This window comes from Dysidea avara, chromosome 1, assembly GCF_963678975.1.
Source record: "Dysidea avara chromosome 1, odDysAvar1.4, whole genome shotgun sequence".
Classification (NCBI taxonomy): Eukaryota; Metazoa; Porifera; class Demospongiae; order Dictyoceratida; family Dysideidae; genus Dysidea; species Dysidea avara.
Window position 1 is genome coordinate 52678720 of NC_089272.1, and position 130890 is coordinate 52809609.

The 130890-nt window shown below is 37.1% G+C and overlaps 5 protein-coding genes across 5 annotated transcripts; all 5 read left to right on the forward strand.

Annotated features, from left to right (window-relative positions):
- Positions 1-11271: 11271 nt before the first annotated feature.
- On the forward strand, positions 11272-12532 carry LOC136268622 (uncharacterized). Its single transcript, XM_066064014.1, has one exon. The coding sequence runs from the start codon at positions 11346-11348 to the stop codon at positions 12363-12365; it is 1020 nt and encodes a 339-aa protein (XP_065920086.1). The 5' UTR covers positions 11272-11345; the 3' UTR covers positions 12366-12532.
- Positions 12533-26222: 13690 nt separating this feature from the next.
- Positions 26223-55013, forward strand: LOC136268589 (transient receptor potential cation channel subfamily A member 1 homolog). Its single transcript, XM_066063969.1, has 14 exons — positions 26223-26390; positions 27880-28195; positions 30645-30843; positions 38944-39745; positions 40703-40886; positions 41418-41515; positions 44193-44336; positions 45223-45379; positions 48495-48655; positions 49339-49457; positions 52157-52367; positions 53159-53234; positions 54515-54689; positions 54749-55013. Exons 2-14 carry the CDS (start codon positions 27902-27904, stop codon positions 54847-54849), a joined length of 2721 nt encoding a protein of 906 aa, XP_065920041.1. The 5' UTR covers positions 26223-26390; positions 27880-27901; the 3' UTR covers positions 54850-55013.
- A 10-nt stretch (positions 55014-55023) lies between these two features.
- LOC136268608 (transient receptor potential cation channel subfamily A member 1 homolog) lies at positions 55024-61431 on the forward strand. Its single transcript, XM_066063992.1, has 7 exons — positions 55024-55100; positions 55798-55821; positions 56505-56902; positions 57802-58005; positions 58615-58683; positions 59806-60018; positions 60901-61431. Exons 1-7 carry the CDS (start codon positions 55049-55051, stop codon positions 61237-61239), a joined length of 1299 nt encoding a protein of 432 aa, XP_065920064.1. The 5' UTR covers positions 55024-55048; the 3' UTR covers positions 61240-61431.
- Positions 61432-65395: 3964 nt separating this feature from the next.
- On the forward strand, positions 65396-119443 carry LOC136247428 (transient receptor potential cation channel subfamily A member 1-like). The gene is made up of 21 exons (XM_066039133.1): positions 65396-65594; positions 69397-69599; positions 75498-75663; positions 76267-77062; positions 79562-79745; positions 86995-87098; positions 89345-89488; positions 91796-91970; positions 93482-93642; positions 95846-95964; positions 96349-96475; positions 97491-97569; positions 99177-99351; positions 99406-99417; positions 100668-100688; positions 103714-103737; positions 108007-108404; positions 109075-109278; positions 114721-114789; positions 115706-115909; positions 118989-119443. Exons 2-21 carry the CDS (start codon positions 69417-69419, stop codon positions 119292-119294), a joined length of 3651 nt encoding a protein of 1216 aa, XP_065895205.1. The 5' UTR covers positions 65396-65594; positions 69397-69416; the 3' UTR covers positions 119295-119443.
- A 5359-nt stretch (positions 119444-124802) lies between these two features.
- LOC136268673 (ras-related C3 botulinum toxin substrate 1-like) lies at positions 124803-127861 on the forward strand. Its single transcript, XM_066064076.1, has 7 exons — positions 124803-124951; positions 126772-126843; positions 126897-126967; positions 127027-127073; positions 127126-127188; positions 127248-127448; positions 127678-127861. Exons 1-7 carry the CDS (start codon positions 124884-124886, stop codon positions 127756-127758), a joined length of 603 nt encoding a protein of 200 aa, XP_065920148.1. The 5' UTR covers positions 124803-124883; the 3' UTR covers positions 127759-127861.
- The last annotated feature ends 3029 nt before the right edge of the window (positions 127862-130890 follow it).

Genomic DNA, 130890 nt, shown 5'->3' on the forward strand with positions numbered 1-130890 from the left:
GACTTTGGAAGCTTTCTAAAATTTAAAATGGACATTCTTATAGATTTTCACACTACAGGGCATACCAAATTCAATAATTTTATGAACCAACTCATGGAAATTTTTAGTGTTTCATAGAAATGATATGTATGCCATGACAGCAAAAACTGAAAATAATATCATGCATTTGTGAATATTGATTGCTCCGCCAATAAATAACCAATTAGTATGAGTTTACAGATTTTTTTGCACAATGTGCATTTTGGCCTAGTTGTACTATGAGTAAACAGCTTGCTGTATTGCACAGTAATTGTGACCAGATTTGCGCAAAGGGGTTTACCACACACACATCCAATTCCATAAACTTTGGAGACCATAACTTAGTGTTCAAGTAACATATTAACCTGACAATTTCACCACGTATTCAGCTATGTTAGTGCTCACATCTGACCACATTTCAAGGCAATAGCTATTTCCAATCTGAAGTTATCAATTGTCAAAGTTAGCAAATTGGATGTGTGTGGAAGACCCTTTTTTGTAAATCCGGTCACGATTTAAGGTTGACTTACTGATGTCTCCCCTGACAACGTATTGTAGTTCATTATTTTATAAATTAGGCGTAATATATTTTACTAAGTTAGTAAAAGTACTGTATAACAGCTGTACCATTCAAATATATACGTACTGTATATACAGCGTGGTACTCAAAGTAAAGTGCATCAGTATTCAGTTTTAGTAAGGTGCTGTGTAAAACTATGGCAAATGCAAGTGTGATGGTATGTAACTTCAATTAGGAAAGCAAACTATCAATGAAATTTGTGAATGTAAATAATTATTAATTATTGCTTTCTGTTGCCTGTAGCTATAATATACAATGCCTAAATAGAGTCACCTGGGTCCGGGGAACATGCAGTTCAGCCTATGTATAACAAGATATACCTACACTGTAGGATGGTACGTTTTCAGGATACACAAAGAAGACCTGTATCAAAATTTTGATTACAGGATATGGTTTAGCTAGATAAGCTGATGATTTTAATAGAGAGAATAAACAAAGAAACGTATAATAGTAACAATGGCGCATGAATGGCTTTTGAAGTGACAAAAATGCAGACATTGAATTGTATGAAACCAAACCTGATTACTATGAGTGAGGTCCAATGGCTTCTATTTTGCATACACCTAGATTTCTTTGAAACTATAAATACAGTGGAGATATTGTGTTGTGAAATATATTCAAGATCGATCAGCATGAAATCAAAGACAGCAAGCTTTGTCATATTGACTGTGTTATTATGAAATTTTGAAGGAAGGACTTGTGGAACACATACTCTTGTTGATGTAGGCAGACAAAATGACCAGAATGAGCTCCCCTGTTGCTTAATGTTACATGCAGCTCACAATCAATCTTTTGATTCTATTGATGATTCACTCATTAATGCCACTAGCAATTCCATAGTCAACATAAGAAGTGATGCCATGCTGTCTTCACATGTACTGCTAGAAGGTCTTGAGAATAATACAATAATTGGATATGGAAATCCCACAGTAAATTGTGACAATGTTGGAGGAATCGCATTTGTCTCATGTAAGAATGTGACTATTGTTGGTGTCAACTTGGAGAGATGTGGTTATGGGAAATCTATTCAGGAATTGAGGTTCACAATTCCTCTAATTTTTTAATTCAAAACTGTTCTTTTCATAATTTAACAGCACAGGCTATTCTAATATTGATAGTGTCAGGAATTGTGTACATTACCAATTGCAACTTCACGCACAATTATAAGTATGAAGGTCATGGTGTTGTAATACATTACTCATTGACAAAAGAAATAAAAGATGACTTTGATTTACCGATTCAAAAATGCAGTTTCTCTAACAATGGACCTGCTCAGAGTGTGGTTTACTTTGGCAGTACAATAAATAAACTGCATAAACATTTAAGAGTAGAACATTCAAGGTTTTATAGCAATGAAGGTGTACCTGTTTACATTTCACAACACAGTCTACATTTTAAAGGTGACATAATATTTGAAAATAATGTGGCAACTAGTGGAGCGGGAATTTTGAGCAGCAAATCGATCATTGTATTTGATGAAAATGCTAATGTCAGTTTTTACAGTAATTCAGCGAATTCTAATGGAGGAGCGATCTATCTTGACAATTCGAAATTACATTTTGGAAAAAACACTTCTGTAAGTTTTCAAGATAACAGTGCAATAGTAGAAGGTGGTGCACTGTTCACCATAAACAAGTCAGATTTATCAACTGCTGGAAACTCTGTGGTAATTTTTCAAGGTAATAAGGCAAGTTTTAGTGGGGGAACATTATGCTGTAAAAGTTGTGGTGCTTTATTTGAGGAAAACTCAACAATGACATTTAGTGACAATAGTGCAACACATGGTGGAGCTGTATTTACTATTAGTTATTCTGTTATGTCATTTGGAGGAACCTCAAATATAACATTCAGTAAAAACAGTGCAACATATGGCGGTGCTGTGTATTCCATAGGTTATTCTAAAATATCATTCATTAACAGTTCAACAGTGTTATATACAGGTAATGATGCCAGTGAGAATGGAGGAGCTGTGAATTCCTTTGAGAACAGTAACGTCATATTTAATGGTAACTCAGAAGTGATCTTTGCTGACAACAGAGCTAAATATGGTGGTGCAATGTACTCTTCAACTTATTCATTGGTATCATTTGATGGAAACACAACAGTGATGTTTGCTGGAAATAGTGCCACATATGAAGGAGCTGTGCATTCTGGTGGTTATTCTAATGTATCATTTGTTGGAAAATCAACAGTAACAGTTAAAAATAATTTTGCCAGTGATCTTGGGGGAGCAATTAGCTTATTTTACAATTCCAATGTATCAGTGGATGGAAATTCAGTCGTGCAATTTATTAACAACAGTGCCAAATTTGGAGGAGCTTTTTACACTAAGACTTATTGTTGTATTTCATTTGATGGAAATTCAAATCTGACATTTGAATACAATTATGCCAAGGAAAATGGAGGGGCATTTAACTTTTATGAAAATTGCAATATTTCATTTGACAAAACTACGAAAGTGACATTCAAAAATAATATGGCTAACAAAGGAGGAGCTGTATACATTCTTACCCAGTCATTCATTTCAGTTGATGGAAACTCAACAGTAAGATTTGCTTACAATAATGCTGTCCTTGGAGGAGCCTTGTTCTCCTTTAATTATTGTCATGTGTCATTCGAGGGAAGATCTATTGGGATATTTAATGATAACAAGGCTGCAGAAGGGGGAGGAGTATATTGTGAGATTTATTCTAATCTACTGAAACACAATTGTGACATTTAAAGGTAACGAAGCCACTGCAAATGGAGGATGCATTTATTGTTATGAGAACTGTAGTGTCACATTCCAAGGAAACTCAATGATAGCATTTATGAGAAAGTTATTTTCTCTTCTACATATTCTGAAGTAGCTTTCAATGGTAATGTAACAGTCATGTTTGAAAGTAATAAAGCCAGTAAAAATGGAGGGAGTATTAATTTAGATGACAATTCTAATGCTATATTTGATGGCAATTCAACTGTGGAATTTGGTCAGAATACAGCAGCAAAGGGTGGTGTCATGTACTGCAACAGACATTCATATGCAGTAGTTGAAGGAAACACAAAAGTGGATTTTATTGCCAATAAAGCTGTTCATGGTGGAGCTCTTAATATCCAACAGTCCACCATTATGTTTACCAGCAATTCATCTACAAGATTCAACTATAATACAGCTAATAAAAGTGGCGGAGCAGTATATTTTAGTACTAACTTCACTGCATTATTTGATAACGAAATTGCTGTTATTTTCCACCAGAACAATGCTGCTCTTCATGGTGGAGCCATTTATGGTGAGCTAATAGAAAACAATCAGAGTAAAATTTCATCAAACTTTGCTGATATAAAATTTGACAATAACACTGCTCTAGTAGGTGATGATGTTTATATGCACATACAACCATCATGTAATGAAGCATGTTTGAATAACAGCATAGTGGGATTAAATGTGACACACAATTATCCTCCTCATCACTTTGCCTTATATAACCCAACCACCTGTGCTGATACCATCAATTCGTCAAGGAAATGTCAGAATTATTTTGTGTCTAACATAATGCTTGGTCAGAACATTAAGATCAATGCCTGTGTGCTAAGCTTTTACGATCAACCTGCTGGAGGAGTAGACTTTGTGATAAGTGGCAGAAGTGAACAATACTTTCTTGAAGCAACACAATTTGTGCCAATTGCCTGTCAACTATTTGAAGGAATCAGCATAATAGGCAAGAAGATTTCTAATAAGAAAAAAATTTCAATGACTATTACATCATACACCAACAGTGAGTCAGAAATTTCTGTAAAACTAGTAGCAGAACTGTTGCCATGTCATCCAGGTTTCCTCTATGATAATGCCACACAGAAGTGTGTGTGCTACAATGATCATGACATTGTGTTTTGTTCTGGTAGTACATCTACTATCAAAAGAGGTTACTGGTTTGGTGTTATTGATAGTAGGCCAACAGTGACAGTTTGTCCTAACAATTATTGTAATTTAACTTGTTGTGAAACCACTAATGGATTACGTACATCAACTTTCACCAGTAAGAACTAACTAGTGTAATTCACACAGATCAGTGATTGCTTGTGGTAGTTGTAATGAGGGCTATACCCTCTCATTTGATTCTCCAGAATGTGTGGATGTTGACAAATGCACACCTGAGCAGACATTTTTGGTACTCATGTTATCTATGACATATTGGATAGCATTAGTGGTAGTTGTATTTATTGTAACATACTATCAGACTGGGATTGGTTATTGGTATGCGGTATCATACTATTATAGTATGCTAGATATTTTGTTGGGTCAACACTTGTATACATCACAAGGGCTGTTTACAACTGTCAGCATTATGTCCAGTACTGCTAAAGTCACTCCACAATTCTTAGGACAGCTTTGCTTGGTGGAGGATATGAGTGGAATTTACCAACAGTTCATTCATTATGTACATCCACTAGCTGTAACAATAATAGTTGTAATAATCTGCTTATTAGCGAGAATGTCTTACAGGTTTTCAGCATTTGTAAGCAAAGGAATTATTCGTGTAATATGTTTTCTTTTACTGCTGTCATTTACCTCTGTGGCAACAACTTCATTACTGCTATTGAGATCGCTAACATTTGTAAATGTGGAAAAGGTTTACACTTACCTGTCACCTGACATGGAGTATTTTCAAGGTCATCATCTAGTATATGTTGCCATAGCAGCATTATGTATTATAGCAATTGTGATTGGTCTGCCACTTTTACTTGTACTTGAACCATTTCTTAATCACAAGATCAACTTCACATGGGTGAAGCCACTACTAGACCAGTTTCAAGGATGCTACAAAGACAAATATCATTGTTTTGCATCCTTTTACATGATATGTCGAGTAGTGTTAATTTTAATAATTCTTGCTAATTCATCTAATGACAACACTAAACAAGTATTATTACTTACTGCTTGTACACTACTAGCCTTGACACAGCTGATAGTGAAACCATACAAAAGTGAAATTCTTAATATCTTTGATGGAATAGTCTTACAAATAATGATCTTTGCTTACTCAGTAATGTCACTTTTTTTGACAGTTTTGGTTCGGATGTGCTTTTAGCAGTCACTATTATTTTAGTGGTACTACCCTTACTATCATTTGTTGTAATGGAACTGGTGGTGTACAAAGGGAAATTGAAGAATATGTTTATGAAACATTGTCACCATCAACCTAATAACACTAACAGTGATATCATCAATGTTCCCACCATTGATGTCATTACCATAGATGATAACATGAGAAGAAATGCTACTATATGTGAAATGTAAGTGTGTACAGTACATACATGTATTATTACATAGCTACCACGGAAGCCTTGAGGGATATGTGGGAGAAGTTCCCAAATTAGAGCACCTTTGAACATTATAGTAGTTTTGTATCAAGTATGTAACATTCACCTGATTAGTGGAAGAATGTAACTATGTAGCTTGGTGTACTGATGCTACCAATGAGGATACCATATATAGCCAGAAAGTTTGGCAAAAAAGTTTGTGAGTGAGCAGTGTTTCGCCAAACCAAATCATTTGTCCAATACAAATCTGTATTAACCCTACCATATGATACGTAGCTACGCCACACTGTTTTCTTGCCAAAATCCAAAAGTGGCTAATTCGCCAAAGTTTCCTCACACCAAGCTTTCCAGCTACAGTGTATATGGTAATTTGCCTGCTAAATCCTTACTATGAATTCTTTTTCATGTTTACCACCCATATACTGTATTTAAATAAGGGATGTGTACATGAAGCATTATTATTCATTAAGTTACAGTGCTTTGTCACTACTATAAAGTTGTGGCTGTTGTAAAGAATGGGTCACATATGCAATTCTTCTCAAACTCCATGCAGACTTCCTGCGTTAACAGGGTTATGTCCTCACAGATTCCTTAGTGGGGTAGCATCAAGTATATATATACATATATACGTATTAACATTTAATGATGTATACTTTTCTGTATATTTCTTACTTCACATTTATATATTCACCTCTAGATACAGTCCTAAATTTGGTGATGATGATGATGTTCGTTATCGTGAGTCATTCATGGAAGTGATGAATGAGATTGAAGACTGATCCAAAGCAGCAAAAAGTTTTTTACACATTAACCTTGTAAAGCTAGACAATATCAACTACAATAAATAACTATTATTATAATATAATGTGATATGCAAATTAATTTTCTGGAATTCATTCTCATGAGCCCCACAAGACTTTAGTCATGGAATTTTAGCATCCGCTTAGTCTGTTGTACTTACTTGATACATGAATGAGTGTATTACATTAGCAAACTATAAGGGAATTTTAAGCTAGTGAAACAAGAGAGGTCATCTATACTGATGATATACTATACTGTGATTTGTAGAGTCATGAATTGTGTGGTTAACATAATTTTGAATGTAAACAACATTAATTTATTTATATCCTAATTTGCACACAAAAACCACCATAATTGGTTGTATATTATTGATGCCTGCTAACTACAAACAGTGTTGGGATTCTATTTACACTCTGATGGACTGCATAGCTGCCTTTTATAGCATTCTTAGCACAGCACTGCTTATTTATGTTCCTTTAGTCTCTACCATATTCACTGAATCTGAATATCTATAGAGTCCTTCCTCTGTGTGAAAATTTCAAGTCTTAGGTCTTTACATGCTCAAGTGTAGGTCTAGAACAATAAGTAACATGTTATAATTTTATATTTCATTTTCAGATGAAATGGTAAATGTAATACATGTAATTTATTCCATTTTTGTTTATACGATAAATGTATTGAAATACAACTATGTTTATGAAATAAAATTTATGTAATTTATTCTGATTAAAAAATGATAAGGTTTCCAAATAAACATGTTAACTTGAATAGATATTGATACATAATTTTGTATGCTTTTCTTGCAATGTAAATGGTTCACTAAATAGGTCCACACCGATTATGCCAGCATAATTTGGGGCATAATAGGTAGCCAAAAGCATTGAGCATAATGTCAGCATAATAGGCACAATTTTTGTGCATTGGTTATCAGAGAAGCTGAAACTCTGCCTATTTTGCATGATGCAGAATGGGATAGTGTGCAAACATGGTAAAAATCAGATTTACAGCTACGTTGTGAAGAAAAAATTAGTTAAAGATTGATGTACTCTAATAGAACACAGTCACCGCATGTTGAAATATCCTAATAGAACGTTCACAGATGCATTAAATACTCTAATAAAGCAGTAAAAACACAATTTTATATGAGCATACTTGGAGTATAATGGGACACAACTGGGCATAATAGGGGAAATTTAGGAGCATTGCTCAAAAGCATAATAGGCAATTTCAAAAGCAGAATAGGCTATCACTATTAGTAAGGTAAATAGATAATTGAACCTACAAGAACAAAACAACTTCAGAATGGATGCTGTCAGTATAATACACACTTATAGGTCATGGTAATGGTAAAAGGCATAGTAAGATGGGCTATACATAGGATGGGCTATACATAGGATGGGCTATACATAGGATGGGCTATACATAGGATGGGCTATACATAGGATGGGCTATACATAGGATGGGCTATACATAGGATGGGCTATACATAGGATGGGCTATACATAGGATGGGCTATACATACAGTTTTTGTCTCCAAAATTGTACAAATTTCCTTGTAGATTAGTGATAATTACTGCAAAAATAATTTTAAAATATTATGGGAAATAGAGACCACTGACAAAAACAAAAGAAACAAGAGTCAAACGATTCAGCATGTTAAAGCATTCTAGAACTACATTGGAGCATGTAAACGCCTACTAATAAAATTTCACACTGCAGATTTCTCTTTGGACTAAGTGGATATGTTACACACATACGATGGTGATGCACATAGTGTAGGATAAGTAGAAAACTTAAATGGTATACAGTGTTACTGTACTAAGATGCTGCTGTTCAACTCCATTATTCCTACAGCAGATACTTGTTAAGAATAGTACACCAGGCCTGTAACAATTTTGAGTGATGCTTCAATAACTTAAACCGGTGTCTCGGGTGCTAGAGTATAATGTGAGCTAAATTAAAGCTATTAAGTGGTTTGTATACAGAACACCCCAAGTTATCTGATGGACTGTTTTATTAGAGTATTTTGAGTACTGGTGTATGTTCTAACAGAGTTCTATATGTTTTGCGAAAAAGGGTCTTCCACGCATATCCAGTTTGTAAGACCATAATTCAAGCTCAAAAAACATATTAATCTGAAATATTTTCTGACCATTAGGCTATATTGGTGCTCACTATTGACCAAATTGCAAGCCAATAGTCTTTGAAGTTATGAGTCATCAAAGTTGTTAAATTGGGATGTGTGTGGAAGATTGCTTTTCGCAAATCAAGTCACATAATGTGACCACATTTTGGCCCAAATGGTCACACATGAAATAAATGTTTAGGGTTTTGCTGTTTAGTGCAGGGGTCCACTTTAAAATATTTCTAAATTTTTCTTTTATTAAGTTAAGCTTTTGGATTCATTAACAAGTAGAGATACGTTGTTATAATTTTAACATTTTTTTAGGTGTCAATTGCATCCATATGATTGATTTTCCAAAACTCAATCAGACAGTCACACATAAATGTTTGGCTTCGATTTACCTTCATCTGAAGTGTGTTTAGGCTTCAGTTTTCCCCCTTGTGTAGGGTTCCCAATGAAAACAATCAACTTTCACCAACTACACTGATGCTTTATAAAACTGGAGGTTAGTTTAGGAAATAACCACCATAAATATTTGCATGTCATACGTGCACAAACAATATTTGTAAGTTTTATGGCCATATTACATTCTATGCGTACTTGTATGCTTGCAAGCTGAGTGATTATTATTTGCAAACATGCCTTCAAGCTGTAAAGTCCATAAATTCCATTCATGTCAAGGTTCATATTACTGTCAACAACTGTTTCCAATTAATTTGGGTGCTGTAAAACTGTAAAGGCTGAGACATTACTTTTTATAGAATACAATTTGATAATAATAACCATGAAAAACAGCTAAGCTGTATAAAAAGGGTGCAGCCTACAAAAATCCTGGGTAAAAGATGTGGTGAAATCAAAGGTGGCGACCATGATATGGCTGCAATGATGTGGATGATAATAAATTTTAGTAATGGTATTAATAAAATTTATCATCGTAACATCATTGCAGCCATTTCATAGCCACCACCTTTGATTTTCACAACTTTTCTCACCCAGGCTTTTTGAAGCCCACACTCTTTCTATACAGCTTGGCTGTTATTATGTGAATTTCACTTCTTTTTGTATTTTAAATATATACCCAAAGCTAACCATTATGATAAACTGGATTTTACACAAATCATTGTTCGTCTTATCTACAGATGCAATATAAGGTAAACTAGTATTTTTCCAATACAGAAAAATACCTACCAATCTGATACCAAAGCCAATTTATACTGATGTAATTTTGTGCTTGCTTGTTAATAGCTATATAGTGGTTATGCAGTGCCTGTAAAGTCAGGAGGTGACCGCTACATTAACAAGTGTTTGTTCCTACATGACAATTCAATTTAAAATTCATAGGATAAGATGGTTAAAAGGAAACTCCCTCAAAAACCATACCGGCAGTTAATAACTGACACACAAAAAAAAAGAATTTCACAAAATTTCTGTGGTCTATAAGCGGGAATTTTGAGCAGCAAATTGATCATTGTATTTGATGACAATTCTAATGTCAGCTTTTACAGTAATTCAGCAAATTCTAATGGAGGAGCAATATATCTTGTCGATTCGAAATTACATTTCGGAAAAAAACACTTCTGTAAGTTTTCAAGATAACAGTGCAAAAGTAGAAGGTGGTGCACTGTTCGCCATAGGCAAGTCAACTGCTGAATTACAAAATTAGAGAAATTGTGAACCTCAATTCATGAATAGGTTTTTTCTCAGTGCTAGAACCACATCTCTCCAAGTTGACACCAACAATAGTCACATTCTTACATGAGACAAACACGATTCCTCCAACATTGTCACAATTTACTGTGGGATTTCCATATCCAATTATTGTATTATTCTCAAGACCTTCTAGCAGTACACGTGAAGACAGCATGGCATCACTTCTTATGTTGACTTTGGAATTGCTAGTGGCATTAACAAGTGAATCATCATAAGAATCAAAAGATTGATCGTGAGCTGCATGTAACATTAAGCAACAGGGGAGCTCATTCTAGTCATTTTGTCTGCCTACGTACATCAACAAGATATATATGTGTTTCACAGCACATGCAGTAACTCCACTGTATTTATAGTTTCTAGTTGTGTGCATATAGAAGCCATTAGACCTCACTCATAGTAATCAGGTTTGGTTCCATACAAAGTCTGCATTTTATCACCTTTAAAAGCCATTCATGTACCACTGTAGCCATTCATGTACCACTGTTGCTATACATTTCTTTGTTTGTTTATTCTCTCTATTAAGCTCATCAACTTATCTAGCTAAACCATATCCTGTAATCCACAATTAAAATTTTGATACAGGTCTTCTTTTGTGTATAATGATACACATACATAGCACACATACATAGCTACATGCACACATACATAGCTACATGTTTGATAAAATCATTATAATCATGTGACAGCTGTCACCTACTTTGCCATTTATAGGCAAGCATTCTTTTAGTGTGGGAGATGTTCTGGCATGAACTATAAAATAGACTTTGGACAGTCAGTACTGTAGTATATTGTGTACTGTTAGTATTTGTGATGATGTTGGTAGTTTATTACATTACTACAATGATCCTCACTAAGGAACTGGTGATAGCTACTGATCAGTGTAGTGTGTATCGGTTTAAATCTCCTTTCTACCCTGGAGAGTCTTGTGAGGATATTTACAACAACAACCCTGAAAGCCATGAAAGGTCAGGATATTACTGGATAACTTATGGTCCCAGCAAGGTGTTTTGTGGGATGACTTATACTGGATCATCTTGTTTGAACATTTACAATGGCAATCCTGAAACTGTTGACAAGTCAGGATACTATCGTATTAATGGCACACAATGGACATATTGTAATATGACAGAAATTGCAATCATTGTTGGTGACTTTATCCCCACATGTGCTGGTGTGGGTGGAGGATGGATAAGAATTGCTCATATCAATATTAGTGCAGGAGATGATTGTCCCAGTGGATGGCGTAAAGACACTAACTCTGGTGTTAGTTTCTGTCGTGTGGTCAGTGACTCAAGTGCTGGTTGCTCTTCTGCCTACTTTTCCACTAATGGAACAAGTTACCAGAGGGTGTGTGGTAGAGCAAGAGGATATCAGAAAGGACAAACACTTGCTTTTCATCCATATTACGTACACGGTCAAACAACAATTGATGGCTTCTATGCTGATGGCTTGTTGATAACTTATGGCAATCCTCGTCATCACATCTGGACTTATGCTGTTGGGTACTATGATGATCTTACATACACATCCAATTGTCCATGTGCTGTTGGTGGAGGACAAGCACCTCCTCCCTTTGTGGGAACTAACTATTACTGTGAATCAGGAACTATCAACACTTCTAGTACTTCAGACTATTACTTTAATGACCCATTGTGGGACGGATTTGATTGTTACAGAAGTACTGACTGTTGTGCTAACCCTACATTACCATGGTTTTACCGAGAGTTGAATGAGAGCACTACTAGTGATATAGAGGCTAGATTATGTTATCGAACAGGTTTTTTTCAAGGATCTCCTTTGATTGATCAACTGGGGCTCTACATTCAGTAAATTACTAGTATAATTCTTATCGGTAACATGTATGTACGTTCTGTTGTTAACATGCACTTGTACAAACTGTAACTTGTAGTTGAAACCTGTAGTAGTCCTATATGTATATATATATCCTGTAAAATTGTATTGATGTACATATGCTCAGAAGCTAATATATACAGAGAACCAGAAACATGTAACTAAAAAATTAATGTGAAGAATACAGAAAATAATTTCAGACCCAGTGGTGTATTGATCCCCAGCAACATGCATTATGACTGAAGTTGGTCTAAGCTTCAACTTGCAAAATTTCAGTGGCAGATCTACTGTAGCTAGCTACAGTATGTAGCTATAGAAGGGTATGTAGCTATATATATAATAAAAAATTATGTAACTTCAGCATGTTAAGGCTTCTGCCTAACTCACTGCATGCATAATAGTTAATTCCATCATGCTGGAGTATGCAGCATTAGTTTGGGATTTACATCAACAAAATGGCATCCAATCCATAGAAAAAAGTCCAACGTAGAGTGGCCAATGCAGAACTAGCTACCTTGCATATCTCATCTAAGGACAATTTTGCCTGAATTATTTATGTCTGACTATGATAGATTCAGTAGTGTAGCCATCAAACATGCTAGAAACTTTATACTTTCCCACCACACTTGAATCAAGGCATAAGATCAGCAGACTGCAAACATAAGGAATCCACAACTTATCTGGCCTATGTCATACTTCTTCAACTGGTCCCCAGCCATTTACTGTGCCATAAATGCCCCCCCTCTACCGTAGGTGATCCTCCACCTGACAACACATTCAATGATTAACTGAATCATGTTAATGATTGTGATTATTAAAGTACCAGTAAAGGCACGGCCTGTATATCAAACGTTTACACATTTATACTGCACCAACCATTCAGGGAGTGCATGAGCTTACTGTATAGCTTATGATACAGTACCTATATAGCTATGTCAACACTGAGTTATAAAAATCTATACAGCTATGTGAAGCGGTTTGTTCTATTCGGTAAAACTCAACCTGTTTTATGCAAATGTAGCAAATTGTATTGGGAAATGTAGCTATTTTAGAGTGGATGGCATCCTTCATTCTACTGCTATTCATCCCTCGTACATTTCTGGTAGATTTCAGTTACTGCTGATAATTTAAATTCAAACACACATGGGCATCAAAATAGTCACTCAGTTTATAATCAGTTGTTCTAAACCACAACAAGGTACCTGTTAAGCAAGCATTTGGAAGTACTTGTGCCATTGTAAGGTTTAACAAGACAACTTGAGGGATATGAACACCATTGCTTTGACTAAAGATAGTGCAGCAGTGAAGTCCCTAATCACTCATAAAACCTTATAAATGATCATACTTGTATGGTAATAATTTATCACACCAGTGCTATTATCAGTACTATACAACAGTCCTTAGTCATAATGCACTAATTATCACCATAGAAATTAAATAATTAATAAGTTAACAGCACTTCAGGAATGAAGAGCAATGACTGGAGAAGAGTGTTGTGGTGTTATGAATGTACTGTATTAGTATTGTGCAATGGACAATTTACTTAAGAATTAATAGTAGCTAAATTTGTATTTCATTTTCACTGAAGAAGTGATTTTGTGTGAGTTTATGTGAGGTAGAGTGTTGATGCCTATTGACGACAAAAAATCTAATTAGCTAAGACAGTTGTATAATTATGTGATAGCCACATAATTATTCTTTTCCACTAATGGACAACTAAACAATTCACTTACTTTGTGGGTTCACCAGTCACTACAATATACCAGTATTGTCTTCTTTGATAGATCAGGGATAACTCACTATAATATATTTAGGATTTCTTTGGTTATTGTACTTAGTAAACTGCCTACTGATATCGGTGCTGATAATTGTTGGATTACGCCCCTTCATGATGGTCCTGTTTCTGCTAATTTCTTGTAACCACTTCCTTATAAAGCTACCAACAAATCGCAAACTTAATGTGTGTAAGCTGTTGGTTAATGTTTATTATGATATGAATTATGTCAATATGCATTATACACTCTATGTAGACTAGTTGTGGTGCTGTGTAATGCAATTCCCCATTAATTGACGTGATAATTATCATAGCTCTTCACAATAACACATAATCGTAATCATTATTAATCATATAGCTGGTTATTCACAATAATTGTAGTATGTATGTACATCAAACTCAATTCAATCATGTAATTTAAGTGATCACATGATCAACACTAGTGACTAGTCCACCTTGATATTCACAGGCTTTAATCCTCCTCACAGGTCCCTAGTGGGATAGCATTCACAGAATTCCAATTGCCCAACTGACTCGCCAACTGAGGCAATTGTGATGCTGTTTTAGGGGTGTGACAATAATAGCTTGAGTGTGTCAATACTGTCACATGCATGCATGTGGTCACTGTGACTGCCTTCTGTTGTTTTCTATATATTTCATGGTAATAGCCAAATGAGTATTATTACTAGTTTCTATAGGCTTCGTTACAATGTGGAAACTGTGCATTGTATTAACTGTTTTAGGCATTGTAGCTGCGAATGCAGAACTGCCTTGCAAATCTCATCTAAGGACAATTTTGCCTGAAATATTTATGTACTGTAACAGTTACAATTACAGCCAGTGGACTCCTTGGAAGATAGTTGGCAAAGCAATATCATCGAACTGTTCCAGCAATAGGGTGTTCAAAAGCACTAGAAGTCGCTATGATTACAACGGAGTGTGTGACAACGAAACAGAAACTACACATACGTGTAAGTGTATCGAGGTAGCTATAGAAATAGCAATTAGTCTAGCTACAGTGTAGCTACATGGACAGTTCATTTTATTGTTTTCACAATTCAGCTTTTAAAAATAGCTAAGAATCACATCAACATGCATCAGACAATTAAGATAGCTATTTAGCTAGACTTTCTATATAAACATATACAATGAAAAAAATTGTCACTACCAGATACAGTGCATGAAATTGCCATGAAAATAACCATGAAATACCCATGAAAATACCTATGGTTTATCCCATGAATTTTAACATTTCATGGGTACTGCACCCATGAAATCTCTGCAATGCCATGAATTTACCATGATAATTGAACAATTCCCTGAGGACAAGGTCCATAAAGGGAGTTGTAATTGTATGAGGAGGTGGAGGATACAAGGTACAGCACTGATTAACATATGGTATTGCCCCTTATAACACTTACACTACAGCACTTAAAAGCGCAAACTCCATAAATAGCATGACATCACTTCTGGTACCAGCCCTTTAGACTTGTGAGCATGCAGGGCAGTACGTGGTGACACTGTCATGTATTATTAACTGCAGGATAGCTATCCTGAATCATATTTGAGACCAGTTACTCATGCAGCACAATTAATTTACGTAGTACATAGAACAGTGATCATCGTGTAATACTACTACACAAATGTACATGACAATATGGATGCCATCAGTAATAACAAATCAATATAAATCACTTATACATCATACGTCACTGGCAATGAAGTCTTGTTAAAAAATTACTGGTCTTCACTGCATAAAGAAAGGAGAAATCATAATAGGGAGGGGAAAGGGAGGGAAAGTGCTGTACCTTGTATCCTCCACCTCCTCATACAATTACAACTACCTTTACGGACCTTGTCCTCAGGGAATTGTTCAATTGTATTTCGGAGGCTCCGGATACAAGGTACAGCACTGATTAACATATGGTACGTTTAAAGCACCTAAATGTATCATTAATACAAGAATGTATAGTACCTTGTCTCTTCAGTTGATTGAAGGATGGCCCTCTGGAATGAATCTGAGCCATTAGGTCGGTAGTAAAACCTCTCAAAGGTTGACTGTGATGACCAATTAGCTGCCTTCAATAAAATTATGTCACAAACAGGGACTCCCCTTGTTGCAGCATGAGAGGTACTGGCACTCCTTGTTGAATGTGCTGAGAAGGTCTCGGTATCAACTCCAGCCCTACCTAGGGTATCTTTGATCCAATGACCAATAGTTCCTGGCTTTGCCCTGTGTATGGGCTTCCTAGAAGTGATGAAAACTGGCCTAGGTGACCTCATTGAAGAAGCTTGCTCTGCTGTTCTATCAAGGTATAATTGCAGAACTGTGAGTCTGTGACCGGGCAGACTTCTGTATTCTCTAAAAAGTAATGGTAGAGCACTTTTCTAGGAGTGCTCGACTTTCTGGATCTGGTTTTGGTTGTATACAATCACTGGACTGGACTAGTGGACTGGACTAGTGGACTTAGGTATTTTTCCTTTTTTACCCAAATATTTGGGCAACTGGTTGCAAGTATGTTAGTCTCATGTAGTTAGACCACTCCCCCACACACAAACAAAAGAAAGGTGTGATCATGCCAGACTTGTCAACATTGCCCAGCTTCAGCTATGTACAGAGGTTCTAATAGTTCTTGTTTGTCAACAAATCTAAAACAGAAGTCACATGCGGTAATTATAGTTTAAAGTTCAAAATGAATCAATTTGATTGGTTGAAATCTTGTGCATGTGATTTCACTTGTTATTGCCGTCATGCAAAAACTATAGAATCTTTTTTATCAGCTATTGAATAGCAAGACAGTTAACTGTCGCCACTTAATCTAGCTGACTCCATGACTATAACTTGCATAGTTACTACAACACTACATACACATGTACTGTATGCATGGTTTGTACTTCATGATAAGACAAATGGTAGTCGTACAATAGAGATTATGCCAAGAGAGAGAGAGAGAGAATTACACACAATTCTAAGATAACAGACAGTGCCAAGTAGACAGATTTACCTGCATATTTTACATTCAATGTAGCAATAGCTACGACCAGTTGCCCAAATATGTGCTAAAATGAAAAACAAACAAAAAAAAATCTGAGTCCAGTAGTCCAGTCCACTAGTCCAGTCCAGTGATTGTATACAACCATCTGGTTTTAGTGAGCTGTACGACTGTGAATTCAACTCCTGTAGGAGTCTGTTTTAAATGATCACGATCAAGTGCAGCAAGGTCAGAACACCTGTCGGCATTAGTTATTGCTAGCAAAGTAGCTGCTTTCTTGGCAAGCTGTAAAACAGTCAATGATGCTGATTTGTAGTGATTAGTAAAGAAGTCAATCACTGTTCCAATGTTCCATGATCTGTCATACCTAGGCATTGGAGGTCTGCAGTTAAACATTTCCCTCATCAACCGTGAAACCAATGGGTGGCTTCCTACTGCTGTCCCTTCAATGCCCGGATGGGTTGTGGAAATTGATGATTGCATAGTGTTAATAGTGCGGTATTGGAGCCCTAAGTCAAACTGATCTGTTAAAAACTCCATGATGCTAGCTACAGTTGCTGAAACGGGATTGATACCCCGTCTACAACACCAGCTATGCCACTTGCGCCAGGCTGAGTTGTAAGCAGCATTGGTGTTTCCTCTCCAGGACTCGATGACCAGCTCAGCAACTCTCTGCGAAAAGCCCTGTGCTTCGTAGATTTGCCTGAGATAGGCCAAGTGGTCAGGTACAACCTCCCTTCCACTTGCAGAGGGTTGGGTTGGTAGTTCGTACTGAGTAATAGGTTGTGGTCCTCCGGAAGCAAAATTGGTAAGTCTGTCAACATTGACAGTACCTGTGGGTACCAATGTTGTGCTGGCCATGCCGGTGCTATCAGGCAAGCAAATTCGACCGAGTCCCGGTGTATCTTCGACAGAGCTCTGCCTACCAGCAGAATGGGGGAGTGTCTATTTTACGGACCGGACCGGACCGTCGGACCGGAAGTTCCTGTTTAGCAAGCCTAGTGTTTAATACGTTCAAGTCTATTTTACGGACCAGATCTAGACTAGAAATAGTCTGTGTGCCAGCCCACGAGCATTTTGCCAGCTCTGTCGTGCCCGGATGATTGTAGCTCAGTAGCTTTGCATTGGTCTGGTCACTCTCGTGCTGGGTGTACGTATCTATAGCTAGCTATAGTCCTGCAAAAGCCATTTTAACTACAGTAACTGTAGCTTACAGTAAATAGCAACCTCGATAGCAACTGTTCACGGGTGAAGCTTGCTCGTTCATATCAGAGACGACGGTTATCTTAGCAATCTTGCTAGCTAATGCCCTTAGCTACCTGGCAGCAGCAAACGTTTTGCTGATTATGATTATGATTATGATTATATACTGGGTCGAGACAGCATAGCTGATAATTGACCCAAGTAATTACAAGCAAAAGAAAACATTTAACACATACATGCATACATAAAATTATTTATTGTGTGATGACAAGGTGGTTGGTAAAAATTTCTGTGGATTGCTCTTCAATTAAGTTGTTAGGTAAAGTGTTCCATTCTCTTAAAGTATTCGGAAAGAAACTTTTCTGATATGATACAGTGGAACTGACTGGGATTATAAATCGATGTTGATGAAGCTGTCTAGTTGGATACTGAGTTGGTTAGAAATAAGATGGTAGCTGTATGGCCGGAAGGAGTAAGCTGATGAACAATTTTGTGAAATTGGCTTAACCTATTGATGTGTCTTCTCTCTTGTAGGGTTGACAGTTCAACATATCTGTCACACTACTGTACCAACTAAAATCACCCATCTTGCAGCACATTGTTGGATTTTTTCTATGTCATATATTAAGTATTCATGATAAGGGTCCCAGACACAAGCTGCATACTCTATAACAATGGTCTTATAACGGTAATGTAGGCATTTTGCTTGACATTACTACTACATTTACTTAAGTTGCGCCGAAGAAAATGTAAGGATCTGTTTGCTTTGATGCACATAGCTTGAATATGATGCGACCATTGCATGCTTTCATGAAAAATAAGTCCCAGGTATCGATGTTGTTCTGTTACTTGAAGAGTTTCGTCATTTAAATTATAGTCATAATTAATGGGAGATGTTGATCTTGTACACCTTAATACTACACATTTGTCAATGTTCAATTGCATCTGCCACTTTTTAGTCCAGTTAAGAATGGTACTGAGGTCTCTTTGAAGGCACAGTGAATCTTCTAAGGAATCAATTATCCTATACATAACGCAATCATCAGCACATAGCCGAACAGTTGAGGAAATATTTTCATCAATGTCATTCATGTACAACAAAACCATGAGAGGTCCCAATACGGTTCCTTGTGGAACTCCAGGCTTTACAGGTAGTTTACTTGACATTTTCTAGAGTTACTTGTTGGTTTCTTTTAGTCAGCCATTGCTCTATCCATTTAACAAGGTTACCAGTAATTCCATAGTGCTTTAGTTTGTTTAATAGCCGCACTTTATCAAAGGCTTTGCAAAAATCTAAAAAGATCAGATATACTTGTTTCTTTTCGTCCATAGCTTTAAGAATGTCATCGGTTAGTAGCAGTAGCTGACTTTGACAGGAATGAGAAGGCCTGAAACCGTGTTGATGCTTATATTAATGATGTTATATGTATGTACACTGTGGTATTGTGCATGAATCAGACTTAGGTAATATTTAACAAGTCAAACATTTAAAAGACTTGCACACATGTCCTTTCCATCTGGTGTTACACGCACATTGTGAACCATCTTGAGCTCTGCCAGAAAATTCTTTTGTTTCATTTTGATATACCAGTATGCAATGCCGCATGGTCAGATTTCCAGTCCTCTGTGTAGAATTATACAAATCAATGTCACATGAAAATGTTACCGGCAGTATAGGTTACTGTGTAATATTACAGCAGTGTTTTATAGGCTAGCATGCTATAGCTACATACGTTAAACACAATTGCAAGTATTATAAAAAAGGCCATAGCTATTATTTTTGACTGACCAATTTTCCTTGATCTGTATCAGAAGAAAAAGTGCTAATCAATGCTGGATCAGTCTGCCATTGGTTACACACTGCAACAATGTTTTGGCTCTGGCATGCAGCAATAACTAACTGTCCTTCTGAAAAATTTCTTCCTCAGACTGCTCAGCAGCTCAGTGACACACAACTAGCAACAAATAACTACAGTGGGAGTTTACTTTCGTGGATTACACTCTTATAGGCTTAAAAAATATGCCTCCCCAGAGAAGTCACACATGGCCTTGCACACTTACTTAATCTTAATTATTAGTTTAATAGAATGTACAGTATGCATGTGATTGTACCTTTTGGGGATTTTCACCCCTGGGAAAACCAGCTGAGCTGACTTTCCAGTAGCTATCTGATCTTAAATCTACATGGCTAATCTGCAATCTCTGTCCCCGAATCACCTACACTCGCCTGCACTAAAGCTTTAAATTAACCAGTCTTACGACTTCGTGTGCGGCCAAATCTTCACTCTTGTCTACTTCGAAACAATGACACACTACATTATGCTGAGATAGCTACCGAACTCCACTAGCTCTGATGAGGCCCGAAAACCCGCGAAAATATCAGCTCTCACAAGCTTTCAGCCTTTAGAGCTTTGCACACGGGATTTAAAAAACACGCACGATCATGGAAATATCGATCCACGTGTACGCAAGCCTTAATTATAACTCTTCAGGTCTGGTCCGTAAAATAGACCTGCTAAACACCTAGCTTGCTAAGCAGAAACTTCCGGTCCGACGGTCCGTAAAATAGACACCCCCGCAGAATGGGGGGAAGAGATATGGAGTCATTTCGTCCCATGATACTGAGAATGCATCTATTGTGCATGCACCTGGGTCGGGCCTCCAACTGCAGTATGAAGGTAACTGGTGGTTCGTTCTGGAGGCAAATAAATCTATCGAAAATGGGCCCAGCATGTGGCTGAGGGTGTCAAAAACTGACGGGCATAACTGCCAGTCGCTGCTGTCCTGGTGGTGTCTCGATTCCCAGTCTGCGGTTGTGTTCTCTACGCCTGGTAGGTATTCTGCTCGTAAAACAATTTGGCGAGCTAGACACCAGTCCCAAACCTGAATAGCAAGACGACAGAGGGGAGTCAGAGAAGAACTGCCTATCCTGTTCAGATACGCAATTGCTGTCCGGCTGTCCAGTCTCACTAAGACATTCACTGCTTCCTGTTCCTTCAAAAAGGACTGAATAGCTAAAAAGGCTGCTTTCAGTTCCAACATATTGATGTGTGATTGGGACTCTTCTGCTGTCCATCGACCTCCAGTTCTCACTCCCTGACAGACTGCTCCCCAACCCTGAATAGATGCATCTGATGTTATCACTGTGGACGCCTCCAATCTCAGCAGTGGTGAAGAGCAGTGTGCCGGGAGTTGTGAAATCCACCATCTCAAGTCCTTGCAAGCCTCCTGTGAAAGGACTGTCTGCTCTTGATGAGCAAGAGTGGCGGCGACCTTCAGACTCTGCAGTGCTCGGTAACGTAGTGGAGCTATATAAACTGCTGGTTTGGTTGCCACAAGTTTCCCTACGAACCGTTCTAAAGACTTGGTTGGAACTGGACTGTGTTTCAACAATCCTGATGCTTCCTTCTGCAAGTCTGAAATCTTGGCCGGCGGTAAAGCTATGGTCATTGTCTGTGTATTGATCAGGAAACCCAGATACTCCAGCTGTGTACTCGGCATGAGCACAGACTTGGGGAGGTTTATTATGAACCCCAGGGCCACGAGGAGCCACATTGCGGTTGCTAGATCCTGGAGCAACTGGTATTCTGACTGGGCTGTTAGTAACATGTCGTCCAAGTATACGACTATGCGTACTCCCACCTGTCTCAAAAATCTGATTGCTGGTTTTGTGAGTTTCATGAAGGTAAAGGGAGCGGTGGAGAGCACGAATGGGAGAGTTTGAAACTGCAGGAGCTTTCCCTGGCCATTTTGAAAGGCCAGCAGAGGGTGGAACTCTTCTGCTACTGGTACTGTTAAGTACGCATCCTTTAGGTCGATCTTGAACATTAAGGAATCCCTCTGTAGGATTGATGGCATCATGTGCAGCCCTTCTATCTTGAAGTGGGGTGGGTTTAAATACTGATTCAGATGCCGCAAATCTATAATTGGACGCCACCTTCCTCCGCTTTTGGGGACGACAAAGAGAGGATTGGCTAGGTGTCCCTGACTCTTGTGAGCAGGAGCAACTGCGCCTTTTGAGACCAAGCCTGAAATTTCGATTGCTAGTGCTTCTGCATGAACAGAGTCCAGAGCAAACTGCACCGGAGCCTGCGTGGGACTTGGCCATTGCTGCAGGGGTAACCTGTAACCCTTCACAGTGGTAAGGATCCATGGATCCCTTGTCAGCATTTCCCAGTTGCGAGAAAATTGGGTCAGTCTGCCACCAACTGGTGTCTGTCTGTGTAACGCTACTAATGACATATCTAAGTCCAAGGAGGAGAGGGTTTCGGCGGGTTTGGGAAGTTGACTCAATTTCTCCTCGATTGGGGAGCAGGTGATTGGTACTGATGTCTTGGTTGCGATGGTCCCCGGCCTCTGAGTTGGCTGCGATACTGTGAGAGTTGGCTGCGATACTTTGAGGGCTGGCTGCGATACTGTGAGGGGTGGGCTCTGCCCCGCCGGGCCCCTCGACTTCCGGCAGGGCTCTCTCGAAAAAACTGCTGTTTAGTGCGACCGATGGTCGACGAAAATCGTGGTTTATGCGTGTAAGGGTGGAATCGTTGAGAAGAAGGTAGTGAAGATATTATTTTTGAAAGGGCGGTATCAGTTTCCACCTGACATTTCAATTTGGTCGTAAACCCTGGGCCAAAGAGGAATTCCCCAGCTTGTGGCTGTGGCCATATTTCGCTAAAGAACTGTTTGCGATCTGTAGTAAGTTTGTTCTCCTCGCCTGGGACAACAACTCGTTCGCGTTGCCTAGCAGAACGAGTGTACGCTGCATTATATCCATCACGTCTAGGACGTTTATTGAAGCATCAGGATCTTCCAACAGGCCATTCTTGATTAGCTCAGACCAGAGGCATGCGATTGGTCCGCACGTCTTAAGTAGCGCGAACTGTACCTTCGCAAACTCGCCGTCTTCCCTCGCAGGGAAACGCGCCCCTAAGTGGTCCTTAATAAACTTATCCACCTGAGGTGGTCTCATCGCTGGCGTCTTAGGGACCGGGTGCTCCTTGCGCATCAGGGTCCGGTTTTCTTTGTTTAGCGTACACCTCGTGTTTCTCCAAGTATTCATTGATACTTGTATGAGCTTCGAACGTGAACTCGTCCTCAGTGGGCATGGACTGAGGGTCAAAGTTCACAACCGATCCCACAATCGAACGTGGAGTGGTCGGTTCATTATTATTAGTCTCACATACATTTAATTGATGCCCACCTTGGTCTACTCTTCCATTTGGATCACAGACACCTACTTGGGTTGTGTCACCAGAGGTGTATGCCTCAACCAAAGACGGCATACTGGCTTCGAATACATTTCCACTTCCTGGCTGGCCCGTAGATGTCGTCCACAGATTTGCACTTCCCATCTGGCACATTTGCGTGAACAGGGGGTTACACTTCTCGACTGGCACGTTTGCGTGACCAGTGAGGTACTGGCACTTCCCGATTGGCACATTTGCGTGACCAATGGGGTTACCCTTCCCGGTTGACACATTTGCGTGACTGCCGGGGAATTCAGTCCTGATTGGCACATTTGCGTACCAAAAGCAGGGAAACAAGTAGTCTGGCGCCGCCCGCCCCATCGCAAAAAGTAAGGGTCTGGTGAAATACAAATACCTAATCATTTCAAAAGGAATTCAATTAGACAGCTTACGTAATGCTTGTTACGTCAGATGATTGCACTTCAATTCGAACAAAAGCATTGTGTTGCCAAGGCGATTTCTGTGTGAACGTCATTGGCATGCACTAATTGGCTAGCGCCGAATCTGGGCGCTAGAAATGATTTAGTATCTGTATTTCATCAGACCCTTACTTTATGCGAAGGGGCGGGCGGCGCCAGACTAGGAAACAAGGTAGTGACTGAGATGTAGTCCTTGGCGGGTGGTCGGCACGGCTCACGTGCTGAGAGGAAAAACTGCCGTTTTCATTCGCTCCAGACATCAGACGACCCAGAAGAGCTTCTCGTAAGGAGTTGTCAGCGGATACCGCCTCAAAGATGTTGTCCAACGTAGATCTACGGGCCATGGCTTTATCACACTTTTAGACCGTACACGTGCTGCTGCGAACAAGTAAAAGGGCTGGTACCGGAAGTGATGTCATGCTGTTTATGGAGTTTGTGCTTTTAAGTGCTGTAGTGCAAGTGTTATAAGGGGCAATGCCATATGTTAATCAGTGCTGTACCTTGTATCCGGAGCCTCCGAAATACAATCTGATCTGGAGACGCATTTCATGGCCCATGAAACAAGCCATGCTATACCATGAATTGAATTTCATGGTACATTTCATAGGGGCGATTTAACATTTCATGGAAAAAACATAGACGTTTCATGGCATACTTCTCTGGTAGTGATATGCATGTGCCACCAGCTATAGCTATATGCATGACTAGCTAGCTTTTTGTGACACTCGACTGATCTCCCGATCGATTTGTAATTCAAAGCAATGAAAACAAATTTAAGGCCTTATTTGAGCTATGTATAGATGTAGTTAGACTATAGTGTAGCTAGCTAAGGCCAGGCAAACTTGATTAATTGTTTCTCATCCCCGCCTGCATCCCTTTTTACCCCACTGCCTCTAATTTCATTATTGCTGTTATCAATCACGTCCACACATATTTTGATGTTAGGAAGGCTGGTTATCATTTTACAGCACAGCAAATGTCACTTGCATCTCAGAAACGGTGGTAGCTAATACGTAAGTATATACAGTAGTTCTTAAAAGGTTTTAGTTAACCTTTATAACAGACAGCTAATTGATTTGGAGTATTTTCTTTACTAATGAAAAATGACCTCCCGCCCGCATAGAAATCTGAATTTTTATGGATGAGAAACTAGTAATCGAGGCCTAATGTATTTTGTAATCCCAGTACAGGCTGATCATGATCATTAACACTAGTGGTTAAAACAAACTGTAATACGCCTGTGACACCTGTGCACATACTGCACATTCCTCTCTGTCATATGTGATATGTAGGAGATGATAGTTTAGGTTTGCTCCATTGAATAACTAAATGTGAACTATCATCTCCCACTAATGACATGCCCCACAGGAATAAACATCACCTTATAAAGGTTATAGCTATTATATTCCCAGTATGTTTTTCACTACTTAGCCAACTTAAAAATTTGAGGCAGTAACATTATTCCACAGCCTTAAGATGACTTGCTGCAGACATAAAAGTAAAATTGACTCAACCCTAAAGCAGACCCCATACTTTCCTCCAAGAAGTCCTCTACCTGGTGATAGTTAATACTGCCCATGATCATAGATAAATTCATGTATACTGCTACCATCTACTGTAAGGTTATAGTCAGCCAGCATTGGAATCTGATGCAATGCAGGGATTTAGTTCATATTGATATAACGAAAGAGTGTTCATGATCAGTAATAATCAGCATTATTAATAATGCATGTCTGGGTGCCGCTACAAGGCCATGCATGGTGGGTGGCTAGCCACCCCATCCACCCTCTCTGGATCAGTCTCTGAATATGTGGATTATGATTATTATAATAATCATAATCCACATATTTATTAAGAGGAGAATTAAGTTTTGGTTCGTCACCAGTGGTGGCAGTGCATTCCACCATGACATTTAAAGTATTTTTATTTACTCACCAATAAATTTCACGATTGCACTCTATTCAAGATTTCAAGCCCTCCTTTAATATCCGACCGGTGTAAATTCTTTAGCAATCAATGCCAATGGGACAATTTACCCCCATCTATGAACAGAATCCGGATATGGACACAATGAAAAGTTAAAAGTCTACTCATCGGCGGACGCCGGCTGCGCCAACAACACGTGACATAATATACCCAACACCCTACCCATAATTTTATGGGTGTGGCGACGTTTTGGGTGAACCACCCCTTTATGTGGTTAGTTACCAGCAAATATAGACGCTCATTGCAGATAGCAATATAGACGCGTCTAAGGTTAATTGTGAGCTTGGACCACTCTGCGTACCCGTCATACGTAGCTACGACTACTCAGCCAGAGAGCAGCTTCGAACTAATCTTGACAATCCATAGTGGAACTACAAAAAATCCAAGTAAGTCACTTGTTTATTTCAATGCTCACGGGGATTTTTCAATGGCCGGCTTTTTGCACTCAGCTGAAGGGCTGCAAGGGGGAGGGAAGGGGTGCAACCCGGGGCACTGGCACTTGCTGAAACTTTGGCAGTCCAAGCTGTGCATGGGGCTACATCTCCTTCCTCATTATAGAACTTTTTTTCCTGTGGAGTACTTGACTGCTCTATTAAAGTATACAGATGCCTCTTACTAAGAGGGCTTATGCTCCCTTTCCTGAAGAATGAGCTTTCTTTATGTTACTACACAGGGTAGTTATTTGGTACTATTGTATGTTGTTACTCACTAATTCTGTGATACCAAAGTAAACGGTGTGTCTGGTTCCTGCTGCAGACTTGGAAATATAAATTTTAAAATAAGGGTTTCCTGAAACCATTGCAAACCTTTATCATAATCCCTGATGTTTGCTGTTATGGTTTGGAAATCAGTAGCCATGCATGTTTTCTAGCCACTCAGTAGTTTTGGTTGTGATATTTCCTTAGTATTAGGACCCTTACAGTAATTTACAAAATCAGTAACTGAGACAATACTAACATCCAGGTAGAGCACACTAAGAGCAACTCAGCTAAGTATTGATAAATGTATATATATATTATATTATATAATATTTATTTATTTAGTGCTGCCACGATATTGAAGAACTTTATATCATAATATCACCAAGGTTTATGTAATAGCTATACCACGGGCACGAGTGCTTTGCCTGATATATACGCATGAGCATGAGGGCATTAGCCAAGTGTGAGTGGGTATATATCAGGCGAAGTGAGGCAGCATAGCCAAGTGTTAGGGCATCTGCCTGGTGATCAAGAGGTCCCAGGTTTGATTCCCGGTTATGCCACTTTGGTCTAGTTGTTTCCTTGAGCAAGAAACTTTACTCACATTGCTCAAGTATACCCAGCTGGCGTCAACTTGGGAAGCAGCCCACCCAGCTGTAACATCAATGGATACTTGGTATTAACTGGGGAAGCAAATACCCAACTGTCCTTGTCTCGCTTAGTGGTGTTGAGGTCGTTGTGGAACTTTGGGTTCCGCGACCTCTCTTCATGAGACCCGGACAGTCCTCCTGCGGGCTACTAGCTCTGCCCCAGGAGGATTTGCCTGCACAAGAATCAAGCGCCTGAGTGGTGCACAGGCATCCCATTGCTGGTTCACTGGGCGGAAATAGCTGTGTTTCGTATGGCTGCCGTAGGCTTTGCTTTGCTTGCTTTTTATCAGGCAAAGCACAAGTTCCCGTGGTATAACTAATATGTGCCACCATAGATATACGACGCCTAATAAGGATTGGAAACGGCATCACGCACCAAAAATAGGCTTGTTTCGAATGTTGCGGGTAGTTTCCGTAATTTGTATCGTATACTAATTCAATTGTCCCTTAATTTGCATTCTCCATTGCTAAAAATAGCTAGAATATGGTATGGTCTCTTTAAAGTGTTCTTTACACTTACGTAGGTATCATCTAAGGAACTTCAAAATGTTTTTTCGTCAAATGGCACATCAACCTTTAATCACTGAGGAGTTACAGCATGAATTTCAGGAGACTCAAGCCATGCATGCTTTCACAGCGGTGGAACCCATAAAAGTGGACTCTGTAATGTTAAAACCTACAAATGCTTTCACTGCAGTGAAACCCAAACCTACAGAAGATCAGATTGTAGTGATGGATAGCAACCCTTCTTATGGACCAGTGATAATGAGTACTCAATTGCAGTACCTACCTCCAAAAGTACATTCAAAGGTTAAGAAACCAAAGAAGGGTTTAGTACAGGTTGGTTTTCATGTACAAGATGCAATATAATTGAGCTGTGACAGTGTATGCAATTCATATAATGTTTATAGTTACACTGTCCAGTTTTTTTTAGCAGTGTGGAATTATTACCGTATCAGGATTACCATACCTGCTGGACTATGGTTATATACATGCCTAACTTTTTGATTTGCAGTGTTTGCCATTTGCAAGTATGCTTTATTATAATATTATGCATCCACATAAACAGAAAATTATTCTCAACGTAGCAAGACACAATATTATGTCATACGTATGGCCAAGAGAGTAGATGCCACGCTAGTGTGTTTAATAAATGGATAAAGGCATAATTTTCATGCATACATAATTCTGTGGTCCCTGCTCCAAATCAAACATTCTTAGGTTGAATTTGCACGCTATGACAGGATACACACCAAAGAGAGTCATACATAGCCAATTTTATTTGTTTTGGAGCCCAGCACTTTTCACATACTAGCAAAATTCACCACAACTGCAAATGTGTAACTTCACTGCCTGTAGTTTATAGTATACAAATGGAAATTTAGAACACGCTTTGTGTATTCATGAAGTCCTCATCGGCTCTATTAGAGTGTTGCAATCATACAATTTTGCACTTTCCCACAAAATATTGACCAGAGACTTGCCTCACAATGCTATCCTGGCGTCTTGGCAGTATTGGTTAGATATAACCAAGCCCAAAATTCCTTCAGTATGGCTGTAAATGTTTCCAATAGGTAGCTACAATTTGTGGAATTTTCTACTGATTGACTGTCTGACTGATTCCTTCAGACAAGCATAACTTGATAATGGCTAAGACTATAGGCTTTTACTGTTCAGCATCGCTTCAACATACCACAGTATGTACAATACATGCTTCATAGACTCACCTGTGTTCTTCTTTGTGTCCCGCTGATAGCACAAGGTGTTGATTCGTGGTAGCACCATATGATACCTTCAATATATTTGTTCAGAGAATAATCCAAGTTTTCCGTTATAACTGGATTGATTGCAGAGGTCCTTCTGTTAACGTTCTTCATTTGTAACACTAGTAGGGGGCTGAACATAACTGAATAATGGCCACTTACAGTAATCGATAGTTGGGGCATGCATTCAGAATATACCAATAAGCCTGGTGCCATTCTATCCTTCTAATGCAGTAATGAGCAGGTTCACATGCACCAGTCATAATAATGTAAACTAAAAGTCAAAAAATCAAGCACAGAGAAAATTAGGAATATTGCGTTTGATTACTGATCAAAGAAAGAAATTAAACGAGGAAGGTCACATACACTTGAAGACATACCAATAGACATGTAGTCTCTAAGAGTATCCTACTGTCATACACATATATACCCCTGTAGAAAGGTGTATTGTGAAGTTATGATGTGATGTTTTTTAGATAGCTCATATAATATTAATGATGTCATTAATTGAACATAATATTGATTGAATGTGTGCCCAAAAACATTGCTAGCAACCAAATTAACTTGAACTCTCAGCATACTTTTATGGGTTTAGCTAGGCATTTCATTCCAAACCATTCACAAACATAGGGCTTTTCTGAGCATCACTAATGTAGATATACATTATATGGCTTTACAAACCACAACACCTTGTCATTATATCATAACTTCACAATACACCCTTCTACATGGTATATGAAATAAGATACTCTCTTCAGTATATGTTATATAATGAACTCTTAGTTACCCAACAGTTGTTCAAATAGTGCTTCCTTAGCAATACATAGCAACATAATTAGAAAATTACAAATATTTCACCAATTACAAAATCACAATAATTATTAATTTGATAATTCTACATGCATAATAATTATTGCATCTTTACAAACAGAAGCCTCATTCTACCATATTACTAGAGTCAAGTTTTTTTAGAAATAGCACAACTTAAACTTGTTTCAGTGTGCTTTTGTATAGTAAGTGCCTGTGGTAGCCTCATACCATACAGCAATGCTACATACAGCATTTGCGACTGGTCCTACAGAAACTGGGCACACGAACACAACTAAATCCCACCACAAAAGCGGTCACATCTCAGTATTGGAACAGAATAATTTGCATTCTGTAACTAGTATCATATAGCCAATTAAGTGGTTAATAACGGCTGAAAATGTCATGGCCATAGTGTAATGCCATGAAAAGTTATGGGTCATGAAAGTTTGAAAAAAGTAGTCATATTTTTTGTGCCCACATGCCCTATTTTCGCAGGTCTGGCCACATACACGTAAGAGTGTATTAAAATTACAATGCAGGCTGATAATTGCATGGTCATAACACAGTAGTTTAAAGTTGTGAGTCATGGAAGTTTTAAAAAGTAGGTGAATTTTATGTGCCCACATTCCCTGAGACCCAGTAACATTTGTGTTTAGTATAATATTATCGTATTATATGAAATTCAGTTGTGAGCTAGCCATTTGTATCTATCAAAGGCAGTACAAAGGGGTGATAAAACAGTAGTCAATGAATGGATATCATACCTGAAAGTGAAGCCACGTAACGAAAAAGGGAAGAGAATAATTGATCAGTTCGATTTTGATGAAAGTGAAGGATCTTTTTTTAATGCTGTGCACTATGCAGTTATCAATAATGATGTGCAGACACTTCAACAACTTTGTGATGCTGAAGCAGGTATGTTTGCATGTGCTGTGGTGTAGCATGAAGTACAGCTGGTCTTTGTAATACAGTGTATATACGTAATCATGTTATGCATATCTTTTACAGTTATATTCTGTACTTGTATTGAGAAATGCCAATTTTAAGCATTCAGAGTGATAATTATTATACAGTAGCTCACCGATGGTCAAAACTATGTACCAAATTTTCACATATTATATATTTTGCACCAATTCTTTAGGAGAGCTTTAATTGGGGTGGTGGGCAGGATGGAGGGTGGGGAAACATTTGTCTACAAAACTAAAGAAGAACATGTAGGAATGAGTTACTGGCCCATTCAGGGCTTGAAACTGGTTAAAAGGAAAGGAAATTTACAGTAGAAGTCTTTATTCAATACCACAAAGCTGTACAGCTATGGACGGTCATAATCAGATTGGACAGAGCTTCATCAACATCGTAGACTGTTCATACAGTTCACCACTGGGATTGGGAAAAAGGTAGTACAGGAAAACCACTCAAACCTGGCTGATTTGACAGTGAACGTTTATAGTGTATTCCTGAAGCTTTGTGCTCATGATGAAAACTCAAATTTGCTGTTATTGGCAATAAGACTGGTTTTCCCAGATGTATGTACAGTAAAGTGGAATGCGTTAATCAGGACACTTAAATGTGAACACTTGATATTGGTCTTAAGGTATCCCTTTGCATTCCGGTAAAATCTGAACACCTAAATATAATCAGTCCTAAGGTGTCCTTAATACATTGGTTTCACTGTAGTTACATACATATTATACTGTACAGTATAGGGATAGAGAAATACGAGAACAGAGGTTGCAATTGCCCCCCCTCCTCTTTGAAAAGTGGAGGAGTATATAGCGCCCCTCACTTTTTCCAATGTTCAGTTGCTAGAATAACGTAAAGCAATCATTAACCAGCTTACAACTGTACTTTGCCTTTGTTTACTATATAGGATTTGTCCTAAAGGTTGTGCAGAATGGAATACTTTATGAATCAGTACTGGGAATGCTCGAGATCAAGATACTCTAATAGAGCAGTCACCGAACTACAGTGGAACCCAAGTTCTCCAAACCCTTGGGGCCAGGGGTGGTCCGTAAGTCTGAAATGCCCATCACATCTATGAAACTGTGTATAAATAATCCTAAAACAGCATAAAGAAAGACTACCCTAATAGAACAGTCATGACTCTAATAGAGCAGTTATTGCCGTAATTCAGTTAACCGAGAATCCGGATAAGTGGGGTCCAGATAACTGAAATACAACTGTACTCTAATACAATATTCAGTGGAATCATTATAAGGTGGTACTGCTATGCAATTAATTCAATCTGTCTCCAATAACACATGCATATATCTATACATAATCAAGAGCATGAGTGTATAATGAAATGCCTTCATTTACTGATGTATCTGTACAGTATCTTAATAACAGTTGTTGCTATAATGATTATCTAATCCAAAACAGCCAAGCTGTAAAAAAAGTGTGCGGCCCTCAGAAAGGCTATGGTGAAAAAAGATGTGAAATCCAAGGTGGCGGCCAAGAAATGGCTGTGATGGTAGGTTAATGGTAAAAACTTTAATAACGACAATTCAGGTGAATTAAGTGGCACAAAATTTACCTGAATTGTCGTTATTAAAATTTTTACCATTAACCTACCATCACAGCCATTTCTTGGCAGCCACCTTGGATTTCACATCTTTCTTCACCATAGCCTTTCTGAGGGCCGCACACTTTTTTTACAGCTTGGCTGTTTTGGATTAAATTTCATTTCTTTTTGTATTTGTATACCCCAAAGCCGGCCTATGGCCAGCTTTGGGACTTTTTTAACCTATGTTTTTTTCTTTACTACAGGAGAAGAAAAGATGAAGTAGATGTACTTTAAATATTTTATCAGTAAATGTACAAATTATATATATAATACATATGTGATCGGATTTGCGAAAAGGGGTCTTCCACACACATCCAATTTGCCAACTTTGACAATTGATAACTTCAGATTGGAAAGAGCTATTGCCTTGAAATTTGGGCAGTGGTGATTTCTTTGCAGCTGAACTCTCTACAAGGTAATTTCTTCTAGCTGATCTCTCTACAGGGAGATTTTTTTGTAGCTGAACTATCTACAAGGTAACTTCTTCTAGCTGATCTCTCTACAGGGTGATTTGTTTGTAGCTGAATTCTGTATAGGTAATTTGTTTGCAGCTGAGCTCTTTACAGAATGGTTTCTTTGTAGCTGAACTCTCTACAAAGTAACTTCTTCTAACTGATCTTTCTACAGGGTGATTTGTTTGTAGCTGAACTATCTACAAGGTAATTTCTTCTAGCTGATCTCTCTACAGGGTGATTTGTTTGTAGCTGATCTCTTTACAGATTGGTTTCTTTGTAGCTGAACTATCTACAAGGTAACTTCTTCTAGCTGATCTCTCTACAGGGAGATTTGTTTGTAGCTGAACTCTCTACAGGTGATTTGTTTGTAGCTGAATTCTGTACAGGTGATTTGTTTGCAGCTGAGCTCTTTACAGAATGGTTTCTTTGTAGCTGAACTCTCTAAAAGGTAACTTCTTCTAACTGATCTTTCTACAGGGCAATTTGTTTCTGGCAGAATTTTCTACAGGGTGATTTCTTTGCAGCTGAACTCTCTACATGATGGTTTCTTTGTAGCTGAACTCTCTACAAGTTAACTTCTTCTAGCTGATCTCTCTACATGGTGATTTGTTTGTAGCTGAATTCTGTATAGGTGATTTGTTTGCAGCTGAGCTCTTTAAATAATGGTTTCTTTGTAGCTGAACTCTCTCAAGGTAACTTCTTCTAGCTGATGTCTTTACAGGGTCACTAGTTTGTAGCTGAATTCTCTACATGGTGGTTTCTTTGTAACTGATCTCTCTACAAGGTAACTTTTTCTAGCTCATCTTTCTACAGGGTGATTTATTTGTAGCTGAATTCAGTACAGGTGGTTTGTTTGCAGCTGAGCTCTTTAAAGAATGGTTTCTTTGTAGCTGAACTCTCTACAAGGTAACCTCTTCTAGCTGATGTCTCTACAAGGTCACTAGTTTGTAGCTGAGCTCTCTACATGGTGGTTTTTTTGTAACTGAACTCTCTACAAGGTGACCTCTTCTAGCTAATCTTTCTACAGGGTGATTTGTTTGAAGCTGAACTCTCTACAAGGTAACTTCTTCTAGCTGATCTCTCTACAGGGAAATTTGTTTGTAGCTGAACTCTCCACATAATAGTTAGACGTCAAGAACCAGGGTTTTTTCCGGATTTAGAAAACTCGAAGGCCCTGGGCTGTAGCGCCCGAGCGCAGCGAGGGCGCTACTAAGGGCCTGAGGGTTTTCTAAATCCCGTAGAACCCATTGGTTCTTGATGTCTAACTTATTTAGACTCACCATGGTAACAGAAATTTGAAATTCTGCTTTCACTACACGACAACAACTCGATAATGGCTACTATTGCTGACTCTCAGGTACAAGAACTAAAGGACTTCCTTGACAACGAACTGTTTCTATTTGTTTCGTACAGCAAAGCGGACACACCTACCAGCAACAACGTTACTCATGTTGGTCTCCCCGCTCAGACCAACTTAACAGAGACAGAGATAGATGAAATGTTTCTTCAAGCCTTTGAGGAACTCGATGACAAGAGCATGTCGAAATTACAAGAAGCTGTTGTGCCCGCCACCAAGAAAGACCATCACGCTGCGGCTGTTTCACAGTTAAGCGACCAGTCAGCCATGGCCGGCAACAGGCCTTTTGCAAAACCCGTTTCTAGTAAGGATATCGAACAAGTTATGAAGAGTGCAGTACCAGAGAAAACGCAACAAGACAACAAGTATTGTGCCAAGTTGTGGCATGACTGGGTATCCTATCGAAGGAAAGAAACTAATGTTATTATGCCTCCCTTACACAATATTACGAGCACAGAATTGCAACACTGGATGTGTCCATTTTTATTAGAAGTAAGAAAGAAAGATGGTTCTGTATTTCTTCCTAACACATTGCACCACATCTGTTGTGGAATCATGAGATTCGTTAGAGCCAATGGAATACCTACAATTGATATTTTTAAGGACAAGGAGTTTGTTCAATTTAGAAAGGTGTTAGACTCAGAGATGAAAAGATTACAGTCAGCTGGAATAGGAACTACACTACGACAAGCAGAGCCAATTACATTTGCTGAAGAGGAAATACTATGGGAGAAGGGAATTTTAGGAGACAGCACTCCACAGTGCTTGGTAGATACCATGCTGTATATGAATGGGCTCTATTTCTCTCTTCGTGGTGGTAAGGAGCACAGAGATCTTCGACACAGACCATCACAAATTCAGTTGATAGAAAATGCTGGAGAGAGACCATATCTAACTTACAAGGAGGATATTTCAAAGAATCATCCTGGTGGACTACGAGGCAGGAAAATCAAACCCAAGGTAGTGATACATCACGCAAACATAGAGAAACCAGAACGTTGCTTTGTGCGACTTTATAAATTGTATAACAGCTTGTGTCCCTCACATCGTCCTGGTAATGCATATTATTTAAAACCACTACAGAAGCCTTTGCCTGGATGTTGGTATTCAAGTCAACCTATAGGGCATACAAAACTGGGTACTACAATTAACAGGATGTGTCAAAATGGTGGCATTCTTGGTTACCGTACCAATCATTCATTAAGGGCTACGGCTGCTACTAGACTACATCAATCTGGGTGTATAGACGAACAACGAATCATGGAAAGAACTGGCCACAGAAGTGTTGAAGCGGTACGAAGCTACAAACGAGCCTACAAACATCAGCAAGAGCAGGTATCTGATATATTAAACAATGGATGCATTGTCAGTGCAACAAAACCAAAATGGCCTCATTGTGATGATATCAATACTGAAAATACTATTGCACAAGTGAATTCCAAATCTGTACATGGTTCATTGTCTTTGGAATATTCATCTTCCTGTACTCCTGTGTTCAATATATCATCTTGCTCATCTGTCACTATCAACTATACTGGAAATGAATGAGACATTTATCATGACGTTATTGTTATTTAAGCTAGCTATATTATTGTATATACATGTCCATGTAGTGCACATAACCAGCATAATGATTTAGACTTCAACTCATTGTACCTTGACAGGTACTTTATAACAAGCCTCCCTCTAATTCAGTACCGTTCCAATTAAGCGCCCATGTGTTGCCAATGTTACAGGCGCGCTTAATTGCGTTTCGAAGCGGACTACAATTTGCTTGACAACTTGTTTTTGGATGTTGACAGCTGCTTGTTTAAACAAGAAACGTGGTGTTATGTAGTAGAAAGGAGCGTGTTACACCTCCCTCTTGTTGAGTACGGCTGTTACTAGCCATTTAAACGCCTGTGAGTTGCTAATGTTACAGGCGCGTAATTTCCATGTTTCGTATCGCCTCAGAGCGTGGTCTCTATTGGACATGACCGTGGCTCTACGGGATTTAGAGACCACGTTTTCAGCCAATCAAATTTCAGTATCAAACTTGTTGACGTCTAAATGATGGTTTTTTTGTAGCTGAACTCTCTGCAAGGTAACTTCTTCTATTGATCTCTCCACAGGGCGATTTTTTTGTAGCTGAACTCTCTACATGGTGGTTTCTTTTAAGCTGAACTCTACAAGGTGATTTTTTCTAGCTGAACTATCTCTTTCCATAGTTGCATGAACTCCCTACAAGGTAACTTCTTCTAGCTGATCTCTCTACAGGGTGACTTGTGTGTAGCTGATCTCTATACAGGTTTCTTATTTCTAGCTGATCTCTTGAATTCTCTTCAGGGTGACTGCTCTATTAGGATGACTGCTCTATTAGAGTATCTCGATCTCGCACTTGCTGCACCAAGTTGGATTTCGTGTTATAACTTCGTGGCTTTAAGTCTGATTCTTCTACACCATTGATGAGCCTTTCTAAGATGATTACTCCATCTGTACAACGATTTTCAAAGCATTACCCCAAGCAGTTTATCTGGTAGGCGTGGCAAGCAGTCGTTTTTTTATTAGCTGATCTCGATTGCGTAATTGTTACACACTGTTGGTTTTTTCGTTGTATCTTCCTGGTTTTTAGCTCGATTTCTTTCAAACCACAAAAGGTTTGAGGTTCAATAGTTAACCTATTCACCCATCGATTTTCAGCTTCTTCCCATACGCGGTTTACCCTGTAGGCGTGACAACATATTAGTGTTATTTTTCGTGAATAATCGCTCATAACTCTTTGCCTGTTTATCGTATTCCAGCCAGAGTTGGTACCGAGATGCGCCTTTATACCCCCCTTCTGTGTGCCAAATTTCAAGGCAATCGGATATGGCGTTCGAGTTTTATAGCAGTTTTTGTAAGTGTGTGACAAGAAAAAGAAAAATAATAATAATAATAAGAAAAAAAAAAAAGAAACTGAGCCAATTTTTGAAGTCGCATATCTTGGGAACGCGCGAAGTGATGTTGCTCAAATTTGGAATGTGGAGTGCTGCAGTTGGAGGGCATGTCCACAGAAAAACTCATCTTGTTTCATCAAGGAAGCACAGAGCTACGGAGGTGCGAAAATTGCGTTTTTTTTCTCCTGTCAATATACTCACGGGTGTTACGCGCCGGCTTCTTGGGCCGCACGACACACTACCGTGTGTCTTGATTACAGCTATTTTCAATGGTACACATGTACCATTGTAAATGCTCTCAATTGTAACTTACAGCCACCCCTCATGGCTTTCCCCCCAGCCATCCACCCACCAACCCACCCACTCACCCACCCACCCCCCCCCCCCCCCCCCCACACACACACACACACACACACACACACACACACACACGCACACATACACACACACAGACAAACACACTTTTGGGTACTGTAGTCACTGTCCCTGGTAAAGTATAACTACTATACATACATATACATGCATGCACACATAAAGACATGCAGATATGTACACATGCCAGCAGCTAAAACACTACTTTTTACAACTAGCCCTATGTAGACACTACACCTACGTAGTGTTTAAAGTAAGTACTTTTTGTGCTGTGTATTGCCAGGATTGTTGAAAGAGTTAAAGTGATTTCTGACTAACTAATGGGTGTGGGAAATACTCTCCCGAAAATTTTGAAATGTAAGTAAGATTGAATCTTAAAGCAATTTTAAAGAAGGGACAATTTTAAAAAAAACCATATACGTACGTATATAATTACGTACATGCAAGCCTTGTTTCATTGGATTTTAAGGCAATTTTATGCACTGTAAGAAGAAAATTAGAACTGGTTGGATTGTTTGTATAGGGCAATTTTAATTAAAGAGTAGATCATGAAACAGAAATGGCTATCTCAAGAATGGGTCTTGAGGAAACATCCATCCATACATACATACAGTAAGTGACTTTAAAAAGTTTACATTTGGTTTTGTAAAGACCATTGTAATGTAACAGTTTTACGATGACCATTGTATTGCTAAACATATCGTAATTTATCATGTTTACAATATGTTTACCTGTTTAAAACAAAACAAGTCTAATTGCCAGTTGCATGCACTACCACACACAGAGGGGCAAGAACAAATTAAATGTGTAACTACCAACTGGCAACAAGCTTGATAACAGCAGGGGCAGTGAAATTTGTAACTTTGCAGCTGTCATGTAGCAGTCAATTAACAAAACAATAGCTTTACAACATACAACACAGCACAAGCAATTGTAATTACTATTGTAAGTACTAAGGCGACTGTAAAAACCAATGGTAATTACTAGTCCCCTACTGTAATTATAAGTCCCTTACTGTACATACATACATACACACACACGTACACACACACACACACATACACACATACATACATACTTACATACATACAGACAGACAGATAGTTATACCAACAAACAGACAGACGCATACACACACGCAGCATGCACACACACGATCATAATACATATGCACAAAAACACACATACATGCATAAATATGTACATACATGTATGCAGTACTTATATATGTCGAAAACATTTTCTGATATTATGCATCATTGACTTGCATAAGCATAACCATCAATTTAGAGTGCAGAATTATATTTTTCATATTCCATGTTGTGATTGTAAGTATCTGTTTGGACATAGATCTTAACAACACCACCAATGAAGAGATTGAAAATCCACCTTTGGTCTTAGCTGCATTGAGGTTATCTGATGACTTGTTCAAAGAGGGATCAGCTGATAATACAGATTATGGTCCAGGAATATCACAAATGAACAATTCTGAGTTAAAGACTACCTTTCATACATTACTTCAACATAGCAAAGTTGATGTTAATGGCCAAAATCGTAGTGGAATTACTGCCTTGCATGTTGCTTGCAGCAAAGGAAATAGCCACATGGTAAAAGAACTACTTCGAGTTGAGACAATTGACATCAACAAAAAAGATAAACATCTTAATACCCCTCTACATACAGCTTGTGTTTGCGGTAACCAAAATATTGTTGAGCCTCTCATTAAATCCGGTGCTAATTTAAAAGAAAAAAATATCCATGGAATGCATCCTTTACATGTTGCTGTGGTTGAGCGTAATCTGGAAGCTGTGACAACAATTCTTGGCCATGCTGATCAGGCAACTCTCTTGCATGAAACAGATAAAGGAGGTCATTCAGCATTTTTGTTGGCTGTGATGTCTGGAGATGAGCTTATTGTGAAGTTTCTCCTCGATACAAAGGCTGTAACAATAATGGACAAGAATGAAATAGGCCAGAATTGTTTTCATTTGTCTGCTGCTATCAACAAAGAGAAAATCATGCAGATGATTTATGATTATGATGTACCTAGTGCTGAGCAACTCCTAGATGATGTAGACCAATCAGATAACACCCCTCTTCATTATGCTGCTCGGTATTACCAAGATGAACCACTAATATTTTTGATGGACAAGTGAGTGCATGAACTTTGTGTAATAACTTCTCATGTAATAGCCTATTAACTCATTCCCTGCACATGTGCACAGAAAATGCAACATGAGGTAAATAAATGTGTTGAGAGGCTCATATAGTACGTGGTGAACCTGAATACTACATAAGTCTCGAAACACCCCTAAAGTTTTTACACACAAACAAGTGTAGGTGGTGCTTTACATTGTACTTCTTGGTCATCTTCGACAAAGTGTATATCTCGAGTATCTCAATTTTTGGTGATCAGTCAATCAGCTATATAATCCAATTCTAGAGCAAACAGAATTAGTTTGGCTAGTATTAGTTTTAGCAATTCCATTGTAACTCATGTGATCAATCATGCTGTCTGAGTGGGGTTGATTTTGTAATATTCCTTACATAAATGTAATGTTACTGCATTTTCCACATAGCTGCAAGTGCTGTATTTGCCCATGTGTACTGTATCTGCATAAGTGTCTACACATCAGCAGATACAGTACAGCTACGTGGATAATACATGCACAGTATACTGTATGAAAAAAATAAAAAAACATACTGAGTATACATTGGAACTGTGATCCCTACCCCTAGAACTGGTGTAGCAAATTTATGGATTTTCCCACATTGCTACTGTAGCATTGCCAAGTAGGGTTTCCCTCATAGCTATTTTCATCTCTTGCATACTACTTTTTAAAAACAGTTTATTAAATCGCATGCAGATTTTGGCTACGTTAGGGAACGCACTTAAATTCCATACAAACAAAGTATCTTGGTGTCTCCTGCATAGGAAATAATTTACACTCTATAACCTTAAATTGGAAGAAACATAGCTATATCACATCTTTTACACAGAGTTGAATTAAAATTTTGAACTTGTTCAGTATTTGTAATAATAATTATTAAGAATAATGTAAATTTGGCATTGCATAATTATCTTGAACACTTTTATTCTAACGTATAGAGGTGCTAATTTGGAATGCAGAAACGACGAGTACAAAACACCACTGTTAACAGCAGCTGCAGCTGGTAGTGTAAAGGTCATGCAGTTGTTAATTCAAAATGGTGCTGATGTAACAGTTACTGATAAATACAATGGGAATATTGTCCACTCCATTGTTTTACATGGGCATGTGGATGAACTGAAGGTTAGTTTTATAGTGCATAAGATTCAAACTATAGTATGGGTCTACAGAATCCAATAAGCAATGATTAAATGCTATGAAACTGCAAAAATATAATTATACTAATTATATTGCAATAAAATTTCTTAATTTAAAGTGAAGTAAGTTTCCAGCAATAGAAAATAGAGATGATCATAGCTACATATGAGGCTACTGTATTTGGCATTATAACAATATGGAAAGTCTTTACTTTCACATTGAAAAGATGGTGAAAACATACCAATTTATGGATTTTCCCACATTGCTACTGTAGCATTGCCAAGTAGGGTTTCCCTCATAGCTATTATCATCTCTTGTATACTACTTTTTATCACCAGAATCCTATATAACTACCTCATTTTATTTTTTTGTGGGATCTGGAAGTCTGGCTTTATTCTATTCCTTCCTATATAAGTATACTGCATAATCATGTATAGCTACACCTATATATGCACCATAGCTTATGAACTGTATTGTGCAGTGTGCAGATGTGAAGTTATTTTTATTACATTTTAGACATTTTTCAAGCTTGATGACTCTGTTAAGCTGATAAATGCCAAAGGTCATCGTGGTTTCACTCCACTTCACATGGCATGTCAAATTGGATTATATGAGTGAGTTAATCATTTTTTGTGTGAGACTCAATTGTGTTCAAATATGTTCACAATAACATTTAAGTAAATGTTGGAAAGTGGAACAAAAATTTGAAAGGAGTCAACTGATTTCCCTAATTATACTTAATTGCTTGCACCTTGACAGTTGCCAATAATAAAACAACAAAGAGTACATGGAAGCAGTTCATGTTGTCTAACTGCTTTATCAGAGTATCTCAATCTTTTCACTCAAAATATAATTGTTCAGAATAATATTAATACACTAAATCATACAGTACAATAGTGCTGTATAGTAGGGACAACAAAGGTGTGGACGTGGCCAATGAAAACATCACCCAAAAACTCTCTTTTCCCAGATGATGAGGCAGTTTTGGTTAGGTAAAACTTAGCCTAAACAAGCCTTCAGGTTGACCTGAAATGCTTTCAACAAGTTACTATGGAATTTTTAAAAATATTAATTAATTAATTTATTTAACAGGATTTTCTAGTGACTGACTCTGACTGAGTAACAGATACCTTCAGACATGCGTAACTCAATAATGACTATCGCTATGGACTTGAGTTTTCACTGTTTGACGTTGCTTCGGCCCGAGAAGTGCCTTTTGACATACCACAGTACGTACAGTGCAATCTTCATGGACTTACCAGTGTCCTTTGTTGTGTCCCATTCATCTTTACTAACAGCTAAAAGTGTCAATTTGGCGGAAGCACATGATGGCTTCCCTTCGTAACGGAAATCATCCAAAACTTTTCATAGTGACTACTTTGATTGCAGAGGTGCTTATCGAACAGTTTTTGATTCATACTGCTGTGTAACAGGTTGAACATAGCTGACAACGAAGTGTAATGAAAACTTCACTTTTTAGACAATAATTGATATAATTGGGACATGCGGCACCATTTGTTTCTTTTGATGTGGTATACATGAGTTCACTACTCATAATTATTATTAAAAGGTATCAAGCAAGTACACAAAAAAGTTTGGAATTATCAACTTGAGTAGAGACCATAGCACTTTGATAAAAGGTACTGAAACAAGCTGGAGCAGCTCACAACATTAAATCACAGTAAACAATAAGAAGTGTTATATCCCTACTGTGCATTTCCATTATGGTATCTTGAGCACAGTAGGGATATAACACTTCTTATTGTTTTACTGTGATTTAATATTGTGCACCACTCCAGCTTGTTTTAGTACTTTTTATCGATGTGCTATGGTCCCTATGCTCTAGTGGAGAATTCCAAATTTTTTGTGCACTTGTTCAAATAGATTCCTGATGTTGGAAATTTGGAGTTTCAATATCTGAATTTTTTAATACTGTGTATTATCAAAAGAGTTTTCAGCAACTTCTCTCTAGCCTTTGTTAAGAAAGCTGTTAAATCAAAGTTTACTCCACATTATATAATGAGTTTTTAATATTATGACAAGCATTTATTAAAATTAATAAATTAATCAACATCTTCAGTACTGTAATCATTTCTTGGCCTGTACTTCACATTTATATCTGTACATTGATTTTTGAGCTATGGGTTAATGATCTTGGCCGTATGCTTTTATATAGATATCACTTCTTTATGTGTTTGAGGCTTATAATGGAGCTTATTTGTATTCTTTACAGAGTTTTTCAAAACAGAATAGAGGATATGCACAACTTCACAACTGAAAAATTCTAATCAAAATGTGATGTTTTCTTGCATCATGATGGTGAACGAATGTATTTTAGGTATACATAGAAAGTGCGAATCACACAACGTAGGCCAGCTACAAGAGTTTCTCCAGAGCGATGGATTCCTTTTACATGTATAACAGAGTAACTGGAAGGAGGAGCCCCATCCCTAGTTCATGTGGCAAGTTATAGTCCGAGCCACATTAAATTTGCTACCTGTACTCTTGTATGGGATTCATGATAGTCGTTCACCATCAAAATTCTTGGACATGCCACTAATCTTATCATATTGATCATTTTTCATTCAAATAATAATAATGTGCGCATATCCTCTATATGCTTACTACTGCTTGACATTTTATTACATATTATGCATTAATAGAATTACAGATTTATAAGGAAAATTCTATCGCAGTGTTGTACAGTCAATTGCTTGTGTGTTGACCATTATGTATGAAAAAAATACCATTCCATTCTGTGCTTTAATTTGAGAGTTTGAGCTTGTTTAGTACTGTTTGCAGTACTGTTTAGCCTTTGTAGATAGGCTTGATACAATCCACACAATGCAAAATGTTCAAACGTATGTGCAATCGACTGTAGCTGTTCTATTAGAGTATCTCAAAGGAGAGAATCTTACCTGTGTTTGACTTTCAAGTTCTCTGTATATAGCTATCACTACAATTTAGTTTCATACATGTAAATAATATAACTACAAATGGTCCGAGGAGCGATGAGTATGATATCCTTAAATTAACATTTATCTTGTTAGCAAAGCTGTTTACTTTGTAGGTGTTACAAGTAGTATGATTATTGAACTATTGAACTGTGCAACATCTTTCATAATTTATACAACAGTATATCAAGACATTGTACATTATGTTGATTTTGCTGAGTTTGTGGGATCACAGAAATGAAGTATTTTATACCATTGTACAAAGTATACATACTGTATGTAATCCATTAAAAGTTTATTTTTATGTATATTATTGATGCATTTGCAATGTGATCAGAATCGCAGTGGAGCTTTTGAAGAAGGGTGCAAAGGTGACTGTAAAAGATGAGGATGGCTCTTCCCCTTTACATATGGCTGCGGTTCATGGACATTTGAAACTTGTAATGTTGCTAATCAGCAACTATGCAGACATTGATGTCACGTAAGTTATTGGATTGAATGTGTGTGTATAGCCTTGAGGCAAGGAGATAAATGTACAGGGCCTACCATAATTGCCCTTGTTCTCTCCTATAAATTCAAGTACTAATATTTTTCACTCCATTTATCTAGAATTTCTCCATACAATACGCATATTAGTATCTGAGTTCTACCCCCATTGTGAGGTGATATCATTGTTATTACTGTACACGAATTCAAAGTGGAGCCTAGGATGAGCATAATAACAATGATATCATCCAAATATATGGATTTTACATCCTAGCACATGGGAGTTTACAGATATTCCTGTTCACATTTCTGTTGGTGTGCTCAAGATATGTCTAAATTGTGTAGAGATTAAACCTCTATTAGCTACTAGCAATATTATTGTTCAGATGTGCTACTAGTAAGACACTATGTATTGCAGTAGCGATAAACAATTTTACGAAGTAGCAGTTTTTAGGCATGATTTGCCTTTGTTTTGGTGCTGGTGGAGTGGTGTTGCATGGAATGCAAAGGCTTAATAAACTGGCAAGTGGATTCCAAGATAAAACAAAAGAGGTAGAATAGTTTTATATGTTGATTTCTGTGTGTAGGGATGTATATAACAGGCTGAATACAACTGAAATCAGTTTAATGCATTGCTTCTTAGTAATTGGTAAAGGAGTGTAAAGTCAGTGTGCAATAATGCCTCATACTGTATGTCTAACTCCATGCCTTCCTTTGATGTGGTGTTATCAAAATTAGCTATGATAAATTAAGAATATTTGGTAGTTACCCTTGTAATTAGCATGCTAACTTTGGGAGCTGTTTATTACTTTTGTAATTATGTAAAACTCTGTATCACAGATGTATGTACATACATAGCTAGTGAAACTTTCTTGTTACAGTAATGAAGCAACTGGCTGGACACCTCTGACTTTTGCTGCTGCTCAAGGCCATTTATTGGTTGTTGAATACTTATTAAAATCAGGGGCAGATGTTGATGGAAAGTTTTCACCTGAAAAATTACAACGCTTCACTGATTCAGAGAAGACTTCTTGGAATGTAAGTATATTTGTGTAGTGTGTGTGGAATGATACAATTTATCTCACAAGCGACAGTAATCTATTCTGTACATTTTGAGGATCACTCCCTCAATGTACACTGCAAACAAGTTTGTTTAAGGTCACGTCACTGCTTTTCACCATTATTCCTCTTAAAGGGCAGTACCTCATGGAACTCCATAGTAGCTATAGTATTGTTCTCATACATGCAGACTCCTTTTGAACCACCTAATATAGATGTGTGCTGAGTCCATATTTGCTTTAATAACTATAATTTGTTGCTGCATACACCAGTCCTGTAATGCATGCAGTCTTGTCTATTCCTTAATACTGATATCTATTGTGCAAGTGTAGAAACTTTACTTTTGAGTAGGGATCATATACAGTAAAAAAGCAAGGAAACAAGGGAGGTTATCTACTAGTTTTATAGTGGATATTTAATCCCTACTCCAGTCATATATATACTGTAGTATTATTATACAGTCTATCAATAAATGTAGCCATGACTGCTCTCTAGTGAACCAGTGCATGATAAGAATGGTGCCAAACACTTAAATATGGAACTGAATGTGCATCCGATTATCAAATACTGAAAATTGTACGAATTCCACTTTGTTTTCAGCTATTTTCCCCCAATGCAACAGCATGTGAAGTGCCTCTGAAATCAATCTAGTTACAACAAAATTGCAGACAATTCTTGTAGATGGCCAGCACTGAAACTATGATGCTACTGTAAATCAACACCAAAGCAGTTACTGTAGTTGAGAAAGAAATGGGACACAAATGAATTACTTTATGAGGCGTAGTTGCTGTGGTGAGCAAAAGGCACACCTTAGGCTGAAGTAACATTAAACAGTGAAGAAATCAAGCTCTTTGAGTGTTATTATTATAATATCTTGTAAAGCACAAAAAAGTGATTGCTTTAAAACCTGCACACAAAAGCCTGCAAAAAACAATTTTGAAACTCACACAGTACTTTTGAAATCCATCTTCTGTTTGTAAAGTTGCACTGCACCTAACCAAGAATGCCTTCTTATGGTTATACCTCTAGTGTGTTGTCACCTATGCATATTCATCAAACCTCATTCTACAACTACATAATTATACAAAACTGCAGTCATGTAAACATTCTACAGTATACTGTGGACGTAGACCTGTTTTTACTTTGATCTTGTCACACACGGTTCAATATAATGTGTAATCATCACTTGATGTTGTACATGTGCAAATGTAATTATCACATATTTATTCGTCAGATGTGATGATCTGCATTGTTTAAGTAGCATATAATGTAATAAATGTCTAAAGTCCCTAAGTTTTCGTAACGCTTGTTAGAACTAAAAGAGAAATGTTAGTCATGCAGATATAACAGATGGCTAAAACAATTTGCTCAGATTGATGCACATGTAGCCTTCCCTACTTGGTGGTGAACTCCACTTTAGAAATGATCTTAGCTCTTAGCTCCAATAGAGCAGTCAATATTATTGCTCATTTTAACTTTTTTAACAATAGCAAAAAGTCATTTTTACAACCAAACAGAATCTGTAAATTAATTTGAAAGTAGCTATACACTGTATGTAGTTAAACATGAGCACAATAGGTTGAATTTATGAGCACTGCAGCATAGAGAAATTTTGGTAATAATATACATACACCTAAATAGCTATACAGCCGCCATACTTGCTGTATGTGTACATCATATGTGACCTAATTAGGGAAACCATTGATCTACGCACATCAATAGATTGTGAGATATGCAATTTTAAGCTTGGGAAGGACAAAAGCTATGAGTTTGAAATTTTCACCATAAATGATTGCAGCCAATCGTGTTATGTCATTGCAATCCATAGAAAACTAGCTGTTGATATAGTATATGATAGAAACCAACAGTATTGAACAGGTGTATTACCCTGTGATTAACAATTGTTTGAAGTAACATGGATATTTCAGTAAGTGTTTGTATAGATTTCCATTAAGGGTTGCTATATTTAGCCAAATTCGGCCACTAAACTAAGTGAAAACATGATAGCATTAAAGAGAAATGGCTAATGTTAAAGTTCTGGCACTGCCAAGCGTATCCCTGAAGGTGTGGCAACACACTCATTTGTGCAACCATTGTTTTACCAAGCTGGAGTTATCTTGGGTCCTTACTACACTTTCCTTGTACAATAACTGTTGTATAGTTGGTTAAATAATACGGAACACCAGCAAACAAAGACCCGTTGCCATGTATGCATTTCAAATTACCATTTCACGTTAACGAACAATTACTGAAATATCTGTGTTATTAGCTATATGCAATCATTTAATCATGGGCTAATACACTGTTCGACACACTTGGTTTCTATTATATACTCTTTATATACCCTGTAACCATGATGTTTTGAGCAGCTTTTTTCACGATGGTATCTGTAACACGAGCACGTCACCATGAGTGGTGGTGGGTGGGTGATTGATATATAAACAGAAAATGGCCAAGTGGGTGATATGATGTCTCCAGCCTTATTATTGGACTCTCAAAACCACCCGTGCCACTGAAAATTAAAGAAATGTATGTAGAAAATATCTGGAAAACTGTCCAAGGCTGTTCATATATCTAGTCTTGTATATCAGCTGGCCAGTGGCATTACAAGGTGCCAACGCATTCCCAGTGGCTGGCACACATCTCTAGAAATCCGCTTGTGAAAAGCAGGCTGATCAAACCAGAGGCATGGCTGTGATGAGAATGTGTAGAGTAATGGTGTGGCTATCCATTAGAGTATTAGTGTGGCTACCCATTCATGGTGAAAAGTGAACTTCACTGGTGTGTGTGTAGATTGATGATTTTCAAAAATTTGGTCACATATGTGATGGAAATCAACCACTTTGTCACAAGTGAAATAAATGGAATTTTGTACTTTACTGTGTTGCCATAGCAGTACATACAGTAAGTAGCTATTTAATTATTTCTGGTAATTCAAGGCACAGGCTATTAATTTACTCAATGTGAAGTTGATTGGTACTTAGCAATGCTTTATTTCAACCATAAATAGTTAAGATGTCAAGTGGCTGATTTCCAAAATCTGGTCACATATGTATAATATTATTGTTTTATGATGATCTTTTCTGAATCACAGACTACTCCACTACTAACTGCTTCTTACTATGGAAATGTGGATGTAGTAGAGCTGCTGTTGAAAAATGGTGCTGATGTAACCTTTGAAGATGCAGAAACAGATAATGGAACACAAAATTTTACCTGCAATTGTTTGGTAACTGCAATTCTTCATGGACATAGGTAATTGCATCCTTAAAATTCACTTTTTGCAGCATACGTACGTATAGTACCATAATTATACGTAGCAAGTTATTTACAATGACAAAAAGTTTTTTGGATTGTTATCATCTAAATTTTGAGGAAAGATTATTTGCCTTTTCAGGATGTTTTATGCATTTGTAATATGATTGAGTTGAAAATTTGAAGGAAGAAAATTTCCACAGATACCAACATAAGTTGCTAAACTATAAATATTATGGTACATTCAGTACATATTCATCACATGGGAAAATATTAGTGTTAAAGACTTTATCATATGCAGTGATTTTCCATAACAATTAAGCATGTAATGCTTTGTATACAATGTGCCATGTCATTGCATTAATTAGCTGACTTTTGGATTTAAGCATAAATTGAAGACTTGAAAGTGACAGGTTCCCTAGACTTGAGAGTGACAGGTTTCCTGTCTTAATTCAGTAATAGAAAGTGAGACTGTACAAACGTCTGCTATCAAATTCACTTCGCATAATATATACTTGTGAAGCATTCCAGCAGTTTCCCACATGTGTAAGTGATTACTTTGTGGTATAATTATATAAGTTATACCATGAGCACTCGTGATTTAACTATTATATGTACGTACTAAGATATGTACTACATACTGTATGAGTATGTAGTAGAAAATCTTTTGCTTTTATACATAGGGACGTTGCCCTGGCTATTATTAACTCAGACAGTTGGCAAGATGCCCTGAGATGGCGTGCTGAGAATGACAGATATGGACTGTACACTCCAATGAAACTACTCATCAAAAAGATGCCAGGCAAGTTGAAGAATGACTCAATATTAATGTACCACTATATTGTTGGTTGTTGTAACACATAATACAATGGATTCTCACAAACGTACTATGTCCTTAAGTACCACCTTCAGACATTTGTGGAGTCCATACCATTTTAAGCAATTGATTGGAAAGTTATAGTAAGGTAGAAAGAACATGTTAACTAGACTAATCAGCTACTTGGTTATCCTATTAGGCAAAACAAATACAATAAATTTGAAGTGTAAGTGAATGGAATTCTGGTAGCTGATGTTTTTATACCTTAAAGTCATGCAAATTTAACTTTTAATACCATACCTGTTTCACTGCCCATACAAAAGTCTCAATAGTAGCAGTGAAATTTATCCCGTATTTCACTGGTAGCAGTGAAAAAGTTGTAATTGCAATTTCATTGGCTAGAATTTATGTTAACAATTAGTGTTGACACATGTTTAGTACATAGTGACAAATTGCGTACATAGCAGCTAATGCACAACATGCGCATATGCAGCGAGTATGGTATTAACTGGGAATAGCATGGGTAGCAGTGAAATTTGGGATAAATACCACTCTTGTTGTATTGGAAATGGTAAATTTCACTCGGCTTCGCCTCGTGAAATTTATCCCCATTTCCAATACAACACTCGTGATATTTATCCCAAATTTCACTGCTACCCATGCTATTACTAGTACGAATAATTCTTAGAGAAAGTTGCTCATAAGCATGCTACATTCAATTAGAACACATTCTTACCATATCTAAATTAAATTCTTCTGCCTTATACCACACAAAAATTCACTCAAAATTTCTTTAAATTGTGTTCATCAGTTACACACATATATTATAATGTGTTTCCATAGTTTTGATAGTTCAGTGTGTAGGTATGCTACACCTTTGGTGAAGATCACTACACACAATAAACGAAGTACTTGCACACTATATGCAGCACATAAACAAACTTAACAAAATGAACTCATGTGTACATTGCCGCATAATAAAGTTGTTTTTAGGCGTCCTCTATCAGCTGACAGCAGAAGATCGATTGTGAAAGTTAGAAAATATTCCGTGTATACCTAGGGCTCATCTGTTAATAGCAACAAATGTAGGAACAGCGTTACCCACCGCCATTCATCATTAAAGTTGTGAGGTATGTCTATGAAATGAATCCAATGGGTGGTTTCTTACTGGCTGGGGTGATTGGTCAACCGACACAGGCAGGATATTAGCTAGTACTCATATGAGTGATCATTCATAGTAGCACCCACAGTAGGCTGTTACCCTGCTAATATGCATCACACGTTTTAGTGTCACATGCCTTAAACCACAGGTGACTTACCTAACTACAGGTGAGTTAATATAATTATACTTACATACCTGCAGTGTTGGGGCTAACGCGTTACATAACGTTATTACTTTTGTGGTAACGAAGTAATATAACGAAATATGCTGTAAAAACAGGGAAATATAACTCAAGTTACTTTACTTGCAATTGTAACGCGTTACCTAAGTAATGAAGTTACTGTTACAAGTCTAATATTATGTAACATTATTACTTTAAGTAACAATGTTACTAATCTCGTTAGCAATCCACTGAGTAACACTTAAGCCACTACAAAGTAATGAAGCCTACTGAATGAAGCTTATTCATCAGCTTCTTGCTTATAACCAAGATTTGCACAATGTCCAACAACACAATCATGTCACGTGATAAAGTGGTAGTTTCATGGCAGCTAAGGCTGCCACACACGTGACAGCTTACGGCTGTGGACACAAAGTAATATAATATGTAATATTATTATAGTTACTTTATTATATGTAACTGTAACTAAACAGTTCAGTTGTAAATAATATGTAATATGTAGCGAGTTACATTTAAAAAGTAACTGTCCCAACACTGCATAGCTGTTCCCAGGTAAGTATTATGTACATACTTACCTGTGGTTTGAGTTCTAAATGCCTAAATATACTGTAACACCTGGCGGGGGGCTCGTTTGAAGTTTCACATGACTATGGTATATATAAGTGATGGTTAATGGCTACACTTACCATATCTGATGTAACTTCAAATAGTGAACATGTACGTATCTAATAACAAGCGCCTAAATTGTCCAACCACTTGATCGTCTATGACCTCTTGTGCAAAAAACTCATAGTTCTTGTGTTATTGTATACCATACAAATGTATACCATACATATGTATATATGTACACCAACGTTGAAACCGGGTCACTACTGCTGACCCGGATGACCCACTGACCGAGATTTGACCCGGATGTGACCCGGATTGACCTGGGTGTGACCCGGATTTACCTGGATTAATTAAAGCCGAGACGTGTTTTGGCTAGTCTCGAGCGAGCGAACGAGTCTACATTTTGAGCGTTCGATTCGTGTTGAGTAAATATTGCAACTTCAGCCTATCTGTAGGTTGAAGACCAAAAAAAAATTTTAAAAAAGGTCTTGACAATAGCTACCCTCGCGTATGTTGGTAATGCAACAAGTGGGCGTGGTTCGTTTCTCACGTGATCCAATCTGGGTCAAACCCGGATGACCCGGAGAAAATGTGACCTGGATGACCCGGATGACCCAGATGACCCTACCCGGTTTCAACGCTGATGTACACACACTTATTATCTGCTTCATTAAACTACTGTTATAGATATTTTGGTTAAATGTGATAGCTACCCTGTCATCTTTCATGCAGATGTTGCAACTGCTGTGCTGGACAAATGCGTACATAGAAAACAGAACAGTGATGGGAGTGTTCTTGTAACTTACAACTACGAGTTTTTGGATGACATCCCTCATGATTTTTCTGATGATCTTGAAAGCATTTATGATGATGATGATGATGATGATGATGATGGTGATGAAATTTTTGATGAAAGGCTTTTTAGTGAAGATCCTGAGCCCATGTATGTAACATCATCAAAATTGCATTCAATTTTACTGAACATTTAAATTACCAGTAGTAAATTAACAGGAGTGCAAATTTAATGTGCAAAATTAATCCACAATTTTTTCATCAATGTGATAGCATCATTGCATTGGCCAGAAATCAGCCTCCTACTTCAGTATGACTCAGTGGTATTGGTTAGGTACAACCAGTTAAGCCAACCAGCTTTGAAGTAACTTAGGCATTTCTGAATAGTTGTCATGAAGTACTGATTATGCACTTTATGATATTTGCTTGCTGGCTAACTGACCAACCATGTAGTTAAATAACAGCAAGGCATCTGCTTAGATCAGCTGTCTGTGGTCTATACTATAGTCACAAGTGGTCTCAAGCACTTGAAAGTAGTCTCTTGCACTCTAGATCTTTTGATCACTTTCAACAAGGTGCTTTATACTGTATGGAGGTATCACAGGTATTGAAACAACAACACTGATCAAAATGATAACTAGCACATAAACATTGAACTCTGCTAGTTTCTTTAATACTGTAGCAATTAGCACTTCTGTGAACTACATATTAAAAGCGCACTTGAGAAAAGCTCTATTTTGATTTCTGTGATTTCTAGTGGCGTGCCAATAGTAGTCCTGTAAAACTACAGTAATTCATGTGACCAAAGTACGGTTAAGTATGCAGTGTGAAAAATTATAATGGTGTTATTTTACTTATAATTAGGCTATTAATACTGTTGTGTGTTCACTTTCTTATTGTGTATTACAACTTGTAATTTATGCAGTCTTTTGTTTGAATTAGTGAGTATACAATTAAAGAACATCGCGACTGGGTAGCAAGTCACTTTAAGAAAGAAGCTCATGCACTGAAAGTTATGGTATGTGTATAAGTACATATCATGTTACTGTGTATGTTTATAATGCAATTGCTTTTGGAAGCTATGGACTTCTGTGTCACAATATTTCAAAACTGAAAAACAAACAGTTTGTCTTTGTGCTGTTTGTTTTGTGCTGATGTATTGGCATGCACTAACACAGGACTACCTCAAAGTACATGAACTGCACATCATACTGTACACCTTGACCTAGTATACTTTCTTTGTTATCATTCATGATTCACTGGAACTTATCCCACAAAGGAAGCACTACTGTACTAACGTAAAGGAGCCTTCATGTCCTATGTACTGCTACATCCCGCTCTGGCTGATAAAGGAAGGCCTGTACATGAGAGCACAAGCCATGTTGATATAATACAAACTGATATCTAAATGAGCAAATTTCTAAATCTGCTAGCACATGTGCACTTTGACAATACAATTGTAACCATTAACAGAGGTGGAAGAAGCATCTACAAGTTGTTAAAATTGGGTAGGCAACTGTCAGAATAATACTTCTATGACCACCACCAGCATTATAGTTGTGCAAGAATAATCAACATTTGCAGCATGCTTAGGCTAGTCCCAGAAAGTTTTCGAAAAATTGCTTTCTAACAATTTCACATCTATAAAAATAATAATGCTAAATATACTCTAATGGAATGAATAGTCACTGACTGCTCTATTAGGGTATTACTGACTGTTCTATTAGAGTATCTCGAGTTACAATATCCAAAAACGATCCTGGAAAACCAGAACAACCAGACTGCTCTCTATGGACTTGGAACATGCCTCAATAGCTCCCACTAAAAGTTGCCTACCTGTTTCCGCCTGCCCTGATTAATGTTACCAGTATTCATCAAACAAAACACTGTCATTAGACCTACTGTACCTTACATATTCAACTTAACTTATTTTACAAATTACTGCAGACAATTTGAAAACAATTATTAATGCAAGCACAAGTGCCTTACTCCAAACACAAATACTATCAAGAGAATACACTGAGTAGCACAGGTATAGGCATGGTAGCTTACAGGATAACTGAAGAAGGTCCACTGGTAAACATAATCACTAAAGCATAGCAAGTATATTAACAAGCATACAGTACTAGTACGTATAGTGCCTTGTTAAGAATTACATTTTAATCTCTACTACTCTAAAATCAGTCCTGCTCTATCCACAATGTAGAGTATGTTATTCACACTCAGCCAATAAGGATAAGTCAAAGACCAGCTGGTAAAAGTTTATTTAGTTCCTATGTAAACTTTCAATGTTTACAGGTTGACAGTGAACGTATTGAGCTCCTAAATCACCCACTTGCAACCAAACTGTTGGATTACAAATGGAGGTCTTTTGGATTGTACCTTTATTTGCTCAACTTGATCACTTACTGTGTGTTTCTTGGAATTTTGACTGCCTTTGCTTTATCATCACCAACACCAAACAGTGATGAATGTAAGTTTGGATTCATAGTTATACAAATGGCTACTGTTTTGTTAATTTAATACATGTAGGTATTACAAATGGTACGTTATTACACCATGGATTTGTGAGTATTAAATATAAAGCCCATACTGTATGTAGATGCATTCATGCAGTGCATTATCACGCATAGATATTATGGCGAGTATGTTACCTATGCAGTGCAATGGAGTGTTTAAACAATTATTTAAAGCATTTCTCCCACATATGTACAACTGATGGAGAAATATCTTTACTTATACAAATGTTGAAAATATATTAATGTATGATGCAATTTTAGCATTTTAATCTATAGTTATCAACCACATTATATTGCATGATAATATTATAGTATGTATTTAAATTTTTTTTTTTGTTCTTTAGTGAGAAGCAACACTTCACTGTGTAAGTTCCTTGTACCTGTACTAGGGTATTAACGAATGAATATATTATGCAGTACAGTATGTAGAATAAGTGTTTCATGGTCGACATTTGATTTCCTGACCAAATGTTAAAAGATAGCATGTATTCAGTTACTATTATGTGCTTTGATGTTTTTGCAATTAACAAGAATTACAATATGTGATTATACCACTTACCAAGCCTCTATGACCAACTTTGGCAAATTATCTTCTTTTATTGGATAAATCTACTGAGAAATACCATACAATGAAGTAAATAAATGCTGTTTTCTCTTATAGCCTCTTGTGTTATATCAAGTCTCTAACGCCCCCTGACATTAATAAATCCAACGTCTGCCAGAACCATGATCAATTCATCACATAGCAGCATAGTTTTGAAGCTACATAGTAAACTTTGAACTGTGGGGATATGCTGGAAATATTCATTTGAACTGTGGGGATATGCTAGACTTATTCATTTGTATATTCAAAACCATTCACAAAATCCAGCAGAGAATTAGAATAATAACAGAATAAATAACTAATAAATAACTAGCATACTGTATCAGTAACAGATGATACAGTACATGCAAAAATCCCAAAAAGAATGTGCATAATTATAAAGTTTATTTTTTATCTATAGCCTATAGTAGCATTTACATGTACAAAATGAATATTATTATGTTACTTTATTCCTATAGTCTCGAATGGAGAGGACTGCAAAGGTATGTTACTGAAATCAAATTTCTAGTATACTATGCAGGTTTACAGTATGCGTTTGCTTGTTGTTCCACCTGAAAATTTAAAAGCATTTTATTGACGAAGATTGATCAGGATACTCTAATAGAGCAGTCCATATTTCAACAAGGCACTCAGGTGGTGTTATGTATAATTCCTTTAAAGTGCACCGTAAAATAATAAAGCAAGCACTGTATAAAAATTTATCCTATGGAGGTATTCCCTGAGCTAGTACTGTAGCTACAAATACACATGTTAAGCCCTTAATTCCTCAATGTTTCCTTGTCTTCTGGAGAGTAACAGTATGTATGTTCTCTATGAATAAACAAGTGCTGCTAACTGTGAGCTTGCATGACTAAACTACTGTATTGGTACACTGGACCCTGTATGTGTCATAAACCATGATGATTTTACATTTGTTTATTGTGATACAAATATTATAGCCATATATAGTACGTGTTGTATGATAAGGGTAGTACATACAGTTCACGTATACATATGTAGTTTGCGTCCATACAATAGTGTAAGCTCGTCATTTTTAAATCTGTAAGGAATTTTAACTCACTGTTTTGTACCTATGCTGTCTTTTTAATGCATTGCAATTAATTTGCTAAGGATGTGGGAATTAAATTTAAATGTATAATTATGTGTGTGTGTTTATTGTACACAGTTAATTATTTCCTCTTTGCTGCTGCTGTCATCATCATAACAATTTCACTGATACGGATTTTCATTGAAATGATTCAAATTTACTACCTGCGCCTAGCATACATTTTTGAACTGGATAACTGGATGGAATTTTGCTTGTTTGTATCCTCCATAATCTTTGTTTCATATGGGCTGCAGTCTGGATGTCAGTGTCCAGCCTTTTGGCAGTGGCAATTTGGTGCATTCACAATACTACTTGCATGGTTGGGCCTGGTACTGTTTTTGAAGAAGTTTCCTCTTACCGGAGTCTATGTTTTGATGTTTGTGGACATTTTAAATACTTTCATGAAGATGATTCTACTTTCTGCATTATTTGTGGTATCCTTTGGTCTAACGTTTTATATGATATTTTATCGACCAGTGAGTTGAGTCAGTTAATGCAGCCAATGTTAATTTGATTAAGTATCTGTACATTGGAATGAGAATTGTAGAGATCCCAGGCCAAAGTACCAACCCAGATTGCTGAAATACTGTTCACTAAACAAAGCCTGTCATAACAAAAATGTAAACACATAACTTGAAATTTTGCACATAGTAAAGAGGTTATTAAGGCTCAAATAACATTCAAAGAGTATGGAAAATTATTTTTGTGATAAGTATTGATATTTTGTCACTTTCACAGGGTAAACTACTTATATGCACTTAATTATCAATGCTGGTTCTCCCTCTTACAATAATAGTTAATAGTCAAATGTACAATAAAATTGTGTCAGTCTTCTGTCTTCCATAATTGTTATTCCATCAGTAGATAAGAAGAACTGTAGGTAAAAACAAGCCCCCCAAAGCTTGCTCTTGACCAACTTGGGATTATGTGAAATACAAAAAGAAGGGAAATCCATACAAACCAGTCAAGCTGTAAAAGAATAATGTTGTGAAATTAAAGGTGGCAGCCAAGTACGTTATGTTAATTCCTGGCTAGCTATGGGCTCCCTTTTGGTTTAGTTCTATTGCCTTTCTCTCAAGTAAAAGTCGCTTTATTTTCGTGCAAAACTTTTTTGTGATATAAATTTTCGTGTGAAATATTTTCGTATGATTTACGTAAATGACTGCTCTATTAGAGTAGTTCGATCTTGTATAAAATTTTAGTGCAAGAACGTTTCGTATAAATTTTGCATACGAAAATCATTTTACAACGAAAAAAAAGCAAATTACGGTACTTTTTAATGCTAAGCTTTTAGTAGGGAATTTAAGGTACTTTTATACATACAAATTATATGTACTTTAGAGTGATACGGTTGATCATATTGTTTCTTTAACAGGGTGAACGTTCATCATTTTCATCTCCTGGTCGCTCCTTGATCAAAACGTTTGTGATGACTACTGGAGAGCTTGACTTTGATGGGATATTCTTTAATAGTCAAGAAGATGCTGAAGAAGGGAACAATCTGTTCTACCCTCAAGTGGCATACATTCTGTGGATTGTGTTTATTATACTAATGCCCATCATTTTGACAAATTTGCTGGTTAGTGCAACAATTTAAATTATGCTGTGCACATGCAAATATTTACGTACTTTAATAACAAAATACAGTGTAGTACCTTATTAGAGAATCTATGACAACATGGATCATAAAAATTAATGGGAAAGGTATTGAAGTGGCAATGCAAAAAATGCACTTAGCTGTATCTACTGTAAACATATAGTTTGCTTTGTTCCGTATTTTCTATTAACTGCTACAGTAATTACAGTATTATACATCTTCAGCATTTTCAGCATTTCAGTATCACGTTTTCAACTTGATTTGGGCCTCAATATACTAATAGCATTGTGGCTTTCAACTGTTAATACCTCAGTAGTAGGTTTGATGCAGAGCTCTATTTTGAAGATGTAACAAAAGTCATCAATAGTTTCATCGCTGAGCTTTGGTAACTAGTGATGTGTCACCTCAGGTTTTAAATCCTTGAAGACACTTGTTATGATTTTCTAACTATTACATACAGTAGTAGGAATCGTGCACAAATTACCACCACCATTATTGAGCCTTATTGATTGGCACATTTCCAGTATTCGTACACAGTATCTGTACACAGTGTAAATGTTTTCGTGCATTCATGTTAATATTTCATTTTAGATTGGCTTGGCAGTAGATGATATTAAAGGTATTCAAAACAATGCTGCTCTGAAACGTTTAGCTCTTAAGGTTAGTCTCTGTGCTAACAAGTGTTAACACTAGATCTGTTCTGTAGATAATTGTTTTTATATTATAACTGTATATATATACACAGTAATTTGCTTTATTTTCGAGCAAAAAAAAATCGTGATAATTTTTTTTGCGTAACAATATTTTCATATAATTTATGTAAATGACTGTTCTATTAGAGTAATTTGATCTTCTGCAAAAATTTTCATGTAAGAAATTTTTGCACAAGCTTTGCATACGAAAATTATTTTACAACAAAAAAAATCAAATTACGGTATATACATGTATGTATGTAGTAATTTTAATGTAAGACTGAATTGTGCAATCTGCTGTCACAATGAGAAGTACATTTATGAACTCTATGCTTCAGTGTTTGCTTAATATTATATATAGTTCCATTTGTTTTAATGCATACGGCATTCATTGGTTTCAATGTCATTGCAAATGTGTGGAAGGATATTGTGACATCGACCTTATTTTTTTACAAAATCACATACCTTGTGGTTCATACTGTATAACTACTGTTTCTTTCTATGAAGACTGTACTGATATGTCATAAAAGTTGCATGCCAAAATTAATGTTACGCACTTACATTTAAGCATGTAAAAAGATTTCACAAATGTTTTTTAAAAATTGTGGGATTCATTACTACCCACTTAACCTTGGATTGTTCTTTTACTTCGACATAGTTGAAAACATTGTTGTACTGTGGCATATATAGGATCAATGTATAAGGCATATAACCTTGATTGATGGCATCTAATTGGCTATATATATATAGGTGTATTGTAACTGGAAAAAGTTATCAGTATTAAAACTTTTTTATAATTACAATGGGCACTTAATTTAGTGTAAAATATAATACAGTGGAACCTCAGTTATCTGAACCACTTGGGACCAGGGTGGTCCATAAGTCTGAAAAATCCATATCTCAAACCTTTTAAAAAATCTTAAAATTTTCAGTATTATCAACTATCCTAATAGAACAGTCGTTACTCTGATAGAGCAGCCATTTTCATAGTTCGATTAACCAAGAATCCGGATAAGTGGGGTCTGGATAACTGAGGTTCCACTGTATTGTACTTAATGACAGCAATGTATCATACCTTAATCATTATTAGGTGGACTTAACCTTGCACATTGAAGAATTTGCCTTCATCCGCAACTTTTTTAGAAAGGAAAAAGAGACATTGCAATTTAAAACAGAAGTTGGCAATCAAATTCTGAAAAGGAATCAATTTTATACTAACAAACGTGATTCACTGTGGCAAAAGCTCAAGCAACTATCATTTGGTTCCAACGATAAAGTTCAAGTAGATGACACCCAACCCCTGGTGAGGGCAATTCTTGTACACAATATTTTATTGTGTATGTAGTATAATTATTGATTAGCTGACTATATAATCATGTAGAGACTGATCCAGGGTTTAGAAATAGGGGTGACAGTAGTACTGTTATAAAGAGCTGTACATATATATGAGTAGAGGATCTCTGGGATGTAGCCCCCAGAAGCTGTATAAACTTTATACCGCATACATGCCATTTTTCATGCTATAGTGTAATTTTAGTGGATTGCGATTTCCATGGTTATATTTTCATGGATCACCTGTTTTTCACTCAACTGCAGGCTATCCATTATTTTGCATTGGTTTAATAGTCATTATGAAAAATATTTGAAGGGGTTAGTGGAAAAAGGGGACATGTGCCATTTTAAATACTTTTTCAAAAAATTTCAATTGTCTGTTTTGTCCCATGTGAATAATCTTGTCACTAAGTAAACAACTAAAAGTTCATGACAAGTTTTTAGCAAATGCCACAATAATTCAGTTATGTCCATAAAATCCTGCTTAATTCCCACTATGTGGTCGCCTAAATTTTCAAATGGCACTTGTCCTCTTTTGCTGCTGAATCCTTCAATTTGTGTACAGCTAAGCAACCACAAAATCTACATTATGGTAAACTCTCTCTGTATTGGATGATATGACTGTTCTATTAGACTATATTAGTCTTGGATGAAAGTTTCGTTGGTTTAGGATCAATAATATATTGGGCAGTTGGAAGGGGATCTTCACCCTGGCACCACCACTGACCCTGTGCACCCCCTTGATCCATCCCTGTCATGCTATCACTGTGCATATATTTATTTGAAATTACTATGACTGTACTTAGATGGAAAGATCATTATTATATGTTCACTGTGTGTCTTTTAACACTAGTCAAGTGCTGACGAAATTAAAAAAGAAATTGCACAACTCAAGACTATGATCAAAGAAATCAATGAAAAGGTTAAAGCTGACCATGCAGAAATATCCAAGGTGAAGGATATGATCACAGCAAAGATTGACCAGCACAATCACAAGCTGGAAATGCTATTAGAACAAAACAAGGTTTTTGTTAAATATTTAAAGGAAAAATTTCCTGCCTCAGAAAATGCTACTGGTTCTGCTAGTGAGATATACACTACAGTAACAGATGATGATGAAGCTGCTACAAGAACAGTTGAAAGTGGTCATACAAAGCTACCCAGCAGAAGTGATGATGATGATGATGACTGAAAACCTTAGTCAAATTAAGTGCATGTGTATGTGTGAAAGTACTGAAAAAATAGTGTGTGTTTATTTTTATTGCATACACCTTGTATCTACATAGGTATTATAGAAATACTTTATTACAGTGTGTTTCCCATGCATACATATGATATTAGACCCACTACTAAAATTAATCAATACTTTCCACAAAAACAGAAAGTCAATAAACATTGGTATGATATATTGCAGCCCATGAGTGGATAAACAAGTGACTCTAAACACATGCATAAGTGGTGTACCTACATGTAGCTACAACCATTTAAGTATATATACACTATAAGTAGGCCTGCATCCAAAATGCCAGCATAATTTTACACCTTTCCAGCTATAAGTCATTAAGTCTAAGTCCTTGAATTTAGGTTAGGTAATCCTAAGGCTGCAGCACATGTTGCTGTAGACCTTCAGTGCTGGTCACTGTAAAGTGTTAATAATAAATACTTTAGGTTTAAGGAAGAAAATCCTGGAGGAAGACTGTCCCGACTAGACATCGGGTGACCTGCAGTTCGAATCCTGGAGTTGGAGGGATTTTTTTCCTTACTTTGGCCCCTTTTCTGTTACACCTTTCCAGCTATAAGTCTAAGTCCTTGAATTTAGGTTAGGTAATCCTAAGGCTGCAGCACATGTTGCTGTAGACCTTCAGTGCTGGTCACTGTAAAGTGTTAGTAATAATAATATAAAGCAGAATAGGCTAGAGTGCTATGCCAGCATAATCCTAGCACATTAGGTAGATAGTTCAAACTATGGAACTTAATTCTATGAAAATAGATCAATACTCTCTAATAGAGCAGCCAGTAGAAACTGCAAATTGCATTAGAGCACTCAAATGCATTGTACATAGCTTCTAAGATCAATACTCTCTAATAGAACAGTCACTTTGTAGTAAAGTACTCTAACAGAGCATTCACTGATTAAGATGTTCAAGGCAATAGTAGGAAAAAATATTGTTAACTTGGGAGCAGAATTCAAGCATAATGGGAACACCTGAAGAGTACAATGGGTGAAAATTTTGAGAAATTCCTGAAAGCTTTTTTTGGGCAGAATTTTGAGCATAGTTGACTCAGGCCTAACTATAGGTCTATGAAAACATTGAAAGAATCTGACACTTTTGCATTGTAGCATGTCCATGGAATTTTGAATTCTTGGCCATTACAATGGTTGACTGGTTATCTTCAAAGACTAATTGCATCAGTAGATTATTCCATTAAGTCTGTAGTCAACTGTCTCATCCACACTGCCTTTTGAGTTGCACTTGCCAATGCCATATATGTACATACTTTATTCTGTTTCTGGGGCTACACATGCTTACTTTTCTAACTGACAGCATTTCCATTAATCATGAAATATGTATTCCCTGAAGTACTGTAGATCAAGACTTGCAGCCAATGAGATATCCAGCCCAGTTTGAATCTGATATTTCAACAAGCTAAGACCTTTTATACCATCTTTACTGTATGACAAACTACATACTATTCAGTATGCCTGTCAATTGTCACATGATACATTTAACTGTCTTCAATGTTCATTGGTTGGTTCGGCACAAATTTACACATTACCCATAGCATACAGGCCATTTTCTTGTGGAAATTATACAGTTGGTTATGTATACCAACTGCTAGGTTTTAGTAATCATCATTTTCATTCTCCAGTGTGCTGGTCTTGTATAATTTTTACTCCTAAACAATCAAGCTAGTAAAATGTCATCAACATAATTATATACACCACAATTATAAATTGGGTCACTTTTTAGCTATAATTAAATGTCACTTGCTGTCTGGAAAATCCCATTTTTGTTTGTTGATCATCAAGTGCTGAACTCCAGCATTGTGTATGGGGACTGTTTCCGACCACAAATATACTACAGACTAAATGTTGATTTCTCTTTATTCTGCTGCAGCTTCATTCTTAACAAAAATTCCACATCCAATTACCTTTAGCAGACATCCATCTCCAAGGATGACCTCTATAGGGGCTCCTCCAGGTATACAAAGACCTACAGGGGGAGGGGGGAATCATATTAGCGATTCCGGGAGAATTTTAAATGAATGGAAATAGTTTTTATTTAGCATAGCCTTGTGCAGTACTCCCTAAGGATCTCATAACCACTTAGTTTTAAAAATCCGTCATAGGATGGTGGAGTTTTGTCCTGGAAAATAGGAACAATTTTCTCCATATCTTACCGTTGAAAATAGTCCCAAAAATGGCACAATTGAATGAATGCTTATAGCTGAGCTTTGCAATAACATTTTGAACATCTGTTTTCTGTTATAAATATCTTAATACATGGACCACAGTGTAACCTTACTTGTAAGACCCTCTGAATAAAGGTCACCTCCATAGAAAGCCACTAAATAGTTGCATGCATTTAGCATCTTGCCAATGGCAAAACAGCATACACATGGTGAAGTGCAACCACTCTGTACAGTCACCTCCACTCAAAATTGAGTAAAAAATACAATGTGCATGCAAAGCAAGGAGTTGTACTGTTGATTTATAGCTGCTTATATGATTAGTTTTTCTCTTAATGTACAGCTCCTCAGTGACAGCTACCAAAATGGTGCATCAAAGAGAGGAGCTATTTGAGGTGCAAATTTGCTGACTTTTTAGCATAGTAATATTGAAAACTACATGGCCATAATGCTCACCTTGGTGTAACTAACATGTGCTGGATCGTTTCTTGCAAAGAGAGCATAACATTGTGGTGGCCAAAGCGCCTACTTTATTCCACGGACTGGACTGGACTGAGCTGGAAACAGCTTTAAACAATAATCCAGGCATTATCCATCCCTTGCAACACTGGAGACACTACTATCGAGCTATAACTGCTGGTACTACTCTTCCTTACAAGTCAGATGACACTAGCGCATGCACTAATCAATTAGAATACACTTACGATACACGTGTACTCGCAGTGATAAAGCGTGACAGAGGCTATTGCTGTAGCGTACATGTTTTCCTTTGTTGCTTCAGTACTTAACACTAGCGTTAGCGTTATAGTGATGAGCCAGATTATTTGCATAGCCCCAGCACCTCGCTACCTGTTAAGAATAATTACTGGCTCATCTCTACAGCTGTAATACTAGTGCTCAGTAAAACAACAAAGGAAAACATCTACGCTACAAGAATAGCCTTTTTCACGCTGTATCACTGCTAGTACGGCATGTATCGTAAGTGTATTCTAATTAATTAGTGCATGCGCTAGTGTCTTGATTTGTAAGGAGCAGCAGTTGTAGCTCGACAGTGGTGTCTCCAATGTTGTAAGAGATGGATAATTCCTGAATTATTGTTTAAAAGCTGTTTCCAGCTCAGTCCACCAGTCCAGTCCAGTCCGTGGAATAAAGTAGGCCGTGGTGGCTATATTGCAAAATAATCTTATAATTGGCATAAAACTTCACACAAACATATTTGTAGCAGAAAACTAACTGCATCATCGTATTCCTTGCCACCAGAAACCCTAAAAACGATCCAATTGTTTGATTAATCACTCGTATGACAGCGAATTGATTGTGCCAACTCTCCAATTGAAGATTCACGGAGAAATTTTATGCAAAATTTACGGAATTCCGGAATCGCTAATCATATACAGTGGACACCTTGGACTCAGCAATCACGAGGTCCACAGGAAAAGAAAGGGTAGGGCGTCCAGAGCTTGTCCTAGAACCATAAATACACATTATCGATAACGGTGACCTCAACAGTGAAAAGCTTAGACAGCAGCATAGCCAGCTCATCATGGAAGGGTAGCTAAGAGCTAGGTGTTCCTTCGGATGGACAAAAGATTGGCAAGACGCTCGAACACAACAGAAGCAGGCTTCCGCGTTCGGCAGCCTCGACTCCCCCATACCCGAGCCCATACCACCAGACAAGTGAAAGCAACCGTGTTCGTTTAGAGGTTAGCCATTCAATATTAATTTGGCAGTGGTGGATACTGAACCGAAAGTTGGTTCAATAAACTGTACTGGCTATTGAACCAACAATAAAAAGTCGAATGCTTGGGCCAACTACTAGACGCGAAAATAAAAACCTATCGGTTCAATAGTTAACCACTTCCTATTAATCTTAGCAAACTTCGATCCCAGCTTCCGGTGTATAAAAACGAGACACGCCCAATGTGCAGTTACGCCTATCGTGTAAAGTGATTAGCTGAGTGTTTCAACCGTCTGATTTACTCACCATTGCCTGCGCTCGGCTTTTGCGCAGACCGCATATAGCTAGCTACTGTACAGCAGTAAAGCTACGTCCTAACTATCTATCGGAGACACTGTTAGCTACAGCCTCTGCTACACCGCGTCTGAGTCCAATCATTTTAGTAAACTTGATTCCAAGTAAGCTGGTAACATTAGTTGTCATGTATAGATAGCTAATTGTGTTCAATAGCCATAACTACCAAATAATACCGGCTATTCCGGGCATAACGCCATAAGTGAAATCAGTGAACCCCATGGACCATGAAATGTAGCTAGCCTATCATGAAAGTCATTTCATGGCCATGCACGGATATTTTCATGACAATTTCAATGCATGCGTCAAAAAACTGAGTAGAAATTCGTGGTAATTACTATTGGGTTTAATATATTTTCATGGCACTAACAATAAAATTTCATGGTAGCTAGCTACAAGCTGAAATTTTCATTGCTGTGCCTTAGAATAAAGGGTGTTGCTATTGTTCCAGCAGTCATGTGAATAACAATAAAACTTACAGGTTCCTCAAACAGAAAAAAAAAACACAAAAATTCTTGATCAGGAATCCAACCAGGGATCTCCAGTGTGTGAGCCCAGAGTCGTAGCCACTGTACATGCTATGTGGCTCCCAGCTACCCAACTACCTTAGTTTCTACCTTATATGGGTCTGAATTGAGTAACTTCTATATTACATTGAAGACAAAGGTGAAAAAGAAACCAAAGCTGAACCTGACCCTAACCCTAATGCTATACTACTTGTCACTTGCCCTAAAGTTGAATACTTGGGGCAACTACTAGGTGTGTGCCCTAAAGTGGAATACTTGGAGCATAGCATACAACTACAGTATCCAAACCCCATGGGACCAGGAGTGGTCCATAAGTCTGAAAAGTCCAAATCTTTGAAGCTGTGTATAAAATAGAACATCTTTAAAAATTATTATCAACTACCTTAATAGAACAGTCACTACTCTAAAAAAGCGGTCATTTCCGTAGTTTGGTTAACCAAGAATCTGGATAAGTGGGGTCTGGATACCCGAGATTCCACTGTAGTGTACTGTATTTAATAGTGAGAGAAATGCCGGAACAATAGCACTCACTAAATATTTCTGGCTGCTGGAAAAATTAACTTTGTAGAATAAAACCATTTACTGACAAGAAGTCAATGTTTAAGTACAGGTTGAATGTACAGAAGATACGGCCCATCTGTTGTGGCTCCTTTGGCACATGCCTAGACTGCGTGTTGCTGGGGATCAAGTCACCACTGGGTCTGGGATTTTTTCTGCCTTCTTCACATTTTAGTTACATGTTTGTGTTCACAGACTTTTAGCTTTCTCACAGGTCCCTAGTGGGAGAGCATTCACAGAATATAAGAATAGTTAATTTTCATAGGCAGTATCCATAAAAACTGCATGAAGTTTCATGAGTATTTCATGCTAATTCATGGCATACTGCAGCTGACAGATTCTGGTGGCTCTATTCTGATTGGTGATATAATTATATATATAGCTATGGTGCAAGAGGCTTGTTTATTGGGATGCTAGTAGCTATTATAATCAGTTACTTGTAAATTATAAAACATTGGATAACTATGGATGAGCCTGTACAGTTGTAGATTTTAGAAGTTTTGTCATCATGCATGCTACTTAAGGACATGATCTTTGATGTTTCATTCCCAATGCAGTGGTTCATGCTATTGTGGTTAATTATTATTATTATTAGCACTTTACAGTGACCAGCACTGAAGGTCTGACAGCAACATGTGCTGCAGCCTTAGGATTACATAACCTAATTTCAGGGACTTAGACCTAATGATTTTGCTTACTGACTGATAAGGTGTAACAGAAAAGGGGCCAAAGTAAGGAAAAAAATCCCTCTAACCCCAGGATTCGAACTGCAGGTCACCCAATGTCTAGTCGGGGCCACAATCAGTCTTCCTCCAGGAGGGATGGATTTTCTTCCTTAAACCTAAAGTATTTATTAATGTGGAATGTGAAATGGTCCTGCACGTAGGGCAGGTACCAATGCTAGTGTTCAATATACAAGTTTATCCAATGAGTTTGTGTGGCACCACCCATCCCTTCGCAAAAAGGGCGGGTGGCACCAGACTATGCATTCCTAACATGCATTGATATAATGAGGACCGCTAAATTGTGTCACGTGAACATGCATGGTTGCCATGGTGTGCGCTGACAAATTTAGACTTATCTCGATATTTCCTTTTGAACTTATCTTGATTGAAACAAGTATTTTGTAGTTAACTATAACATAATGTAATCAGTAAAGTGAGCAAATTACAATTTCGAGAGTATAAAAATTGAAAAAAAATTTGTTTAACTTTTTCCCAAATGGTGGGAGAGTTGGAGGCGTCTACACCAATATACAAGTAATTTATGGAAGTTTACTACTATCTAGATAAATGAACCTATCATCCTGGGACATTGGAAACAGTGGAAATTGAAAACTGAAACTGAAAACTGAAACGGAAAAACTGAAACTGAAAAACTAAAATTGGTTAAAACTTCATATTAACAGGTACCTCTTAACAAAGACCACCTCTATAATAAGACCGCCTCTAAAATAAGATCACCTCATTATAGTAGTTATGTCAAGTAGGTCCAAAAATATAGCTAAGGTGTACTCATAATGTAATAAAGCATCAATCAATCAGACAGTACTTAAAAAGTTGAAATGACAGCTGCAGGGTTGTACAAAAGGATATACTATCTTATCATGCCAAGACCTAAAGTCCATGGTCATGTCACATATGAAAATGGAGCAATTGCATGCATAATTGAATTTGATAATGGATTTCTCATGAATATTATTGTGCATGATTTAGGAGTTGCATAGTTACAAAATCAACATTAATGATTCTTGACTTTGTGTCTTAATAATTGTTAGGCACATGTAGTAAGCATCCTCGAAGATTTAAAAACCTGAGGTGACATCAGTAATCACCGAGGCGCAGGTAATTATTGACAGGTTTTTAAATCCTCGAAGACACCTATCACGAGTGTCTAACTATTACCAAGACACAAAGTCCAAGATCATTCATTAATTTAATTATGCAACTCTTAAATCATGCACAATTCATGAGAAATCCATTATCAAATCCAGTATCAGCAGAGTAATTGTGCATGCAATTACCCCATTGTCATTGTGACATGACCATGGACTTTAGGTCTTGGTATGGTAAGATGGTATATCCTTATGTACAACCCTGCAGCTGTCGTTTTAACTTTTAAGTACTGTCTGATTGATTGATACTTTATTACATTATGAGTACACCTAATGGCCTTTTTGTTGGACCTACTTGACATGACTACTATAATGAAGTGGTCTTATTAGAGGCGGTCTTATTATACAGGTGGTCTTATTACAGAGGTGGTCTTTGTTAAGAGGTACCTGTTAATATGAAGTTTTGACCAATTTTAGTTTTTCAGTTTCAGTTTTTCCGTTTCAGTTTTCAGTTTCAGTTTTCAATTTCCACTGTTTCCAATGTCCCTATCATCCTTATCTCGATAAGTCTTATAATACCTTGATAATCAGATTGTTTAGATAATTGCACACCTCTACATGGCAGTAGTATTATTGTGAGAAAACCAGCCACTTTTGCCAATAGTACGGTAGAAATAGAGGCAACTAATTTAAGTGTAATATAAAATAGAGTCTATAAAGCAGCTATACAGACATAATGTGGAGTCTATGGAATTTACAAACCCCTCAGGCCCTTAGTAGCACCCTCACTTCACTAATGCACTACAGATTCGGGCCTTCATGGTTTATAAATTCCATAGATTTCACATCGTATCTGTATAACTATTATTTAACTATTAGCTGTTCCAATTGACCAAGTGTTATTATATACCTTGCTGCAGGGACATGTTCTCAATATTGGCTCTTGAGTAAATATGTAATTGTAAGATGATGCTTTCTTGTTTGTAGGTATTATCAAAAATTGTGATATGGAGCTTAATGAGACAGCTTTAAATATTGATGAATCACTCTTTGAAATGTCTGACAATCTCATTGATGTAAATGATACCCAGTTTCTTTTTCAAGATACAGAAGAAGTTACAAGACGAATTCATGTGAGAAAAAGATTGAAGAGTAATGATATAAAAAAACCAAATAAGCATTTTATACAGGTAAGCTATAGCTACTGTTAACATGTTGGTTGCTAGGGCCCACCCCTGGGAATAGTGGCAACCGCCACCATATATTGAGGATTAAATTACACATATGTGCTCATATACATACATTTATTGGCCTAGCTATCCACTCTTCCACCGCACTAAGTTCTACATTGCCTACTTTTTTCCTAATGCTAATCACATAACATTATTCTACAAACCCAGTAGTGTACGTGACAAGTTCAACAATCATGCAATGAAAACACAATGACACCATAATAGCAAGTAAGATTATATGTACATGAGATCGTGCATGACATGACCATATGTGACTAAATTTTGGAAAATCACCCATATGGGCGTGCGTGAAATAAATAGAATTCTCAGGTTTAGTGGGTTGCTAATGAAAGCAGGGAACAGTTTTAAAAACATTTCAAGAATTTTCTTGTAATTTAAGGTATTGAGAATGGCTTAAAACCATCAACATGTAGATTTGCACTATAAAGTTTGTGATTTTATCATTAAATATTTTAGGTGTCAAATGTGCCCATATGGGTGATTTTCCAAAATTTGGTCACATATATAGATCATATAACATATGATATAGAGAGGATGAGTTTGGATGAATAACGGGCAACTGAGGAAATCATAGGGTGGGCAGTAAGTTCTTCCATAAATAGGGTAGATGAATGAACATAGCATTTTGCAAGTGATAATAGCAAACTGCTAAGACACGTCAAATCGCAGCAATGGATCACTGGCAACCAAAATGACAGACCAAGCTATGTCATGACATTAATATTGGCATCTATTGATAAAGCATTACAGCTACATAACTAGCATCTAATTCACCAAAATTCCTCCAAATTTCCCCAGTTACCCGAGCTTGCCGTACTCCACATATAAAATTTATGATAGTACACAGACAGTAATATTATTGTATAATAACCACACATATCACAGGTATGCATAAAGCATATGACACATCCCAATGGTATATAGAAAATAACGACAATACCAAATGAGAATACAACTAAGTGAGCCTGTATGTGTACTGATAGCGGTAAGCATCTTACTAAGTAGAGTTGTTGCAGGACCAGCAGGGACTAATGTCTGAGAACCTATGAGTACCAAGGAGTGTGCAAGTATAGCATAAGTATAAAGAAGTGTGTAAATATAGCATGAATGCATGTACATAGTAGGTCTACCAATTGATTGTATGCAAGTGTCAGTTACCCGTACGCAGCAACAAATGTACACACTCATTAGCAGTGTTGGGCAAGTTACTTTGTAAAAGTAACTAGTTACATATTACATATTACTTGCAACTGAACTATTTAGTTATAGTTACATATTACTCATAAAATAAAGTAACTATAATAATATCACATATTATATTACTTTGTGTCCACAGCCTTAAGCTGTCACGTGTGAAACTACCACTTTATCACGTGACATGATTGCGTTGTTGGACAATGTGCAAATCTTGGTTATAAGTAAGAAGCTGGTGAATAAGCTTCATTCAGTAGGCTTCGTTACTTCGTTGTGGCTAGGCGCTACTCAGAGGATAACTAACGAAATTAGTAACTTCATTACTTGTGGTATGTAATTTTAGACTTGTTACAGTAACTAGATTATTTAGGTAACGCATTACGTTTGTAAGCAAAGTAACTTGAGTTATATTACCGGTTTTTATAGCGTATTTTGTTATATTACTTCGTTACCACAAAAGTAATAATATTACGTAACGCGTTACATAAGCAACGCATTACTCCCAACACTGCTCATTAGTGAGCATTAACTGAGTCTGCAAATATTAATATGCATTTTTGCAAGCATGTTAGCAGAATATAAACGTAAATGCCCATAAGCAGCAGCAACAGTTGTATTCAAAGTTGAATACAGCTAAGTACTATACATACAGACATTGGTAAGCACAAGTAAACTTGCAATTAGAGCTAAAGAGGTTACATATGTAATATATAAGCCTGCAATTATTTTAGACATGTAGCAGTTTATATTGTATGCAGATGCTTTCAAGTTTAAAGTACAAGAGTACTCTTGTGCACACAAACACTATGCACTTACGAAGGCAAGTGCAACTGAGGATTGGAGGTATGTACCCCCAAAACAAGCTGGTAAATACTTAAAGATAGGTTGCAGAGGGCATGGAAAGGCTTGCAAAGAGCCTTAGACAATGGCACCTATCCTACCATTAAACCAGAGAAACACTATATCAAGATATTATTATATGCAACCTTGGTATGGATATATGCACCCAGCCTCCTACCTGCATGCAGCCTGAGTATGGAGCATGCTGCGGAAACAACAGCCATCAAGCTATGTATATAGGTATGCAACCATTCACCTTTCGAGAACGTGATGTGTCACGTGACCGCAAACTTGTTAAACCAGTTTGTCGATTACACAATACTTGAAACCATTTCAACATTAAAATTACGTGCTTAGATCATAGCGCACCCTTACGCCATAGCGTGCACTTAGGTCACAGTAATTATGTGCAAGTTCTTATAGTGCTATATCTGCAGCATGCATGTTAACTTCAATTTATTTTGATGCAATAAATTACATTATATACTGTACTGTAACAGTGGAACCTCTTCTAAATGGATACTCTCAGACCCAGTATTTTGACCTAATTTTGCTGTAATATGGAAGTTTTCCTCTTTCAGAGATAAAATTGAATTGAGTTGGGCCTGGTGGGGCCAATATCTTTGTCCTTATTATGGCGGTAATATTTTGTACCCTTAATTTGGAGGTTCCACTGTAGTAATTTGTTTCATTGCTTAAGCAACGCTTTCTCACCTCAGATCAAAGTGAAAAGTTATACTCACTGCCTTAATGAGATATATGCACTGGTACTAGTGCATATATCTTGTTATATATGGTTAAGGCAGTGCGTATATCTCATTAACTCCAGATATTGCACAGTTAGGTGTGCATATATCACATTAACCCACTCTAAGGAATCCTCAGATTTCTTTGATTTCTTTTGCTATCTGTTTGTGCCATTATATAGTCACACATGTTAAGATCGATTGTGGGATTAGGTTATTTGTAGTTTCTCAAAGTGTGTTGAGTAGTTACTTTGACTGAAATGGAGAGCTGTTTCTGATACAGGTGAGCTCTGTTTTGATAAGTTCGACACCTATCTCAATGTTACGTAATGCGCACTAAGTAAATTGAGCCATTAGAGGTGAGTGGTATCCTTGTGCAACTGTAATTTATTCATGGATACAATCTATTCATGATTACTATAGTAAATACCTGGAAGCACTTATAACAGCTTTAAACCATCATTATGTGTCTTGTTGTTATGCACCACACACTAAATGGATTGAGCCATTGGTGGTGAAGTGGTATTCATGCACGATTGTAATGGCTATAATTTACTCACGATCATTATAGTGAATACCTGGGAGTACTTATACCAGCATTAAACATCATTATCAAGTTGCGTTTTGATGTCCTGTGTCCCCTTGCTCACTGAATAAACTCACAATCAAACTTTCATATGCTCATGTCATTGCGCGTACTTTTGAACTCTTAACACAGCAACTTCTTGTCGTTATTCTTATGTTGTTTCCAGTATCCACTATTGAAATTCGTGTATCCCAATATAAATACACTCGTGAAGCATGCCAGCAGTTTCTCACATGTGTAGGTGATTAACGCACATGGCACATAATTATACCACAGGCACGAGTGCTTTGCCTGAAATATACGAGCATTAGGGCTAACGCCCTCATGCTTGTGTGTATATTTCAGGCAAGGCAAGAGACACCCTCGTGCTCGTGCATATATTTTGGGCAAAGCACTCATGCCCATGGTACAACTATTACATGTATATGTACAGTATCTCATTAGCATTTCAGAAACAGTGCAGTTTGTGATATACCTATCTCGTTAACATTTTGAGCTAGTGCAATATGTGATAAATATGCACTGGCTTTCCTTTGATCTGAGGTGTGAAAGTATGTAATAGTTATACCACGGTCACTTGTGCTTTGCCTGATATATACGCACTTGTCCGAGGGCCGCAAACAGTAGTTTACAGTTTTTATTGTGACTACAGCAATAAAAAGAATGTAGAGGTGTTAAACCATGTTTCTTCAATTACTGTATTTACAATAAAAACCTTAAACTACTGTTGTTGCCATCCCACAATCACATATTGTTTGGTAAAATTCAATCCCACAATCACAGCTTACTTGGTTTCCTATGTAAGAGAAGAGACATGAAAACAATCTGATGATTTCTGGGTAAGATACTGCAAACCTATTAGGTATATAATGTCTTCAGTTATGAGATATACACACTGCTTTAATATATGCACTATTTACAATGCGTATATCTCGTTAACATGTTGAGCCAGTGCATGTTGATTTCTGGGTAAGATACTGCAAACCTATTAGGTATGCAATGTCTTGAGTTATGAGATATACACACTGCTTTAATATATGTACTGTTTAGAATGCATATATCTCGTTAACATGTTGAGCCAGTGCAATATGTGACCCAGTCTGAGAAAACTGGGCTTATCGCCTTTTTAAAAGTATCAAGAAATGCTGGTTTTAAGTATTTAGTGTGTTGTAGCTAGCCAATGGTTGAAGCCATGTGTACCAAACTTTCACACGTTTTGCACCAACTCCTTACCTTCCACAACATCCACTGTGCAAGTAGCCAACAACTAAGTTTCCCACCATTTTAGATAGTTTTTAAACCGAGGTTGACTGTATCAGGCGAGCTGCAAAATGGGTGGGAGGCAGGGGGCCTGGAAGGCGGGCAAGATGGTGTTCAAAAATTGAAAAGGAAAGCGTAGGGATGAATTGGGCCAAGTTTCGGGCCATTAAGGTCTCAAAATTGGCTAAAATGAAAGGAAATTCACAGAAGAGGTACTTATTCAACACCACAGAGCTGTACAGCCACATACAGTCATCCCCAGGCTGACCAGAGCTCCATTAAGGCTCCACACCACACATACAGGTCGCCACTGGGCTTGGGAAAAGCAGCCAGCAAAACCAGACCACTCAAGTCTAGCTGACTTTGATTGTGTAATTAGATAGTTTATTCATGTAGCTTTGTGTCCTGGGTGAAAAATCGAATCTGCTGACACGGGCGATAAGACCGGTTTGTCAGACTGGGTCACATATGTGATATATATACATTGGCTTTTCTTTGATCTGAGGTGTGAAAGTGGTACACACACACTCACACACACACACACATATATATGACTTATATACCACTGGATTTGACAGTGGCATATGTACCATTGTAAAATCCCTGTAATAAATTGTAAAAGAAGGTAACTATATATCACTTTGAGTTTATACTTTTCTGTGATGCAGCTGGCTTTTTGTCCAAGTTTTACAATTACTGTGTCGCAATCACAATTTAAACTAGCATTTACAACTAGCTTTTGACCACAACTAGCCCCTTTATTTAGCCCCTGACCATGCCTCACACTGAGACACTCCAACTTTCCAACCTGCACGATACACTACCATTGTCTTGATAATCATAAGTATCGTACAGTACAATAGTACCGTATAGTAGGGACCATGAAGGTTTGGGCTTTTCTAGCCAAAAATATCACCCTAAAAGCAGCCTAAGGGTATGTGTTCAGACCAAACAATATGACTGGCACTATTCTTTCTTCTAAAGTGGTATGCATGGGTTTACCAGTCCCTTGTTTCACTACTTTTTATTTCTTTTATATCTAATCTAACTTACAATTCCTATTTTTCCTTGTACTTGTGTATGTATTGTATGTATGTGAGTATGTGTTTGGTGAAAACAAGAGTCCACAATAAAATTATGGACTCTTGGTGTGAAAAGTACTAAGTTAGTTGCCGGTGCTTTATACTTAAATGTATGTATTTTTTATAGGCAGTGATGGACGGTGACAAAGATACAACCTTTCACTGGCTGGAAACAGGAGAAAAAGTACTTAATCAATTCAATTACGAAGTGGCAGGTGCTTTCAATGCACTGCATCAAGCAATTATAAATAATAAGGTGGAAATGCTCCGTATACTTTGCAATTCTGATGTAGGTATGTACAGTGGAGTGTATGTAATATGAAATACAGTATACAGTTCTATGTAATGTGAAATACTGTACTATACCAAGACACAATACATAAGGTAGTGTGTCATGTGGCTGCTGCACCACACCTTGGGGTATAATGACAGATAGAAAACGTGATTATTTTCATACTTGCATGACTCTACGATCCTTGTCAAAAGCACAATTGTCTGCCAGGTAGGGCAAGCCACACAACAAAATTTAATCAAATTCACTTCAGCCATGTGAATGGCTCAAGTTTTGTCTGTTTTCTTCATTTATCTTTTCTCATTAATAAGGGGTATACAAGGATCAAATTTTCTAAAGGGGTCTTCTACTTATCAAAATTACATCTACAAAATTATAATTAAGTAAGATACAGTGATGTTGTGGTCTAACAAAATTTGAACTTTGTAATTCAAAAAATAATGATGGTTCATTTTACAAATTTACAGTGGTGTGAGTGTAGGACACTTTTCAACACATCCACTCACAAATACTTTGTATACTATACATGATAACTTGTTCATTGAATAAAAGTATTACTTTCTAGGATAATTCATGCATGATTTCTTTTGTTGTATGTACGTAGATGTGAACAAAGTCACCAAAGAAGAAATTAAAAACCCACCATTGGTCTTAGCTGCATTACACTTGGTTGATGAGCTGTTTGATGGATATGGTCATTTACGGGAAGGGAAAGTACTACAAAATAACACTTTTCAAGTCCTGGTACAGCAACCAAAAATTAATGTCAATGCTGCTAACCTTGCTGGGATAACTGCCTTACACATTGCTTGCAGCAGAGGAAATGGTTATATGGTAAAAGAACTTCTTAAAGTCAAGGGTATTCAAATCAACAAAAAAGACAAGCGTAATAACACACCTTTGCATGCAGCTTGTGTCTGTGGCAATCCAATCATTGTTGAAGAACTGATAAGAAATGGTGCCACGTTATCCTCGAAAAATGATGATGGCAGACATCCTTTACAAGTTGCTGTGGTTGAACAAAACCTGGAAGTGGTAAACACCATTTTAAAAATATCTGATAAGTCTACACAGCAAAATCTTATACTTGAAAAAGACAAAAGAGGATATACTTCATTTCTATTGGCTGTTAAATCAGGAAACGAACAGATGGTAAAGCTTCTGCTTGGCACAACTTTTGTAAAATTGACAGATCACAATCATGCAGGTGCCAAGTGTTTTCATTTGGCTGCTAGTATCAACAAAGTGAATATTATGCAGATGATATACGAATATGATCCACTCAATTCTTATACACTTGAGACACTTTTAGATGGGCAAGACTTCAATTCAAAGGATACTCCTCTCCACTGTTCTGCAATGTATGACCACGTTGAAGCGGCAAAATTTTTAATACAAAGGTGATTAAATATTGTATATATATACATACATATGGTGGTCATAAATTTTCCTAGAAATGTTTTGTTTAATTCATGTAATTTAAATTCCATGTAAACTAGTATTTCATAATTAATAAATAAAATAAAACTAAATGGTAGTAAATATATTTTGGTAATTTTATGAATATCTTTTCATGTTAGCAACCATGAAGATTGTCTTTACCTTTTTTCACAGCTTTGCTGTTTTGTGTGGATAATATTATACAGTTCTGAATCCACAAATTTTAATAATGCAAACCTCAAATTGAATAAATTATAATATTGTAGCAGTGTAGAATATGTGACAAACTTACAAAATGTTATATACCATTTTTACACACCGTACAATTATACAATATGTACGTAGATATAGCAAAATGAAGTATTTGATTGATCAAAGTAACTAACAGTGTGACCACCAACTTTTCACCACTGTATAATGCAGCTAAAAGTAATTACACTGGAGTCTATTGTATTAATACTATATACCTTTCAAAATTTCAAAACTATTGGCAGTTTTTTCAAGTACAGTATTTATATTACAGATTGTAGGTAATGGTGATGGATGGTAAATATCAGCGGCGGAGGAAGTAGTTGATATGAGGGGGGGCTCCGCTGAGCTGACCCAGACTTATTTCTATAGTTTGGTAAGGTGAGACCAAAAAAAAAAAAGTCACAACCAACTGACAAAAGCTTTCCACCTCACCAGCTACCATTTCTAGCTAATAAAGTACATAAAAATCCTTACATAGCTCGCTACACACTGACTACTTTATTAGAGTGACTGCTCTATTAGAGTATCTCGATCTTTATCATGGTTCTCAGCCCCACTCCAAGAAAGATAATTTCGGTGTGATATCATTCTGTGGGCAGACCGAAGGGGGGCTTTAGCCCCCTAGCCCCCCCCCTCCACCGCCTATGGTAAATATATTATGTAGGTGGATAGGTGAGCTACTAATAGGATAGGAAAAGAACAAGTAAATATGTTAGGCTTATTTTGAGGCCTGTAGAGGTCCTCTGTTCACCTTTTCTATTGAAAGGATCATTCAGCCATGCAACTATGGGAATTTGCACCAACTGTTTCAGAGTGGCATCAGGGCCAGCAACTGTGTCAACATTATTTTAAACACAATACTGGCAAAAGCATCAAGCATTATATTATTATGACAGCAAAATAGGACTATTAATTTTCAAGATTTTAAGTAAAGCACACAATGCACATGCCAAAATACAGCAAAACTTTCCTTTTTCTTGTCTGATTATTGTAGTTACACTTTTGCAGAAGTTAGATCGACACATTCTAATAAAGCAGTCACTTTCTCTAATAGCTGATGCACCCTAATAAAACTGGAACAAAATCTTGATTTTGTAAAAAAGCATAACTTTGAGTATAATGTGTAGGTTCAATGTTTGAGCACTGTGTTACACTTGTCCTTGACTCCATGGCCACCTCAGACTTGTGTTATAATAACAATACCACCCTTGTATCATAACTAGTCCCCCAAGCAATTGATATCCCTGTGCCTAATATGCTGGCATAAGTCTGAGAATATTTATCTCTAATTTTGTGAGCATCATCAGGCAGGATAATTGTATTAATTGAGTAAACAGTCATGCAGTAGCTTTTCTTAATTAGCTAAAAGAATGGGTTAAGAAGCTACCTAAGAATGTGAACCTGCTGGCATTATATTTGTAGGAGTGTAGGCTGAAAAGTCTGCTAATGGATTGATATACACTAATAGAACATACAAACACCCTAATAGAGCAGTCATTATTTCTGTTGTTATAATAATATGTATACACCATTTCAAACTGTACAGTTATAGTAGTAGAATAGTAAGATTGAGCTGCAAGTTGCCTTTAATTTGAACATCTTACACATTACCATGGTATACCATTTTAGCATGGACATTCAAAAGCACCACTTGGGGTTTAACTCGTATTAGTTGCATATTGCATGGGTAATAATTATATTGATATGGCCAGACAATATCAAGGGAACGTGGTTTGCTTGTGGCTTTGATGCCTAACCAGTTCAAGGATATGACATGATTTGCTTCGTTACATGCATATTTAATATGGCACGCAGCATTACACTGTAGAATTCAGTGTTAAAGTTTCTTTTATAGCCAGTCTAAGTGTAGTCGAAATATTACAACTAATAAACTATTCTCTATGATAAATGATACTAATTAATCATTTGGAGATGCACGGATGTGTGTTTCTACACATTACTTGTTGGCCATTTAGCAGACCACGGAACAAGATAGCTACATTGACAATAGGTTAGCCCTAAGCACTTTACTTAATAGTACACTAACTTACATATTGTCCTAATAGCTAAGTTAGCAGTTATAAGCAAAATCCCTAATCTTATTACAAAGAATAGACACACACCAGAGAAATGTCTCACAAGGGCCAGACAAACTTACAACAGCAATTATCATTATGTCCTTGAAAATTGCTTTTTTATACTGATAGAAAAGCTGCTTTGGAATGCAGAAATGGTAGTAGTAAAACACCATTGCTAACAGCTGCTGCTTATGGCAGTATTCAGTGCTTGGAACTACTTATTCAAAGTGGTGCCTCAGTGACAGCTACCGATAGTTCCTATGAGAACATTCTCCACTCTGTTGTCTCACATCAGGGTCTGGATGAACTCAAGGTTAGTTTGTATTTTAGATACAGTATAATTCCACATAATATAATTATTATATTATACATATAGATATATGTATACCAAAACAGTCACATTGTGGAAAAGATGCAACTTCCACCTTCCCAAAATGTCAGAGTGAAGAAACTTGTGAAGTCAGATGCGGTGACCAAGAATTAATGATGTTAATGCCAATCATTTTTATGAGAATAATCATTAAAAATCACTACCATTGCAACCATTTTGTGGCTATCTCCTTTAATTTCATACTTTTATTTCACCCTGGCATTTTTGGAAGGGCACCCCTTTTTCTCATATTACTTCTTTTTGCATTTTCAAGCCCAAAAGATTACCATAATACTGTATCAGGTTGGTGACTTGTAATGTAGCCATAGATAATATATACCTCCGGACACGGGATATGAAACGGCTTCACTTCACACTTACAGTTCGCACCTCGCCTGAGATAAACTTGATGCCACAATCGCTTCTATTGTACACTCCAAGAAGATGGATACTGCTCACGCTGCTGCCGATAGACGAGATACTCCAATTTGTTTGGTGGAGAGCGTCATTTCAGGCGTTTTAACCGATGAGGGATTTACTTTGCTGACAGAAGAATCTAAATTGTGCTTGCAAATTGCTACATCTCTCTCTGAAGCATTTAGCCAGCGCTCACGGAGCTGTTTAGACCACTCAAAGTGGTTGGTTGAGCAGTTGAGTAAACTTATTGATAAAGCAAAAAAGCGTGGTTCTCACTCGCTTAATGAAGAAAGACTGTGGAGTACATACCACCAACTGTGTAGTTCAGACACTTTTGAAGAAAAGTGGGAAAGGTGTCTTGTTGGAGAGAAGCTTGCAAAGGAACCTTTATTTTACCAGTACATCACAGACCAGACTTTTGAGCTCCTCATCAAGAATAAGTTACCAACAAATGAACAAGGTGGTACCAGTGTAGATCAAGAGAAATTGACATTTGAAGAGGAAAATGCTGTACGATACTGTATGTTGGAGGCTATGTCATTCGACAGCTAATGCACAAGAGTGTAGATAGTGGTGTTAAGCAGGTGCTTAGTGAACTAATAGATACAGGTGCTTGTACAGCAGAAGGACCAGCTCAGGAGTGGGTCAATGCTATTGACAGGGGAGGGTTGACCAGGATCACCACAGAAGCTTATCGACTATTTTATGCAATTGAAATGTGTGCAAGGCGACATCTGATCACTGATAATCCTAAAATACTGGAGAATATCAAGGATACATTGCAGGCTAATATATTACAAGATAGTGATGTTCTATTTTATTGGTGTCTTGCTGGACAGATTGAAGGTGATGAGGTTGCTGACAAAAGCTTGGCAAAGATTGCCGATTTGTGGATAACCATAAGAGCCAATTCCTTTGCTAAAAATATTTTAGAAATGTACAAGCAGAACAATAAGAAAGGAACTGGAAAGGCTAAATCATTGCGCAGTACTTTGTGTACATAATTACATTGTAATTCATTATTGTGTATACAATAATAATGAAATAGGAGTAACAAATCAAGCATGGGTAAACAAAATGGTTACAACTGGGAATTGCAAAATGGCTACTTGCATAGATAGTGATATGCATCAACGAACAGCCGAATCAAAATTTAAACTGTCACTTGGATGTGTGCCTCCGCCTTTTTTTGAGTGGCTCATTCAAGTCAACTGACTCTAGATCATAGCTTTTTCTTTTGCATCCACGGCAGTTACCAGTTATATCCTTTAGCCAAATTGAATTGATGACACGGATACTCTGAGTATTCTTAAGAACTGGGCGACCGTAGGATTCTCATTGCTCTTTCCTTGCTGTCTCTGTACCCCAAAAATTTTTTCGAGAGCATCCTGGCTGAGCTTTTCACTAAGGAAACTGCTGACCCCCTCAATACTAAACAAATACGGAATTAGTTCCAGGAAAGAGCAAACTAAAATTATAAAGTAAAATAACACAATGGTAACCATCAAATGCACACCTGTCATTCTAATTCCCTGCTCAGTAATACTGCTGAGTAACATCTGCTTTTTTCATCGTCTTCACAGTCATCTTGGTCATTAACAGTTTTCTTCCAATGATCCAGATAAAGTATCAGCTCCTTCAAAAACTATTCATAGAACAATCAAATAATTAGATTATGTAAGAGGCTTGAAAACCTACTGTTAGTCTGAAGTCTTCAGCACTTCGATATGGCTGTAGAAATGGCTCTCTATTTCTTTTGCCAGCAGAGTATGATGACACATTAAAACAGTCGAAAAACTTGTCCATCTTGGCTATGAAATAAGATGTCTCAAAAGCTTCCCCACCACCAGTGAGCAAAATTGCCTTGGATACCGAGTCACTTAGAACCTTTATGCACAACACAAATGTACAATAATATAAATATGAAACATACACAGACACTAACAAACCTGCACTGCCAAATCCACACGCATCTTCGAAAAACTTGTGAGCTTAATGTGCTCATATGTCAACTTTGATACTAAGCAAAGACCAGGTGTTGAAGTATTAGCACCAGCATTCCTGTGATAAAGCTCCACAACTAGTTGCCAATCAACCGCACTACCATTGCACTACAAGAAAGGTACACTATAGCAATGATTTAAAAAAATGTGTACTTACCCAAAGCTTTCCTCGAGCAAAACAATTCCTAATAGTTTTAATGAGGTGTAATGGATCAGAAATAAAAAAAAACTGGTGGTTTCCCTTTGCAGAACACATTCATTGTCTTGTATACCAAGCCCTTTCCTCTTCCATGCAAAGAAAACATGCGCCGGTTGTCACTGGCTCCGTCACAAGTTACTGACACCACAGTCAATCCAAGGCGAGTCAGACGAAAAATACATTGCTGCAGAAGTGGAAATAACTGAGCACCCTTTGTGCTAGAGGCCAGAAACTGTGCATACGCAAACTTGAGGCTGTTGAAGAGCCCCCTCACCATTATCACAAGCATGCGCTTTGCTAGTGGTCTTTGCAAACCACTGCTGGGGTTCTGAAATTTCTGTTCTGCTTCCATCAGTACATTATTAACTTCTCCCAGATCTTCGTAGCCAACTAATGTCCCTATGGCCTTGTCGTACACCTCCTTCCTTTATATACATTTCATCTATAACAATGTTCACATATTTTGACAGCTGACGAGGCTTTTGCTGCTTTAGGTGGTCTAGAAGTTGTAAATCCGTCGACACTGAAAAACCAACAACAGAAGGAGTAAAGTGTTTGTAATCTTTCAATGTCCTTTCTGATGGTAGCCTTATAACTCCCGAGTTTCGCAAAGTTGAGTAGCATCCACTAGATCTGTGGTGCAAGTAAAGGCACCATCGAATCACTGCTGGATGCCATCGCATGGAACGACTATCTTTTAACGAAGCTGCCTTGAGTTGCTGCTGCCAAAAAATTTCTTTAAATTTAGTATCATTTGCATCGTCACCTGAAGGACTGTGCTTATTCATAATTGTCAATAAATCACTGTGCATGTTACTGTCCACTTTCACTCCTTCCTCACAAATCATATCTTCTACTTTTTTGTGTAAAGATTGTATTTGTCGCTCCTTCTTTCTAACCTCATCATGCAGATTCCTCATTCTCTGATCCTTTTGTGATGATGTCAAATATCTGTAGTTGGTATGGCTAGAGGCTCCAGTCGATTCTGAGTTCGGTTGCTGTTGCTGCTTAAGCAGTCGATTAAGGCCACTGCGTAAAACATTCCTGTACTGTTTGCAGATCTGGCATCTACTTCCTGAAGTACCTTCCGGTAGTTTCCACAAACACCTGACATGACGGATTGTCAGGTGAAGCTGATCGTAATAAGCAACAACAGATGACCCTAATGGACAAAACTTACAGCACATGCCCATGCATGAATTTAAGATACTGTGCCTTTATGATTGGTGAAAATACCCTCGTGCTTAATGATTAACGGATGGAACTTGATATCATTATTCCCTTCACACATCTTCTCTGGCTCAGGCAGATCTTCATCCTCAGCCAGTTCATCAAAAGCTTCAAAATCAGTCTGGCATGAAACATCAGCAGTAGTCACAATGGCTTCGACAGATATATTCCGTGTTGTTGGCGAGGCCACCTGGATGGAGTTGCTGGCAGTTGTGACCTCCTCCATGCCATCACTGCATGTAGGTGCATCTTTACAAGCAGGACTACTTGAAGGAGCAGCGTTCTTTGTTGACTTCCTTGAAGCTCCTTTTGGGACATACAGTCTAGTCTTGCGAGGCATGTCCTTAAAATCTATAAAACAATTACACTTATTGTTGGAGGAAATTTATTCACAGAACTGCACAATGTGATACCTACCTTACTTAAAAACACTGGATATTTCTTCACACCTTGCCCAGTTATCCAAATATGGGTACACAAAGAGTTGCCTCTTTATAACACATATTGCTGCCTGAAACGAAGAAAGAATATTTAATGGAGGTTTCACCGCCACTACCGCACACAGTTGGGTACTATTATACTATGAATAAAGTTACAAGTGCGCATCTATCGTTACGAGGGAGTTGTGGGTACACAAATGCTCCCACAGCCACCAAATCTCTCCCAAAAACACAATAACCTTCGTAAAATCCTTACCTGACTTGTTCCCTCAATGGTTGAACGTTGCTGGACGCTGATTCAAAGCGATACACTCACACAAAACGAAAGCACGAGGAAGAAAATTAATTCGCGCAACCGCGCCTCTGGTATATTCACGGATACTGTTTCCGTGTAATGGTTATCGACACCTTCCAAAGGTGTTGATAGCCGAGGTGCGGAGTGTATATCAGAATGTATAGTGAAGTACTGCCGTTTCATATCCCGTGTCCGGAGGTATATATTATCTATGATGTAGCTGAACTGTCTACAGGCTGACTTGCTGTACTCTCTACATGATGATTTGATTGTGGCTGATCTCTCTACAGGGTGACTTGTAACATTGCTGAACTTTCTACAGGTTAAATTTTCATGGATGAACTCTCTACAAGGTGACTTGATTGCAGCTGATTTCTCTACAGGGTGATATGATGCAGTCAAGTAATTTCTAACATACTGTAGGTTGACTTGTTAGCTGAATCTTCTATGGCGACTTGTTATGTAGCTGATCATTTCACAGGATGACTTGTTTGTGACTGAACTCTCTCTAACATGGTGACTTGATTACAGCTAATCTCTCTTCAGGGTGACTATAACTGAACTTCCTACAGGGCGATGTGTTTGTAGCTGAACTCTCGTCTCCACAGTATTATTTGCTTGTAGCTGAACTCTTACAGGGTGACTTTTAGTGTAGCTTAACTCACTGTAGAGTGACTTGTTACATACAGTAGCTGAACTATCTACAAGTTGACTTGTTTATAGTTAACTGTCTACATGGTGGTTTGATTGTAGCTGAACACTCTAATAGAGTGTTTTACTGTACAGAGGGAAATTTTCGAAAGGTTAAACTTTCAAAACATTCGAATGCATTTTTGAAAAAATATATTTTGTAATTTATCAGAAATAGCTATAGCTAGCAATATTACATCTTTGAGTGACAATCAAAGAAAGTATAGCTATAAACAAAGTTCAAGTGAGTGCATTCATGCTTTTTACTTTATCTGGGGGCCACTGGAAGGTGAACACAATTCAAACTAGCTAGCTATATAGCCAATCACGAATGATACCACGAGTCTTGAAGCCTATATATATATACGACCTTGAGGGAATCATTATTCTAGCCTGAGTGAAATGACCAGAAAGGCAGAAAATATCTGGATGGGCTAAAAATGCCAAGTACTCCGCAGGCCACTGGATTAAGGCAAAATCCGCTAAACAACATGGTTCAAACTACAAAGGAAGAGCCTAGGGTAGCTAGATGCAATTATATCAAAGTCAGACGGGCCTTTATCAATATCTAACAATCAAGCAAAGCAACAATTTCTACTGTAGTTCATGATCAATGCAACCATTGTTAGCTTCCTTTGCGTGGCACAGTAAGAGGAACTGTTTTTCAAAACTGCTTTATTTTGAACTTCCAAGTCAAGTGTTTTTTTCCCAAGCATTTAACCTTTCGAAAATTCCCACTATACAGTATTACAGTAAGTAAAGTAGCTGAATGTTCTAATAGGGTAACTACATTATTGGCTGAACTTGATTCCTTGTAAACTACTCAAAGTAGTCTTGCATATGTGGAAATGCTTGGTGAATAAGCTATAGTACCACGTAGTTCTCACCTTAGCCCAGTGTTTTTCAGCTCATAGGATAGTGAGGGTAACAAAATATTCTCTATCTGAGTGTTTTTCATGGTGAAATCCAACTAGTGCAAACTAATCACATGAGTATTAATTGATCCCCACGATCACTTTTGGCCTTAACATCTATACAATCACTATCCAGATGTAGCCCGGGTGGCTCCTTTGATCTGAGATAGTTACATTTTTTTTACAATGGAGTTTAAGCACATGAAGCCATATATACGGCATGCGACGTGATGTGTCAAGATGATTGTGGGATTCAAACCAGACCTTTTTTTTACTGAACGACAAAGGGGAAAAAAGTGGTCTTAGACTAGCTTAACGAGACTACGCTGATACTTGTATTCAGCTTATTTCAATAACTAATTGCCTGGTAGGCATGGCAGATAATACTTTTTTATTATCAAAACACGGACATGCATTTGTAACACGATGTTGGCATTTTCGTTATAATTCTAGATAGTGTAGTTTCTTACAAACCACAGAAGGTTTACACCACGATGGTTACTCCATGTACAGAGTGATTTTCAAGTTATTCCTTCAAGCGGTTTACCCTGTGGCCATGACAAGAAAGTGCTTCTGCATTTTTCAAAATTGGGCAAAACCCCCTTGGACTGTAAATATACTGCAGTATGATCTTGCTTCCCTCAAAAATTGAAGTAAAGCAACTAAAACATGCGCACGTCATGTATTGCAATTTTTCTAAGTAGTGCACAAAGAAGAAAATAAAAACTAAAACAAATTTTGACAGCATGTGTCTCAGTGATGGCTGGGTGAATTCAGCTCAAATTTGAAACAGGAGGTGCCTCACCCCGAGGGTGTTTTCACTAATAGTTAATTTCTGTTTAGGCACTATTAAGCTACAGATACATGAAAATAGCATTTTCTTGGTTCCTGTGAACTGCACACTTGTCTGTTGCATGCTGTACTTGGCCATACAGCACACTGTTGTGTCTCTTGATTAACTATATACTGTAGCCATGCATGAAAATATGAATTAAACTATATAGATGTGCATCATGTTTCCTGGTGTCACTCATCATGAATTTATTAATGAGAAGAACCAACATGGAAAAACTCCACTTCACATGGCATGTGAAATTGGACGTAATGAGTAAGTCTACAGTTACTTATGATGGGTGATAATATTTTATTTATAATTATGTGTTGAGATTAAGTTATTATAAAATTAGTTATAAAATAAAATTCTACATGCTAGTTTAACACTGCCATAAGTGCATATGGAAACAGTAACATGAATGTCGCACAAGTTGAAGTTGTGTGCTAGGCTTACTCTGCTGTGCCCCAGCTGCCAGTTATCAATCTCCATTAATTTCTGCCATGCAAATGAAAATTTTAGCTTAAATCAGCCTGATAAACAAAAGTGCTAGACTGTTTATGTCTAGCAATGGAAGTTCTAGAATATTCTCTATTTGTTGTTGAAAGATACATACGTACTGTACTTCTACAATATAGTTTCCTCAATAATTGTAATTGGTTCAATAAATGAGAATTGATGGAGTTGCAACAGTTGTTCTTGACAAATTGCTAGCTAATGCATCTAGCTTTCACTTTTAATGAGCAAGATATATTCTTGAAAAAGGAGACATACATAGTTGTATTAGATACATGTAACTGAATATACTCTCAGCACACTATAAGGAAGGAATAATTATACATACATACAGTACATACAATACACACACACATACATACATACATACATGTATATACATACACACATACGTACGTACATACAAATATTGTTACTATATATAGAAAATTACATGTATGCTGTAATGATCATGGTATACCCAGCAGATGCACAATTTGTAATTATATTGTGGCTGGCACGTCACTGCATGTATACATAGCTAGGATAACTGTTATTGTATCAGAAGGAGCGGGTGGGGATGGGCAACTTGTCCCTGGTACCGCATTGTGGCATGTGCTATTGTGCATGTGTGATGATTCGTATTGATTCCCAACTTATTTATGCCCCATCTAATGCCTTCTTTACATATTCTTCATGCACAGTTCGTTCCTTACTTTTACTTACTTTGTTTAAAGGAATTTAGACATCATTATTTGCTACATGGTGAATTTTCAAACTTTTAACTGCTACTATGCTTTGTATACTAATTCACCAAACTTTAATGACACCAAACTTTTGTCCTTGTACATAATGTGGGCTGAATTTCTATGAACTTTGGATTCTCAGATCTTTCACTTTGTAAGATTGAGATATGTCTCTACTACAACAGCCAAATACTCTAATAAAGCAGTTGGGCACAGCTAAGTCAGACTGCATACATTGTACCACAATTATTAGCTATGGCATTCTTTATCAATTAATGCATAGCTGAGAGTATCGGCTTTAGTACCTATGATTTACTTCACCTGTATACACATGTACTGTATACTCGAACATTTTTGGGGTATGTATATTTCATGGTTATGCACTACTTTGTCAGGATTTTGTGCTTTAAATTTCACATAACAATCACAGATTACTGTTTCTTGACTTGAAGATTTCATTCTTAACCTACACAGCTACAAAGAGTGTGGATTGATTTTTACTTCAAGTGTCATCTATACTTATTGCTAAAAGATGTCTGAACCAAGTAGTATAATAGTGGCAATCCCTGTGTGAACCATAGGCTAGTCTTGCAGTATTCCATTTCTTTCATGCATCATGCCTACTTTAGTATTGGAAATGTGTGACATTGTCTGTAAGTGTACAATAAGCCATGCTAGTGTATCAGTTAGATGAGTTGAGGTTCATGAAGCTGGGAACAATGACCGAGGCTGTAAATGTGAGAGGTAGCTATCAAAGTGACTGATACTGAGAAAGCCAAACATCCTTGTACTAGTAGATGTGATATCCACTAGTGTCCGCTTGCATCAAGAGTAAATACATCAGCCATTTCTTCGCTGCACATGTCGACATGCATAAATTTTCACATGATAAATTAATGGCAGCTTTACTGACTGCAAAAACCATGAAAAGCACATACCGCATCATGGGTATGCACTGAATTAGGGACTAAATGTCCACCAGTATAATTTATATTATATCTTCAGGTGTAAAAGCAATCTACCTTATTCAATTATTTTTTATTTCTATGAGAACTTTACAATTCTAATTTTCCTTGTGCTTATTTGTTTACAAATTTCCAGGTATACGTATATGGTATTTAAAAGATATAAGTGCCAGGAACTACACAGGCTTTCTCTTTAAGAGAGAGCCATTGTACCAATTTACATGCTAGGTTTAGAGTATTTAAAAATGAAGGGTTGTACTCCTATTATATGAGTGTAACAAAAACTGTATACTGTATATACATGTTGGTTTTGCAGGATTGTAATGGAGCTGCTAAATAAAGGTGCAAAAATGACCCTAAAAACTATTAAGGGTGATTCTCCTTTGCATTTGGCTGCATGTGAAGGACACTTAGAAATTTGTGAATTGCTTGTCAAGAACAATGCAGATGTTGATATTATGTAAGTACATTATACAAGTGTAATGAAACTTTACATTTGAGTACGAATAGGAATCAAATATAAAGCAATGAAACAAGAGAGGTCATCTACACCAGCTTTGCTAGTGGAAATTTAATCCCTACATCCGTAATACATCCTGTTAATAGAGTAGCCACGACTGAGGTGTCCACTATAGTATACACTGTAGCTGCAGGCGTTGATGGCCTTCATTATTTCATTGGATTTTCCTTACTCAATTGTAACTTGTTTGTTCGGTTTTTTGTAATAATTATCACAATCATTACTGGTGAACCATTGCATATGACATCAAAAGAATTTCGTCAGACTCTTCATAAAATTAATTGTACAACTGAACGAGTACCCCAACTATCCATTAATGAAATGCGAAGTGGCTATTCTGCTTCATTTCCACCTGCTAAAGTAAAGAATAGCATGAGGAGTACCTCTGCAATCAATCCAGTTACACAAGCACTGAAGCCATTGATGCATGAGCCAATGCCTACACAGTAGTGGAGAAAGAAATGGAACAAAAAGGGGGAACGCTACGTCCATAATTCATACATTATAGCTGCTGCAATTGGTTTAAGGTACGTCTTGAGTCCAAGCAACATTGAACAATGAAGAATTTAAGACCGTAGCCTAATCTAGTTGAGTTTTGCTGGCTCGAGGCATCGGTTGTCAGACTGGACAGCCTGTATAAGCTTATGCCTTGCTGAAGGCTTCATTTATTTAGATAGTTGGTAAATTAGCCAGCAGGCAAATTCCATAAAGTGCATAATTAATTTTCATAGGAACTATTCAGAAATGTTTGAATTACTTCAAAGCCAGTTGGGCTTTATTGGTTGTACCTTACCAATACTGCTGAATCATGACGAAGGAGAGGCTAATTTCTGGCCAACACAATGGTGCTCACATTGATGAAAATTGATTAAATTTGCACTCCTGTTAATTTAGTAGTGGTAATTTGAACCACACAAAAACAGCCAAGCTGTGAAAAAAATGGTGCAGCCTTAAAAGGTTGTGAAATCAAAGGTGGCAGCCACAATAATGATAATATCACAGGCATTATTAAATATAATAGACATAATTACAGCCATTCTTGACTGCCATCTTTGATTTCACAACTTTTTCACCCAGGCTATTGAAGGCTGCAGCCCCTTTTCACAGTGTGGCTGTTTTGTGTGGAATTCATTCTTTGTACACTATGTGGCCCCATTTGTTTTTACTTGCACTTCTTATCTACACACACAATGATGATTATTGAAGACAGATTGTAGCATTCTAATAGAGTGCACATTTTGATGAATTCTAGTAGAACACACATAGAATTTTCCAGAGTGGTAATTTTCATTGACTTTACTATTGAGTAGTATTTATCTAGAACTTTTGTTTGCAAATAGAATTAGCTGAGGTGAATAGCTGTAATAGCAGTGGCTAAGGATTTGGGTGTTCATATGGAGGAGAATCTTGTTTCGAACCCTGGTAAGTTTTTTTGACATTTTTCAAGCATTCGTTTTACACTGCACTGACTGTTCTATTGGAGTATCTAAACCCCATGATTTGCAGTTGTTTGATTTTTGTTTTGTAAGCCTGTAGCTGTTTCGTTTTTTCTAACCATCAAAAGGCACTACTATGATGGCTAGCCTATGTGCACACCAAATTTCATGTTATTCTCATTAGCAATTCATCCTATAGCCATGACAAAATTTCATCTTTTTTATGCGAATCAATATTCATATCACCATGGGAACTTTATCATACTCCTTGCAAACTTGGTACATAAATTCTCCTTTATAAACTCTTTATCTGGACCAAATTTCAAAGTAATCAGGTTATGCACTGGAATTTCATAATGTTTGCAAAGTGTGTGAAAAAATATTCTAGGTCCCTGTAGACCCCTAAAGAAGAAAGCAACAAAGAAAAAATCGAAACTTTGGCTACCCGTATCTCACAGATGGTTGGAGCAAATTAATCAAATTTGCTGTGTGGCCTACTCTACCTGGCAGACAGCTACGTACATGTACAATGAAAAAATATTGGGCTTTGGAGAAGAGACCATGGATCTATGCAGGCATGAAAATTGCATTTGCTTTGTTCCTATCAGTATAATTATGTACGCATGGGATGACATGCTGCCTTTCTTGGCCACATGACACAATACTGTGTGGCTTGATGTTCATGTAGTCCATGATGAAAAATTCTACCTGCTGTCACTGATCGGTTTTCCCAGAGCTATATTGCTATTGGTTGTCATGAAAACATTGTGTTACATATGCAGAATAAGTAAGTTAAACCGATCTTTTGCAGTAATGAAAGAACTGGTTGGACCCCTTTAACTGCTGCTGCACATCGAGGACATGTAAAGATTGTCCGGTATTTAATAGACAATGGAGCTGATAAAGATGGAAACTTTTCAAGTAGAGGTAACAGTGAAGAACAATGGAAGGATTCTGAGGATAAACCAGATGAAACTTCTTCAAATGTAAGTACAGTACTATTGTGCTTGGTTTGTGTATATGCATTGATGTATCTAAAGTGTAATCTCTAATTATTATAATTATTGCTATGAAATTAGCTTGAATGATAAAGTAGGTAGTGGTAAAATGGCTTGAAATCATTTATAACCACTGAAGCTAGGTCTGAGCCTATTATGCTCAAAATTTTACCTATTATTCTTTCCAGAGCTTCCCAAAAAATTCTCCTATTATTCTTTTTGTTATTCTTGTATCCAGCCTACTATTCCATAATTATTCTCATTCAGTATACTATATCTGTGGCTAGTCACTTAGTTTTCAAGATGCTGCTATATAAGTAGTTTGTTCGAATTATTAATAACCATAATATGAAGCATTCCACCTTACACATCATTTTTCTATCCATAATAGTTACAGCAGACTTAGGATAGCCATCTACAGTAATAATTCAAGTGTATTTAATTATTAGTGTATTATAATAATATGCTGTAACCACTGTATAGCTACTAAGTTAGGTAGATAATAATGCTCAAAGACTTTAAGAAGATACACTGGTATAAGATGTACAAGTGTCAGAATTGCAGATAATCATGCAGTTAAATCCCTGATGCTGGCTGCAGATTGTTAACATGAAACGATCTGACTGCTCTATTAGAGTACTTGAGCGTTCTATTAGAGTATATCGATCTTTAGAGGCTTTTCAGCTCCTTTCAGCCAGCACTCCTGTCAGCCTTATATAATTTGTAGTAGCTTAACTCTTTCTTCTAGGCAATCAAGAAGAGACACACACCCTAATTCCACCGATTATTCCCGTGGTCGTCCTATTATTCTAAAATTATTCCTGTAACCATCCTATTATTCGGTAATTATTCTCAAGATTATGCCGGAATATTAGGCGCAGGCCTAACTGAAGCACATTTTAGCTTCGTTTCCAAATCCAGTCACACATGAAACTAACAGGCATTTGTGTATACACATGTGTAATATTATTTATTGAGAAGTATAAAGTATGTCATAATTATGTGTAGTAATGGACCTTATCCACAATGACGTCAAAGCACAAAATGGTGACCGATAGTGTGGACACTTTGTACGGAGGGTATTGGGAGAGATGGCGGTTCGCTATTTTAACGTTTACATACTGCAGCAAGGGGCAAGGTGAGGCATACATACTTACTTACAAGACAAATGCGCATGGTTTTGCGTTGATAGCAAACTTAAGTCTGGTTTCATCTGGTGGACTATTTCGCATCGCCACATCACGCTAACTATAACCTCTTACCTTTATTATCCAATAGTTCCATGTCGTGAAATCCACAAACATAGCTCATTTTAGTGATTACATACGAAGTTCCCACACTAAACATGGCCATTTCATCAATTATGATGTCATTGCGGATAAGGTCCATTGAGCTTCTAAATGTAAATTTTTATTGCACAGTAAGCAAATGTAACATGTGATCTACCTATATGCATACATTATATACACTTTTAAAATTTAAACATGCACTTTTTACAGGCTACTCCACTTATAGCAGCTTCCCGCAATGGTCATGTGGAAGTTGTAGAGCTACTACTTAGCAAAGGTGCTAACATTACCATTGAGTATAAAGATGATTACAAAGGAGAAGGATATTACCCTTGCAATTGCTTGGTATTTGCTATTCTATATGGACATAGGTAAATTTTTACACTTGAGTAGTTAAGCAACGTGACCCATGTGTGTACACTAACTGCACCTCATCATATAACACATATAGGGTATACATACAGTAGGTTGCAAAATAAAGTTTAAGTTTCGTAATTGTAATTACGGTGTGATTACTAAGTAATTACCATGTTTGTACTGTAATTACATTTTGACTGTAATCCGTAATTATGCAAAAAAGTAGTTTTTCACCAGCCATATATACAATATACTCATAGTTACCAATAGAGCATAATTCGTAATTACGTTTTGTAATTACGCTACTTCAGCGTAATTACAATTACGAAACATTAACTTATTTCTGCAGCCTACTGTATATCAGCACTGAAATATTTAAAGGCAATTTAAAAAGGGTGAAGTTTCTTAGCATACCAGTACAATGCAATGGTATAAAATAGATATGAGTTACAAAAATTTTGTTTGTCCATATGCACAGTCCTAGTCACAAATTTTGCTAACTTTTATTTGTATGCTTGTTGATCATATATGTAGTACCTTATGGTATGTACATGTATTTCACATAGATCCTTCAAGCCAATACAGTGTTGACTAATGCTGCTTTTGGTGGTCATAGTAACAATTATCTAATGTCAAGGTGTTGAAAAACCAAATCCAAACTTATGCGACAAATGCACAATGTAGATACTAGATTACTAGATTACACTAAACTAGTCCATAATGGGGTGTACTGTTATTCCTACTGCCTCAATTTCATAATTAGCTATTATGTTATTGCCGGCAGGGCTTTGTAAAAATAGTGTTGTGCAATATGGAATATGTAGTTACCTGTACAGTATGCTTCACCCGTTAGCTATACAGCAATACAAATGAAGAGCAGTGCAAAAAGTGCCTCTTCAATCAATCCATAAATTATGGGTATTACAGATGGTTATTCTCGTGATAGCCAACACTAAAGTCATGACTGATTACCACAAATCAACACCTATGCAGTAGTGGAGAAACAAATTAGACACAAAGGAGATAATTCCATGATGCATGTACTGTTAGTAGCTGCAGCTGTGTTGGGCAAAAAAGGCATATCTTGGGGTCAGTAGAAAATTCAGTAAAATAATTTTAAAAAATAGAAACTTGTTGGAAGAGTTTAGGGTTGCTTTGAAGTAGTGCATAGACGAATGTACTGCATTCGTTCAATGTTTCGAAGGGTACATTATTTGAATGACATAAGCGAAGTTCGAATTTTGCGCATGCGTAACCTGGTTATATTAGCAAGCAGAAGACCATAAGAATCCAACTGCCCAATACCCCATGAATAATTTTCTCCATGGGCCGTTACGCTTGAGACACTAGAAAGTAATGAAGAGTGTTGTACTAGATGACAGCTCACACCACGAGTGGCCACGTCCACCGTTAATCGAGAAGTGCAGTTGGGGCAAGCTGTAGAGGAAGAATATTCAAGAGTTGTGTACTGCTGTAAGGTCTTTTGGCAGCAGCTTCATCTTGTTTTATGTTTTCTCCAGCTGCTATATCTTGTTATAAAACAGTGTCAACATGACAAATTCCATTTGCCAAAGAGAGCCAAAGCAAAAACTATGGATTAAGCTTAATACACTCAAAATTTTGCCACCTACATAACTGTAGCTATAGCACCATACAATATTCATCAAAGCTTCGATTGTTGCATTCAAACTTTCAAAGCATAAAATTGACATTCGTTTATGCTGAAGACATGCATGGTTGGGCATGATTATACTTAACCAATCCAGCAAAGCTGTCATGATGGAAAAGTTAGGCTAGTTTTTCAGTGATGTTATTTTTGAGAAGGAAAGCCTAAAATCTCCATGGTCCCTAATATATACAGTGGTCCCTCAATTATCCGAACTCGTTGGGCCCTGGGTGTGTTCAGATAATCGAAAAGTTCGGATAATCAAAGCCCATTCATTTATATACAGAACCTTGCTCAATTACTCTAATAGAACACACACCTTATGAAAAATACTCTAATAGAGCAGTCATCGCTACAGTTCAGATAACCAAAAGTTCGGTTAATCAATGGCCGGATAATGGAGGGACCACTGTACAGTTGTACTACCATACTGTATGATAGGTATTGTACAGTCATCACATACAGTGCTACATGAATTATAGTTGTAGTGTTTACTTCACATGTTTTAAATTAACAATGAGCACTGTGTATCTGTATTATGTATTCTATAGAGACGTTGCCCTAACTGTTATTAAATCAGACAGTTGGGAAGATGCCATGAGATGGCGTGCTGAGAGTGACAAATATGGACAGTACACTCCAATGAAATTGCTTATTACACGCATGCCAGGCAAGTTGTGATTTGATTTTTGTTGGGAAAAGTTATGCATTGTTCACAAGAACAGTTTTGCAATAACTGATTCATGGCTGAATTACTACGTAATATATATACTGGTATTTAAAAAATAATTTTAATAATGGCTGTTTACATTGTTAAAATGTAGCATTAATATCATTGCAGCCATTTCTTGGTCGCCACATTTGATTTCACAACTTTTATCTCCCAGGCTTTTTAAGGCTGCACCTTTTTTCACAGCTTGACTGTTTTTGTGTGGATTCCCTACTAGTGCATTGTGTGTGTGTGTGCGTGTGTGTGTGTGTGTATGTGTGTGGTGTGTGTGTGTGTGTGTACTAATGATGAGCTGCTACATTTTACTTCTCACATTGTGTACAGATGTTGCCACAGAAGTGCTCAATCGGTGCATAGTGAGAGATCAGGAAAAAAGAGATGGAAGTATTCACATAACATACAATTATGAATTTTTGGATGAAATTTACAAGAATGATAATTCTGATGACAGGTATAATTCTAATGGTAGGATTTTGACTCAGCCTTTTTAGATACACTTTAAGAGCATACAATAAGTTGCTTGTATTCACAAAAGCTTCCTCGTAGTCTACAGTAGTACATGTGATTTAATAGGGATTTGTAGATACCATGAGTCTTATTCAGCTTTCAATCTTAATTATGTTTTAGGAGTTTTAAAATACAACACTGTTGTATAGTTTATGCAACTGTTGAATATGCTTTTAAACCTTGATTGTATATATGTGACCGGATTTCATATAACCCAGCTTCCACACACACAAAATCAAACTTATGTTTTTACCAGAAATGGATTGCTGGTCTAATACACTATCATATTCCACACTGTACTTACTTCAGGACTGGCAAGTCTGGTTTCTGTGGCAGCTTTCTTCCGACCCTGTCAAAGCCATGAGTGGGAGATTGGCACCATTAAATGGCCATGGCTTTGTGATAATGGTGTGTAGTGAGTTGGGACTTCACAGAGAGCTCGCCAATAGTGTTCTCAGTCAATTTGGAGTGATTTGAGGGCCATGGAGGGCCATGGAGAGCCAAAACTTGGCCTCTGCATTCCAATAGTCTTCTTACTTCATTTTATACCCCTATATTAAGCCCACCCACCACCCCCCATTCTCCCACCCTATTACTACCACCTGTGATATTATTACCCGCTCAAAAAAAGCTGCCCAAAACAGGGCAAATTTTGGATATCAGAAATGTATACACCCACTCAGTGATAGCTAGTAAATAGATGAATAATTGGTGCAAATTTTGTTTGCACAGCTGTAGGCACTGGGAAGTTATTACACAATGATTACTTAAAATTGCCATATCTCCTGACGAAGCTCTGTGCGTCGGAGCCCTATTTTGTCAAATTCAGTTACATATAGAGTACAGTCCTTTGTATAGACTATTAGAATCTTGATTATGCACTGTTGTGGTTTGCTTCTAGAGCACTGATACAACCTTATCGCATGTTCTATTATGTGCAACAATTTGATCTTTTTTAGTGCCCATTATGAACATATCAAGACCACAAAATGGGTAGCCAGTCACTTTAAGAAAGAAGCACACCCACTGAAAGTTATGGTATGTATTATATAGTGTGCTGGGTGGTAACTTTGCTCTACTGTATTACACACAGTGATTTTATTAAGGCTATGGTACAGTAGTTGCATTAATTTTTGATTGCATCTTATTTGACAAGATCATAAAGCCAAACTAGCAGAGTAATGAAAATATGAAACTCTAAGTATGTGTATAGCATATCAGTACTTTGGGACAGGCGTTGACCTACAAGCTGGCTGTAGAAAAATTAAGTCCAGTCTGTACATTGTTTATGTTAAAGTTGGCCACCACCATTGATTTCACAACCTGTTTTAAAAACCAGGCACATGCCCACAACTTGGCTATGGACATATGTTTAATTGGTTTGCTGAAATATATATATATAATAATTATTATACAGTATGTGTGTGTGTGTTTGTATCTACAGTGCAGCTCAAAATTAATGCAACTTCGTATCTTTGCACATGCGTGGTGATAGCACATGTACTATATACTGAACACCAGAACGTGTGTAGCTTATCAATACATTACGTGATGCACCTCAGGTGTGAATGTACAGAGTACAGGCCAGTGCATGTGTGTCGATTATCTAACACTCATTCAGGCTGTCTAACATGCTTGTAGGCTGTCCTAACACACGTGTTGGCTGTCTGCGTGTACAGGTATACAGTACCCTAGTCTAACCATGCTAAATGAGTTCCTATTAAGTCCATTTACATCACTGTAAATGAACTTATCGTGCATGTGCACACTTTCTATTCACTGCAGACTGGTCTCTCTCGATGACATTAATTTTTTGTAGAATAAAGGACTGGAACCAGCTAGCTACTATAGTGAAACAAGAAATATGAATGATGATATTATCACATGGCTCTGTGGATAATCCCTATATTGGCATGTCATAGCAATTATTTTGTACCATGCCAATTTTCTACAGTATGTTATAATACCATCACTCATATCTCTTGTTCCACTACTTGGAACCCTACTTGGAAAATTTTTTTAGTTAAATGTGCTGTACAGCTGTATGGTTGGCAGTGGTAAATATGGTTTATGTGCAAACAATAATAACCAAATGCCATTGAATGATAAATCAATGTATGTATTGGAATAATTTTAACAACACACTATGAGCTGCGTACATTTAAACAGATTCATTATTCTCAAAGATTTTGTGTTTAAATTAGCATGCAAATTAAAAGTTGAGATAATGGCTGGTCTATATGTTGATGTGCATATTGTAATGTGTATATTGTAATATGCTCCCCACTCTTGGGGGCTCTTTTATAGATCGATATACTTTAATAGAGAAGTCAAATACTCTAATAGAACAGTCAAGAGCAGTCATGTACTAAATCAAGTAAAGTTTAACCAAAATTCAATCTCAAATGGCTAATTTTTTCCTCAAAGTTCCTGTGGGGGCATGCCCCCAGACCAGAAAGTTTGTGTTCTGCATACTGAGTGAACTTTACACATTGTACAAGTTGTAATTACCAGTCACCACCCTGCTTAGCCCACCAACTTTACATTTTGTTGCTACACCTCTGATTGCTAGTCAATGGCCACCCAGGTGACTTCTTTAATCTGTCCATACACTCTGTACATGTCATAGTTATGTATATTTGCAGGTTGACAGTGAACGCATAAAGCTGTTGAATCACCCACTTGCAACAAAACTGCTGGATTACAAGTGGAGATCATTTGGATTGTACTTTTATTTACTCAACTTGATCGCCTACTGTGTGTTCCTGTCCTGTATAACTACCTTTGCCCTAATGTCACCAACACCGAACAGTGATGAATGTGAGCAAGTTTAGACTCATCATTAATATTTTAACACTTAATCTAATCTCATAGGTGCTACAAATGGTATGTTATCAGTCTATAAGATTTGTGAGTTAGAAGACACATGATTGTGTATTCCTGCATAAAATACACAAATCATTATGCATATAACTAAATAAAATGGTGGAAATAAGAATTTTGTTAAAACGTACCATCAAAAAGCTGTTTAAAGGTGAAGATTCTGTCAATCTTCATACTGTAGTTGACTTGCACACAATACTTAGCCCCACACTTTACTTTTTAATGACTTTCTTTTTAATCCTAGAAATCTAATTATCAGAAATCTTACATCAAGCCCCCTTTCAACCAATGCATTGATATGATAAGAGACTCATTATATCACTACAATTGAACATGCACAGAAATTTAATTTGATACATGTGATTCACTTGTTATATGGTTGGAAATTGTTGTTCAAAACTGGTTACATTTGGTCAGCCTACTGTATACTCTAGGATTCAATACATACATATACTAGGTACATATATTTGATTTATATGATCTCAAAAAGCACATCAGCATCATGATGATTGTAATACCCATTTTGAATTTGAGTTTTTGAGTTGGTAGGTTGTAACCATTTTATAGTACTGTATATAGGTTTGTACATATTAACATTTATTTAACATTTATTCATTGGTTTGACGCTCAAATATTTCACAGCATTTTATTATAGTGTGGCAGTTTATCCAAGCATACACAGGTCTAACATGTTCTGCCAGACTCAAGTACAAGTGGATAGATGTATCCTTTCCAACAACTTTTAAAGTTTGGAACTCCTAGCTAAACACAGTCATAAGAGTGATATCACAATACAGTGGAACCTCAGTTATCCGAACCCTTTGGGACCAGGGGTGATCCATAAGTCTATAAAGTCCGTATCTCTGAAACAGTGTATAAATAACCTTAAAATAGCGTGAAGAAAATTTTTTTAAATATCAATATTTTCAACTACCCTAATAGAACAGTCACTACTCTAATAGAGCAGTCATTTCCCTGGTTTGGTTAACGAGAATCCAGATAATTGGGGTCCGGATAACTGAGGTTCCACTGCAATTATAACCCATATAAATATTTCAGAGAAGAAATGACTAATAGCTAACTTTATGTATGCACACAAATGCATGCTCTTAACAATGCATATACGTACGTTTGTGAATATTGTACAATTTTTCCAATCTGTTCACTAGGGTCTCAATGATTCCATCGCTTATTATTTTAACAGTATAATGTGTCTCAGATGTACTTAAAGTTTTATTCTATCTCTCCTATAGCAATGCAGAATATTTCACTCAGTAAGCCTAATTAAATCGTAAATGTTGTATATTATGTACTGTACATGCATGCTGTATTGTTGTATGCTTCATGTGTTGATATTACTGTGCACATACAAATGAAAAGAAACTTTTGTAATCTGGTACTAAAAAGAGATCAAGCTCTGGTGTGCAAAGTTAATGTGTATATAAAGCATTAAATCTCTATACCCAAGTAGGAAACTAGGGATTGAACTTACATGCCAGGTAATGATTTATCTTACTTTATTGTAGTGATCTCCTCTACACTTCAGTGTCCTTTGTAAAATTGATATTGCAGTGTTTGTAAGCATCTTGATAGTAGGGCAAGGGGTAATGAGTAGGGGAAAGGGAGGAGTTTGTATAGGTACCTATAAAATAAGCTAAACCGCACACCTTAGTATATCTCAGTGACCATGGTAACTGCCATAACCTTAGTACACCATAGTAACCATATACACTTCTGGACCAAACCATACACCATACACATGTTCACAAAGGTTCAAGCAGAGCATAAACAGTGAAAGTACTCATCTGTATACTAAGCGCAAAAGAAGACAAGGTTATCTATAAAGTAGGAGAGAAGATTCAGGCTTATAATCAATAAGCAAAAATTAAAGCAGCTGTTTTCACAAAAAACTGCAAAGCAAATGATACAGCAATAGGGACAGTAAAACATTCTAGATGTTAGTGTTTAGCTCAGGTCACGTAATGACTCAGAATGTCAAAAACTCAAAACCCAAGTATGATGAAGCCTCTTTAACAAAATGTTTCTACGGTGGGAAAATTTGACAAAAATCAAGCAAAAAACCTTGAACGGATTGTTAATTAGCTTAGTTACTATAGCTAATGCTTGTGTTTAATTATATTTATTTGCTTCATGTGGCATGGACACATGTGGATGGCTACTATCAGCTATCTAGACTATGCTGTAATCAACAACATGTCGACTTCGCATTCCTCTGAAATATAATATAGTCAATGTAGAGCAGCTCAGGTATTTCCGACCACCCTGTATTTTCGGACGCAATATTTCCTAGAGGAGCGACAAGACTCAATAGATTGTTACATTATTATGAAGACCTATGACTATAACCTCCATATATAAAATATAAAAGGATTTGGTTATATCGTGTGGCTGCAGTGACCTCGGAAAGCCACTGTCCAAAAACATCGATGCTCGGACAATGACATATGCCCTCGGATGCCACCCTCTACACCCTTCCCATGTAATTTCAAAAGCTATTGTGTGGTAGTGATTGGTAGAGCTAACCTTGAGCTACCCCATGATATAAGCAGATTAGATTTTTATTAACTGGTATTGTATATAGCCGGTTTTTCCCAGAGGTGGTAACTTGATCAAACGTTGGACGCAAAAAAATCATTTCATTTTCGGACTTTTCATTTATTTGTGATATTTATGTCTTTCAGTAAAGCACTAGCTTAAAAGGTTTTAAATGCAGCAATTGAAACACAGGTATAGGGTGTTTTTCGTCAATTCTAGGTGGAAGAAGACAAGCTACATATAGCAGTAGTATAGTATGTCTATACAAATTAGCTCAATAAGGCCACTCCTCTTACTCATTTTACATTTTTGATATTATTATAGTCAATTTCAGGTGGTGGATGTCAGCAGTAAACTGCAACAGTGTGTGAGTCCTTGCTACCGCATAATTATATAACTGTTCTATTAGAGTAGCTTATATTTTGAGCGAATTTCACTGGTTTAAATTTTATGTTTGCATGACCCAACATCTATGACTTGTTCCAGAACAGATTCTAGAAAAATATAGGAGCTTACAACACAAAAGTTAACAACACACAACCAATAAACTACTCTAATAGAACAGTCACATATGCGGTAGCAAGGTTTTGCACACTGTTGCAGCTTATTGCTGACCTCCACTATCTTAAATTGATTTTAATATCAAAAATGTAAAATGAGTAAGAGGAGTGGCCTTAGTTAGCTAATTTGTATAGATGTACTATACTACAGCTATATGTAGCTTGTCTTCTTCGACCTAGAATTGACAAAAAAACACCCTATACCTGTGTTTCAATTGCTGCATTTAAAACCTTTTAAGTTAGTGCTTTACTGAAAGTCATAAAATACCAAAATTATCACAAATAAATGAAAAGTCCGAAAATGAAATGATTTTATTGCATCCGAAGTTTGATCAATTTACCACCTCTGGGAAAAACCAGCTATCTACAATACCAGTTAATAAAAATCTAATCTGCTTATGTATTGGGGTAGCTCAAGGTTAGCTCTATCAATCACTACCACATAATAGCTTTTGGGAAGGGTGTAGAGGGTGAGGTCCAAGGGCACATGTCATTGTCCGAGCATCGACATTTTTGGACAGTGGCTTTCCAAGGTCACTGCAGCCACACGATATAACCAAATCCTTTTATATTTTATATATGGAGGTTATAGTCATAGGTCTTCATAATAGTGTAACAATCGATTGAGTGTTGTTGCTCCTCTAGGAAATATTGCGTACGAAAATACATGGTGGTTGGAAATACCTGAGCTGCTCTAGCAGCATTCACACTTTGTTGGGATTTTAAGGTATGAGGAAACCAAACTTAGGAACTTGATAGCAGGACTAGCTTGATGGTCCTTGGTGGCAAAGAGTTACTAAGAGAGACCTCGGTTCTTGCAATCCATATGCTTGAAATGTATAAATTACACATGTCTACAAACTGAACAACTACAAAGAGTGATTTGGCATGTTCTAATGTGCATTTATAAAAATTAGGTGAATGCATATTGTAAATTCTGTTAGATTATGCAGCTACTGTAGTCTGTTCCGGTAATGAGACATAATATGTTATTTAATGGGGAGTAATATGTGCCCACATTGTTGTCTATTTGGTCTGATCATGCAAGTTACTGCACATTATTCAGTGCACGAATATACCTGTTGTATTGTAAGTATTGGTAAATACATAAGTTTTTGCAATTTTGCAGTATTATAAACATTCTACTCACTGCAATTGTTGTTTACTGTGTTATTTCCTATAGCAACTGACATGGATGACTGTGAAGGTACATATGTTTCCATTAATAAATTGAAGCAGTATTGTGCATTATATGCTAAAGTTGCATGCCAGATACTCTCTCCGCATCGCATCTGCCAATAAATACTAGAGGGCATAGTACCTGGTTTAAAAAAATACTTTTAAAGTGTCAAGTTGAATTAACTGCTCTTTTTGACTGTGGTACAGTGAGGTGTGTATATATCATACTATAATAGTAGTACTGTATAGTACTGTATAATAGGGATCATGGAGGTTTGGGCTTTTTCACCCAAGAATATCACCCAAAATCCAGCCTCATTTTTCCTTCATAACAGTTTTGCAGGATTGGTTAGGCATAACCAAGCCCATAATTAATGTCTTCAAAGCAACCCCAAACCCTTCCAACAAGTTTCTATGAAATTTAAAAATTATATTTTTAGCTGAATTTTCTGCTGCCTGCCTGACTGACTAATGCCTCCAGCCAAGCATTACTCAACTGTGGGTAAGGCTACAGACTTGATTTCTTTACTGTTCTTCGTTTGTAATGCTGGAATGTACAATAGCTGGAACTGATTCAGAAGCAAAATGGTCACTTTGCAATTGATGGGCAAGTGTCTCTGATGTCATCAACTTCTCCAGTTCCTCTGCAGCAGCAAGAAATGTGGAAGCATTGTCAGATACCATTGTATGTGGTACTGATTTCCTACTGGAGAATCTCTGAAAGGCTGGCAAGAATGCTATCTTGAGGTGAACTGCACATGTTGCAGCACACATGAAAAGGCAAATGTATAATATATGTTTCTCTCTGCTTTGCCATCTTCAACGTAAACAGCACCAGTGAAATCTACTCCAGTTACAGTAAAGGGTGGAGATCCTGTGAAACGTACCTTAGGAAGTGGAGCTCAATAAGGCTTACCCATAAGCTTGTTGTAAGTAATACATCATCTCAGTAGCTTCCTAACATACTGTAAGATAGAAGGTATCCAGTAGACTTCACGTATGGCAGCAATGGTGACACGTACTTCTCCATTATGAAGTTGTGTCCATGAAATTCATATTAGTAAGTAAGGAGTCAGATGGTACAAGGTAGGAAAACTTGGTCAGTTCTGTGGCAGGAGCATTGTGAATCATTCCACCACATTGGAGTATCAAGGAGTTGCCTGACCAATGACGGACACTTGGACTGCTTCTTGAGTAAATAAGCAAGCTCTTCTTGATAAGTCAAATGTTGTATACCCTTGATCAGTTGCTTATGAGCATCAGCTAATTCTAATACTTGTCAATGATCCAGATAATTTGGGCACTACCTTACATAGGTTGTGACAGCTAACAATCGATGAATGTAACTACATCAAGAGATGTCTATACGCTTGACTCACTTTCAGCAGAAGTCAGTGTAAGTAGAACAGCAGGTGATACCTCTTCTTCAGCTTGTGGGTGAAGTATGTTTGCTGGTATCCATGTGGGCCAATTGGATTTGGTAAGTAACCAGTTAGGACCATGTGTCCATAGTTGTGATGACTTCAGTTGGTTAGTTGACAACCCTCTTGTAAGGCTGGATTATCAGCTGAGGGAGTAAACAACCAAGTGGCAGGTTTACCAGATTTCTTGATCACAATGAAATCAAAGTGCAAACAAATTCTGTCAATCTGGTGGTAGTAACTGCTGCCATAAACTCTAACCTTGGCAAAGAAATAGCTCTGAGAGGAGCTACATGGTTAGTGTACATAACAAGACAAACACGGCTGTTGCTGTTGAGGTACTCCACAGCTCTGCAGGCCTTGGTACTTGCATCTGTGAATACAAAGTCATTATCAATATTATGTGTACCTGTTTGGCTGAGTGGAAAGTAGGGTCTGAGTATCAATAGGTGTGGTAATTACTGTGTATAGTAGTCCATCTGTTCTTGATTGTGTCTGCATCATTTCATGTGACCTTAGTTTGCCAAATTTCCTGTAGGAGAATTTTGGTCCTCACTGTTACTAGCATCACTCATCCTAATGGGTCGAAGACCTGTGAGGAAACTTGTAGTATGTCTATCTTTGTAATAAAGGTGTTTACAGGTGGAAAGTGCCTTGTAGTAGCAAGCAACAGGATGTCAGTTGTTGTATTCCCAGTGCAGACCCAGAAGTCCCACGGTCATATTCGGATCACAAGTATTGTCTTGGTTTGTGACTTCCTAAAGGTGGTCGACCATGATCTCAGATTAACCTTAATTTGCTTGATTCATTAAATCTCAAGACCGCATGAGAATAAAATGACAGAATCTCATCTTCAGTGTCACAGCCAATTAGCATGTTGTCCACATACATGTTGTTCTTCATGTTGATTACAACTTCATTGTTGAATTTTGACAAGTGTAGGATAGGCACAGCTGCCAACATAAAGGGGGAACTGGAGGAGCCAAATGGAGCAACAGTAAAGCGATACATTGTAAGACTCCCCAGGGCACAACCTGTTTACTTAAGACTTCTATTGCATCTACCATTGCTAGTGGTGCCAAGACCCAAGCCAACATTCTCTTTGATGGAGGGGCACAGCATTCATTCATTTCAGCTGAAATTGCCAATGAACTGCAGCTTTCTCCAACATCACATTTAAACTTGGCAATGGAACCACATCTCTGTCACACCAGAGCTTGGAGTTGCCACAGACAGTAGAGGTAGACCATTGAACTAATTCCTATGTTGATTTTGATTGTACCATCCATTGCAGCTCCCATTCAGAACTCCATATCGACTTCAGTTTACAGCATGCCACACTTATGAGATCTGAAACTCACCCACCCAGAATGTAACTTTGCTATATCGCTGCTTATCGGAACTGATTATTACTGGAGCTTTGTTCAAGACCACGTAGTAAGGGGTGAAGGCCCCACTGCAAAGTAATCTAGACTAAGTTACTTGTTGTCTGGACCACTACCAGATACTTTGTCAGAGAGCATGTCATCTGCCCCCCTACAGATAGCTACTATGATGTCCACAGAATAAACTTCATTACCCAATTGCAACCTGGAGAAAATTTGGTCAGTGGAAGCAATTGGCACAGAAACTGTTGTGCAGTCTCCAGACTTGACGTTTCTCCAATCCTACCAGCAATCATCTATATCTCAATCATCTGAAGATACATACATTGTAAGATTCCCTTGGAAAGTTGATAAACCCCATCTCTCTTCAAGCATTGCTACAGTGTTACATACATACGTACCGTGCGTACAAGAAGTGAGCATGAATGCTAGTCAGCAAGCTGCAAAAGATGCCAGACCTCTTGCAAGTTTATTCATTATTCAGGAGCAGGAACAGCGAGGATGATGATGCAGAAGATGTTCATTACTTACCACACCATCTGATGAAGAAGGAGTCAGTAACCACTCCCATCAGAATTGTATATGATTGTAGTTGTCAAGGTGGTGGTAACTCAGCAAGCTTAAATGACTGTCTCATGGTAGGACTACCATTCCTAAATGATTATTTTATGTGCCATCCTACTATGTTTCCATATGATGCTCATGCCTTTATGCAATTTCCAGTGGTATTAAAAAGGCATTCCTGCATGTCAAACTTGACACAAATTACACTAGATTCTTATGATCACCAAAGCCAGATGATGAGTTTCAGTGTGCGCTGGTATCATTGGTTTAAATGTGTACTGATTGGTGATGGATACAGGCTCTTGGGGGAAAATGTTGTTGTGGGTAGTGGCCTCTGGATTGACACTATTGAGTGTAGATGTGTGCAAAATTGCTGGAATCAGAGGAGGTAGTCCAAAGGTATCACTAAATTTTACGGTTGTTACTGTAGAAGACTCTGATAGATGGTGTGCTATAGAAGTCTCACTAATACTGTTGCAACGTCAAATAGTTTTCTTTTCTTTTTTATCTGGTTGCTATATTAGAGTATTTCAATACTATGTGACTGCTTTATTAGAGTAGTAAAATTCGATGACTATTCTATTAGAGTTTCTGACTGCTCTATTACAGTATCTTTTAATGGAATTTGTACAATTAGCAGATTTTCCTGCTGTTGAGGCTTTATAGTCACTTCAAAGTGCTAGCATATTTCCTGATTTCCACACATACCTACATATTATGCTGGAATAATCACTGCATGCCTACATTCAAACTCAAGTAGCTATCTATATCTCTCCTTGTTCTCTATTTTTTATTTATGACTGTATTAGTATTTTTATGCTTTACACCATCCTCTTAATATGTTAAATTAATATAGTTTGTATTTATGAAATATTAATTATTAACTTCGTATGTACTGTGTGTAATGGATGTATCTATTTTACACAGCCAACCATGCCTTGATAGTGATGGCTATCATCAGCATTGCATTTTCTGCCATCCGGATTTTTCTTGAAGTAATTCAAGTTTACAATATGCGTCTAGCATACTTATTTGAACTGGACAACTGGCTAGAAGTTTTCTTGTTTGGCTCTTCCATAATATTTGTGTCATATGGGTTGCAGACTGGATGTCAGTGTCCACCAACATGGCAATGGCAATTTGGTGCAGTCATAGTACTGATCGCATGGTTAAATCTGCTCCTGTTTTTGAAGAAGTTTCCATTAACTGGAGTATACGTTCTGATGTTTGTGGACATTCTGTACACTATCTTAAAAATGATTCTTCTACCTGCCTTATTTGTAATTTCCTTTGGTTTAACTTTTTACATGATATTTTATCGACCAGTAAGTTTATAGTATGTGCATTATATTGTTGTGTACAATAATATAATGTTAGTTGTCAGTTTTGTTACATGCTGCTGATGCTGGTATACAGATTATGTTTATCATGGGCTGCTCCAGGTGCTGGGTCATTTATGAAGTGAGGCTACCGCAGTTTATTTAGCGAAATGCTGCACCTCAGTACGAATCACATGAAAAATAATATTTTTACAAGGAAGCAATTTTAATGAAAATAAAGTGAATTGTATTACCATAGGGCAAGTCTACTGCTCTCCTCTTAGTTGTTTTACTTCAACTATTTTTGATTAATCATGTACATCATTTGTATATGCTGGGAGATAACTTCAGTTAAAACCACAATAATTAATGCAATATCCAAATGTTAGTGAAATGATATTATCACAATAATTATGTGGTGTTTGGTACTAATAGTTCACCCAACAACTGCTCTAGCCCTAGAAAATGTCAGTTCCATTGCTTGGTATGATTAGTTGCATAGAAACACTTGAAATAAAGATACACACTTTAAATTTAACACTCTAATATAACAATCATACAGTTATGCTCAAGTCACTGCAAATATTTGAATGTAAGTGATTTCTCAGCTATCTAAAGTATTACAATATTGAAAGATACGAATATAACATTAGTGGTGCTTATTTTATCATAACAGGGTACACGTTCGTCCTTTTCATCTCCTGGTCGTTCCTTGATCAAGACGCTTGTGATGGCCACTGGAGAGTTTGATTTTGATGTGAATTTCTTTAATAGTCAAGAAGATGCTGAAGAAGGCAACAATCTGTTTTATCCTCATGTAGCATATGCTTTGTGGATTGTGTTTATTATACTAATGCCCATCATTTTGACAAATTTACTGGTAAGCTTATGATAATTGTTTAATTTTATACTTGTGCATAGAGATGATGTATGTACTGAATTTTTGACTTATACTAGCCCACTTTTGGTGACATATTAAATTATGTCATTCTGTTGTACAGTACAATTAACCATGGCATAGTATAGTGACAATTGCTTAACTTTTGTACTGTATAAACTTTTGTCACAATTTGTGATTGGCATCTGAGACTAGTGAATGAATTCAGGTTATAATCACAATTACAGTGTGCTGTTTATAGCCTTACAGATTTACCATGCCTTTCATAATATTCCCATTACTTGTAGCTGTTTGCTCAGTTTCCTACCTAATAATAAATATACAAAAGCATGAAATTAACAAGGAGAAAACATCCTGACCACTTGGCAGACTACTGTAAACATTTAAATGTAAATTGGATGGCTGCAGGATCGAGGCTGCCTAAGTCCAGTCATAGATATTTTTCTCCTTTCTACTATATACCAATTCAAACACACTTTATATAACATCTTTAAACAGGCTGTATGACCGGGTGTCTTACAGATCTTCAGCACTTGTACTGTAAAGCCTTAATAAATAAAAAAATGAAAATAAAGAAGACAGAGATATCATGAGTTAATGAGGATGGTAGTGCTAACAAACAGTTATGACTTATGAGTGTATGGCGATAGAGTGGCAACAGATAGGGTTTAAAATGGACAGTGATCGCAATGACATATAATTATTGAAGTCCAGTGTTGGGCAAGTTACTTTGTAAAAGTAACTAGTTACATATTACATATTACTTGCAACAGAACTATTTAGTTACTGTTACATATTACCCATAAAATAAAGTAACTGTAATAATATTACATATTATATGTGACCAGATTTTACAGAACCGATCCAAATCGCACATCAGGCAAAATCAAACTAACACCACCAGTGGATAGCTACACCATCGTACTACAAGTTTTGACCCTCAGCACTACTCAAACTACACGAGGCTGGTTTTTACACACGTCTTTTCTGGGTGGTGTGGAGTGCTCAAATGGCGGTTTCAGGCCTTGTGAAGGACCTGGCTTGGCAAGAGTCAGTGGCTTACTGGTGGACAGCCTTATAATGTTGGCCAGACGTGTTCTCTGTTGATTTTGCTACATATCAGCCACTAAGGAGCCAGCACAGCCCTGTAATCTCGTGTCTGGACTCCAATCGTGGTCTGCCTCCATTTTGAGGTCTAACTTTTGCCCTCCCCACCACCCCCCAGCCTCCACCCCTTTGTGAGCACTCGTGATACTACTTCGCTCGTCCAACTGCTCAGATTTTCTATCTTATTTGGCGGGAAACTGTACAAGCAGCTACAAGTACTGGAAGTGGCTTGAAAGGTAACAGATTGATGCATCTTTTGTGTAACTTTCATACGCGTGCTTGCTATCCTTGGAGAGTTATGCTGGCTTCAATTCTTTAAAACCGTTTATCTCGGAACTTCCAATGTGCGATTTGGATCGTTTTTCCAAAATCCAGTCACATATAATACTCATCTGGCTGTAAAGGAGCCAAACACACAAAAACATACTTTGGAATCACTCCATGACCAGTGCCAGCCACCACACACTGACCAGACTTCTTTCCACTGCTCCAGGATTCTTGCCAGGTCACGTGATCTCACGTGATGCTCCAGAAATAATTTATATGTGACCAGATTTTACAGAACCGATCCAAATCGCACATCAGGCAAAATCAAACTAACACCACCAGTGGATAGCTACACCATCGTACTACAAGTTTTGACCCTCAGCACTACTCAAACTACACGAGGCTGGTTTTTACACACGTCTTTTCTGGGTGGTGTGGAGTGCTCAAATGGCGGTTTCAGGCCTTGTGAAGGACCTGGCTTGGCAAGAGTCAGTGGCTTACTGGTGGACAGCCTTATAATGTTGGCCAGACGTGTTCTCTGTTGATTTTGCTACATATCAGCCACTAAGGAGCCAGCACAGCCCTGTAATCTCGTGTCTGGACTCCAATCGTGGTCTGCCTCCATTTTGAGGTCTAACTTTTGCCCTCCCCACCACCCCCCAGCCTCCACCCCTTTGTGAGCACTCGTGATACTACTTCGCTCGTCCAACTGCTCAGATTTTCTATCTTATTTGGCGGGAAACTGTACAAGCAGCTACAAGTACTGGAAGTGGCTTGAAAGGTAACAGATTGATGCATCTTTTGTGTAACTTTCATACGCGTGCTTGCTATCCTTGGAGAGTTATGCTGGCTTCAATTCTTTAAAACCGTTTATCTCGGAACTTCCAATGTGCGATTTGGATCGTTTTTCCAAAATCCAGTCACATATTACTTTGTGTCCACAGCCTTAAGCTGTCACGTGTGAAACTACCACCTTATCACGTGACATGATTGCGTTGTTGGACAATGTGCAAATCTTGGTTATAAGTAAGAAGCTAGTGAATAAGCTTCATTCAGTAGGCCTCGTTACTTCGTTGTGGTTAGGCATTACTCAGAGGATTACTAACGAGATTAGTAACTTCGTTACTTTTAGTAATAATATTGCGTCATATTAGACTCGTTACAGTAATTATATTACTTAGGTAACGCGTTACATTTGTAAGTAAAGTATCTTGCGTTGTATTACCTGTTTTCATAGCGTATTTCGTTATATTACTTTGTTACCACAAAAGTAATAATATTACGTAACGCGTTAAGTAACGCGTTACTCCCAACATTGTTGAAGTCCAGACATAAAGTTCCCCTGGCTCTTTAGTGGCTGATATGTGGCAGAACTAGCACAGAAAGCATTTGGCCAACTGTAACAGGCTATTCACCGTATACAACAAATTTTTGTCGAATTAAATCCTTACGTCAAAGTCAGAAATTACCGCTTTAAGGTGTCACATGCACCACCCAGAAATGGCATCCTTATAGTCAGCCTGGAGCAGTTTTAGTAATGCTGAGGCTACCAATAGTATGGTACCTATTGGTGGAGTTACTATAGTTTGTTTTGCCTGATGTGTGATTTGAAAATCAGGTCTAATATATAGCAAGTACAAGAAGAATAGGAAATATGATATGAGTATGAATCCCATGTCCACTGTTATATCTGCAGGTGTAGGTGGCTTCCTTGTTTTTTCCCTAATCTAACAAAATGTTGACTGGTAAACCGACACATCTGATTAAAAGGAAGAATGGCACTACTTTTGCACCTGAAAGTGTACCCTAATTATCAAGAAAGTGAAGTGTTACGTTTTCAGTTATGTTCATCCCACTACACAGTATTACAAAGAAAGAGCAGTATGAAAAGTGTCTCTGCAATCAATCCAGTCACTATGAAAATTCCCAATGTGACAGTAAACATAAGGAAGCCATTATGTACTTGACACCTTCCACTGTCAATGGTAAGTAATGGGACACAAAGGAGGACAAAGATAAATCCATGGCGTATGCATTGTACTGTACATAATATTACTAGTATTTTAACAAATTGTTAATTTTAAAATGAAGTTGGATCTATGCAATGAAAAGTAGTGAAACAAGAGATGAATGATGGTATTACAGCATAGCTCAGTGGGAAAGTCCCTACTTTGGCATAAAGCAAAATTATAGCTAATGTGCCAAAGTAGGGACTTTTCCATCAAGCTATGCTGTAAAACCATCATTCATCTCTTGTTTCACTACTTTTATTGCATAGATCCCTACTTCATTTTTAAATTAACAATTTTTAAAAATATTAGTTTGTTTTTGTTGTAGCACAGCTAGTGTAGTTACAGCTTATTGAAGTACGTACTGTGCCAAAATTGCAAGCACATAGGCCCATAGTAGCATGAATACTGGAGCTTACCTTTGATCGTAGTAGCAGTGGCGCTAAGATCTATGACCTGTCTGAGCTGTTTCAGTACGATGGTCCACGTTCTATTCACCCCAGCCGGAATAGTCTCGCGTAGCCAGACCACTTCTTTTCTTTCATGTGTGCATTGGGAAAAAAGGGTCTGACTAAGCAAGACTACCGCCAGAAGTTGTTCGAACGAACAGGCCCTTTCAGTTGTCTGGAGCTTAGTCTTGACTAACAGGATGAAGTAATACGATTTCTACTGGAGTACTATCCAATCACATGAATCACACACTGATCTTGCCATCCGGCACTGAGTGGCTTAGTCAGTGTATTCAGAGGAACAAGCCGTTGAGTATCAGTCCGTCTCAAATCTCTTCGTTGATTGCAGTCCAGCTGTTGGCAAAAATCAAAGTGACAACTCAGCAGCCTTAATGTTTCACATGAAACACTTGAAATTATAAGCGACCCACTCTATCTGAAATAATTTTGTGGTGTCTACAGAAAAGTGTTGACAAGGATGGTTTTGCCTCGGCATGATTTCGATGCTTAAAGAAGAAGACAACCAACCTGATTGAAGGTCAAAGGAAAGACAAGGCACACAGGGCGTACACTTGTTGGAACCACAAAAGGCACATCCCACTGGTGAGTTTGTTGTTGTAGCATAAAATGGTGACTATGCACTGCTTCATTTGGGCTCTAGGCTTGTGATTGTGGTCAGTGAGTGAGTGAGTGAGTGAGACAAAATTTCAAGTTTTGGAGATTTAAAAAATTGCTATAGCTGGTCACCAGTAAGTGTTTTCTTGTTTTAATGCTGTATTTCATGTTAGATGGACTAATATTATTCTGTAAAGGTGATTTTGTGGCGTAAGATGTCTCTAGTATGATTTTGAAAGGTGGCATTTTAGGCGGCACACTTTACTTTTGATGCAAACCCTAATTAAACATGTACTGTTTGATAGAAGTAGTAGCATGGCTGTGGTGCTAATTGTAGTGTATTGGTGTGGCTATCCATTCTTGACAAAGTCACATTCAATTGTGTGCGCAATAATTTTCAAACAATGGTCGCACACATATAAAGAATGGTGTAGCTACAAAATTATATGTCTGGGAATGGTTTCCACAGTAAGAAAATTTAAAGAATTGGAGATGAAAGGTAATAAATTTGGTACAAAGAGTGAATATTTATCTTTTTTCTGTTTTAAAGAATAGGTTTGTATTACAGTGTACTGCTTAAGTAGGCCAAACTTCTTCTGTGACGATATGTTTTTCATCGTATTTTTATGTTGACTTTTATGGCAGAGTTTAGGGGACTTTGTTTGTGTGGATAATTCTATATTCAGAATGATTGTTAAAATTCCTATCAATTCAACTGCAAATATATAGCCAGTTTAAAATAAAATCGTACAGCCTCTATGCTGGTAATGGCTCATTTTAGTTCTTATAACCCAGCCATAAAGCTTTCAGTATGTGTGATTGGATTAAGAAGTTGCTACTGTAACAAAGTGGGTTATATTACTTTTAGTGTACATACTGTATCTAACTGTTCTATCTATCTGCCTAGCCATATTATGAATCTACCATTCAACCTACATATATACTATACTTTTTACATACTGTATGTGTATATGTAGATTGGTTTGGCAGTAGATGATATAAAAGGCATTCAAGAAAATGCAGCTTTGAAACGTTTAGCACTTAAGGTGAGTATGACAATCACTCAGTTTTGTCTTGACGTCATATACTGTATGGTGTAATCTGCAATTGGCTGGGCATCACAAATCAGCCTGAGAAGTGAATTAATGTTCTAATTTCACCAGTTTTGATTTCTACTGCAGGGACATAGCCAGAATCCAGTAATTTTAATAATTATCAAGATACTCTAATACAGTAGTCATTTATTACTGATTCACATGGGCATTTTGTTGTATATCATGGGTAAATGATACATTGTAAATGAGAAACCGTATTGTACTGTAGGGATGTGCCGATTTTGCCAGCAAAAGTTTTGGAAAATACATTGGTAAAAACAAAAAGCAAAATGCTGGAATAATAGTTGGAAAATGGGCACCAAGAAATGGCAACTTGGCACAGTTTGTATGGAAAAGATCAAAATACTCTAATAGAACAGTCACGCATAGTATCAGGACAACATATGCTCATAGGAAATGGCGACTAAAGATCGAGATACTCTAATAGAGCAGTCACTATGTCTGAAATACTGAGAAAAATTGCTGGAAAGAAAAATAGGTGGAAAAAAAAGCAAAATAGGCTCATCCCTATTGTACTGTAAGTTTCACTCACGTATTAGTATCTGAACAAATACTGCTGCTTCTCATCAATAGTTGTCTGCCTTATAACACCAGGTAAAAAGTAAATTACAAATTAAAATACTTCATTTATGTGCTAACAGCTGCATAAGAAAATGTGGAAGTCCTTAAATTACTATAATTATACCAAATTGAATATCTATGAAATTTAAAGCATATCACGAACTTACGGTATCCATTAAATTTAAACACAAAAAATCCTTGAGGAAGTTTTCTGCTGTGAAATGAATATATCTATACAGTACAGTGATTTTTCAGTGTATATACTTTATTGTATCCGTACCTGTAGGTTGAGTTGACCTTAAACATTGAAGAACTTTTCTTTATCCGCAAGTATTACAGAAAGAAAACAGAACAGTTGCTGTACTATAATACAGACAGTAATGACCAATTCCTGAAAAGAAATCAACCTCGCAATACTCATTCACTATGGCTAAAGTTCAAACAAAAGTTTTTGGGATACAATGAGCAACATGAAGACATTCAACGTATGGTAAGGGCAAATCTTGTAACTATGTGTTGTTAATATGCAGACCAGATATACTTAAAGGGGTTTTCCACATATATCCCATGATATGAACTTGAGAAAACACAACTTAATTGGATTCAAAGTAACAAACAAATAACTTTCTCCTTTTTTGGTTATGTACGTTGTTGTTTACTGCTGACTGAATTTCAAGTCAATAGCTGGTTTCAAGCTAAAGTTATGAAAAAAGTCAAAATGTTTAATCTGATGGTTGTGGAATACCTCTTTTCAAAAATCCAGTCACTTTAACCTATCCCCTACATCAAAGTAAATAGTAGGAGTATGCGTATGGTACAGCAACCCCAGGAATGGAAGTTAAACCCAGAGGTAAGAGTCCTTCTATATGAAAAACAATGTGATTTACGCATTCAGTTGAAGCCATATCATAATCTAAAACTACACGTACAGTAAAAATTGAAAGCATGCATAACTTCACATGTTGATCTAGCCTCATTGACATTTTTTATGAAATTAATTGCTGTGGGATAGGAGGCGTGCCATAACACGTTATCAACACCTCAATTCAATGGTAGATTGAATTCTAGCAGGAACCAGACAGGAACAGAAGTGGAAATGGGAACAACCAATGGAAATGCTTGACAAAAGCCCATAATGTTGATATATACAGGTTGGATTGTACAGCACAATGTTTCTTTGCAGCTTTTGGATATGCAATCAAAACACTCCAATAGAGCAGTCACCTACATTAAAATACTCAAATAGAGCAGTCAAGAATATTTTACCAGGGACTGCATTGAAATCCTGTGAACTATCATAGATTAGTAGATTAGCCAAGTCATCAACACTGAAAGTTAGCTACTCCCTTGCAACCATAAACATTTAAAGATTCAACCATTAAGCATGAATAGGTATGATGACCTTTTAATATCAGGCATTTCCAATGGTCATTACCATTCCATCCCATTCCCGTTTTCCTAAAATTCTATATACTTACCCTCAGCTTCAGCAACTGTCACATTGTTTATAGTCAAGAGCTACAAATTAAAGTGTGGGATAGATGCTCGTAGGATATCTGTTATCAACACCTTTGCCTTGGCCTCAGTTTGATAAAAATACCCTATCCACTGTAGGGTTTAACTATTATCACACTGGAGCTGTACTTCAAAGTGTCTACAAGCTGGACAATAACTAAACTATTACCTAGAAAACAGCATTGATTTGTGCTCAAAGAAAGTGTAAAAACAAACAGTAAGGTACGACAACCAGCAATAGAATTCATTTAAATTAGGAATGCATGAAACCTTAGTGCAATAAGGCAGAAGCCAATTACAGTGGAACTTATCTAATTCAGACCCACTTTATTCAGGCACTTCTGTGGTCATCCAAATTAGACATGAGGCTAGTAGAATAATGGATTGGAGCTAGGGCTATATCAAAGTGCAAGGAAGGAGAAAAAGGCATCAGAGTAGGTGTGACCAGTGAGGCCTAAGCCTCACCACTTCTTGGCTAAAAAAACTTATCAAACTTGATAAAGTCAAAACTAAAAGTAGCTAGTACTTATTTTCCTGGGCAGACCCCCCTGAACTAGTTGACTTCTACAGCATTAGGACTGAGCTTTACTACTTTCACTTTTACTCTGATACCCTTGGAAGGAGCCTAAAGGTTGCAGCTTATCTGTTACATTACTTATTAAATTGACTGATAATACCTACTGCTTGGTTGCTAGGTGATGCTGCAGTAAATTGTTACAGTCAAGGTAAGTGATCATGAATGTTCTATCTTCCATTCTGCCCACTAAACTAACTGCTATCTGTCAATTGTAACAAATTTTAGCATGTTATGCATTTCTTAGCTACAAATGTGGACAGCAGTGTGAACCAGTCAAGAGACTGTCTGAGGCTCCAATGTATGTCACAATAGTCGTAGAGTACGTATCTGAGTTAATGACACTCATACTAGGTAGTAGAGTGACATAGCGCAAAAGTTGCCTCATTTGCGAGAAAAGCATGAAACTTTCCATATCAAATGTATTCCTAATGATTTTCATTTTTTGATATAGTGTCATCGCAGATTTGATCTATGATGACATTTGCAACCATTAATATTTCTTTTTGTATTGAAAATTTGACTTTTTTTTGTCTTTATCTCCCTGTGGCATTATTTTACATGTTACAACATGGTTCCAAATTTAAGATGTCAACCTAAGGAATGTCTTGATTTTTATTTGAAGTCAATACCTCGATCATTCCACTCCAAAGTTATGATCATTTTTATTAGTGATAAATTATTTTAATTTATTTTTGCCCTTGGACCAATGGGAAGGTAACTTTATAAAATTTACAACTAATACAAATAATCATATCTTTGGAATGAATTTACTGAATGACTTCAAATAAAACCAAGTTGTTTCTTTCAGCAACACACTTAATTTGAAACCATGTTTTTTATGGTATAAAACAATGCCTGAGGGAAATAAATACAAAAACGATGAATTTTCAATGTTAAAATAGTCATAAAGGTCACCAAAAGTCACCTATGCAATGGCACTATATCCACAAATGAATGCCAGCCACTGGAAGTGCAAACTATGTGCTAAGTTGATGCTTTTCTCACAAAGTGAACATTATTTATACGCTATGCCGTCCTTAAGGCACAATGGACTTTGTCCACTGTGACATCACGAGCACAAGATGGCTGCATTATTTGGGATACTAATGCACAGACGCCTATGGAGAAATTGTTTTGATTGATCATATTTCAGCCAGGGAAGGAGATATCGAGCTCTAAGCAACACGTATGGGTACAAGACAGCACAATGAATGATTTGTAAAGCATAGTGGAAAATTTTCAAGATAATGTTTGTTTGCAATGGTTTTTGCTTCATTATACCCATACCTGTTGGCTACTGGTCTATATCTGTCTTCACAAATGAAATATGATCAATCAAAACAATTTCTCCTAGGAACCTGTACATCAGTACCCTAATAATGCGGCCATCTTGTGCTCGTGACATCATTGTGGATAAAGTCCATAACTACAGTATATAACTTAGTGAAATTAATTTACATGCATCATTAATATTTAGCCTACCATGGAGGAAGTTTTAAAGGAAGTAGAGCAACTCAAGACTATGATTGGAGATATGAATAAAAAGGCTAAAGCAAGAGATGAACAACAAGCTAAGCAAATTGAATTACTTTCTGAACAGAATGACCTTATTTTGTCATATTTAAAGCGTAAGTGTGATAATGATAATATAGTAAGGGAAACTGCCTCTGTGGAGGAGTTGCAGATTTCTGTAGTTGATGATTATGAATCTGTTGGAAGTGGTCAAGGAGAGTACACATTACAGAGCAGTCATAGCAGCAAAAATAATGATGATGGTAATTGATTAATTATTCATTACTATGCAGAAACACTAAACACATAGTATGAACTGTTTTAGGCTAATTTAACTCCATCTACTGTAATGCATACAAATTTTGACATTTGTACAACATTGCTTATTTCGTGTATTTTGTTGAATACATCAAATCTTGATCTTCTCAGTGTAATATTATAAGTATGTACTGCATATTAACAGGCTAAATTAGTGTAGCAGGTGTGCACAAGTAAGATCTGAGCAGCACAGACTTCCAAGGTGCAATGAATGAGATCACATTCTCATCACTCGTCAAACTATCTCCTTATATGCGATTTTGGAAAAATGATCAAATGGGGGTGGTGCATGTGGGGTGGGCAAGAGATAGACTTCAAAAGACATCTGTTGAAACCAGCCTTGAGTAGTGTGAATAGTGAGTCAAAACTAGTAGTATGATAGTGTAGCTATCCACTGGTGGTGTTAGTTTGACTTTGCCCAATGTGCGATTTGGATCGGTTTTGTAAAATCTGGTCACATTTAAAATCTGGTCACATTTACTGTACAGACAAAGGTTTAGGACTACACACTTTCCTTGATCATCAACTGGTTTTTCTATTGCTTCATTACAAGGACATCATCTACTGTATAATACTGCAATGATGCCAACTGAGAATGAAGCTAAATAACTATGAAATATTAATAATATTTTAGTGATGTAATCTTTTACTTGTAATAATTATCTGTTTTATAATCTATATATTATCTATTTATCTGTCTCCCTGTCTCTATCTTATCTCTGTGTTCAAAACTTTAAAGGTTATAAAACAGTAGCCGTACTATGTGCACAAGATGTAACATGGGGTACAAATGGTTGTGGTACATTAAGGAGGAGAGTACAGTATAATTAAACATTAATTGCATGATTGCAATACTCGGCAGTTATACTTTAAAGTCTAGTCACCAACACCACATGTTTTCACCATTCATAATTGCTGGGTACTGTCTGGAATGGACATTATACCATTAATTGCACTAATAATATTAATGGTTACATTTATATAATAGATCAAGGACGTACCACATTAATGTAACTGTTTCTTCTCATCATAAATCTCTCATTATGCCGTAATCGCTTTTTTTTCGTTGTGAAATAATTTAAATTTATCACGAAATTTTTACACAAGATCGAACTACTCTTATAGAGCGGTCATTCACGAAAATAATTTTATGTAAAACATTTTGTCACGAAAATTTTGAAGTGAATTACAGTACATCACACAAAGGCAGCTCTGGGATTAAGAAATCTGTGTAGATGTAGCTGTTAAGATTTAGTATCCTCAAAATAATTTTCAGTGTCTAGTTATTCTATTCTACAGCTACATTTATTGAAGTTGATAACTTGTACTGTAGCTAGGAAAAAGCAAATTGAAAGATGACTGCATGAAATTTATTTGAGACTGTATTGAAGGTCTGCCAGACACCTGGTCCTACAGCCTGTAAAAAGATGTTATAGTTTGCATGTTAAGTTGCAGAAAGGAGAAAAAATTGCCTAATTGCATATCCTTGTAAGAATTCTGTGTATAGAAAACCGAGAGTAAAATTGTGCACTTTCAGGTTTAAAAACACCTTGAAAACTAAAGTCCTATTGAAAATGCTGCTCAGCAGTAGTGTAGCTAGGCTACTTTCAGCTTTGTGACTGCACATTAATAGGTAATTCTCATACCTCAAATTACTTGATATTTCCATCATCTAATAAGACTCAAGTCCCAAACAATGTCCCACCACTCCACTCCTTGTTGCTTAATATTGTTCTATCGTAGATAATATTACAAACAAGGCATTCAGGGCATTTTTTTACAAAGAAATTTAAAACTATGTTCAACTATTGTGAGATCAAAGGCTTGTCCAGACCTATAGTCGAGTACGCAACAGTTATCTGGTCCCCACATACAAACTCTGATATAAATATGAAAGGCAGGTTAGGCAGCCCAACTTGTTTTCAATTACTTCTCAACTTATTCAAGTGTAGCTAACTGGAATGCAACCATGCTTCAGGAACCGAAATGGAACTCACTACAAGACAGAAGAATTCAGTCCAGATTGATCATGTTCTACAAAATCCTTAATAGCATAGTGTAAGTTGACTTCAACTCTCATTTGTTTCTTTCTGAAACTGACTAGAGACCATCAATTTAAGGTTTAGACAACTGCAGACAAGTTTCAACACTTTTTCAAGTTTCAGTCCCAGCCACAATCCATGATTGGAATTCTCTGCCAGCTGTTGTAGTTACCTTTTCTAGTTTAGATAATAATTTACTGACAAACTGAATAATTTGTATATACACAAACACAACACACACACACCGGCAACACACACACACAACACACACACGGCACAATCTAGCTATAAGGTTCTGTACATAATCGATAAATAAATACCTTCAATACAGTTGTGTAGCCTTATGGCGAGCTTCGGGGAAAAAAATAATTACTCACAGCATATTATGCTTGATGATGCTCAATGAAATCTGCCCCTGGCATTGATGACATTACCTAAACCGTTTGCCATCAAGCCATCACTTTATGGCTACTTTGTTCAACAAACTATTAGATAGAAGTTCATCCCCAGCCTGCTGGGGACTAGCCCATATTAAATTGATCTATAAAGCTGGTATCGCTTCAGATCCAACGAATTTTCGTCCAACTCTGTGGTTGGCAAACTATTTCACAAAATCATTAGCTTTCGTTTAGAGGATTACCTACAGAAGAATGATGTGATCAATACAAGTATTCAGAAAGGATTTATCAGCAGTGTACCTGGAGTTTTTGAACACATTTACTCGCTATCAGCAATTTTACAAGACAGTACATCAATGAGTAAATCTGTAATGACCACCTTTCTTGATTTGAAGAATGCCTTCGGTTCTGTTCCACATTAACTTCTTTTTGACATGTTAAAGCAGTGAGAGTTCCCTCTTCTGTTCTGAATCACGTTGAATCATTTTATTCCCAGTTATTTGTAATTGTTGCTACTAGGAATTGGGAGACTTTGCCAATTCCTTTTAATTGAGGTGTGTTAGTGTATGGACATACCTCCACTTCTTCTGTCTCTGAGATACTTGACTTGAGATCTGTTGATTGGCCACCTTGTTCAAAGAAAGCCAAGCATTATGTTTCTCTTAACTGTTCTCCCAAGAGTTTGAAGAGTAAACAGAAACCTTCTCCAAAGTATTATTTTTCCATGAAACATTCAGTCAAGGCTTATGCAGACGATGCGACAATGATATCAGATTCCCTAGAAGTACATGCCTCTGTGCTGCAGCAAGTTGATTGAAAGGCTGCAGACCTGGATTTGTCTTTTAAACTTTCCAAGTGTGTCTCTTATTTGTTTGATGGCCACAGTCTTAGGAAAGAAGGCATTCAACTGTCTGGAGGTTGCACTAAGTCAATTACTGAAGGCTGCACTAAGTTTTTGGGGAAATCATTGGAAGTGTCCTTGAGTGCCACTAAAGCTGCTGCAGACAAGAAAATGATTGGCTCACTGTCTCAACTCTTATCAGCCACAGACCTGCTACCAATCCGCGGTGAATATAAGTTATGATTATACAGAAACTATATTGTTTCACTATTACGTTTTCATTTGTCTGTGGATGCTATTACTAAGTCTGCTATTGGTAAGTTAGAGAATTTGGCTACCCACTACCTTAAGAAGTGATTGGGACCTCCCACATGTGCTACTCGAGCCTTACTTTATTACCCTGGTGTCTGCTGTCCCAGTGTATCAGTGGTGTCCAGAGAGGCCAAGTTGAGTCTCCTGTCTTGCATTAGCACATCTGGAGACCTCCAGCTCCAGCAGTTGGGGCTGCAGCTTCATCTGGGTGATGCTTATTTACAAACCCTAGCATCTGGTTATCAACTTTTATCCAAGGCACATTTTCAGTTGTCATCTTTTCCAATGGCTCATCCTTTGTATCTGCTTTCAAAGAAACTGCTAGTGGCTGATGAATGTTCTAGATATGATGATCATTAGGATACTCTGCCTTTTCAGTGTAAGCTTAAAGACTCTGTGTGTTTGGAATCTTGCTGTAAAACTTGGAACAGACTTTGTTAGGGGTCACCTTTCCTTTATCCTGCGAGCTGCTTCTGATACCCTTCCCACATCAGTAAATCTTCAGCAATGGCATATTCATTATGACGTAAAGTGCTCTCTCTGTAGTAATACATGTCCCACCACTGCTCACGTTTTAGAGGGTTGCCCAGTTGCTTTATCACAAGGTCATTTTACTTACAAACATGATCAAGTTTTGCATTGCATAGTTTCCAATCTCTCTGGTCTTTTGGCAAGTCACAAGCCATTCATGTTTATGCTAACTTACCAGGAATGTATGCTAGTGTGTCTCCTCAGGCAATCATTCCTCCATCACTTATCATAACTCCTTATTGTCCTGATGTAGTGATTCACAATAAATCAATAAATGTAGTTGTGCTGTTAGACCTGACATGTCCTTTGGACTCTATCCAACATTTGGAATCTGCAAGAGACCGAAAGCAGACCAAGGAAGATTACCTACTTTACCAGTTAGGCATTGGAGGGTGTACACAGAAAGCAGAGCATTTTCGAGGTGTTTACCCATAGCCTAGGAGCTTACAGATTTTATCGGAACTAGATAGATTGGGAACTCCTTGTTACTACAATACAATCGAGATTAGTGTTCTTGGCCATTATTTACAATCATCACTGTCCTCACTGTGTAATGCTCTAGGCTATATTCAACAAGCTACGGCAATCTCACGGTCTCAATGTAGAAAACTACTTGATGAAGCTGCTGGATAGGCACCAGCCTATTATGCTTTTAATTTTTCCTATTATGCTATGCTGCAGTGCTAAAAAATTTTGCCTATTATGCTCATAATTATACTCAAATTTTTTGCCACAGTTCCCATGTTTTGTTACTTTCTATGGATAATGATAAACTTCGGCTTATGAACAACTGGTTAAATGTAAAAAGTACTCATTGTGCATTAAGAATTTGGCTGCATTGTAAACAATAATAACAGTTATGTTAAATAACTACTCAATGCCATATCAGTGGCACCAACTGTTCTATTATTGTAAGTCAACCTTTTCCTGTGGCATGCATTTTTACTTACAGTAGCTATGACAATTATTCTGTCTATTATGCTAGCATTATGCTTGATGCTTTCAGGCACCTATTATGCACAAAATTATGCCAGCATGATAGGCTGGTGACTACTGCTGGATTGTCTATTACTGCGTCTAGAAGAATTTTTCTAACAAGGAACTGTGCTGAGTGGTCGGTAGAAACATAGGACTTTTTTATTTATTTAATTTTGTTTGTTGTTGTTTTGTGTGTTTGTTGTAATTTCACTCCTTGCCACGCTCACCTTACGATCTTCCATGTTGCGGTCGCGTGTGCCCGAGGACACACCGCACTTTCAGTTACAGTATAATTATGTATGCATCATTTTCATCATTGATGGTTCTCTCTACATAATTATTTTTACATAGCGCTTTGGGCGCTTATGGAGGGGCGGGTGAACGGTGAACATACGAGAAACGACGCCCTGTAAAGGCGTCCTATAGTTACGACTTTCCAAATGCAGGGGATTAGGAGTGAGGAGGATCCGGATGGGATTAATATTAAGCTAGTCGTAGTTGGCGATGGGTGAGTGATTGATATCATGATTCATTGATTAATTTGCCGGTTTTACTCGGCCAATGGCCGTTCCTCCGTACTGGAGTACACACAGCTCGACACACCGGAGTAATACAACATAATAACCGTAACTATAAAACACTACAGAAAGCGGAAAACAATAAGGCTGGTAAATGGAGGTAACTTCATGCCTGGTGGGCTGTAAACCCGCGCTGACTGAACATAATCTAGGTGGTTGTAGCTAATGTCTGTGCCAAAGAATGGAAGTTTTTAGCTACTCTGGTTTTTACGACAGCTCGGTATGATTGAAGTAATGTAGTGTGATTTTACTGAAAAACTTCAATCAGCATAACAAAACTATGCTATAGGCAAGTCTCTAGCCATTTATTTTTCAAGTGCAATTACTTGTACCGGCTTAGTCCTCATAGTAGTGGCCAAAAAGTGGATAAATCTAGCCCTCCTTGAAGCCTGTCACGAAAATTTGGACCCCTATTTTGGTTCTCCCCATATCAAAACTTGTGTAAGATATTCCAGATTTCTGATTGGGTTACGTCCGTTTCACATAAAATAACATCTTTTCTAAACAAGGTGCCATAACTTCTGCATACTCTGGTTGACAGACTCGAAGTTTGGTTTACCAGATTCCTTGATGAAAGGCAGTTCGATACATGTGTAAGTTCTTTGTGTAGTAATGAAGGGGAAGCTTAAAGGAAGCCTTGTACCACGAAATTTACGTGTTCAGAATGCCCGTAAAAACATATTTTCTCAACATATCTCTGTTAACTAACCTGTTTAACAATTTGTATGGTTGGAGTCTTTATTAAGCATCCTTCGCTGCATAGAATGATACCAAATTTAGCGAATTTGGTTGAGGATAGCAACTTGTAAATTGGGATTTTCCCACCGAGATAATCAAATTTTCCAATAGGTTAATGTATGGAATGCGTATTATGTCATCATCAGCTGTAAATAACTGTCACTATGGCGACATTTTCTTATTTGTACGGTGGGCATTGGATAGAGAAATTCAAGGGCATTTTCTATTGTATGGTGTGCTGTAGAGATTTTGTGAGTTAAAGGTTGTAAACTAGTGTTTTGTATGAGTGTAAAATACATGTATTTTGCATTGGACAACTAATGACATAGAATGATGAGATTTTATGATCAGCCTGTTTTACCAAGCTGAGGTTTCAAAAAAGATATTATAAACAGATATTAGATTTATTTAATGTTTTAAGGGTTTAACCCAGTGTTTTGAAAACTTTTAATGTTGACCACCTGAAAAATGCTTAATTTGACAAATCCCATAGATATGTTTTGTTCAAATATATCGAAATATTTGGACCCCTGGAACAAAAATGTTTGAAATATATCGACCCCCTCTGAAATATATTATCCCCCTACAAAATTTATTATTAACACCATTTGCACGCATTCAAAGGGGAGTCCAGATATCTTCAGCTGAAATAATCAATCCCGCCATATTATCCCTGCCCTTACCTGTTGCATTCAGCTAACCACCCCGGTCTCTATATAATGTATACGGAAAAGTGACGAGTGTAACACAGTATTGAGTGTTTAACTAAGTGTCTAATTATTTGTTCCACCACACTCCCACAGCACATACAAGAGATGAAACCATCATTGATAAATAATGATGCTGAATGTGTACAAAAAAAAAACAACAATATCATTTATTTATTAAATAATGTGCAATCTCAGTCACACATCAACTACTCCCTCCACCACTGTTCAGTGCTGAATTTATATTGTACATTGGTGATAGATGTTGGTAGTAATACAATGACATCTGTGTTGTGTATTTACAGAGCTGTTGGTAAAACTTGTTTATTGATCAGTTACACGACAAATTCATTTCCCGGAGAGTATTATCCTACAGTGTAAGTGATACTATTGTTATCACTGTAAAATGGACCTTACTATGTCTCCATAGACTTGAAAACTATAGAGGCAATGTTATGGTAGAAGATAAGTCAATCAACCTTGAGCTTTTGGACACTCTAGGTAATTCGATTAATATGTCTGTTGTTGCATACTTAAAATCATATTTGTTCTGCTTGCAGCTCAAGACGGTTACGACAGACTTCGACCACTTTGCTACCCAAAAACAGCAAGTTCTTTGTTGCAATTCAACAGCAACATGTTAATGCAACATTTTCTAGGACGTGTTTTTAATGTGTTTCTCACTAGTCACCCCATCTTCATATGAGAACATCAGAGAAAAAGTATGCATGCAACGGTTACATTAGTATACAGTTCTGTCATTCAACTTTTCTTTCAACAGTGGTACCCAGAAGTTAGCCATCACTGCCCTAATACTCCAATAATCTTGGTGGGGACCAAACTTGACTTGAGAGATGACAAGGAAACTATTGAACAGCTAAAGAAAATAAATCTGGCACCCATTTTGTATCCAGAGGGACTAAAACTAATGAATGAAATTGGAGCAGTCAAATATGAAGAATGCTCAGCTCTTACACAACAGGTATTATTTTTTTTGTTTTTGCGGGTCTGATGATATTAAGTGGTGGTAAGAAGATTGTTAGCATAGTTGCTGCCCTGGCCTGTGGTTGAACGTTTGATTTTGGTAGTTTATGTATTCAGCATTGGATTATTCACATACTTAACCTCTTTCGATAAGGTGTATTCAAATTATTAAGTGTGCATTAAGTGGCTATATTGTATGTTTTAAGGTCACTAGTGTTTTCTTGTAGGGTTTGAAAAAAGTGTTCGATGGTGCAGTTAGAACAGCATTGGCCACCACCAAGAAGAAGGGCAAATGCTACATTCTCTAAGCAGAATTGACAAAAAAATACATATTTGTTACATTTCAAGGGATGGTATGTCAGTACAATATTGTAATGCTATTTAAAATTATAATGTAATATTGTAATAACAGTTAAGTAATGGACCTGAGACCTACTGTAGTTCAGCTTCTTTGTAAAATGGGTGTAGTGACGTACAACTCTAATTCTAGCATGCTATACAACAGTGTTGACCTCAGGCACTTTTTAAAAACTCAGTATCATTTGTATTTATTTGGTTTTATTCATACTGTAGTATTTTTGTACAGTGTATAGTTTTTGTATCTTGTACTGCTGATAATTTTGGGTAGCGTTTGCATACCCAGTCTTCTGTGAAACCCTTGTCATTTAACAAAAATTGATAATCTCAGGCAGGTGTGTGACATAATAGTGTATGTAACTATTGTCACAGTACTAGTAGCAATTAGCAGCCAGGACAAGTGGGCACACAGCACACGCACAAATTCTAGTTCTGATGTCAATACGTTAGTGTAATTTAGTATATTAAACATTGCACAATCACAAATATCTACCAATTATATCAAAGCAGCCATAACACAGAGTGTGATAGGAGGAATCAAAATATAAATTTGGGGAGTGAGTGTGATTTTTTCTCAATAAACACTTTCTTTACCAAATTTGAAGAAAAATATATTGTTTGAATATTCACTTTAATGATGTGGCATTGAATGACTCAAATACTCATTGATTTTGCTTAATGGAATGATGCTACCAAGGTCCAGCAGGTGGTTTTGAAGCCGATTAATTTTTATATCATTGCATAACTCATTATTCTTTTAGCTACTTAAAATGGCATATCTATATGGTACATGCATGCATATTATCTACACATAGTTTGTTTTGTTTCTTCACAGTTGTAAAACACTAATAAATAATAATCATGTATTGTTATGGAATATAACTTATTATACTCAAATCAACGTTCTTTAAATAACACCTTGTTAACAGTTTATCAGTAACTAACAATATAGTTGTAATAACTGTGTAGCAGTAGTACTAGACCTGCGTCAAATATGGCAGCATAATGCTAGCATAATAGGAGGATATTTCAAACTATGGAGCTTAATTCCATGAAAATAGATTGATACTCCCTAATAGAGCAGTCAGTGGAAACTACAACAGAGCACTCAAATGCATTGTCCTTAGATTGATACTCTCTAACACAACAGTCACTTTATACTGAAACACTCTAATAGAGCATTCACTGATTAAAATGTTCCATGATAATTTTAACAATGTTGCAAACTTAGGAACATAATGGAAACACTGAAAGAGCATAATGGGTGAAAATTTTGAGAAATTCCTGAAAGTATTAATTTTTGGGCTAAATTTTGAGTATAACATTTGGCTCAAGCCTAAGTAGTACTCTCACTTTTAATTTTGTATTTTTAGCACTTTAGTGATGTCATTAATATTATGTATCAACCAATATTTGTAATCAAAATTAAGCATTTTGGACTAGAGCAGCTTTACAGTGATTAGAATCACTAATCATGCACCTTGCATTATATACAACAAGAATTTTAACATGTGCAACTAAGTGCTTTAGTGTGGTGACACTGATAAGTGTAGATTTCTATTGTATTTCATGCATGACGTTATGACTGGTTTTCCAAAATTATTTTTAATGGTCAGACACATCCAGGCCAAACTGATTTATTGAAAGGAAGTGGCAAGGTGACCAATTGAGGATGATTATGTTTATTATGTAAACCTTAATGTGGCTCAGTTTACCACAACTACTGTATAATGAAGTAATCAACCTCCATCAACGGTGGTTGTTTTGGTAGGTCAGGGGTGGATCTAGGGTTTCAGAAGGAGGGATGCTAACATAATGCTAAGAAAAGTGACAACTGGTTAATACAACTAGCTATAGTATGCAAAGCACACTCAGCATGTGGAGCATGCTCTATCTAGAAGGGTCTGGGGGCACCCCCCTACAGAAAATTTTTGCAAATTTAGCCTATTCAGTATTAAAATTTGGTAATATTTTTGACTGAAAAATAACGCCACTTTGTTTAAGTGATTCACAATGCTTGTAAAGCATTGTGAGTCACCTAGGTGTAATAATGATGAAATGACACCATAATTCCAGAACAGTTGTAATACTAGCTGTCATATAAGGGCACAGCCAGTAACTGAAAATATATTCTTTACATAAAGAACAGGAAGGGGAAGGATATGAATATCTGATTCAGCTATACATGATAATACTTGCCATTAATTTTGTGCTTGAAATACCTTAATTTAGTGATACATTAAATTTAGCAATTTTAAAGTTTTGGCTTTTTGCTAACTGATTATATCAATTCACAAAATAATAAAATTTATATGGTAAATTCATCAATATACAAGATTTATATGGTAAATTCATCATTCATCAAATTTATATGGTAAATTCATCTTTGTTTAGGTGATTCACAATGCTTTACAAGCATTGTGAATCACTTAAACAAAGTGGCGTTATTTTTCAGTCAAAAATATTACCAAATTTTAATACTGAATAAGCTAAATTTGCAAAAATTTTCTGTAGGGGGATGCCCCCAGACCCTCCTAGATAGAGCATGCTCCGCATGCTGAGTGTGCTTTGCATACTATAGCTAGTTGTATTAACCAGTTGTCACTTTTCTTAGCATTAATTTAGTGTATTGCTTGGCTCAAGGTATAGCTAGTGTGCTGTACAGTCCCATGGTTCAAACTATAATGCCCAAACAGTCCTGACTAGGCGCAACCTCTTCTGGACCCAAAAAGAAAATTAAAATAGTGTTTAATACTTTTCTTCTTTTGTCAATGGGTTGTGACCCAAAGATAAGATAACAAGTGGTACGTGAGCTGTTAATATACTTTATATTAACAGATCTAGATTCATGCCCCACGCACACATTTTTACCACAAATGGATTGCTGGCCTAATAGCTACACTATCACATTTCTTCCACTCTTGTAGGCTACTTTTCTAAGTCTGGTTTCTGCGACAGCTTTTATCATACCCTGTGAAAACTACCACAGTGATTAGATTATTAAGATTAGATTATCAAAAGACAAGGGTATATCACACAAAAGGCAGTATGTGCTACCCACACAAAGTACGTAGCTACATAGC

Excerpts from the sequence above, each read along its gene's own strand:
- LOC136268673 (XM_066064076.1), top strand. The coding sequence starts at position 124,884 with ATGCAGGGGATTAGGAGTGAGGAGGATCCGGATGGGATTAATATTAAG. Across the intron at positions 127,074-127,125 it reads CACTTTGCTACCCAAAAACA|GACGTGTTTTTAATGTGTTT; the intron begins GCAAGTTCTTTG and ends AACATTTTCTAG. Across the intron at positions 127,189-127,247 it reads ATGAGAACATCAGAGAAAAA|TGGTACCCAGAAGTTAGCCA; the intron begins GTATGCATGCAA and ends TTCTTTCAACAG.
- LOC136268589 (XM_066063969.1), top strand. The coding sequence starts at position 27,902 with ATGTTTTTTCGTCAAATGGCACATCAACCTTTAATCACTGAGGAGTTA. Across the intron at positions 30,844-38,943 it reads ACTTTGTGATGCTGAAGCAG|ATCTTAACAACACCACCAAT; the intron begins GTATGTTTGCAT and ends GTTTGGACATAG. Across the intron at positions 52,368-53,158 it reads AGTGAAGATCCTGAGCCCAT|TGAGTATACAATTAAAGAAC; the intron begins GTATGTAACATC and ends TGTTTGAATTAG.
- LOC136268608 (XM_066063992.1), top strand. The coding sequence starts at position 55,049 with ATGTATTTAAATTTTTTTTTTTGTTCTTTAGTGAGAAGCAACACTTCA. Across the intron at positions 55,101-55,797 it reads GAGAAGCAACACTTCACTGT|TCTCGAATGGAGAGGACTGC; the intron begins GTAAGTTCCTTG and ends TTATTCCTATAG. Across the intron at positions 58,006-58,614 it reads TCATTTTGACAAATTTGCTG|ATTGGCTTGGCAGTAGATGA; the intron begins GTTAGTGCAACA and ends ATTTCATTTTAG.
- LOC136268622 (XM_066064014.1), top strand. The coding sequence starts at position 11,346 with ATGATGTTGGTAGTTTATTACATTACTACAATGATCCTCACTAAGGAA.
- LOC136247428 (XM_066039133.1), top strand. The coding sequence starts at position 69,417 with ATGGAGCTTAATGAGACAGCTTTAAATATTGATGAATCACTCTTTGAA. Across the intron at positions 96,476-97,490 it reads AATGATAATTCTGATGACAG|TGCCCATTATGAACATATCA; the intron begins GTATAATTCTAA and ends GATCTTTTTTAG. Across the intron at positions 97,570-99,176 it reads CACACCCACTGAAAGTTATG|GTTGACAGTGAACGCATAAA; the intron begins GTATGTATTATA and ends GTATATTTGCAG.